A 144179-nucleotide genomic window follows, 5' to 3' on the forward strand; every position below is an offset into this window, starting at 1 on the left:
GACTGAATGAATAAATGAGGTAAGATTTTACCCCTTCCTTCACTCGGTTCCATCCAGGATTCAATCACCCTCACTGTCCAAAAATCCATTCATGGATTCTACAGATTATCCATTCACAGCAGACGTCACACCTCAACAACCCTTCAGAACCTAGGTGAAGCCATGGCCAGGATGCATGAGTGAGCAAATAAATGAACAGACAAAGCTGAACTCATTTCAGCACCCTGGGACCACGCAGGGGACAGGCATGGTCACCTCCCTCAGTGCCCAGTGTTCATAACAACGCTTGTTATCTGTTTCTTCTAAAACATGTTCTGAGAAAAGAGGAAATGACTAGCCAGCAAGACCCAAGCCATCAAACCCCGCCATGGACAGGAAACGGAGGTTCAGAAAATGTAAACTCAATTAAAGTCCAATGCTGTTGAAGAGGGGAGTGACATCATGTAAAACCTTCTGCAGGAAAGGTTACCTTTCATGGACCCTTGAGGCCAGAAGGGGACCATGATAGGTTATTCCATCCATTCCCCTGCCTTCAGGCATATATTAACTTGTGGCATTTAAGACCAAATAAGGGTCTTGGTCTCCTATTTGTTTTTACAGCTTTTGTTTTTGTTGTTAAATGAAGGTTCCGTAAACTCCCCTTGGTCACCTATTACGTTGTAAAAGATTCATTCCTACTGGTGCAGTGAAAGTATGTGTGTGTGGAGGTGGGGTGGGGAGGAGTAGGGGCGGAACCATAGAACTAAGCAGTCCTTGGCTTTCAGCTCAGGCTTTTAAACTCCTGGCCTAACCTCTTTTTCTTCCTGCTTTCAAATCTCCAAGTATGTTCTAGGATGCATAAAAGATTCCACCTTCTAAGTGCATTTTAAAACATTATTAGGTTCCCCCTTCCATCTCCCGCTCCCCCAAATTATTATTGCGTCGTCCTGGCTGCTAAAAGACTCCCGTCGGAGGCATGATACACCCTTGGACGCTTCTGGGAGCAGCGGGCTCTTTCACGAGGAGCCCTCGGCTGCTCTACAGCTATTCTCTCCCCCCCCCCATCCTCCCTTCCTTCACTTCTCCCACCCCTCCCTCCCCCTCAGCTCCTCCTCCTCTTCTCCTCACCCCCCCTCCCCTTTCAGGGAGCCAAGCTAGGGTGAGCTTGCAGGACTGGAGCTCCGGTTCGGGAGGGGGCGAGGGAAGGAGGGAGGAAGAGAGAAAGAGATTGGGGAGGAGAGATAGAGAGAGAGAGAGGCGGCGGCGGCAGAGAGAAGAGGGAGAGGAGGGCCCCAAAGTAAAGTGGTAGAGCACTTATTGGGAGGGCCTCTCCCTCTCTATACCGCCCACCGCTCCCCCCCTCCCGCGGCCGAGCCCAGAGGGGTGGGGGCAGGGGGGTTAGGGGGCGGGGAGAGCGGCCTCCTCCTCCTCCGCCCCCTCCCCTCCCCAAAGTTGCTGTTTGCCCCGGGGACCCAACAGTCTTATGATACATTGTATCCTCGGGAGAGGGTGAGGGCTCTGAGCTAGAAGAGCAGGGGGCCCAGCGGCAGCGGCGGCGGCGGCGCCGGAGAAGGAGGAGGAGGAGGAGGGGGTGGAGACCGGAGCGGCGGCGGCGGCAGTGGCAGCAGCGCCCCGGGCCCGCCGCCCCCTCCCTGGGGGGAAGCCGCTGCATGGGGCGGGGGTGTTCCCCCTGCTGTGCTGAGCCGAGGAGGCGGCGGCTGAGCCCCCAGGCGGGCTGGGGCTGAGCCGGGGGCCGGGGCGGGGGCTCCGGGGGGACCATGCCCGGAGGCCGGCCGGGCGCAGCATGGCTCACGGGCCCGGCGCGCTGATGCTGAAGTGCGTGGTGGTCGGCGACGGGGCGGTGGGCAAGACGTGCCTGCTCATGAGCTACGCCAACGACGCCTTCCCCGAGGAGTACGTCCCCACTGTCTTTGACCACTATGCAGGTGAGAGTCTGGTGGCCCGGTAGCCGGAACTGCTGACTAAGGGGCCGCCACCCCCAGCCCACTCTTTTGGGCAGTGACAACTTTGGCACAACTTTGGAAGCTCCCCTCCCAGGCTGGCCAGCCCCTCTCCATCTCCCCTTGCGTCCTGCACCCCCGCCCTACTCCCGCTTCCAACTCTTAACTCCTGTCTTGGCACCTGCGTCCTTTCCCCGGAGTCCTTCACGTCCTTAAGGTTCTTAGGCACCCCAGAAACCTTTCGTCTTAGCCCGAGCTCCTATCTTCTCCAAACTAGGGGTTGACATCCTCTCCCACTGCTCCCAAGTCTTTTCCCAACCAGTCCAACTAGCTTGACCTTCTGGTTGGTGCCAGGCACCCCCGTCCGACTCTGCCCCCAGTTCCCTTGGCCTCAGATGGAAGAGAAGGGGTCAAGGAAGTGGTACTTGTTGGGAGGGGGGAAAGGAACTGTCATTGCTGGGCAGTTGGGGACAGAGCAAGCCTTAATTTCCCCCTACTTTTCAGATGTTAGGGGTAGGGGATAGATAAGGTAATAGCTTTTAAGTAGCTCCCCTCCCTTTCCAACAAACCCCTTCAGGTTGAGAGAAGCCTTACTGGAAAAAGGAAAGTGATACGACTTGGGTCATTTTGTATTTCTTCCTCCCCTTCTTTTCCTCTTTCCCCCATTTCCCAACTCCCCCCCCCCCCATTTATCCCTTTGCAGTCAGCGTGACCGTGGGTGGCAAGCAGTATCTCTTGGGACTCTATGACACTGCTGGTCAGGTGAGTGGCCCTGAGGACCCATGAGCTCCAAGTGGGGGATGGTTTCCTTCCCCAGTGTTCACCTTCAGTCCTGGACCCCTTATGATGATCTTTTTACGCAATCTTTTAAAAATGGGAATGGGGTGGGGTAGTTGTCTCAAAGGGGAAAAGTGGGGGAGTGATTATCTCTGGTACAGTTTTTTTATTTTATTTTACTTTATTTTATCAAGTCAGCAAATGGCAAAAAAATTTTTTTTTAAAGGGAACAAAAATGGACTTCCTTTTCATATGTGAAAGTTTTTTGCCTGTGTACTGCTTTTACTTGTGTGCCTGTGGTGTGTATATGTGTCTGTCCCAACTCCTGTTGCAAAGTAGCCTGGGCCAATTGTGAGGCGGTCTTATTTTTAGTTCCAGATGACCAGGTCTGTCTCCCTTCCAGCGCCTTGTCCCTCATTGGTGAGTGGTCTCCCTGCCTGCAAGACCTGATTGGTGGGAAATGGCATCATCTAATATTATGGTTAGGCATTTGGTCCTGGTTGTTTATGACAACATCACAGCACACTGGGGCTCAAGTCCCCAAAATGCAATCTGCGATGTTGCAGAAAACCAATAAAACAGACAAGCAAAGGAGAAAAAACAAAAAAGCAAAATGGAAAGACTTAGGCATGAATCAGGAAGGAACGTATGTCAGGGAGCTGGGTAAGCAGGCCAGGAGACTTGGGCTGGATTCTTTTTTAAAAAGATTATTTCCTCAGAAAGAAACGGACAACTTCAGCAGCCTCTTCGAAGTGTTTGTAGACCCGGGAATCTGGGCTTTGGCATCCAGAAATGAGACAAAGACTTAGCCCCAGGTTTTCCCTGCCCTGCAACCCCCTTGGCTAAGAGAAGAGGATGATTTTGTTTGATGAAGTTTCGCAGAATCTGCTCCTGTGCTCAAATGAAGTTTGTTTGTCATTAGTTACTGAAAGGTCTGAGAAGTGATAAACAGAACCAAGTCTTGAAGGATGTGTGAATAACATAGGGAATTTGGAGCGGTATGTGGGTTAGGGAGAGTGGCTCACAGATTTACATCCAGAGCTGTGGGTCCTGGATAGGAACAGAACTAGTTTATTTTGGCCTCTGGTTGCTAAGTTGCTTGAGTTTTGCAGATATAGAAACTGCTAGAAAGGAGTGGTAATTTGAGACTTAACCACACCCCCAAAAACCAAACAACTTTGCCTTAACTTTCATTTATCAGTCAACTTATTTATTAGTCAGCTTTCATTTTGAAAGGCCTTTTCTGGTTTGCCTACCTTTGACCATTACTTATTTGTACTTTTGTCAGAGGCTGGTGTGAAGATGGTGGGGGCTCAGGAGATATGGAAGAGGAAGAAGTTGAGTGAAGCGTATTCTGATGGAAGAAAGCTTTAAGAGGAGATAATGTTGAAATGAGTGTTTAAATGACATTTGGTTTTTGTGTTTGGGACTTTGGGCCGGATGGCTTTGGATCTATAATTTTCTGGTGTAGGAAACTCCCTAGTGAGGACACTTTCTAGCAATCAAATCAACAGTTGCTTTGCAACTTTTTGTCTTAATCTTGCAGGACCCCAGGAAACTTTTAAAAATGACTTGCTCTGGGTCATACAGCCAGTAAGTATGTGGCAGAGACGGGACTTCATTCAGTTCAGGTCATTCTGACTCTGAGGCTGGCTTTCTGTTTTCCATCCATGCTGTCTCTCCAGGTTTATCATTTTTCCATCATCTGTAGATTTGACTTTTCTAAATTCTCCTTCTTTGCCATTGGCACAACCCTTTGGAATTTTTGAAACTGTATGTGATGGTATCGTAGGGATCAAAGGCAAACTGGTTATTGGAACTAATAAACTTCTTTTGGATTTATTCACAAAGATAGTTTCTAATTTCCTTTCTACCTCCAAATTTATGACATTCTGTGATTTATGTATGTAATCAATTTTTGATAATTCACTTGGAGATAATAGGGATTTTTAAAATGCCAGCCGGGTTTAGACATACCAATCTTTGTGGCTAGAAGGAAACGATAGTTATCAAACTAATCATTTAGAATTCTTTGTATACTCTTATAACTGAAATTTAATCATTTTGCTTTAAGTCAGAGGTTCTACCTTTGTTATCGAAGCGTTAGGTCTTCATTAAGCTAACAAATTATTCTTTTTTTTGTTTTGTTTTTTTTGCTAGACAGTGGGGTTAAGTGACTTGCCCAGGATCACACAGCTAGTAAGTGTCAAGTGTCTGAGGCCAGATTTGAACTTAAGTCCTCCTGACTCCAGGGCAGGTGTTCTATCCACTGCACCACCTAGCTGCCCCTAACAAATTCTTCTTGATGAGTGTCACTGGGCGCTGATTCACTGAAGTGTTCACTCTCCTATCTTGGCCCAGTCTGGAGTAGGAATATCAGCACATTTAGAGGATCCAGTTCTTTATCAGAGTGGCAGAATAAGGCAAAGGAAACTCTAAGGACAGTAGAGTTGATGGCAATCTGACGGCTTTGTCTAGAGAGGCATCGTCTTAAAAAAGGAAGCACCTCCAATGTAGAAATGAATCAGGTGGAAAACTCATTTTTAACAGTTCTGGTCCTGTACCCAAATATACCTTGACACCCCTGTTGTGTTTAGGTGTCAAAGAACTACTTTCTGGGTTGCCCCAGTGAGGTACTAGAGGCCTGGCTCCCCCTAGGATAGTTCCCTGGAAATAACATAGGGTGAGCCATGTCAGGTGGGGGGATGTGATGGTTTTTGTGGATAGAGTTTTGGATTTAGAGTCAGGAGCCCTGGGGCTCAGTCTGGCCTCAGACACATAATAACTGTCTCACCATGGACCAGTCACCTTCCTTCTCAGAAACTCAGTTTCCTGACACAGAAAACAAAGATAATAAAACTAGTAATCCTGATTAACAGGGCTGTTGGGAGGAACATGTATTGAAAACTTTTGGAGAGCCGTAGAAATATGAGCAGCTGTTAACTGTTTTGATGCCTTGAAGTGTTCAGGTTGGTTTTTGCTCCTTGGCCAGGGTTACAAACTCTGTGTTTGATTGTGGTTTCCTCTCTCTCTGTCTTTTGAGTGTCTGTCTTAATGAGTCAGTCACCTTCCCGTGATAACCCCACCCCTTTTAAAAAATATTCTATTCAGTTTAGTAACCATTTATTAAGCATCTCTATGTCAGATACTGTGCTAGGTGCTGGGGATTTAGAGGCAGAAAGAAAACCTCAAGGGGGTTATATTCTACGGGAAGACAATGACATGTACACAGATAAATGCAAAACAGAATTTTTTTTGGAAAGGAGGAGACGTCTACTAATAACTAGAATCAGGAAAGCCTGTTTTAGGAGGTGGTCCTTTAACTCAGTCTTGAGAGATTTCAAAGGGGTGGTTCTCAAGAAGGAAAGCATGCAGGGTGAACATGCAAAGGCACAGAGATAAGAAATGAATATTGGTATGTGGAGAAGAGCAAATAGAACTTCTGGTCTCCTGGCCTGCATCTATTGTCCTTTCATAACTACATCACAGTTTTGCCTCTTAGTAGCTTGTACTTTAATTTCTGTAGTAGGTTTGTCATGTGGCACTGTGTTGATCGGTCAATCGAATTGAAGGTCTGGAACCAGCTTTCAATGGCAAACATGGCTACTTAGAGCTGACACTCTGCACTGTTCTAGGTATTGAGGAAGGAAGCAGGAAGATATGTTTAAGAGCATAGAAATTAATAGCTTAAATAGTCACCATATTGATCAAGCTGTGGCCTTGGGCTGTTACAGGTTGATACTTAGGCTTAAATAATTTGAGTTATTAACAAATCATTCTTATTTAAATATTATCACCCCTTAATCTTGAGAGTTTACTTCATATTAGGATGGTATATTTCAGGAATGATTCAGGCAGTGGGAGGATTGGGTAGTTTGCAGTGGTCATGACAGAAATGAGATGAGTCAAGCTTGAGCATTTCTCAGACAGGAAGATCTGGTGTGTCACTTTCTGATTATTCCAGATTGTAATAAGTGTTATCGGACATAGTTATTGCTTCTCGCCAGCTGATAGGGCTTGCAGATCTGCTTCATAAAATGGTCTTATCCCAGGGGTAGGGAACCTGCCGCCTTAAAGCCACATGAAGCCTTCTTAATCCTTAAGTGCGGCCTTTTGGCTGAATCCAAATTTTACAGAACAAAAAATTTGTAAAATTTGGGTTCAGTCAAAAGGACACACTTAAGGATTTAGAGGGCCACATGTGGCCTTAAGGCCACAGGTTCCCCACCCTTGTCTTTTCTTTTGACCACTAGCATCTCTGGGAGTGGGAAGAAAATAGTTAAGGTGGTTATAGACTCAGGGGTGTGTGGACAGTCAGTCTGTTATACTTTACGGTTGTTAAGATATGATGTGAGGAAGCAGATGCTGTTATCGCTCATATATCAAGGATGTTCAACACACACATACATACATCAGTAACAACGACAGTAACAATAAGAGCTTCTTCCATTCAAGTCCCTCTCACATGTCTCATCATTGGGGCATGGAAGTGAACCTGAACTCTCAAAGGCTGTGCCAGAAGATCACAAGCTCAGGAAGGACCTTCCAAGCTGGAAAGACTCCACATATGAGCCCAGTTACTTGACTCTGTGTGTCCTCCCAGAACTAGTTTGGCCAAGTTCAAAGAAGCTCACCAGGTGATTTAAAAAAATTTTTTTTAAATTTTCTTGGTATAGCAATTCATGAAGACAACATACTTAGGTGGGGAGAGGCGATGGGTCTTCAAGTCAGTTCAGTGAGCATTTATTAAATGCCTACTCTGTACCAGTCACTGTGCTAAATCTGGGGATACAAAGAAAGACAAGAGACAGTGCCTGCCCTCAAGGATCTCACAGTCTAATGGGGGGAGGGGAAGAACAACATGTAAACAACTATGTACAACTAAGATATATAGAGGACAAATTGGAGGTAATGGACATGGGGAGGCACTAGAATTAAGAGAGATTGGAAGGGCTACTTAGCTCTTCTGAAATACTGGTGTAAATATACCTTAAAATTTTAAGGCATTTCCTTCTATTAATTGATTCTCACATAAGACATATATTATTATCTCATTTTACAAATTAGAAAACAAAGCTCAAAGCAATTCTGACTATCCAGAGTCATAGAGTGAGTTGATGGTACAGAGTCAGAGCTAAAACCCAAACCTCTTGATTTCCAACCGAAAGTAGTCTTCATTTTGACAACTGTGCCTCACTAGTGCAGAAAATGAAGAGTTGGCCCTAACCCATAGTAAACAATTATCTGGTTTTTGGGGTTTCTTTTTCAGTGCTTGTGGAGGGAACCCCTGCCCATGTTGATTAAGGTATAATGTAACTATCTATAAGGTATTATGATATAACTAGAAGTATTAATGTTGTGGTCTCGTGATAAGACAGAGAGGACTCTTCATTCCAGACTTTTGCTGAATGAACTGATGGTGTTGTCTAGACAAGACTGGATCACTTTGGAGAAGATACAAAGTTGCTCCACTTCCTCCCTGTGGCTGGACCTTTGCACTGCCAGGGGAGGCCTGGGAGGAGTGAAGTTGACCTTACCAACCTCCTTTCTGTGTGTCTGTTCAGTTCTGCCAGTTGATGAGCTGATCAGGAGCTAACAGGCTGCTCCATGGCCAAGACTCTATTCTAATCACTTAATCCTTGGAGTAGATGTGGAATCTGATATGCTCTTAAATGGAGAGAAGCTCAATTTATCCTTGGTCCAAGAATAAATACATGGAATCATGAGGATTAGTGTTGTAGAGTTGGGGATTGTGGGAGGTCCAAATCTTGTGTTTTCATTCTCCCAGTACATATATTGGAAAATATGCGTGTGAACCCATAAGTGCATGTCATATAGTATGTGTTGTTGTGTATGCCCCATATAGACAGTATTAAATCCACATCTGTCTCTCTGCACTCGTGTGTGTGCCCACACACTCACAATCTCTTATAGTTCTCAGATGTCATTGGAGGTTGTTTTTAAAATGACATTTGAGGTTTTAGCCATCAGAAAATAGCTCAGCAGCTGTGGGAGCTGGAAAAGACCTATGGATGGCCCAGGCCTTACCACTGAGGAAGCTACTTCCTCTAACCAAGGAGGAAACCTCAAGCGTGAGATAACCTTGGAATGTCCCTTCTGCATTTCAGTAAATAATCTAAAAGGTTTATTCCTATGGTTATAGAATCAGAGCTGGAAGGGACCTTAGAAGTCCCTTTATGTGGAGTGAGTGGGCTAATAGAATTCCCTCTCCTTGACATTTCTGAATTGGAGGGAGCCTAGGAAGCACATGTGAAGGATGATCCTCTTGGGATTAGACCTCTGCTCATCTAGTCCTTAGAATTGTTCCTGACATCATTAAAGGGGCATGTGGGGAGAGACCATGTCTGTTTCCCTGATAGCAACTTTTAAGAAGTTGACAACGTTCCCCTAAACTCTGGTTTTCCATTACTGAGCACCTGTGAATTTACCTAGACTATTTTTGGAGCTACTTATAATGGGATCATAAGATCCTAGAATTTATAGCTGGAAGGCACCACGGATCATGTAGTCTAACTCTGTCATTTATAGGTAAGGCAACAAAGACTCAGAGAGAGAAAGGTGATAGGTCAAACTTCGGGGAGGTAAGTGGCAGAGTTAGAATTTGGACCCAGGGGGATTTCTGTAGGTTTACTTGTGCACATCTGAATCTGACTTCTGATTTGTCCTCAAAACCTACCTCTGTCCAAACTTTAAGGAGTGAAGTCTTGTTTTAGTGTCTCTTGCTCTGATGAACAGTTCTGTATTTCCGGTATTGATGCTCTTCTTTATAGACTTCAGTCCTGCCCTTGATCAGACTATAAAGAGGGTAAACTTGGTTCCGTCTTCATGTAAGTCAGCCAGCCAGCATTTATTAAGCATCTGCTATGTGCTTGGCACTGTGTTAAGCCCTAGGGATACAAAGAAAGGAAAAGACAATCCCTGCCCTCAAGGAGCTCACAGTCCAAGGGGCAGACAACATGAAAACAGCTACGTACAAATAAGATGTAAACTGGAAATAGTCAACAGAGGGAAGACACTAGCATTAAGGGGGTTTGGGACAGGCTTATTGTAGAAGGTAGGATTTTAGCAGGGACTTGAAAGAATTGAGGGGACCTAGGAGATAGAGGAGAGGAGGGAGAGAAGTCCAGGCACATGGGGACAGCCAGTGAAAAGGGAAAGAGGACAGAAAGTGTCTTGTCCAAAGAACAGCATAAGACCCTTGTCACTGGATCGTGGAATATGTGGGAGTCAATAAGGTGGAACCAGACTGGAAGGGTAGGAAGTGGGCAGGTGATGAAGGGCTTTGAATACTTACTAAACAGGATTTTGTATCTAATTCTGGAGGTAATATGAGGTCACTGGCATTTATCAAAAGGGGTCAGGGTGAAATGATCAGATCAGTACTTTAGGAAGGTCAGTCTGGCACCTGAGTGGAGGATGGACTGGAGTGAGGAAAGGCTTGAGGCAGGGGGACCAACCAGCAGGCTATCACAATAGTCCAAGTAAAAGGTGATACAGGTTTGTGACAGGATAGTGGCAATGTCTGAGTAGAGAAGGGGGAGTATATGAGAAATGGCAAAGGTAAAATGAATGTACTTGGCAACAGATTGGATATGGGGAAAGAGAGCAAGTGAAGAGGTAATGATAGTGTGTGTAGGATACAAGTCTGAGTAGCTGAGAGGATAATAATAAAAGCACACACAGGCACTGTGCTAAGTGCTTGATAATTATTATCTCATTTGATTCTTTCAACAATCCTGGGGGGTAGGTGCTATTATTATCCCCATTTTACATATGGGGAAAATGAGGCAGAGTTCTAATGATATGCCCACGGTTACATAGCTAGTAAGTGTGTGAGGCTGGATTTGAACTCAGGTCATCCTGACTCCAGGACCAGTGGTGCCCTCAACAGTAAATAGGTAAATTAGGAAGAGGGAAGGGTTTTTAGGGAAAGATGATGAGTTCAGTTTGGGACATACTGGGTTTAAGGTGTCAGTGGGATAACTAATTTGAGATGTCTAGTAGGTAGTTGTAGATGAGAGTTTGGAGTACTGGGATGTCCAGTAGAGTGTTGTAGATGTGAGTCTGGAGTTTAAGAGAGAGACTGGGGCTGGATAAGTCGATCTGAGTATCGTCAGCCTACAGATCATCATTAATTCATGGGAGTTGATGAGATCACCAAATGAAGTAGGGTTGAGGAAGAAGGCGGCCCAGGATAAGCCTGGGGGAGACATCCACCATTAGTGGATGTGACCTGAATGAAGATCCCACAGAGGAGATTGAGAAAGAGCCATTTGACCTGGCAAGAAGAACCGGGAGAGAAGTAGCGTCATGAAAGCCTGGAGAGAAGAGGGTGATCCACCGTGTCAGAGGCTGTCAAGGTCAAGAAGGATGAAGATTGAGAAAAGACCATTACATCTGGTGATTAAAAGAGATCATTGATAATTTTGGAGAGAGCCATCCTTGTTGAATAATGAAGCCAGAAGCCAGAGAGTTAAGAAGAAAATGAGAGGAAAAGTTGAGGCACTGATGGTAGACCGTCTTCTCGAGGAATTTAGTGCCCAAAGGGAGGAAAGGTAGCTGGTGGGAATGGATGAATTGAGTGAGGATTTTGGGGGGGGACGTGGATGTGTTGGTAGGGAGTAGGGAAGTAGCCGGTCAGGAGGGAGAGTAGAGGATGGAGTGATAGAGAAGTTAGTCAGCTAGGGAGGATGGAATGGAATACAGTATGATGTAATGTGATATGATATCTAAGTGAGTGCTCCCCTTTGAACATTTCGACCCTTTCGGCTCGTCCCTGGCTTTCTTAAGGTTTGGTGACTTCTGGCATCCCGTCATGCTGTGTAGGCTATTCTGGGCTCTCAAAGGCCACTATATACTCTAGCAGATCCTACTTTGAAAGGTTTTGAGTAGGGCCAGGAGACAGGCTGCCTGACTGTCACTGAAGGGCAGCTTTAGTTTTAGTTTCAATACTTTTTCATCTGGATGTCATCAGCTTCCCTGGATTCAATTATCATCTCTATGGCGACTGTCAGATCTACTTATCTGGCCCTAATCTCTCTCTTCAACTTCAGACTCTCATCTACAGCTGCCTACTGGACATGTCAAACTGGATATCCCATAGACTGTTGGTATTAGGCAGTTTTTCTTTTCAGTTACAGCAGCTCATGAAGACCATCTACCAAGTGCTTCAGGGATCATGATCTACATAAGTGGAGGGGTTACCCGCACCAATGAAATCAGAAAGCTTTTGAAATATGGGTGACCAGAACCCTAGCAAATTCTTTAAGTCTCTTGTTTAGAGCAGGCTAGTAGGGGGAAGTAGGAAGGCTCAATGGATAAAGTGCTGGGCCTGGAGTAGGCAAGACCTAGGTTCAGATTTGGCCTCAGACACTTACTAGCTGTGTGACTCTGGGGAAGTCACTTAATCTCTGTTTGCCTTAATCTACTAGACAAGGAAATGGCAAACCACTCCAGTATTTTTTACCAAGAAGACCCCATGAATGGTATTGATGTGTTATGGTCCACAGGATCACGAGTTGAACACAATTGAACATCACTAAGAGGTTGATCACTGGGTGATTAATTGTTTATGGGGCAGCTAGGTGGCGAGGTAGATTAAGAGCAGGGCCTAGAGGAAGACTCATCTTATTGAGTCTAAATCCAGACTCGGACACTAGCTGTGTGACCCTGGGAAAGTCACTTAACCCTGTTTGCCTCAGTTTCCTTTTCTGTAAAGTGAACTGGAGAAGGAAATAGTAAACCACTCCAGTATCTTTGCCAAGAAAACCCCAAATGGGGTCACAAAGAGTCAGACATGATTGAAAAATGACTGAATAGCAACAACCATGTAGAGAATTAGATGTTGATGGGTTTGGGTTTGTGGAGGGTGGGGAGTAAGTTCTACCATTATTAAACACACACGCAACAAAAACCTCTCCTGCTTGTAAAACTTTCCCCGGTCCTTCCCTCAGCTTCCAACATTCTAATGAAGATGCATGCCTGGGCAGTTGGTGCTAATGACCGTAAGGTACTGCAGGGAGAGAAGAGGGAAAAAGAAGTTAATTGAAAATTAAATACATTCTGATTCTGGGCCTGCAGTTGAATTTTCTATCAGCTCCTGACCCCTGGTCTGGAGCTCATTTTATATCACTGTGCTGGCAAGTAGTGTTTTTTGCCCTCAGCATTTCATCATTCCTGTTTTAGGCTCTGCTTGGAACATGGAAGAGAGAGGAGAGCCATGGGGGGAGGGGAGGGGGAAAACAGCCCTGTCAGGGAGAGCTCCTTCAAGGAGACCACAGCCCCAGGTCAGCTAAATGTGCTAAGCAGTGGGGGCCTTTCACAGAATTGTGAAGAAACTTCTGTTAACTGTGTTCTTTTATCCTACTTCAGGTCCCAGGCCCTTGAGCATCTGCCTACCTACCCACCCTATACCTATGGACCTTTGCTCTCAGCTGCCTATCTGGGGAGCCCTGCTCAGCAGCTAACTGAGAGATAAGGGGTTGGTGGCTAACTAGGGGCAGCTAGGTGAATATAATGATGACCCTGAAGTCAGGATGACCTGATTTCAAATCTGGCCTCAGATGCTAGATGTGTGACCCTGGGCAAGTCACTTCACACTGTTTGCTTCAGTTTCCTCATCTGTAAAATGAGCTGGAGAAGGGAATGGCAAACCACTCCAGCATCTTTTCTAAGAAAACCCTGGATGGGGTCACGAAGAGTTGGACATGGCTAAATAACTCAACAACAAAAGACTAAAGAGGGTCTACGTTATGTCTCCCCAGAGGCGTTTGCGTCTTAATAAGGAAGAAAGACCAAAAAGTCTTGAAGAACCAAAAGAATAACCTGCAACAGAGCATGACGGGCATCTAGGGGAAAAGTTTTGGGGTACGGAACTTTGGCACCTCCTAAAAACACACCACATTGGCCACTGACTGCTGCAGAATCGCAGAGTGGGGAAGGATCTCAGAAGTTCTACTTGGACAGGAATCCTGTGTGCAGCATCCCCGACTCAACCTCTGTGTAGAGACTTCCGGCCATGGGGAACCCGCCTCCCCGCATGGCAGCCCCACTTCACTTTCAGCAATGTTCTGAGAGCATTTCTCCTGCTAATACGATTAAGTGTGTTTCTGTGGCTTGTATCCATAGCACTTATTTTTCAGTCAGAGTTGTTGTTCAGTCATTTATCCCTGACCCCATCTGGGGTATTCTTGGCCAAGATACTGGAGTAGTTTACCATTGCCTTCTCCAGCTCATTTACAGCTGAGAAAACTGAGGTGAAGAGAGTGAAGTGATTTGCCCAGGCTCAAAGCTATTAAGTGTGTGAGGCTGGATTTGAACTCAGGTCCTCCTGACTCCTGGGTCCGGCACTCTATCCACTGGGCAACCTTGCTGAGGAATGCTTGGGTTCTAATCTTGTGTACGACTTGTGTGACCCTGGGTAAGTCACAATGAATGAATGAATGAATAAAGCATTTATTAAGCACTTACTGTATGCAAAGCATTTTCCTAAATGCCGATGATACAAATAGAAAAGACAGTTCCTCTCCTCAAGGAGCAACCATATAATGCAGTTTCAACTGCAAGTCACACAGAAAAGTCGTATGGTTCTTAGGATACAGTGGCAAAGCAGATGTTGATACCTCCTCTTCAATATAAGTTGCACTGATAAAATCCTATCAGCTTCTCTTGTTGAACCGTTTGACACTGCTAAAAACTCAGTGACAAGAACTTTCCTTTCTGGGTCTTTAGTAGCTGTGACAGTAGCCCGTCGAGGAGCAGTGGCCAGGCTTTGGGTAATGTCTGTGGCCACGGGGCTGGAAGTACTGCTGTTTCCAAGGCTCTTGGGCTCTGGGTCCTGCGCTGTCTCCACCAGTGTCTGATGGGAGATGGCGGTCAGAGTAGTGATGGTAGTTGTTGGAGCTGTCTGGCACATGCTGCTTCTCATCTTTCCCTAGCCTCAGCTAGACTTGCTTGTATGACCTGTGAGTGTCTGTTGGCCGGCAGTTAGTGGGAATGGCTGGCCCTCTCTTCCCAGGAGTCGCTTCCTCCGACAATGGCCGTGAGGGCTGGGTTGGAAGCAGGACTAGTGGCCTAAGGGGTACTGCCTCTCCTAAGACTTTTGTGTTTACTTAATCTCCCAAGTCCTCAGTTTCCCTTATCTATAAAATGAAGGCGTTAAACTGTGTTCTCTGATGACCTTTGCATCTGTAAATCTGTGATTCCATGACCCAGAGTCTAATCCTCATTTCATAGAACTGGAGATACTTGAAAAGAATGATTGTGTTCCCATAACTTTTCTCTATGTTTTCTGCCTATGTCTAGAGCTCTGTGGTTATCAGCCGGGCAGCTATCTTTGGAGTCTGTGATTTGAGCCTGATATTCTCTGTCATTTTCAAAAAGCGTGTGTTCTTATCAGGTCTTCCCATCCAGAGTGTCATGCAGCACCATGCTCAATATGGGAAGGAAATTTTCTGCCTCATGATCCCCTTTGGCAATCTGGTGAAGCCTATAGACCCCTTCTCAGAATTATCTTTTTAATTGCGTAATATAAAATGCAAAGCATTACAAAGGAAAACAATTATATTGAAGTATAATTATATTGCAATATTAATATTTTTTAAAAAGTTTATTCACTGTGGGGCAGCTAGGTGGCACAGGGGGTTAGAGCATTGGCCCTGGAGTCAGGAGGACCTGAGTTCAAGCCCAGTTTCAGACACTTATGAGGTGTGTGACCCTGGGCAAGTCACTTACCCTGATTGCCTCCAAAAAAGAAAAGGAAAAAAAAAGTTTATTCATCCCAGCTTATGGCATGGCTTCTCTTCAGTTCACTCAGTGTCTGAACATCTTTTATGTGTCCTTGAACCTAGTTTGGAAACATAGGTCTCAAACACAGGAGAGAAGGGTTAGAAAAAGAAGTAAAGGCTGAAATACTTCAGGGGAGAAAAGGGACCTTGAATTTGGAGAAGGGTGAGGGAGGGCCATGAGAGTGGGAGACTTAGACCTGTCTTTATAGTCTCTAGATTCTTGACATCAGTGTTAACGTCTACAGAGTGTTGAAAACTAAAATTATAAAGATTATCACCTAGTAACTGATAACTTAGTAATGAGATGGTACAGTTGGTATGTGCTACTTCTGTGTGGTTTGCTATGTTTTAACTCTTTTTAAAGTATATTTTTAAAATGAGTTCTCCTTTTATCAAGCAAATGGTGGGAGCCCTGAATCTCAGGTCTGCCAACCCCCTAACATGTAAAGTAGGCTTGGTTGGGAATTTGAGGTTAGAACAAACATTGTGTTTGTTAGATTCAATTCTGGGTGATGATCAACCTGCCAGTGTTTAAATACAGGGGTCTCAGAATCGTGTATCTAATAATATGTGTTATTTTAAGATTTTATATATTCCTTATTTATATGTTACTTGCTTTTGAACAGGTCATGGATATACAGCCAAGGGACCATAGAGATGATGTAATCCAGTTCCCTCATTTTACAAATGAGGAAACTGAAACCCAGAGAAATCAAGTGATTTCCCAAGGTCTTACAGGTAGAAAGGAACAGAATTGGAAATAGAATTCCAGTATTCTGATTCCAAGCTAGTCCCACTCTTCATTACTTCAGCCCTCTTCCACAAGGAAAAAGTTATTGGAAATGTGTGTAGATGAAACCCTAAAAAATTGAATTATATTTTAAATGTATAAATTTGGGGAAGAAGTCTCCCTCCCTTCCTTCCTCCCTTCCTTCCTCCCTTCCTTCCTCCCTCCCTCCCTCCCTCCCTCCCTCCCTCCCTCCCTTCCTTCCTTCCTTCCTTCCTTCCTTCCTTCCTTCCTTCCTTCCTTCCTCCCTCCCTCCCTCCCTCCCTCCCTCCCTCCCTCCCTCCCTTCCTTCCTTCCTTCCTTCCTTCCTTCCTTCCTTCCTTCCTTCCTTTTTTTTGGAGGAAGTTGTGATTCAATGACTTGCCCAGGGTTACACAGCTGGTAAATGTCTGAAGCCAAATTTGAATTCAGGTCCTCTGGACTCCAGGGCCAGTGCTCTATCCACTGCACCACCTTGCTACCTTACAAGTCTTGTTTGTTAAAGGAATACTGAAGTAAGTCCCTTTGTAAAGTGACGAATCACCCCAGATGTGCTTTGTGTGTCTGTATTTCCATGTGTCCTGTTTGCTTAAAGCAGGATACATACTTGGGCTTGTGAGGACCCTAGCACGGATGATGGGCGTCAAGAGCTTGCGTTCTCTTTGTTTGAGGGTCTCCTTGCCCATACCTGCCCTCCCTTTGTCTACCAGTCATGTCTCACCATCAGCTTTGTGTTTTCAGAAATAAATGGGGTAGAGGTCTGGGGCAAGATGTGGGCTGGATTGGATAGTGACACCATTTTCCCTGTTGTGTGACGTGTGTCTCTCCTACCATGGGAATCCCAGAGCTACTCTCTCTTTCTCCTTTCAGGGTAAAGTTGAAAGTAACCTCAAGGAACCTATTAGGAGTATTACTTTCCCATCACAGTGTGTGATGTTCTTTGGGTAGGAAGTAGAATTACTTATAAATCAGGTCTCTCCTACCCTCCATACCATTTCATATTGTCTGTTCCTTTCAACTGGGCTGTGGAGGAGGAAGAATAATAATCTGACATGCTAATAAAAACCAGAGAGAATTGCTTGCTTCTGTGGCAGAACTAATTTTCCACGTGTACACTCTGATCTTATCCTGTATGAATCCTCACATTCATTAGCTTCACTTACTACAGCCTGTCATTAGCAAGGCTTCATACTATGCCCTACAGAGTAGAAATTCTTTTGGTGTTTCGTGATGACTGGTAACTGCAAATCTTTTTTTTTTTTTTGCCACATCATGCCTATTGTCTGAGCCTGAGGCCCATCATAGACTTCATCATGCACTGTAATAGCAAAACCTAGGCTTAGTACCATAGACAGAGTTAGGGACCCCTTCTTGTGATGCTGAATTGGCTTTGCCCAGAATTATTTCTGTAGCCAGAAGTTGGTGATAATGACTTATTAGGGGTTGGAACTTACCTAGCAGATCACAGACAGGCTTGCGAGAAAGGGACCTGTTAAAAAATCTAGCAGTTTTCCCAGTAATTGTTGAGGAACTCCTGGTAGATTAAATTGTTTTTTGTGTTAATTTCTCAACCCCCCTCCAACTTTTATTTTTTTTAAAATCAGATTATTCCCACGTAGAAAATCTTCCTCTGCGAGACAGCATAATGGTCTGTGATTACAAATAAGTTGTCTCAGAGCTCAGCTAAGAGCTATAACTTCAAATGAACATTTAATTCTGATTGTCCAGTTCAATTAAAATCCTATTTGCTGCAGTTTAATTTTCAAAGGCCTTTCCTCTACTCCACACGCAATGCTTGGCCTTGCTTAATTTCTTGTTCTTCCTCTGGTCCTGGGGAGGGAATGGGGGTAGTTCACTGTTGGGTTATGAAATCTTCGGTTACTTTTTTAAAAAATTATTTTTGGTTATTCTGACATTAACAAACACCAACAATCACGAACATTTCCAGGTAGAACAGGAAAGAAAGGATTACATATGAAGCCACGAATCTCAGTACGTACAGCTTGGTGTTTTAAAGACATGTACTTAGTTCAGCACATTCGTTCCAAAGGTATCCATTGGTCTTCATTGTCCCCTGGACTTCTTTCTGATCTGTGAATTTTCTTTAAATACTTCATAAAAGCTGTTTTCTTTCTTCCCTTTAGTTTTGCTATCTCTATTACTATTTCCCCTCGACTTGCCTCCACCCCCCAAAAAAACCCTTCCTTTGTAACAAGTTAGCATAGGCAGGGGTGGGGTTTGGAACCAGACTCATGATTTCATTGCTAAAGAGAATTCCCGGATGAGAAGTGCCAACCAGTGGAGGTCAGCACCTTCTCTTGCAACTTGTAGTCTCAGAGGTTAAGTGACTTGCCCAGGGTCACACAACTAAGTTGTGTCAGAGGTGACACCAGACGTGAACCTCAGGTCTTCCTGACTCCAAGAGGAGCAGTGTATCCCTTGTTCCGTGACACCTCTGTTAGCCCAGTCAAGCAAAACAAATCCACCTGTTGGCTGTCTCTGAAAACGTATGTCTCGCTTTGTACTTCCAGCCTTGTCTTTCTCTCAAAGCGGGGGGAAGCATGCTCCATCACTAGTCCTCTGGATTTGGTTGGTCATTACATTGAGTTCTGAAGTCTTTCGAAGCTGTTTTTCTTTACAGTATTGTAGTCATATAAATTGTTTTTCTGATTCTTCTCATCTGTCTTTGCATGAACTCATCTTCATAAGTTTTTTTCATTCCTTATGATGCAGTAATATTCCATTACAGTCATGAGCCACAATTTGTACAGCCATTTCCCAGCCTATTAGTTTCTAGTTCTTTGCTATAACAAAAAGGGCTGCTATGAATATTTTTGTACATACAGATCCTTTCTCTCTTTGATCTCTTTAGGAAAGGAGCACTTAGCCTTTTCTCTTTCATGGATCCCCTTACCCATTCTGGTAAAAGCCTATGGACTCCTCAGAATAATATTTTAAAATAATTGAAGGAAATGCTAAATTTCACTTAGAGGTTAGTGAAAATAAAGGAGTAATTTTTTTTACCATGCAAGTTTATGGACCTTTTGGACCATGGATCATGGTTAAGAACCCATGCTTTAGGGTTTTTGCCTAATGGATTATGGCCAGGTCAAGGGATATATTGTACACAGTTTAGTGACTTTTGGGGTACAGTTTCAAATAGTTCCTGCCAACAGTGAATTTTAATATACCTTGATCTTTTGCATTTGGGAATATCGTATACCAACATTTTTTCTAAGTTGTAGATGTCACTACCAATTGGTAACTTAATGATTGGATTCTTTCTTCTTGTCTGTTTGAAATATCTATCTATATGTATCTATATCCATATCTATATCTATCTATCTATCTATCTATATATACACACATATATTTTAAATTGCTCTGGAAACTCTGGATTTTGGTTATGATATTCCTAGAGAGTTTTCATTTTGAGATTTCTTTCAGGAGGTGACCAGTGGAGTTTTTTAGGGTTTTTTTTTCCATTTTGCTCTCTGTTTCTAATAAATCTCAGCAGTATTCTTTAATGATTTCTTGAAATATGGTATCCAAAGTTTTTTGGACCTGTTTTTTAGGGAGACCAGTAATTCTTAGATTATCTTTCCTTGACATATTTTCCAGGTGAGTTGTTTGTGATAGTAGAATGCCTTACATTTTCTTTTTATAATTTAAAATTTTTATTCTTCTGACTTGCTACTATTCTGCCTTCTCCATTCATCCCTACAGCCCTATTCTTCCACTGGTGAGCTCCTCTTAGAACTTCCATTTTGAGGAGGTTTCATCCATCCTTAATCCTCTGGACTTCACCACCATTCCCTTGAATGGATACCTTCTTTCCCTTTTGTGTGTTGTCTTCCTCAATGGAATATAAGATTCTCAAGGTCAAGAACTTTCTTTTTGCTTGTATTTTTATTCTCAGTACTTAGCACTATGCCTGGCCTATAGTAAGCATTTAATAAATGCTTGTTGACTTGTAATAGTCCTTGTTATTTCATAGAACTGTTGAGTTCTGCTTGGTTTATTCTGATATTAAGGGACTCTGTGTTGGGCAAGGTTTTCCATCTGTTGTTCTAAGCTTTTTTATGATTAAGTCATTTTTTTTTCTCTGAACCTTCCCTATTCAGAGTTGTGGAGTTACTCTCTTTTTCTGGCTTTATCTCTTGGACAACTCTTGACAACTCTGTATCTTTTCTTAGTGTTCTGTGTTGTCTTCTGCTTATTCTTATTTCCAGCCTCAGTTTCTGAATTGGGTTTTTGTGTCAGGCCCAGATCTGCCCCTTCTCAAACTCTTCCATGTGGTACCCAACCTTTGCTTCTGACCTCAATTTTCTGGGTTCCTAAGTCAGGGTCCCACCTTCCCTGATGAGTCTGCACTTGGAGTGTGGTCAGGCATCAGTGGCCTCAGTCAGAACTCTGTGGTCAGCTGTCTCCTGCTTGGATGCTGCTGCAAGCTTCTATTTCCTCTGATCCAGGTGCTACTGTGGGCTTCCAGTCGCTCTTCACCCGAGTTTGGTCTGCTTTCTTAGTTAAGCCCCAATTGGTGCCATTTGCAGATTCCCAAGGTGTAAATGTCACAGAAAATCGAACAGTTACCTCTCAGGAGCTGGTACAAATTGACTACAGCATACCCCTGAAGACCTATGCCTTGGCTTCTTTTGCATTTGGCAGTGTCAGACTCTTCAGGTCTGCTTTCAATCTAGAGAAAGCATGGCACCTTCACTCTCCTTAAATGCCAGTGCAGAGACTTTTTCATCTCTGATTCTCCCTTCCTTTTTTTCCTCCCCTTCTCTGAATCTCTCCATCTCTTGTCATCTGTATTTAACATTTGATTCCGTTATATTGCATTATTCTCTTAATTTTATCTTGTGAGAATTTTCTTCCTCCGCCTTGCCTGAAAGTTGGTGAAGGACAGGGACCCCAGCTTGGTTTGTCTGTCTCTCCAACAGTGACTGGATGCACAATGAGCTCTCTACTTAGAGAATGTCAGTAAGAAAGGTCCATAGAGGCAGATGGTGTGTTGTGACTTTGTACTTCTTTGTTGATCTTCTTTGCCATTTTTCTTTTAAAGGAGTTCTGATCTAGCTGTATAATATTGAAACTCTTTTAAAAAAATCCAGTTGTAGATAGTTATTTTAATACATTGCTCTCCTTGGTCTGCTTAAATTCCATGGAACTAATTTCTTAATTTAAGGAGCACATTAGCAGAAAGGTTGCTGGGTCTGAATGAATAAAGCATGGGCTCCAGGTATATAACCTAGTATTGAAACTCTTAAATGGCTAGAGTATTTCTTTGTGTTTCACATGACAGGCCCCAGCGCTTAGGCATTCTAGATGATCTCTGTACAGAAGGCAGGTGGATTTACACTCCGCTGATGAGGGGATGAGCCATTTACCCAAATCCAAACTATGAGGAATGGACACCGAAGATCTGAATCTTGTCTGAAGCTGTATATTAGCTAAGCCCTTCCCTCTCTGTGTGGTAGGTAGTAGAAACTAAAGAACATGTTGTTAAGCATTGTAGCAAGTGGTAGCTAGAATGCTCCATGAAGTATCATAGGGTGTGCACAGGAAGTAAGGTCCTACCTGGCATGTTTACTTAGTCCCTAGCACACGGGGGGCGGGGATTGTTGAGGGATGGGAAGAGGATAGCATCTTTATTTCATCCCCTGTTCTTTCTCTTCTGTTTGTGGTGTTCCTCCGTCCCCTAGAATGTCTACCCGCCCCTTCAGCGCATCCAAATCCTACCCACATTCAAATACCATCTCTTCTTATGGAAGCCTGACTATCCCATATAGAAGTGATCTGCCTTCTTTGGACTCCAATTGCACGTAGTGTCTGTGTCCCTTGTTTGGAATCGGTCTGTTGGTTTGGAAATAATTTGAGGTCAAAGTAGTTCAGTATTACAAGGACAGGTACCGACTGAACCTGTTGTGCCTAGGTGCATGAAGACTGTAATGGGTTTCATGACTACATGATCGGCTCAACACAGCAAAGACATAAGCTGTCTTAGCACTTTCTGCCATCATTTGGTACGTAGCATATAATGTTTGATGTGATTATCTTTTCCTAGCACTTAGGCGCTTGATTTGATTGACTGTGAGCTCCTCAAGGACAGGGATCAGGCATTATTATTATCATTGTCATTAGTATAGCAGGGAGATGGTGGGGTTGGTTGGCTGAGCTTGCACCCATCAGCAGTGCCCCCACGGTGAAAGCAGTCCATGACTTTCCTTAGGAGGGTGTCCTCCGCTCAACAGATCCTTAACTAGCGATATTGTTGTCTGGGCCAAAAATTGTTGAGCAAGAGGGCAGAGTGTTGTGACTTGCTAAGGTTACCCAAGCCAGGAAGTAGCAGAGGGATTTGAATCCAAGTTTTATGACTCTAAAACCAAAGTTGTTTTGTTTTGTTTTCTCCTATTTAAATTCAAGAGAATTTAAATAACTTGTTCAGGGTCACACAGCTGGTCAGGATGATAACTGTCCTCAAGTGAAGGACGATCACATGAAAGATCAGACTGAGTTGGCTTGACCCCAGAGGAAAAAACTAGGTAAAAGTTACATACGCTTGAGATAAGGAATCATTTTTTTAACAATTAGAGCTGTCCCAGAATGGACTTGGCCATCTGGGAATGTCTTGGAAGATTCCCCCTCTTGTTGGAAGTCTTCAGTAAAGTCTGGATGACCACTTATGTGATGTAGGAGTGGATTCTTATTCTGGGATGGGTTGGGCCTGTATGCATGGCTGCTGAAATCCATATAGATATCCCTGCTGTGGTAACTGGCATACCATGATGAAGCATCTCAGGAGGACATTAATGGAGAAACAGGATGGAAGCTTTTAAAAGGATATAAGAGAACTGAACCTAGCAGCAAAGGCAGGCTCGGAGGCAGAAGTGTTGGTAAGGGCAGTGACAGCAGGTGCAGCCAAGCCATGGATGTGGCCACTCTGGCAGAAGGGGCGATCTGTCTTCTCTGAGGAGGTTGGGGAATAGCCTAAGAATGGCAGTTACATGCATAGCAGCATGGGAGCTAACCACAGAGGATGGGAAGGTAGCAGTAATGATGATAATGATGAACAGCTAGCATTTCTATAGAAGAGACCTACTATGTGTCAGGTACTATGTTAAGTGCTTTATTACAACCCTGGGAGAGAAGTGCTTTTGTCATCCCCATTTTACAGATGAGAAGACTGAGGCAAGCAGTTAAGTGACTTGCCCCAGGGTCACTTAGCTAAGTGAGTGTCTGAGGGTACATTTGAACTCAGATCTTCCTGACTCCAGGCCCAGAGCTCTGTCCACTTAGAATGGTGGTTGCTGTTGGACACAGTGTTCACCTCAGGGAGTAATTGTGTCCCACTGCTTTAAATCCCTGGGGCAAAGCCCCACTAGTCCCGTGCTAGTTATGGCCCTGCCTGATAGCTGTATAAATGAAAACCTCTCCACAGCATCATTTACTGTACTCGTCTCATCTGTGGTTCCATATGAATCCCCTTTGGAAGATGGATTCAGTGCACTGAGGGAATCTGAAGAGTGCCAGGGTATCAGGAAGGTTTTCACTCATTGACCCATGAGTATCCTGCCTCATTTTCTGGCCATACATATACCTGGTGCTGTTTCTCCCTTTACTTCTGCCATGCAAGTTGTCATTGGTGGCGTTCAGCAGTTTGCTTACACCCCCAAGCATATGTCTCCACTGTCCTTTGGGTCATTTGTCATTTTAATTATGAAATGATTGTGTTCTGTAATTCAGTCATATTGGATGACCAAGTGAATGCTGGGATTAGAGAGAGGAGCCTTTGCAACAGCATATGTGGTTTGGGATCAATAGAGATAATAAAATTTGCCCTTACTCTGCCTTGAGGACTTGGGAGGATTTATTTAGGAGAATTTATATAGGATGCACTCGGCAAAAGATGGCCTTGTCAACGTAGTGCTTTTCTTCTGATAATTCTTTCCTCACTAGCTGCCAGGGATTCTGCTGTGTCACTTGAGTTTCTGTGTGATTTCGTTCCGGTGTGCATCAGATTTGGTTCAGCAAATGTCACATGTCTCCCTAGCCATACTTTATGGTGGAAAGTCTGGCCCAGAGACTAGCTGAGTCACCTTGGAACAAAGGATGATGATTTAAATGTGTGTCAAATTATACTTTACAGGAAAGCTACAGGCATGTACAAGATGCCTAGGAAATTGCTTGTGGCATCATTTGAAATGTCCAAGTCAGGCTTTCTTTTAGACTTTCCTTAGGCCTTTCCAATATTCTTTATGGCCGTAGCAAAGATGTGTATTTTCTGTTGGTGATTTACATTTCCCAGGTCCCATTAGCCCCTCTATAGAAAGTTCAGTGATACCCTTCATTTTCATAGTTTTATATTTTACAAAGTGGCTTTTAGACATCTTTTGGATATTTTTATTTCTTGGAACATCTGACCATACACACCTACTGAAATCAGAGTAAACCGTTTACCTGCATTTTTAGCTTAGATCTAGAACCTAGACCATCTTCACATATTTATTCTCCTTCCCCAAGACTGTTAATGAAAAGGACACCATCCTAAAAAGTCAGGGGACCCAGCTGATTTTTAGTCCCACACTGACCCTCGGATCACTAAGTGACCTCAGCTAAATCACTTAAACGCTAATTCTCTTTCTTCAATAGCAAAGTGATATCTGTCCTACCTGTCTCTCACACTTGGTGGGAGAATCACGTGAAATAAGTTCACAGAAAAAAGCCTTCCCAAAGCTGTAAGCTTTATACAAGTACAAGGTGGTCCAAATATCATCCTCTGGGCCATTCTCTAGAAATATACTTTATGTAGGTAACTCTTTTGTGGAATAGCTATGCTGGGAACCTTTGTAAGACAGGAGTCTGGGGCTGGAGGTGATAAGATGTTTGAAGGAAAGTAATGAAGAATGTTAACTTTAAGTAGACTGGAAAGGAGAGAAATAAAACATGCACAGCAGAGAGCAAAGAATCTGCCTAATGACGTGGAAGCCTCGATGTTGACTAATGCAGTTTGTGATGTGTTGAGATCCCGTGCTCTGGGGATTTCCTGTTGAGTTGGGTGCAGAGCTTCTGTAAATGTCAAAGAAATGATGTGTGTGTGTGTGTGTGTGTGTGTGTGTGTGTGTGTGTGTGTGTGTGTGTGTGTGTGTGTAGGGTCTATTCTGTGACTGTGGATAAGGTCTAGCATCACATGCCAATTGCTTCCCGTTACCTTTAGGATAAACTACAAGCTGCTTGGTCTGGCATTAATGGCTTTCTGCAATTTGACTCCAATTCACCTTTCCAGCCTTAGTTCCTATTACTCCCAGAATCTCAGATGTAAAGGGCCTGAGAGGGCATCTAGTTGAACCTATACCTGAAAAAAAAATCCACTGTATCATATGTGAGATAGCTTTAATTGCTAGAAAGTTTTTCTTTACTGTCAACCTAAATCTTCCCCTTTCTGACTTTCATCCATTGCTTCTAATTCTGCCCTGTGGGGCTGAGCAAATTAAGTCAGATCTTTCTTCCATGTACCAGTCTTTCAGGTACTAAAAGACAAATGTTATATTCTCCCTAAGTTTTCTCTTCTCCAGGCTAAACATTCCCTGTTCGTTCAACTAATCCTCATATGGCAAGCACTCTTGGCTCTCCTCTGGACACTCACCAGCTTAATGATATTCTTTTTCCCAACGAGGTGCCCCAGACTGAATACAGCACTCCAGATGGGGTCTGACCAGAGTGGTGTAAGGCAAGGCTGTCACCTCTCTAGGACTGGACAGTGTGCCTTTCTGACCTCTGAGCTGTTCTCCAATTTCTCCTTATCTCCTGCCTCCTTCCTCATCTGTAGCTGTCAGAATCCTTAGTTTTCTTCTTTCAAGGCTCAGTCCAGGTCTCACCTCTTCCAAGTCTTTCTTGGTCTCCCTTATCCTCTCCTCCATTAGTGTTCTCACTTTACTGAGTATGTTGCTTTATACGTGTCTGTGCCTCCACACTTCCTGAGGTTTCCATCTACCTCACCTCTGGCTAAACCTCATTCCTCCTTATTCCCTAACCCCTCCAGCAGAAACTAATTTGTTAGCAAGCCACTAGCTCCTTAAACTCTTGCATAGATTTTACCCAAATTCCCTTCCTCTAGAATCTGAGCATTTTAGAACTTGAGAAAGGTCTTAGACGTCTTAAGAAACAAGAGGCACAACAAAGTTTACTGACATCCCATGCTCTTTTCATTGTGCAATACTGCCTTCCTAGCAATAATAATTCAAATTTATATATCACTTTAAGGTTTACAGTGGACTTTTTGGCAGATAGCACAAGGTGTCAGAGCTCTATCCTAAAGTCTCTTGCAGCCATAAATTTCCAATCTTTCAGCAGGCGGGGATGGGAGGAAAGCCTCTTCCAGGCTTGAGCTATTGCTTATGTGAATTGCCAGTGGAAAGGAGAAGGCAAGGTGAGGCTGGACAATACTGAGTAAATGAAATTTGGCCAGAATTTAGAGGGAAGGAAAGGAAAAGACTGAGAAGAAAGGTCAGGCACTACTACATCAGGGAGGGCCGTTCTTAGGAATTTATATAATTTTTTTTTTCAGTAAGCAATGGCAAACCATTAAAGGTTTTTTGAGAATGGAAGTGGTGTGATCAAATCTGTATGTATCCTATTTAGATTGTCAGGGACTGAATATTGGCAACGATTTTTGAAAATCCAAATTGGTGAAAACCCCAAGGCTATATTCAGGTGGGAGAATCCCTTAATTTGGAAGATATTCAGAGCTGTAAATAAATTATAAAAATAGCACTTCGTAGTAGAGCTGCAGATAATAAATCTTAGTAGATACTCTTTATTTAAAAAAAAATTCAGTTTATTTAAATAATTAATACTTCTCAATCCTAATCTGCCTGGGATGGTGGACTCCCCTCTTTCCCCCCCCCACCAAAAAAAAAATCTGGCAGTGAATTAAACTTTCTTCGTTTGGTCAATCAGTTAACAAACATTTAGTTCCTATGGGCCAGAAACTAGATCCTGGGAATACACATACTAAAGTAAGATAGTTCTTGCCCTTATATGGTTTACATTTTACTAGGAGTAGTCAATTACAAAACAGAGTATGTTTACCACCAAGAACACAAAACGATCACAGAATTTAAAACAAGAAGAGAACTTAGTAGCCATCGATTTAGAGCTAGAAATAAACTTAGTGGCCATCCTGTCCGTTTTTCTTTTTGTACAGATGAGCGAAGAGGCCTGGGCAGGTTAAGTAACTTGTCCAAGGTCTAACAGGTGGTATGTGTTAGAATTGGGATTTAAACATAGGCCGTTGAGGCTTTCCACTGCACAAAAACGTGTCTTCCTTTTACAGAGGAGAAAACCGAAGCTCAGGGAGGTTTCCCCCAAATCCCAGAGTCCTCAGGCTCCAAATCAATGTTCTTTCAATTATAGCACACCATGATACTGGGCTATGTGTGCTTGTTGTCCTCAGACATAAGAGATTGACTCTCATAGAATCCCCAGCCTATCCCCTTTCAAAAAGAACAGTTGTTCTAGGGTATTTTTCTCCCAGAAAAGAAAACACTTAGTGGTCTGTTTTTTTTTAATTCCGCTGAGATAAATTTGAAATGAACGATGAAAGGAAAATACTGATGTAGTGAATAAAAATGGATAGACTATTATTAACCAAGTTTTGTGGAAATGGATACTTTAAACTAGTGACAAGAATGTTAATCTTTAGTCCATGTGTTAGTGTCCCTCCGTGGTGCCCTCTGTGCTTTGGTAATAACTACCCTTTCTGTAGCTTGGATGTCATTAAGGGCCTTCCCTGGGATCTATTTTTAGATTGTCACTACAAACAGATGCTTGGGATTGAGGGCCTTCTCATGATTACTGCTGTAAACCCTGAAAGAGACTGATAAATGTTCATTCATAAATCACAAATTAAGTTATTGAGCTTAAGCTTTCCTAAGTTTTGCCTGAATTCCTAAGTATTTAGTGCTTAATAAGTAAGGTCCTTCAGCCTATATTTCAAGAAAGGCTCAATCTGTGGACTCTACTTTTTTTTCTTTCTTCCTTCCTGGACCACTAGTCCAGCCACTAGTGAAAATTCAAATGCTTAAGTTTGTAACTAATTTGAGTTATTTGCTAGACTACAATGACATGTGGCCTATACATAAAAAGCACTGGATGAATAAAGATGTCGGGTGGGGAGGGGAAGTGCTCAGGGACCTCATAATTGAGAGGGGGAGAGGAGGATAAAACAATATATCCATAACTGTAACACATGTTACTTGCATCAATGTTATTATTTTTCAGTGAACATACACAGATCTCTTGTCTAGCATGTTAATTTGATGTAGTAAATATTCAATCTAGATCTCTCATACCCTAACTCAGCACCCCCCCCCCAATCTTCTTCACATTGATAACTTTATTTTCATTGTACTAGGGCAGGGTAGAGGGGACTTCTGCTGAGTACTATGCATGTGACCTTGGGCAAATTAAGTCATTTAAACCCATTTCTTCATCTGTGAAATGAGGATAACCTGGCACTTACCTACCTCACAAGGTGGTTGTGAAGATCAAAGGGTACTTTTGGGTGATTCAACATTGTCAACTATCATATGAAAGAGAGTGTACTTCCTAGGATATTCTAATTTGAATTTTTCTGTCAAGATGCTAATTTTTACTTTAAAAACTTTTCAAAGCTCATTATAATTTGAGTAGATAAGAACAGTAGACTGTTAAGGCTAGTGTTAAGCTTCTTGAGGGAAGGGGACTATCTTTTGCCTCTTTTTTGTATTTCCTCACTCAGCACCATGCCTGGTCCTTAACAGGTGCTTAATAAATGTTTATTGATGATTCATATGGTGTTCTTTGGAATCACATGGCTCGGATTCTAGTTCAGGCCAGTATTTCCTTTTCCATGAACTTGGGCTGTAGCCTCCTAATTAGTCTTCATGCTTATAAAATCTATTCCATCTCTCATCTGTCCTCCACACTTTAAAAAATATCCTAAAGTATAGAGATCATATCATGTCACTTCCTGACTTAAAAATCTCAAATGGCTTTCTATTTTTTGAAGGATGAAGTAGAAATTCCTCATCCTTGCAGTTAAAACGCTGTATGGTGTAGGTGCAAACTACCTTCCTGAACTTACTTTATATTACTCTCTTTCACATGGTCAGCATTCAAACCAAACTGGGCTCACCCAGCTCCATGCCTTTACATGGCCTGTAGCCTAGAATGCTCTATTTTTATGCTTCCATCAGTTAGAATTCTTATTTCCCTTAAAGTCACAACTCAAGTGTCTCTTCCTACTCAAAGCATTCCTGATCTCCTAAGCTTAGAGTTCTCTCTCCCTCCTCAAAGTTTTGCTTTTAATTTATCTGTACATGTTATATATAGAATGGTAGAATATAAGTCTTTTGAGGGAAGGATTGTTTTCATTTTAGCTTTGGATTCCCAGTAAATGTTGCCTTGTACCTAGTAGGGGCTTAGTAAATGTTTAATGGATTGAATTGACTAATTTTTAAATATTCTTTTGGGTAGGATTTCTATTCCACTCAAGTCAGAAGGACAAATAGCATACATAATAGGGTGTATTAGCAATATAGTTTTTTGCAGGATTCTTTTAAAAGAAAAATATCTGAAGCTATCAGATTGATTGAGATGAAAGCTAAGAGGGGAAGAAATCTAGGCAAAATTTGGAAAAAGGAGATACACACACACACACACACACATATAATTTTTTTTCCCCCTGAAAAAATTGAATGGTGGTGGAGATAAATTCTAACATAAAAGAAAAAATTTTTTTCCAGAACCTTTTTTTAGGCCTTTTCACCTCTTTCTAATGAAGGTTTAAAAATTAATGTTCTCACTAAAATTGGACTTTTTTGTCTTTTATGTAATATTTTTTCAAAACATAAGGGGGGAAAGCCCTTTTTAATGCTGTGAAGTTTGTAAAAGTTAGTATATTTTTAGTTTTTAAAAGACTTTATTAAATCACAGGCCTGGGAAAATTTCTCCAGTTCAGGTGAAAGGGAATTTCCTCTGAGATTTCTGATATTTTATGTGTAGGGTCCTTCACTCATCACCTAGGCTCCTGATTTTGTCTTACACAATACAAAGCCCATTTGAACTAGAACCAAGTAGATACACAAAAGTGACCAAAACATCTATACCAAGCAGATTTTTAGAGATTTTTGGTCATCCTTAAAGGGTATCAAAATTTTAAATGTTTAAGGTTCTGCCAAGTTTATATCTGATGTTTCAGTATTACATGTCCCCCCTCACCAGGAATGCTCTTTGTCCTCAGTAGCAGAAAATTGTAGCAGAATGATCCTTTCTGTGCCACGTAATAGTTGTGTGGCTGTTAGTAAATCATTCAGCTTCTCTGGCCTTAAGTTTGGTCATTTGCAAAATGAGAGGTTTGGACTAAATTGTCTCTTTCAAGTCTACAATTTTATGATTTCTATGAATCTCTAACTTGAAGCCGCTTTCCTTTAAGGACCAGCTCATCCCACTCCCTCCATAAAACTTTCTTTAATTACTTCTGCCCATAGTGATCTCTCCCTACTCTGAATTTGTATAGCAATTACTATATGTACCTCTTTTTTAGCTAACCAAAGTTGTATAGCTAGACTATATGTTCCCTAAAGGTACACATAACTTATTATATTCAACAGAATTTGTTGGTAGTTTGGTAGTTCCCTCTACCGGTTCAGGTTGTAACCCATCCATGCCTGCCCATTCTGTGTGACTGCTGTCCACATTCTCCCCCAAGGTTCATTATGGGGCTTCCCCCAATATTCTGAAGGTTTTCCTTGATTTTTCCTGTTAAGCACTGTGGCTGTTCATCTGACTTCCCTCCCTGCTGCCATGTGACCAGCTCATCTTTTTTTTTTTCCTGTCATATAGTTATTTGACGACATGTTTCACTCCTGTTCTTTGGAATTCCTTATTGGTTACATTTTGCAGCATGCTTACAACCACCATGTTCCTCTCCATTGTCCACTGTGTGATGCCCATTTTTAGTTTTTTGGAGGCAGTAGTATCCCATGTCTCATATATAGCAACACCTACAGAATTGAAAAGATGGACCTTTGCTTTTGTGGGAAGCTGGGTAGCAGTAGAAGAGCTTGGCAGATTCCTGAAAGCAGTTCATCTCACTCTCTTCCTCCTGCATTAATTCTTGAGTTCAACCCCTTGTTCATTTGTCTTTCCCGTGTGGATGGACAGGCCAAACTCCTTTGAGTGATTACAGATCTCTTTCAGGATGCTCTGCAGTGTCTTGGGGCTTGATGCAATCATGACAATGTGATCTGCAAACAGAATATCTAGAAGATCTCACCATTCGTAGGGGACCTTCTTGGACTCAAAACTGGCTCTCCTCCCCTACAGTGGTGATACCAAGCATAGAGCTCCCTCTTTTAGGCCTTACCTGATGTTTATGGTCTGCCTTTACTGAACAGGATGATTGTTCCATCTTTCAAAGAATCCTGAGTGATTTTGAGGCATGTATGGGAAAGAGCTTGTAAAAGAGTTCGCAGGGTGGCATTTTATTCTACCAAATGAAATGTTTTTTTCAATCAACAAAAAATAAGCACAATGGGATCTTAGTTTTTCTAAAACTTTGAGTTAATTGTGAAATGGTAAAGGTGTGCTCCATTGCTGATACATGGGTAACTTTAAAAGATTTTGTATAGATGGGGGAGTGGACATATAAGTTGGTCGTTATTGATGTGCTCTGTTCCTTTTTTCCCTTTTATCAGTAAGGTCTGAAATTTTATTTTTCCCATGCCTTTGATATCTTTTTTCACATATCTTGTATATCAGTCCCTCAGTGCTCTCACGATTGTATTGCCTCCTGCATGGATCTGCTCTATATACATTTGGTCCACTCTGGCTTTGTTCTTGTTTTCTGTTCATTTTAGTGGCATCTCTGTCTCCTCTAGAAACATGTACAGAACTGTGATGTTAGGGACCAAGTGTTAAGAAAGATTTCTTGAAATTATTTTTGCAAATCTTTTCCCTTTTTCTTCTCTTTATAGTCCTCCTTTCATTTTCATCCTTGCATGTCCTTGGAAGGAATAAATCTGTCTTCCAAACAACCGTTTAGCCACTTGGCGAATTTAGGGGACAAAGGACAGAGGAGGATGGCAATCCATGGGGTCAAGAAAAATAAAATATGGGCCTAAGTCTTATGTGGCCCTCCTGCTTCTGCAGAAACCATGGCAGAATGATTAGAAAGGGGGTAACAGGTGCTAAGAATCACAGAATTTTGAACCATCAAACTTTAATCTGATTGTTGATAGCCTACATGTGAGATCCTTGACCAGTGAATGGATATATTACTGGAAGAGATGAACCATCAGTCTTGACATTTGTGCTATACATGAAGAAGGAAGATGCAGATAACAGGAAGGATAACTCACAGGCGCTCCTTGGAGAGGAAGAGAAGGGTGTTGGTAGAGTGGATTTTATCATATACCCAGAGGCAACAAAAATATTCTTTTCTAGGATATTTGACAGTTGTATATTGCAGCATTAATAATAAACATTTGCAAAAAGACCACCATAAAAATAATTACAATTCATTTTTGTATCCCTGCAAAGCCTTGCACAATATAGCTACTCAGTAAATGTTGACTTTAATTTAATTGCTCTCAACTATGTGCCTGGTAAGTAACAAGCTCCTAGTAAATGGTTTGTGATTTCTAAGTAGCAGTTTATTGCAGAATAAACAGCAATTAAAGGACTGACAAAAACAAATCTGCTACAGCGTTTTCATTTAAAATGGGAAAGAAAAGCATACATAAATCAACATATACAATGTAAATGAATGTGCATACACTATTATTTCATTATAGTTAAGATGGCTACATTAATAATATAAACACACATGTAGCTTCCTCATTTTTCTCCTTAGAGAAAACCATCAATATTTTTCTCATGTCTTTTTACTTCTTATGGGTTCAGGCCATCAGCAAAAAACCCACCATTAAAGATTTATTAGGTGACTATTGTTTTTGTGTAAATGGACCATAAAGTCTTACTTGAATGCCTCGTCATGGCATAGAGGTGACTTTTGGAAGGCTATGCCAGCAAAATGCATATTTTGGTACATTCTCACTAGCTGGGTTTCCAGAACATGCCCAGTGATGTATATTTGTTGTCTTGAGAACTAGTCTAGTTAAACACAGAGTTTCATCACAAACTTGACTTTAGGGCGATGTATTTTTTTTTCAGCTTCCTCTACTAGGCATACAAGAGTTATGATTCTTTTTTTTTTTTTTGGTGAGGCAATCAGGGATTGGAGTTCAGTGACTTGCCCAGGGTCACGCAGCTAGTAAGTGTCAAGTGTCTGAGCTCGGATTTGAACTCAGGTCCTCCTGACTCCAAGGCTGGAGTTCTAGCCACTATGCCACCTAGCTACCCCAAGAGTCGTGATCTTTATGAATGAAGGGAACACCTACACTGATAGAATGACAGATCCTTGAAGTATGGAGGAGGGATTGAAGTCTGTCTCTGTGAAAGGTTTCATTCACCTTGATGAATCAAGAATCTTTTAAAGTATTTAAGTAGCATGAACAATGAATAGATTTTAAAGCCTAATAACTCAATAATGAGCTGTTTGGTTAATTCTTCCTAAGTTAGAGAGGATAAAATCTACATTTTTGGAGAGGAGTTCCCATACTGATGAAATAATGAACCTTTGAAAATATTTTAGTGTGTATAGATATGTTCCCTTATCTTAATTTGAAATGAAAGATCACTTATTAGAACAGATCCATCAGGCCTTTTAAATCCTATTTATTGTACCATAAGCTAGTACTTTAATCAACTAATATTGGGCAAGGTACATTGTGCACACGTGTGCGCACGCACGTGTGTGTGTGTGTATCCATATCCTTATATAATATATAATTATATAACATATTTAATACAAATACTCAAATATATGTGTATCCCTAAATATATACACATATATATCCTAACATCTATATATGTGTATGTAATATATATATATATATATCCCTTATGTCTATAATTAATGCTCAAATATATGTGTATCCCTAATTAAGAAATGACTAACCCTTGAGGGAGAAGCTAACCCTTATAATTGACACTTACATAATAATACTTTAAAGTTTGTAAAGCGCTTTGCACATATAATTTAAGACAGAGCCAGCAAGCACACAACTTGCCAGTTTTAGAGCCAAAATGTACAACATGGATTTAAGAAGTTAATAGGCACCCTGATGTTCGTCTGCTTGATCTAAAGAGGACAGAGTCTGTCATAGTTCACCTCTGTCCAGATTCTGATCGACGTGATCATCTAAAAGGTCAAAGCCAGAGGTGGTAGGTGAAAGTAAAGTTTTTGAAGAGTCAGGTTGGGGGTGGGAAGTGAGCAGAGTAACAGGATTTGTAATAACATTAGAGAGATGCTTCCGAGGATTCCATCAGTCCTTGGTTAAGGTCCATTACTGACTTGGGTGGTAAGCAGTAAACTCTCTTTTTAGGATTCTTGGTCTACTCATTAGGGTTTAGCTCGTCAGTAAGTGGCCAAAGAGTCTCTTTACCAATTTACAGTCTTATTGGCAGGACCCAGGCCTGAAGGACAGAGGCAGAAAAATAGGATAGTCATTTCTAAACATGCTTTGAAAACATATTGCATTAGAACATTTCAAATGGAATTTTTTTTTAAAGAACACCACTAGGAAAAGAAAAGCACTTTAATGTATTTCTGAAGAGAGGTGCTGTTTCTTTAGCCAGAAATGAAAGAAAGCAGAAATCCTCAGAACACAAGGCACACTCCTTCAGCCTGTAACTTCAAGTTAAAGAATTCTTTTATTTTGTAGCATTTTCAATGTCCAGCTTCTTCCTTGGGCTTCAGATAACATTCTAGTTGCCAGTTTCAAATGTATTAGTACCTAAAAATATATTCCAGCTTCCTCAATCAGAACTAAAAAGTTTAATTGATTTTTAAAAAATTAATAAGAGCATTCAGATTTGACTATGGGCAAACGAGGAAAAGCGACTTGGATAATTGACTATTCCCAAATTAAGGGCAGTGACCACAAATGCAAACTTCCTTTATGCTGACAAACTAAAAGTACACAGAGGATGAGGCAGATTGTGCTTACTCCTTACAAAATTTCTTCCTGAGTTCACTCAGGATGTTCAGAGTTCAAGCAATTTTATCTCAGAGAATTGCATGAACCATGGATAAAGGAGCAAAATGATGCAAACATACAATTAAAGGAAATTAATACTTTAGTTAATCAGGGTAATAAACTGATCCTTGTGGTAGCAAACACTGGATCTGAGGTTAGAGGCTTTAGTATTTCATTTTAGACACAGACACTGTTGATATGTTTTGGGTCAGAGCAATAGCATCTCTTTTTACTTCCTTTCCTTTTACTAAAATAGAATTTTTAAATCCCTAAAGATTATGTTAAATATTGTTAATGTTTTTTACTGGATTCAAATTCTGTGAAAATTGATGATCTGGATAGGTTAAATGGTCACTCTGGAACACACCATTCAGTGTCCACACTATATAAGTTGGAGTCAAGGGGGCATTGAAGAAAAAGGGTTAATTATTTTAACACTACAGATGCCATCCACACCCATTTCTCAAACCAAGTTACAGTAGGCCATCAGCTTGTTCTGTTGTTAAGGGTGCAGAAGAATAATGTTCCTGGGTTAAGTGGTTATGATAGAAATTAATCAGATGCTGTTCTTTGCTCTCTAGAAGAATAATTTACAATTTAAAAGGGACAGGAAAGGCCCAAGAAAATGAAACATTAACACAATTGTATTCCTTTCAGGAAAAGCAGAGTTTAAAACTATACAAGCCTCAGTTTCAGTCCATGATACTGCTGATAAATAGTCAACTTTTAGCTAGTACTTTTACACACAGGTAGTGTGGTATACTGGGCATTGGACTTGGAGTCAGGAAGACCGACCCGAGTTCAAAAGCCACGTTAGACATTAAACTGTTACAATCTTGAGCAAACCACTGCTTCAGTTCCCTCTCTGTAAATTGGGGGTAATAATAGCACCTACCTCCCAAGGAGGATCAAATGAGTTATTTGTAAAGGGCTCTGCAAACCTTAAAAATGCTAGTTATTGTTATTTTATCTGTTTTCATATTCATGACAGCATTTACTCTGTAAGGCTTTTTACAAGTTGTGGATTGTTTTGTAATTTGCCAAAATGGCAGTCAGGATGAACTCTGGTCCGTTTTTTTTCTGCCATAAATACATGTTTTATGTAACCTTTGCATTTAATACCTGTTCTGATTAAAGTTTTCTTCTTGGTCCTTCTCCAGCAACAGTGTATGACTTTGCTCAAAAGCAACAGATTTGACTACAGTCCACTCTATTTTTAAACTTGAGGATAAAAGAAAAGACAGAGGAATTTCTGTGTCTCTCCCCTCATCTACCAGGTGGCAAATGCCAGAACAATCCTTCTGATTACAGATGTGCCCTACAAAAGCAGCACAATGAAATAAGGATTCGCATTGGCATCTTATTCATCAGCATTTTTATTAAGACAGGATCCAACGATTATTTTATCAATAGGCATCTTAACTTTTTTTTTTAAATTGTATCCTAATTCAGTGAAAACTGGTAATCCGCATATGGACAGGTAATCAGAGTCTGTCATTCCATGAGCATGCCAGATAAGTTTGTTATCGTGAATGTGGAGTTGGAAAGCCAGTGTGGTATAGTGGAGAGTGCATTACATTTGGGATTTGAAGAGTGAGTTTGGCTTAACAACTACTTAATATTTTGATCTGACTTAGAAAAAGATATAGCCAGCATGTTTATCAAATTTGCAGATGGGTTAAAAGAAAAACAAATTCTTTAGTATGAGAGAGACATGGCTACACAGCAGTTGATCTGAAAAAGATCTGGGGGTTTTAGCACACTTTGGGCTCAGTGGTTAGTGTAAGCACCGAATCATAGAACTTTAGGGGTCATTTAGTTAAGAACCTTCTTTTACAGGTGAGGAAACAGGCACAAATTGAAGTGCCTTGGCCAAGGCCACGTAATAGCAACAACTGACAAAGCTGAGACCTGAACCCAGGTCTTCTGACTCCAAATTTCATTTTCTTGTATAGCACTGAAATAGCAATTGAGAAATGCACGGTGGATGTATAGTCTGAAACATAATACAGATCATGAATTATACACGAAAACTAGCATAAATTATAATATAAGAGATGTTTGATAAGAAAATGTGGTGGACCAGTCATGTAGTGAAAGCCTGTGAGATGCACTGGTATTCATGGAACATCAGAAGACCTAGAAGTTAGGTGGACCCCGAGGGATAATTTGTTGGAAGGATATAGGTAAGTCATATAAGATAACATATGGGTGGATTGTGATCTATACTAACTGAAAGACTGCCCACACTGTTGAGATCAGGGATCCATTAAAGTATGAAGTTTCAAATACACAAACTCAACATCTATTTATAGACAAGACCTCAGAAGGTGTGAACATGTGAATTCCTGCTTCCCAGATTTAGACCAGATTGGTTATAGCACAGCTGTAAGGAACCCTAGACAGAGATAACCCTTCTTCTCCATTGTATATGTTGAGTCAGGGATAGCCAAGTAATCCACACATAAAACCCTGAGAAACCAATTATTAGTTGAAATTTTGCCAAATCTATGAGACATCTTCATTGTGTTCACTATCAAGTTATAAGTGAAGATCACATTTTCTGTGATAGATTGAGTAATGCAGTATTAGAGATTATTACTGGCATATCACAGAAACAGATATTTTTTAATGTTTTACTGATGTTTTTGATTTTTTTAAACTCGTCACAATACAAATCCCCATCAAATCCTCTCTTATAAAGAAGTAAAAAACAAAGTTGCAACAAAACCAACCACTGTGACTGACAGTACGTGCACTAATTTACAGCTTTCGTAGGGACAACCTTCCTAACAGAGCTAATCATGGAAGGAAATAGGTTCCTCTTGCTAAAAGTCTTCAATTCAAGGTTGGATAGCCACTTGTTGGTATGTGGTAGAGGATTATTTTTTCAGGTATTGGTTAGAATAGATGATCATTAAGTCCCCTTTCTCTGCTCTGAGGTTCTAAGACATGTGTGAGCTTGCGGAAGACCCTTAACCTTTCTCAATGCCAATGTACTCATTTAGAGACAGCAAGGTAGTTCAGTGAATAGTGTTGGGCTCAGAGGCAGGAAGACCTGAATTCTAATTCTGTTTCATCATTTATTAGCTCTATGATCGTGGGAAACTCACTGAACCTTTCTCAGCTTCAGTTTCCTCATCTGTAAAATGGGATTAATAATAGCTCCTACTTCACAGGGTGGTTGTGAGGATCACGTGAGAAAATATAAGTGATTTGTGAATCTTAAGGTTCTATATAAATGCTAGTTATTATTATTATCATCTGTAAAATGAATATAATAATAGCTGTACCACTAAGAGTTGTTGTGGGGATCAAATTAGAGATATATGTAAAATACATTATAAACTATAAACTGCCATACAGGTTATTATCATTGCATGTCTTAAGTATAGTGGATTCAAGGTCATATGATCAAAAGCATAAAACCATACCTGAACTTACTGCTATATACTATACAATTTTTGAGGCAGCTTGGTGGCTCAGTGGATAGAGCACTAGGCCTAGAGTCAGGAAGACTTGAATTTAAATCTAGCCTCCAATGCTTACTAATTGTGACCCTAGGCAAGTCACTTAACTCTGTTTGCCTTCATCCACTGGAGAAAAAAATGGCAAAATGCTCCAGTATTTTTGCCAAGAAAATCCCATGAATGGTTGGACACGGCTGAACAACTGAACACATATCATTTTTAATACAGAACTACATAAAATTTTTTTTGAAGGTGACAGGAAAGATGAAATAACAAATAGGAATTATTTTATATTTTGGATTTATATCCCCAGTGCCCAGCACATAGTAGGTGCTTTTTTTAAAAAAAGGGCAATTTGGGGTTAAGTGACTTGCCCAGGGTCACACAGCTAGTAAGTGTCAAGTGTTTGGTCTGAGGGCAGATTCCTGACTTCAGGGCTGGTGCTCTATCCACTGCGCCACCTAGCTGCTCCAGTAGGTGCTTTTAAAAATGCTGTATTGATTGGCAGGTTCTGCTAAGCTGCAGAAAATTCATGCAGAGTCCTGGTGACCAACTGTCTTCATCTAAGACCTAGTCTAGCTAGCAGTGGAAAGCCTCATTCAGAAGGCTGGCCACTTTATGTTAACTTTTTTGGCTACAGCAACCTGTGAATCAGGTACCAATGCAAATAGGCTCTCAGTCCTGTACAGCCTCGTGGAAGGGTGGATGCTCAATGGAAAAGTGTACTCAAAAATACAGAGAAGAATCATGTAAGATGAGGGCACTGACAGAGATTCTCCTACAGCCTGTTACATTAATCTCAGATCTACCAAAGTACTATAAGTCGAATGGTAGTGGGATGGGGTATCAGGAGTGGCTAGAGGGCCAGCCTCTGGAATCAGCAAGGCCCCTGACACAGCCTGGCTGTGACCTTGGGCCCAGATTCTCCACTTCCCAGTGCCTCAGCCTGTTCTCAAAGACTATATAAGTTCCAAACAGTTTCTTGCCTGGGAGCTCCCTGCTCTGATGAAATCATAGGTCTGGGAAAATATAGTTTTAATGATTTTTTTTCTTAAAAAGATAATTCTGTCCACCTATTTTTTAAAAAAGGATTAGCCTGATCCATACAGTACACAATATGCTTAATATGTAAAGAGAATCTTGAGCTAGGAGATCCCAAGTTTTGAACTTAAGCATAAGCAATGACTTTCAGTAACCATTATTCTCAGGGTTGTTTGTTGTTAATGATATTATCATACTTTTCCTCTGCTCACACAGCCCCATCCCCCACCCAATAAAGTAAAAATATTGTAATCAAAGGGTAGCTAGGTGGCACAGTGGATATAGTGCTGGTCCTGCAGTCAAGAAGACCTGAGTTGAAATCCAGACTCAGACTAGCTGTGTGACCCTGGGCAAGTCACTTGACCTTATTTGCCTCACTTTCCTCATCTGTAAAATGAGCTAGAGAAGGAAATCGTAAACACTTTGACTGTATTTGCCAAGAAAACCCCAAGAGGGGTCACAAAGAGTCAGACAGACTGAAAACAACTAAATGTTTTTCATCAAACATGTGAAAAATGGAATTAAAGTATTTTGAGTAGCCATGTGTACACGTTCAATTTGTCTGCTGTTCCTGGATATTTTACTTTAAAAGCAACAGAGTTTTCTCCTTTTTCCCCAGGAAGACTATGATCGCCTGCGACCTTTATCTTATCCTATGACTGACGTCTTCCTTATATGTTTTTCTGTCGTAAACCCAGCCTCCTTTCAAAATGTGAAGGAGGAGTGGGTACCGGAATTAAAGGAATATGCACCGAACGTACCCTTCTTATTAATTGGAACTCAGGTATCTCTTCCCTTTCTGTTCTGTTCTTAGCTTTCCTTTTGCCTGAGTAACCATCTGACAGAGGTTTGATCATGTCGCTTGCTCAGAAACCAATGACACCTCACTGCCTCAGTTACAAAAAAATCTAGCCTCATCTCCTGCTGCCCAAAGCCAAACTAGATGAGTCAGGATCCTTGATACTCAACCTGCTGAATTCCTACCTGACTCAAAGCCTAGCCATTACCTTTGATTTCTCCACCAGAAACAAATTCCCTTTATACTCCTCCAGAACTTTGGGACCTTTCCTTTAGCATTTATTGCATTCTCTCCTTAAACATATTGCTATATGTATATATTATATATAGTCATATATAACTAAAAATAATTTTATATCCCCTACCAAATTGTGAGCTTAAGGACAAGAAAGGCATCTTGTTATCTTGTATCCCCTCAGTGCCTAATACATAAGAAAACATGTTTAAACTCAGTTTCTGTCCAAGAAAAAAGAGATTCCCCGTAGCTGCTGTAGTTGGTTGGGGAGATTGTCTGGGTCACTCAGATGGCTGCAAGGTTTTATCAAGTAATCCAGATTGTTTCACCTTTGGAGTAGGAATAAGTTCTATAGTCAGTTTGGAGAAAGTCATGCTGGAATGAGCAACTACAATAGTTTGGGGAAAAAAACCAACACACCCTTTTAATCTATTTTCTTTAGGAATGTGGGAAATAAGTAGGAATGAATTATTTAACCTTGAAAAGGCTTGTAATTTTGGTATGTTACCGATCTTTTTAGATTGATCTTCGAGATGACCCCAAGACTTTAGCAAGACTGAATGATATGAAAGAAAAACCTATATGTGTGGAACAAGGACAAAAACTAGCAAAAGAGGTAAATGGATCATTCTCTTGGCTATCTTTTTTCAGGTAAATCTATTATTAAGATGCATAAGGTAAAAATAATGTCAGAGATGAACCTATGAATACCAGCCTATACTTTCTTCTAAAAAGTAAACTTTTAACAACTCAGAAATATGGGCAGACAAGTCAGAGAAAATTAAAATGCTTAAAGAATTTTTTGGTCGCTAGTTAAGACAAATGACAAATAACCATTTAGAAGGTGAAAGAAACAGTACATTCATCTAATTAGTAGAGCAGCTGCAGAGTTTCAGTAACTTTTCAAACAAAATTATCAGTCTTGCAGCTTGGTTTAAAAGTAACTAATTCATGATCTTAACTTCTTGTAGAATTAATTACTCATTATGGCAATAGTGGCACATATAAGACCTTTCTATTAGAATTCTTAGTAGCCTCTAGATTAAACCTAAAAGAAAACTGAGTATTTTGGTTCTGCCTTTGTACTAATAGGAAATTTATACTGTTCCTTGTAATAGTCAAGTAGAAATTAATGGAAATAGGGTATCTTTCAAATATTAAAAAAATCTTTATCAGAAGAGAGGAATGAAATATTTTAGAGGGCATTTTTTTCAAGCAAAAAATCCATACTAATTTGCTTTGGAAAACTTAAAAATGCCTAATTATTGACCTTTTCCCCCCACAGATAGGAGCATGCTGCTATGTGGAGTGCTCAGCTTTAACACAGAAGGGCCTGAAGACGGTTTTTGATGAAGCTATCATAGCCATTTTAACTCCAAAGAAACACACAGTGAAAAAAAGAATAGGATCAAGATGCATAAACTGTTGTTTAATCACGTGAGACAGGTCTGCACTGGCCAGGAATACCATGTATTTCTCTCCCACTCTAGGAAACGGTACAGATAAACCTCTTGCAGGTAAAGTTTAGAAGTTGAGGTCAAGAAAGTAAACTGCCTTCAGAAATCTGCAAAGTTTATTAAGAATAAGGCCATCTACAGGCCAGGAAGCAGCCAACAGCATCTGAAGCCACAATCTATTACAAATACTTTATTTCAGCTAGAAGGTACAATCTCTCAGGGGTTTCATAGTTTAAAAAGCTACAACCACACCATGTTGCAACTGCATAAAAAATGCTGTAAATGGAATTGCTTGGCTCTGTAGTAATACTTCAGAAGGTTTGAATCTTCTGCTTTGACCACATAAATTTCTGCACAGTCTGTATGGAATATGCACAAAGAAACGCCTTCTCTTTTTGCTCCACTTATCTGCTCTTGTATGTGAGCTGTTTCCTGTTCCTGTAAATCCATACAGGGGAAATGAGAAGACCAGCCACGTACCCACAGGTGGCTCCCAGCGTACAGGAGATGGGCCAGACCTAAGGAGAGAGTGTGGGAGACAAGAGGGAAAATGTTTTATCTTGTACTTGAGCACAAGTTCTGTGTAATCTAAACATTTCTATTTTAAAGCTTAACATGCTTTCCTAATGAACGCCAAAACTGTAATAAGATTATACCTGCATTTATCACGAACACTAAGTTCTGTACAGTTTTTAGTTAATGTGCAATTAAGATGTATCTGGACTTCTGCCAACTGTAGATTTAGTTTGATGCTCCCAAAACTTGCATGAGAAACATGCTAAAACTTAAGTTTTGGGTCAGACTTATTAAATATCTTCCCACGTTGCTGTATATCTTGGGCTCAATTCAGATCTTCAAATCAGTTCATTTTTATAAAAAAAAAAATTCTTGCCCTGTTGCTATGGATGTGTACACTGGATGAATAAGAAGGAACATGTGATCACCAAACAGAAAAATCTTTAAACTATATAAAATAGGGGAAGAGACCCCAAAATCAAAACATGTTACATGAAATTTTATTACAGAACAGATGCTGTCAAAACAAGTCCTTTTGGGAACCCCTCCCTGCCAAAAGAGCTAAGATTGAATGTCCTATAAGTTTCATTTCAGAATTGGTAATAAGATGATAAATACACAGAGCTAAAATGGACTTAGTGATCATCTAGATCAGAGATTCTTCATCTCATTTGTTTCATGACCCCCTCTCAGAATGTTTTTATATGCATAAAACACAAAAGAATACAAAGGAAGCCAATTATTGAAATAGTTATCAAAATATTTTAAAAAACAAGTTCATGGTCACAAGGTTAAGAACCCCCAACAGATTCTAGACCAACCCCCTCCCTCATTTTAATGGCTGGGAACACTTGGGGTTCACAGAGATGAAAGGATTTGCCCAAGATTACAAAGGTGGTAAGTGGAAGAACCAGAATTTGAAACCAGATCTTGACCTCCAGCTCCTGTACTCTTAACACTAGTCTTTTAATCAGGTTCTTGAGCCTTACAATGACAGAAGTAAGGAATGTTGATTTTATTTGCCTATTGGTTCACAGAATTTCAGAGTTGGAAGGGACTTGAAGGCCACCAGTCCAAACCATATATGAAAAAGGATTCTCTCCACAATGATGCCCTATAAGTAGCCCTCTGGCTTTTGTTCAAAGAGCTCAAGTAAGAGGGGGAAATCACTTATGTTCCAAAATATCCCATTTCCCCCTTTTAGTTTCTCTTTACATTAAGCCTAAATTTTCTTCTCCTCAACTTCTACCTTAATTTGTAGCACCCAGAACTGAAGATTCTAGTTCACATATGGTTTAATTTGCTTTCAGACAAACTTCTGCCGTAACCACTTTCCCACTCTGGACTCATGAAAATGACTGGTTGAATCCAAATTAGTCTTTACATTTATTCTTACTAAATTTCATCCTTTTGGATTTGGCCTAATATTCTATACCATCAAGATCTTTAGAATCCTATCCTCCAGTGTATCAGCTGTCCCTCACAATTCTGAGTCATCTGCATATTTAAAGAGCACATCATCCGTGCCTCTATCCATGATAAAAACACCAAACAGCACAAGACCAAGCACAGATCCCCACAGCACTCCACTGGAGTCCTCCTAAGCTGATGCCAAACCATTAAAAATGACTCTCTGAACCCTCCCAATCATTCAGCTCATTCCAAATTCACCTAAACGTACTTACCAGCTAGCTCATGGTTTTTTTCCCCTCCATTTCCTCCCACAAGAATAGCATGAGATATCAAATACTTTAGTAGCAATCACATACAAAAATGAAATGTAGTAAAGTCTGACATGTCCTGTTCATGTGGATCTTTCATCACCATGCTTCTTTTTCTATAAGTTCACTACTTTCTGGGACTTTCCCAGGAACTGACATCTGCTCATAATTGGCAGAGACCATTTTCTTCACAACTTTAAAAAATGAAGACATAGGCCTTTCTCCAATCCTGTAGTAGCTCTCCTATTTTCTTGGTATAGGTTGCACAATCTTGAGGAAAAGGACCAGTTGGATTTTGTTTGTTTTATTTTAAATGTATTCATCTGTAAGTATGTATTTCAGTATACTGGAACTTCTAGTCCTTGAAGTGCATACCATGGTACTACTTTAAGGTAATACTGAAGTAGTCTTTATAGCACGGTCCTCTTGGTAAAGGAACCTCTTTGTTAGGGGTCCATGACAGACTGGCCTAATACTGAATAACAACACTCTTAGGTAATCATTCAAATAAGGCTCAATTATACAAAGGGTAGTCAGTAATTAAAGCAAATTTTCATTTTTATCAAGTATTTATTGAATATATACACCACTACATACCCTCATTACTTTGTCTAAATATACAGTATGTGCTCAAATCACCTTCTTGACTGCACTTCTTATATAAACATATAGTCAGGCAAATTTAACCTAAGACTACCCTACCACCATTTTTCCCCCCTTGACTGTAAAATGTTAACTATCCCTTTCTATATTTCAATGTCAGGATAACTCATCTGATTCAAGTAGCTAAGAGTATTGTAGAATATCTCCTAGTGTTTATAGCCCAAATCATGCTTTCTATTATATTCAGTTTGATTTCTATAAGATTCTAGGCATAAGCTGATTAGTTAACCACAAGACTGCATATTTCTGGGTAATGGAACACTAGATGTTCCCACTTGAAAAATGTTTCAGTACTTAAATGTGCTGTCATTAAATTAATAATATAATGGCTCACTGTATGTTAAGCCTATAGGAAATGTTCTTTTTTTAATACAAAGGCTTCTGCATAATAATAAATATTTACATCATGCTTCTCAGTTTATAAAGTGTTTTCCTTACAACAAGCCTGTGAAGCAAAGTGTATTATCCCCATTTTACAGATGAGGGAAACTGCTCAGATGGGTTAAGTGATTCCTAAAATAAGATCCTACCTCTCAACATTCACACAAGTAGGAAGTGTTAAGAGTTGGGACTTGAACCTAGCTGTTCCAAATCCAGTGATCTTTTCACTACACCACTTTACAGGATTATTTTGCCCAGTAAAAAAATTATTTTTGTATCATCTAAGTTGTTGGAGAAATGATGACTTTGGAGTCAGAAGGCCCAAGTCTGAATATTGGCTATTTCCCCATATTTTCCTGGGTGACCATGGGCAAATCCTTCAGCCTCTCTGGGCACTAATTTCCTCACCTGTAAAGTGAAGGAGATTGAAGAGATGATCTCTATGGTCTAGCTCTAAAGTCTTATGAACCTATCATCTAGAACAAGAACAGTGACCACTTACCATTTTCAGTTAGATTTGGCAGACTGTTGCTTTTAGATCATAACCATGGACAGATTTTTTTTTTATGGAGTAAATGGAATCTTCAGAAACCTAGCTGAGCTTATTTAGAATATCCAAGCTTATTAGATGATAAACTTCAAAGCTTAGAATTTCTATGAAGACAGGTCAGATTTAGAACAATGAATCCCTGAAGTACCTGCATTATTTGAATTTGCACTGCATAGTTCCATCGGGCTAAAATCAACTGCCATATTTTACATAACAGTGCAAATTCAAATACATGTAACCTCTCCTGGCTGAGGAGGCAGGAGACCCAAGTTCTTACTGCAGCTCTGCCATAACCTTATGCAGGTCACCTCACCTCTTTAGGGCTTATTTTCCTCACCTATAAAATGAGCTCCTTCCAACTCTAAAATTCTAAAGATTCTAATTGTACCTTGGTTGCTTCATAAACATTTTTAGACCATTAGGCTTTCATCTTCACATTCCAAAGACAAATGATTCATTCATTATTGGTCTTTAGAGCTTTAGCAAAGATGATAATGTCATCTGTGATTCTGAGGTGCCTTAGGTTGTATTCTTGAGCTTGATGAATTTGGGGTGATTTGTCCTCTATTCAAAGCTTTTAAAATAAGCATTTTCTTATGGAAAGTCCTAGTTATGCTACTTTAACTCAACCAAAGATTTTGGGGTTTTTTTTTGTTGTTGTCGTTAATATTAGGTCACTGGAAATGGCCTGAGTAAAACTCCAAGGCTTGAGGATTTTTTTTTTAAAGACAATGAAGGCAGTTCCTTGGAAATAAAATAAAACCATATTATAGTAATATGAGCTAACCTGGAAGACCACTCTGAAATTACATTTTCAAAGGAATTAAGTTTGATTATACAAATGCAGGAAGTAAATCCAAATAACTTAAATTGTTCTTTTATTGCTTAATATAAATCCTGTTTTAATGAATAATAAACTTATAATTAGTATTTTTTGCACAAAATGTGGTGAAGTCTTTAAAAATATTTTTTTCTCTCTGAAATTGTTTTATATTCTCTGCTTAGTGCATTATCTTTTACCTTTTACAGCAAAGTGAACCTCAGCCCAGAGTAGGTTAAGCTTTCAAAAATTCCAGGTTCAGGCACTAGCCTGAATGAAGCTTTATCATAGAGTATTTTAGTAACCTTTGTTTCAAAACAGTGCTTCTATGTGCAGTAACATTATTAAACTTAAATACAAAATAACAGTTCTGTTTTTCCTAAGTGAATATTTTTTTGGTCCCATATTAACTCCTCCTAGATGACAAATAAATGAATATGCAGAGTTTAGGATGTGTGCAAAGCATCAAACTTCTTATCCTGTATAGTAGTAGCCTGTATTTAAAACTAAATAACAAATTTTTTTCTATTAAGGAGAACTTGTATTAGTTTTCTTTCTTCCCTTTATTTTCACTTTTCCTTTTATCTACCTAATATGGTCAGAAAGTCCAAACCACTTGTAGTCAACAAGTTCAGACCACTTGTAGTCTATTAAAATACAAAAATATTTTCAAAGGCTTGGTAGATCTTCCTTTTAGCTGCCCAGTCAAATTCCAATTTGGGTAAATGAATCTACTCTTTGTAAATCCCTATCTAATTTCAGGCCTATGCTCCTCTGCTGACATTTGTCTAACATTCATTGTATTATCTATAAATAGCTGAAATTTTTTCAAACTTGTGGTCAAATAACCAAAAAACCCCAAAATTCTATTTTTAAATGACTTGTTTAGAATCATCACAATTATGATTCTGAAATACTGCTTTTCAAAATTATGTCATAGATTTAGCAAAATACTGTTGCCTTGCCACCAGCAATTAAAACTACTCCCTCCCTGATATGGAGGAAAGAAAACGCCTAGCTTCTGGGGCATGTCCTAAAGCCATCCCAGATCAGGCATACATTACGACTGCTTAGGCTTACTTTACCGTCCCAAGAGAGGCCATATTCCAACTTAACAGGTTATTTTTCTTTCTATTACATTATGATTTTATTAAATTAAATAGTGTTTGAAATAAATGGGCCAAGACTATGGTATGGGAATATGTTTGTTAAGCAAGACTTCATCTTACATCATTTTTATAGTAGTAGAATTTAACCTAAAACAAGAAACAGTAAAAGGCAGTTGATTTGTAGCAAAGGAGATCAATGGCAAATGGAACATTGCCATAAGCCCCAGACTTTGTGAAAGATTGCTATTAACTGGCCACTCCCACTCAAGATTTCTATTAATGCTCTCCATTAAAAACTAAGAAATGCCAATATGACAAATACCATCTTTTCTTCAAATGTTACTTCTACTTAATGTCTTATTTCCATGGTTTTGATAGCAATGACGATATTTTATACAAAGGGTACCTTCTGTTTTTCTGTCTTAAAGAGTCTTGATTTAACATGATAGACTCAACAAGCATTATTTGCCTATTATGTGCTAGGCACAGAAGATATAAACACAAAAGTGAAACTGCTGCCTTCAGTATACTTACATTTGATCAAAAGAAACATATACATAGAGACAGATATTTATACAAGCAAAATACAAAATAAACAGAGTAATGAGTGAGAGGAAGGTACTACAAAAAAAAGTTTATGTTTTTTTGCTCAAGAGGCATGATGGTATAATGCAAAGAGATGGATTTGGAGCCAGAAGACACAAGTTGTATGCCTTTGGGCAAATCACCTAACAGTAACACTGTACTGGCATCGTGGTTTAGTGGAAAAAGGATTTGAAGTCTGGACCGTGATTCAAATCCTAGCCCTGCTACTTCCTATCTGTATAGGCACTGTTTCTTCACCTGTGAAATAAAGTGGTTGGAATAGATGATTTCCAAGGACAGTTTTGCTCTCTTGCTATAACTGACCCCCAGGTGGGACAATCAATTAACAAGCATTTATTAAGAGACTACTACCTGTCAAGCACTGTGCTGGGTGCTAGGGATAATAACACAAATACAAAACAATCAAACGATCCTTACTTTCGAGGGATTCATGGTCTATCAGATACAACTCTACTGTCACAACCTGGGATGGCCAACTAGTCTTTTGTTCTCTAAAACAGAATAGAGGAATAAAGTCCTGCATAAAAGACATGTCCAAACTTTTGCTAAAACAATCTTAAAAAAAACCCCACCATTCTGTGTGTATTCATATAGATATGTACATATTTAAATATGTATTTATGTGTTCATAGTTTCTATGAGCCCTTCCCTTAGTTGTATGACTTGCCTTTCATATCATTTTCTTCCTGTTTCACTGTTGTATTTTTTCCTTTTTGATGTCTTTCGTCTCATAGAAAGACCTTATAGATGTATCACATTGCCCTTATTACATTACTAATAGAAATGCAAAGGGAATAAGTCCTTGTATGGCACCTACTACATGTCAGTCACTGTTCTAAACACCTCACAGGGGCAGCTAGGTGGCGCAGTGGAAAGAGCACCAGCCCTGAAGTCAGGAGGACCTGAGTTCAAATCTGGCCTCAGACCAAACACCTGACACTTGCTAGCTGTGTGACCCTGGGCAAGTCACTTAACCCCAATTGCCTAAAAGCAAAAAAATTAAAAATTAAAAAAAACACTTTACAAATATCTGATTTGATCCTCGCAACCCTTCAAGGTAGGTGTTGTATCTCTACTTTAAAGTTGAGGAAACTGAGGCAAACAGAGGTTATGTGAACTGCCCAGCATCACACAGGTAGGTCAGCATCTGAGGCTGGATTCAAGGTCAGGTCTTCCTGACTCCAGGCCCAACTGCTCCACCTTGCTGCTTTTAAACAACAGAGGAAATATGTTTCAGCAAATCCATACCTAGAGAGTAACTGATATCCTGGTTTAAAAGATCTTACTAGTTGCACCTAAAATATTCAAGTTTTATACAGGTGTTTAACAAATGCTGAATTGAACAGAATTCAATATTTAGCTTAGAATTTAATTCTGTTAGGTTAAATGAAGGGAGACACAATTTCATCCTTAAAAGATCAGACTAAATTTATCAGAATAACACAGCTAGGCATTAGTTTAGAATAACTAATTTGGATTTGGAGAAGGCATTTGGTCCAAGGAATTATTTTTTAAAATTACCAAATAAAAGGCACATCTCTTCAGACAAGTAGAAAACAAAATAATGCTACTGGCCAAGGTATTCTAATGAATTTTTGAAAGAAATGTCAAAATCCAGTATTGGATTTTAGTATAAAATCCAGCAAAAATTTATAAAATAAAATTTTAGTATGAAGCCCAGCAATTTTTAAAGCTGCTATTCAAAGAGAACAGTTAACTACACTAAATGAAATTTTTAAAAACTTTGTTTATTCTAGGAAGTAACCTTTTCCCCATATTTGCTATTTTAAAGATAAGTTGTGTATTATTTTTCATTAAAATCAAGTTACTTGTGTTTTCTTAAAACAATTCATCAAAACTCACAAGGAGATCATTTGGTTCTCAAAGTATCTAGTCTGTCAGCATGCAATACTGATTTTTTACTTATAAATAAAAGCATTTAAGAATTTAATCATAAGAGCAAAAGTAAAGGAGAAAAAACAGGTTTCAAAATCTTAATTACAGTAATCATAAAACATGTTCCATAATAAAAAACTTTGCAGGTATCTTTTTTAATATGAATCAAAATGATTGCCAAAAATCATTCTGAAAAATGTCAAAAAATCTCTTATGTATACATTCTAAAATCATACTAACTCTGTGATCTGACAGTTCTGAAGATTTCAGTTCTAAATCATTAAGAAAAAAGATTCCAAGTAAGCATTTAAGTAAGAATTAAAATAACATTTATGGGCACACAATTATCAGTTAAGAGTCCAGAAAATGGAATCATTTCCAGTATTTATAAAATAATGTTAACGTAACAAGGACTTAAGATTTTGTACAGTCTTTTTGCCTAATTTTACCAACACTTGATGTCTGAACTAAAACATATTTTGTGCTTTAAGATTTTAAAAATCAATTTAGGAATACAAATAATGTAGGTGACAGTTACTGGGTATTATTAGCTTTCTAATTCAGTTACCCATATTTTTGGATGAAAATTTTGCCATGTCCTCTAGGTCTCTTATTCATGCCTTATAGATTTTTAAAATTTGCAATTACCAATTTTAAAATGTCATCATTTGCTTTTTGCATATATTTCACCACATAGCTACATATGCCAGCTTATGAATAACCTCCGGGTGAGTTGGTCAGGGGAAAGACAGGTAAAATATAGATGGCTACTTGATACTCAAACTGTAAAAATATTCTTAAGTATGTCTGCAAATTTCTTATGTCTCACATTCTATTTTCTGTATTCTTTTAAAGACAAACGTATGTGGCATATTTGAATTTGAAATGAAAGAATTATACTTAAAGTGAAAATATGTTACAATCTCCAATCTACAAATATGTAAATGTTTAGATGTCTAACTCTATGATGACAGAGATCAAAATTAGAATAAAATGAATAGGCAGCTGCCAATGCAACATATTTTAAAATAATGTCATGCCCATGACCTAAAAAACACCAGAAGGGTTGTCCCTTTGCCCTATACATGCAACCACATTTAATAAATATTATTCTTCACATCATGTATCCTGGGAATAAAAACTAAAGAGAGTGAACTCTCAGGAGCTTAGGAAGGTTGCACTGAGAATCAGACAATTAGCCATTAACAGATATGTAGGCGAAGCCAGACTTCCAATGCCTTGCTCTTATTGTTTATTCCTATGTTATAAAAGTGACAGAAACACAAATACTCTTTTTGAAATCAGCAATTAATAGATGTGAGTTAGCTTCATTAAAGATGAAAACATACATATTATGCTAGTAATGGGGTTAAACTAAGTTTACTCTGTTTAATTTAAAAGCTTAAGTAAAATTAGAAGTTCTGACAATTAGTATATATTTTCCACACTCAAAAATAAGGAAAATTACTGATGTTGTTTCCAAGTTGCTCTCATTCATGTTATGTGTTATAGGGGGAAGTGGCATATAATATGTAAATGAAAGCACTGAGGACACTGAAAACTACTACCTTCAGATAAGATAGACCCAAAGTTGGAACTAGTCATCTACTTAATTTATCCATTGGGTCTTAGAACTATAGCTTATCAAAGGGAAATGCCTGAAGCTTTAAGGTCTCACAACGTACTTTTTTTTTTTTTTTTGGCTAGGCAATGGGGTTAAGTGACTTGCCCAGGGTCACACAGCTAGCAAGTGTCAAAAGAATCTGAGGTCAAATTTGAATTCAGGTCCTCCTGACTCCAGGGTTTTATCCACTGCCACTTAGCTGCCCCACACAATATACTTTCTAATGTGTTTCACTGTTTGTAGGGTAGATTGTGTCAGTTACAAATACAAGTAGCTTTGCATTTGCATTCCAAAGGGCCCTCTTTTAAATTCTGATGAAGTCTCTGCTGGTCATGAATGCTAATGTTCTTCCAGTATTCACTGAAATACCCCTTCAGTTGGCAGGTTTCTGAATATAGGAACGAAAAGATTAAAGTATAGATCAACCTTATCTTTTTCTGGTGGTACAGCTATATTCAATTTTACAAACATTTATAAGCTAATGTATCTCAGGCACTCCATTAGGCTCTGAAGACAATGATTTATGCATACACTCATGGACAAAGTTTCTCTAGTAACATTCAAACATTCAAGAACTTTATGTGTACATAGAATCATGTAACAAATGTGTAAAGAAAGGGTATAAATATGAGAGATGCTGATTAGGGGTAAGAAGTAAGAGTCAGTCCTTAGTCATGGGGAAGAAAGTAAAATTAAATAAATCTTACAGGGATGCAGCCCAAGACCTTGCCTTCCTTAACTAGGACTTTAATCAAATGGAGTAGTAATAAGCCAGACAATGCTAGTAGCCATGGTTACATCAAAATAAAATTGTTAGTGTATCAACATGATTGTTATTTAGTCACAGCCACCACTGAAGTCCACACACCATTTAATTTCCTAGTAAATATATCCAGTAAAAGGGGGAATTTATTTTAGTACAAGATATATTTAAACCAGAAAAACAGCTATGTTGCAGGGTGCTCCAGAAGTCTCAGTGTGTAAAAGAAAACATTTTACTTAAAACATATCAAACCAAGTCCATAAAACTGATGCTAATCCTTGAATACAGCCAATATAAATTTTTAATAATGTTATGTCATGACCCTGATTTTGATTTACATAAAAATATTTTGTACTATCTAGCACTTAAATTTTGCTCTTTGTCTAAGTTTTGGGGGAAAAAATCTATGCTTAACAAATATTAATTACTGTGTGAAGCTAGGCAAGGCACTTCTCTTGTATAGCCTCAGGCTATTGTCTAATTTGTAAGTTACAGAGTAAGGATTGATCTTCATTGGTAGTTGTTTCCTCACTGAGAGTTTACCAAACCAATGAAATCACAGGTCCTGTCCAGAAAAAAAAAATGTAATTTCTACAAATGAAAATGACTAAAAATAGGGACAATAGTATTTATTTTGCTGGCATTTATAAAGAGCTTTAAGGCTCAGAAAGCACCTTATATGTTATTTCATTTGAACCTCACCACAATACCCTCATTTTACATATGAAGAAATTGAGGCCCAGAAAGGTTAAGTAACTTGCTCAGGGTCGCCTGCTAATACTCGTCTGAGTACAGATCTGAACTCAAATCTTCCTGCTTGCCCCCTGGCTCTCTCAATTCAATAAAATGTTCAAATAAATAAGTTAAACTTTATTTATCCCATCTGGGGGGGAAAATGCTGTTTCACATGGGATTTTTCTTTTCCAAATAGTTGAAGGTTACTCCTTATTCCCCAAATGCTTTATTTTTTTAACAACTTTTGATAGATCTTTCTAAAATGCCCAAGATTTGGAGGTTTTTTCTGCAACAGTTCTATAAGCAAGTACAGTTTGGGCTCTTTAGCTACAAACTGTTCACTCTTTTCACTCGTGCCCGCCTCTTCGTGACCCCATTGATGTTTTCTTGGCAAAGACACTGAGGTGATTTGCCATTCCTTCTCCAGCTCACTTTACAAATGAGGAAACCGAGGCAGATAGGGTTAAGTGACTTGCTCAGGGTCACCCAGCTAGTATCAGGCTGGATTTGAATTCAGGTCTTCCTGACTCCAGGCCTAGCACTCTAATGACTGTACCACCTAGCTGCTGACTTAGCTACGTGTAGAAAGACAATTTTTTCCTAGTTAAATGACAGACACCTGTTTTTTAATTACTACAGAAATGTGATATAGAAGAGCACTACACATAAATTTTTTTTTTTTGCTTTTTAGGCAATTGGGGTTAAGTGACTTGCCCAGGGTCACACAGCTAGTAAGTGTCAAGTGTTTGGTCTGAGGCTGGATTTGAACTCAGGTCCTCCTGACTTCAGGGCCGGTGCTCTATCCACTGCGCCACCTAGCTGCCCCAAGCACTACACATAATTAATAGGATTTACATGACTTGTTTTACACCAAAAAATGTAATCATTAAATATGTCCCAAACGTCTTTAATTTTGTGAAGGTTCCAAGAACCTAGGGGTACAAATATTCATATCTTTTAACCTGTTGATCACTTTCATTCAACTAAAATGTCATTTCTTCCCTCTAGTTTCTATCATACATGATGCCCTGATCCATGTCTTGAAAGTTACCCAAAAAAAGCCTTGAATTTTAAAGATAAGTCTCACAAGATTCTGCAAAAAAAAAAAAGTAACAAATTTAAGAGGAAAAAAAGTTCTTTCATATTAAAGTTGGCACAATGCCATCCCCACAACACTTTTTTTTTGTTTCTTTTCTTTTAGGCAATTGGGGTTAAGTGACTTGCCCAGGGTCACACAGCTAGTAAGTGTCAAGTGTCTGGTCTGAGGCTGGATTTGAACTCAGGTCCTCCTAACTTCAGGGCCAGTGCTCCATCCACTGCACCACCTAGCTGCCCCCACAAAACTTTTTTAAAAATTAGATGCTATTGTGTGCTATTAAACGTTAAAAGTTATATATAAAATACAGGCCTAACATAATACCATACTTATAGTACATGCCCCAAGAAACATTTGATTTGTGCACCATTCTAATTGTAACAAAACAGTGTTTTCCAAATATTTAAATTGTCAAAAAATTACGCTTTACATTTTTACCAAGGAGAAGATGACATATAGCAAATTCAAAGAACTGGTGGCTGCACACTGAGTGGGAAGGGAACAAGTTATGAACAAGACAGGAAAGGCAGGTTAGAGACAGAATGCAGAGGGCTTTAAATGACAAACTAAGGAATTTGTATTTTATACTGGAAGAAATAGAGCCAAAAATTCTCTTTGATTAGGGGAATAACATGGCCTGATCTATACTTTGGAAAGATTATTTTGGCAGCTCTGTGGAGGAAGGACTGACTGGACAGTAGAGCCCAGAAGCAGGAAGACCAGTAAGGAGGCTATCTCAACAGCTGAGGTGAGAGGTGATAAAGTATCTTAATTAGGGTAGTGACCATGTAAATGGAGAAAAAGACCCAGATAAGAGGGATATTATGTAGGCAGAATTGAAAGGACTTGGGAACTGATTGGATATGGGGAGTAAGAGAGAAGAGTTTAGAGTGACTAAATTTACTAGCCTGGGTGACTGGGAGGACAGGATTAGCAAATTATTACAAGACTCCAGGGAGATGATTAGAAGACTAAACCAGGGTGGTAGCTATGTAAGTGAATAGACAGTGGAAGATATGAAAGATATAATGGAAGTAAAACTGACAAGACTTGACAATTGACTGGGGGCCATCTGAGGTTATCCATACGGTTGATCAGAAATGTGGTAAAGGGTATCCACTGCCTCCAAAGACAGCCCACTCAAGTTCACAATAGCTGTAATTGTCACAACACTTCTTACATCAAGCCAAGATCAGCCACTCTATAACTTCTACTCATGGTCTTGGCTTCTGGGTCTTAGCAGAATTAAGTCCCTCTTCCATGTCACAGCCCTTCAAATGAGAGAAGCTATAATATCATCTTCTCCCTCTCCTCTTCCATCCCCCAGCCCAAAGTCTTCTCTCCAGACTGAATATCTCCAGTCCCTCACGTCTTTTATGACATGGTCTGGTCTCCAGTCTCCTGACCATCCTAGATTTCCTCCCTCGGTATGTTCCAGATTGTCTGTGTCCTTTCTAAAATGTGTTACTCACAAGTGAACATAATATTTGAGATGGGGTCCGAGGAGGAGCAGCACAACAGGATGATTCCTCCTTGGTTCTGGACACAATGCAGTCTCCCACAGCATTAGCTATTGTAGCTGCCAGGTCATACTACTGATTCAGTTTTAGCTAATAATCCACTAAGAGCTCCAGATCATTTTCACACCTAAACTGTCGTTTAGCCATGCTTCATTTCTCCTATACATATGAAGCTAAGTGTTTTTTTAACCCAAGTGTATAACATCATAAATTATTGTTATAAAGACTAATCTTAGGGAGATGCTGTGATATGACATGGTAGACAGACACTAGTCTTCAAGACAAGAGATCCAGATTCAAGTCCTTCTTCTGACACAATGGTTATATGACCAAGGGCAAGTCAGGTAACATTCTAGGCTTCCAGCCAATTCTAAGACTGTAAATTGCTAATCTGCATCACTAAAGAGATTTCCACGTGGGGAATTCCCTAGTCTAACAATATCATAGATCCAGGCCACAGGAAAAAAGTCATCTTGTTAAATTCAACCCATTATCCAAGTCCAGGGGTGGGGAACCTGTGACTTTGAGGCCACATGTGGTCTTCTGAAAGAGTTCAAGTTTTACAAAACAAATTCTTTTATTAAGGGGATTTGTTTTGTGAAGTTTGGATTCAGTCAAAGGGCCACACTTGAGGACCTAGAGGGCCACAGGTTCCCCACCCCTGGTTCTAGTCTATCAAGATCCTTTTAGATCCTGTCCTATGTCCTATTACCCTTCCTAACTTCAAGTCATCTTAAAATTTGACAAGCACGTCATTTATGCCATCATACAAATCATAAAAATGCTAAATAACTCAGAACCAAGGATACATCACTGCAATACTTTATAATATTCACCAAATTCCAAAGTATTTTATTTTAGAATATATTCCTACGCCCCAAAGATGATTACAAATGATAATGGCAAAGATAGCTCTTTTCTAATGTCCCGTTCTAACTGCTGGGGAAAACTGGATAGCAGTTTGGCAAAAAAACCCAAAAAACAAACACACACACACACACACACACACACACACACACGCATGCATGCATGCAAACAGGCCAGAATTTTACACCATACTTATACTTCTGTACTTCAGTTAGTCTGTGATCTTAATGATCTGGGTACTTCCTCTTTTGATGCACATCATAACCTATCCACACTTCATCTTATATAATTCTTGCCCACATTGTCTCAAAGATCTTCCAAGGAAGATCCACCCAACATATTAAAAGGCTCCCCCTAGACTTCTGACATTTCACGGGCACCAGTGTAGCATTTGAACTGACCCATCTGTTAGCCTCTCACTCTTACTATATGACCAGTCCACTTCTTTTTCCAATCATAAATTTCCTATAACATAAATCAAAATAAATTCCAAGCAAATCAATGACCTAAATGTTTAAAATCACATTATTAAAAAAAATTTGAGGGGAATCAAGTTACCTTTTTCACAACCATAAATAGTGGAAAAATTCTTACCCAATCATTTGCTTGGAGCAAATATGGCATAAATAGACAAGTTTTATGTGCATACATACATACGTGTGTGTGTGTGTGTGTGTATATGTGTGTGTGTGTGTGTGTGTGAATATATATGTGTGTGTGTGTGTGTGTGTGTGTGTGTGTGTGTGAATATATATATATATATATATATATATATATATATGGCTTTCACACCACTGAAAATAATACATACTGAATAAAAATGACAGCTACACACTGGGAAATAATCTTCACATTCAACATTTCAGATAAAAGTCTGATACGGAGACTGTTTAGTATTGTATGAATGCATCAAATAACCCTAAAATCTGAGAGCTGGAGGGGACTCCAGATAAAGAGTTCTCACTGTTAAAACTTGACAAGTGGTGGCCCAGCCTGTGCCTCAGGACCTCCAAGGAGGGTTAGCCTGACGTCCCTCAGAGCAGCCCCTTCCACTTTGGGATGGCTCTAGTTGTTAGCAAGGTTTTCCTGATGTCAAGCCTGAATTTGCTTCTTTGCAACTTCCGTACACTGTTCCTGATTCTCTCTCCTCTGGAGCCAAACAGAACACATCTAATCACTCCTCCTTCACATGACAGCCCTTCTGATAGCTGATGATTTGCAATCTTGCACGGGTAGATGGAGAGCCAATCATTGTAAATACTGAAGTAACAATAATTCATTCACACACACACACACACACACACACATATTGCTTTGGTTATAAAGTGCTTTACATCATTTGACATTCACAATAACTCTAGAACATAGGTATTACAAACAAAATTACTGCCATTTTACAGATGAGGAAAATGAGGCTCAGGTCAATTTACCCAAGGTGACTGGTAAGGTGGTACAACTAAGTTTGAATCAGGCCTTCTACCCCAGTGTAATCTCCAAGCTCCATGTCAGTGCTTTCCCCCCCTCCTACTATAGTATGTTACGCCCCAGTACCACGTGGCACAGTTTACTAGTGAGTCAAACATAATACAGATGTATTACGGCTACCAGCGTTGCCTGTATGCAAATCTATGTATACAAGCATAAAGCCAAACTTAAGTTAAATAAAGTAACTATTCAAAGAATGGAATCTGACTTTTACTTAAAAAACAATTTCACTCATCAAATGATTTCTTTTTGTTTTCTTCTCAGACTGGAAGAGGATCCATCATAAGACCATGATGTCATTTTTACATAATGCTTTAAGGTCTGCAAAACGCTTTGTATATTTTGGTACTCATAACAACAGGGCCTGCTATGTCCATTTTACAGAGGAAACTGAGGTTCAGTGCTCCAGTTACTTTCCCACAAAGTTACGATGTAACCCCAATTTTCTGTTCTGTTTCATTTTTTCAAGAAAACCCTTCAAAATTCCTTATTAAATGAGATTAAACCTCCCGTAAAATTAATAGCATATCTAACTGTCTTTGCCCATGTCCTTCTTTTTGCATTCCTATGGGTCTTTTCTGCAGGGATGTATATTTTTGGTGATACATGCAGTTAATACTGACAGAAAAACCTCCAAAACATTAAAAAATAAAATTCTGGTTGCAGAATATTTTTTTTGGCTCTGTCACTAGGGTGAAAACATTAAAAAATTCAAATTCATCTCCTGAATCTAACTTCATTACAGCACTATAATATTAAAAATAATTAGGTTAAGAACTTAAGACACATTAAGAATCTGTCACTTATTGCTTGATCTTCTACTACTAAGGTACCTACCTAACTAGGGAGTATTTTAATCTGACATACAAATCAATATCACCAGGCACCAGTTTAGGACATATTGAGAAGACATTCAGAGAAAAATCATTTCACCAGTGAATAATAAAAACACAGTGTCCAATTATTACATTTTATTTATTAGACTCTTTCCTGGGGGGGGGGGCCTAGGCAATGGGGTTGAGTGACTTGCCCAGGGTCACACAGCTCGTAAGTGATATGTGTCTGAGGCTGGATTTGAACTCAGGTCCTCCTAAATCCAGGGCCGGTGCTCTATCCACTGCGCCACCTAGCTGCCCCTTTTATTAGACTCTTTTTATCCTTTTCTTAATGATAGCAAACAAAAAAAAGACACATTCATCTTCTGACATCACTTAGCAGGTATTCAGCAAAATATTTTGGCCAAATTTATACCACAAATTAACTATTATCAGAAAACTTTTCAAATGTAATGATGATACATTTTGACAAAGGAAATAAAGAGAAAATATCAGGAAAAAGCACTCTACCTTTCTTCTTCCAACACAAGAACAATCTTTCTAGCTATTCCTATATATCTGACACCTACATCATACTCTCCCCATCATTTATTTCTACTGTAAAAATAAAATAACTTTATCATATGCTTTTCTGAGCTTACAAGCTGATGGTCAATAATGCTGCAATGAAGCCAGGAAAATTTTGTTCTTAAGTTGGGTTTCACCAATGTTAGTCCTGGCTTTCTTCTATCTAGTACACAGATGATAAAACTTAAGCAGATGAAACAGCTGATTTATCCAGTTGCCACAATGGCAGCTAATATCAGAGGCAATGCTAGGCAATTCCTCTAATTTTCAAGATGGCTGCTACAGTCAATCATCTTCGAACCTTATCAGTTTCACCCAATATGTTTTGTTTGGGGAGTTTCTGTCAAGTCATGTTTCTGAACAGCCTGGGCACAGGGGTGAGAACACAGTGGAAGCCCAATCAAAACTAGGAAAGCCAAGAGAAGATGGAACAAACTAGTTTCTCACACTTCTTCACAGCTACCAAAGTGATTGGTATAGTTATGCCCAGAGGATAGTAATGTTATACCCAAGGTTCTGGCTGCAGTCCTGAATGTCCACTAACATTGGGGATAAGTACTGGGGAATCTCAGTTCAACTGGTCCCCTGAAATGGCAGTTGCAGTCAGAGGACCATGGAATTTACATAGGTTACAAAAGGCCTTTGAGATAATTTTAGTTCAATTCCTTATTTCACTGATGATGAACCTGAGGCAAAGACGTGAAAGTAGTCAGTACTTTCATGACTCTTCTAGAACAACTCAAAAAAGGAGCCCTGGCTCAAAGCTGCATACAAAATTTGAAGTACCTTAAATTATTTTGTGAACACAAATCATTTTATGAACTAAATGACAATACAGTAGTTTAGCTTAAATATACTAATTGCAAAGTATATTTACATAACCAAAAGACCCATCTACATAGTACAGGTTAAAAAATATTCTCAGATTATCCCACTAAACCAAGATACCTTATTATTTTATAAGCTTATAGATACTAACTATAGAAAAATATCTCTCACAAATAGTACCATAAAAACTAGGAGAAAAAAGAAAAAGAAATTACAACCCAGAAAAAACATTAGCTGAGATCTAAATTTGTAAGTAGTACTTTGCTTAATTAAATCTTATCTACATGCTCTATTGATTTTAGGTAAGGAAAACTGACCTGCCATGGCCGCTCCCAATCCAATGGAATAGGAAATGCTCCAAGCCATGCTCCTATCACACTGGACACCGTGGTGATCTGAAGACTATTATCCCAAATAGATGTGGCTCTGTAAAACACAAATATATTTAACATTTCAGGCAAATATGTAAGCTGCCAGAGAAACAAGTTAGCAAACAACAGGAACGAAAACTTATTTTTACTATTCCTTTAAAATAAGGGTCTCAAACTGCTTTACTATTGTTAAAAATCTATATAACCTTATTTATAAATTTAGAAAAGTTAGAGCAAAAGGTCCTCAAATGATATGTCCATAGCCACACAGAGAATTAGTGGACAAGATATGAAAGCAGAATGCTCACATCCTAATTAATGAATCCATATCTCACCATAAAGATCAGGGTCGTGGATCTCTGGTAGCCTGGTGAAGTCTATAGACCCCTTCTCAGAATAATATTTTTAAATAATTGAAGGAAATGCTAAATTTCAATTAGAGGTTAATGAAAAGATACAATTTTCCCCCTTATTCAACATCAAAAATTCCCTGAAATCTATTCATGGATTCTTTCCTATTTTATTTTCTTTAACTTTATTTTTCGTTTTCAACATTCACTTCCACAAGATTCTGAGTTCCAAATTTTATCCCCATCTCACCCCTCCCTCCACCCCAAGATGGCATGCATTCTGAATACCCCTTCCCCTAATCTGCTCTCCCTTCTATCTCTCCCTCCTTTCTCTTATCCCCTTCAATTTTCCTATAGGGCAGGATAAATTTCTATATCTCATTTCCTATATTTCTTATTTCCCAGTTGCATGTGAAAATAATTTTTTTAAACGTTTTTAAAACTTTGGATCCCAAATTTTCTCCCTTCCTCCCTCTCCACCCACCCTCACTGAGATGGCAAGCAACTTGACACAGGTTATACATGTGTAGCCATGCAAAATACTTCCATAGTAGTAATATTGTGAAAAACTAACTATATTTCCCTTCATCCTATCCCGCCCCCATTTATTCTATTCCCTCTTTTGACCCTGTCCCTCCTCAGAAGTGTTTGCTTCTGATTACCCCTTCCCCTAATCTGCCCTCTCCTATCATCTCCCGGCTCTCTTGTCCCCTTCCCCCTCTACTTTCCTGTACGGCAAGATAGGTTTCCATACCTAATTGAGTATGTATGTTATTCCCTCCTTAAGCCAAATCTGATGAGAATAAGATTCACTCATTCCCTCTCACCTTCCCCCATTTCCCCTCCACTGTAAAAGCCTTTTCTTGTCTGTTTTATGTGAGATAATTTACCCCATTCCACCTCTCCCTTTCTCCTTCTCCCAGTATAATCCTCTCTCACCCTTTAATTTTATTTTCCAGATATCTCCCCTTCATCTTCAACTCACCCTGTGCCCTCTATCTATCTATCTATCTATACATAAAATTTTTTCCCCTCCAACTACCCTAATACTGACAAAAGTCTCATGAGTTACAAATATCATCTTTCCATGTAGGAATGTAAACAGTTCAACCTTACTAAGTCTCTTATGATTTCTCTTTCCTGTTTACCCCTTCATGTTTCATTTGAGTCTTGTATTTGAAAGTTGAATTTTCTGTTCAGTTCTAGTCTTTTTCTCAAGAATGCTTGAAAGTCCTCTATTTCACTGAATATCCATTTTTCCCCCTAAAGGATTATACTCAGTTTTGCTGGGTAGGTGATTCTTGGTTGTAATCCTACCTCCTTTGCCCTCTGGAATACTATATTCCATGTTCTGCAGTCCCTTACTGTAGAAGCTGGTAAATCTTGTGCTATCCTGATTGTGTTTCCACAATACTTGAATTGTGTCTTTCTGGCTGCTTGCAATATTTTCTCCTTTATCTGGGAACTCTGGGATTTGGCTACAATATTCCTAGGAGTTTTCCTTTAGGGATCTCTTTCAGGAGGGGATCAGTGGATTCTTTCAATTTCTATTTTGCCCTCTGGTTCCAAAATATCAGGGCAGTTTCCCTTGATAATCTCTTGAAAGATGATGTCTAGGCTCTTTTTTTTGATCATGGCTTTTAGGTAGTCCAATAATTTTAAAATTATCTCTCCTGGATCTATTTTCCAGGTCAGTTGTTTTTCCAATGAGATATTTCACATTTTCTTCTAAGGTTTTGTTTTATTGCTTCTTGATTTCTCATAAAGTCATTAGCTTCCATTTGCTCCATTCCAATTTTTAAGGAATTATTTTCTTCAGTGAGCTTTCGGACCTCCTTTTCCATTTGGCCAGTTCTGCTTTTTAAGGCATTCTTCTCCTCACTGGTTTTTTGGACCTCTTTTGCCATTTGGTCTAGTGTGTTTTTTCAGGTGTTATTTTCTTCAGCATTTTTTGTGTCTCCTTCACCAAGCTGTTGACACTTTTTTCTCATGATTTTTTTGAGTTTTCTGACCCAGATGAGTAAATGCAGTGCTGTACACCAAATCTCTGACAGCTGCCCACTCCTTTTCTGCTCCACTGTTACCATCCATGTGTTGGCTCAACTCTCCCTCCAAGTTAGCGACAAACTGTTCCTCCTCAGAGAAGAGCTCTAATCTGTTGACATTAAGTCTTCTGGTAGTCACCTTACCTTGGGACTGCTGCTTTTGTTGAATGTGAATATTCAGCTTGGAGGAAATAAGTCTATGATCAGTCTAGCACTCTGTGCCACACATTGCCTTCATCACTCTCACATCCTGTCTCTTCTCTTTACAATGATAGTCAATGTTTGCTACAAAGATGCATCCGTGAAGTTTTACTGATTTTAGGTAAACAGAAGGCAGTGTTGGTGATGAGAAAGTCATGAGATGCACAAGTCTTTGGTAGAAGTGTCCACTGTTGTTGCTGTTTCCAACTCCATCCCTCTCCAAAGACTTCGTGCCACGTCTGGTGGTCTGAGCCTACTCTAGCATTAAAATCACCCAGAATCATAACCTATTCTCTTTTGGCACACTGACGATGAGGCTGTCCAGGTCTTCAGAAAATTTTTCTTTGACCTCATCAGGGTTCTTCATGGTGAGATTATATGCACTGATGATGGTGGCACAACACTTTCCTGCAAGTGGCAACTGCATTGTCATGAGCCTGTTCGTTCCTTTTGGTAGGCATACAAGCTCGCTGACTAGTTTTGATCACAAAACCTACACCAACTTCATTGTGCTCCCCTTTGCTGTAGGTACTCCAGAAAAATGTGTATCCTGCTCCAACTTTGGTAAGCTGGCCTTCACTTGCCAGCCTTGTTTCACTCAGGGCTGCTATTTGGATGCAACACCTGCTGAATTCTCTCACAACTAGAACTGGTCATCTTTCAGGTCTATTGGATTTCATGTTGTCCATACGTGTGTGCACATTCCAAGTACTGAGGGTGAGTGGAATCATCTTTGCAACAGTTTTTGTACTTTTTTTTTGCATTTGTGTTTTGACCGCAGGGTGGGTCCCCACGTGCCTTGGTAAACAGGCCAGGGTTGGGTAAAGCAGTCAACTTTTAGGGCAATTTTTCTATCCCTTTCCTCAAATCAGGAGGTGAGCAGTGTGTTCTTAAAAGACTGCTCAGACACCCAAGGTGCTGCCAAATCCCACTTACTGCTTCCAGTGAGATGATGACCCTATAGCATGGGCTGCCTGTGTGCAGGGTTGTGACTGCAGCTCCCAGTGTATCTGCATCTGCTGCTTCGTCACTTGTCTATTGCCACAGGACTTTGAGATAGATAAGAATGGTAAAATCCTATGGGTGACGTCTTTTGATTCATGCATAAATTGGATTTAAAAGAGGCAGGGTTGCATGAAGTCATCTGCCTCACTCGCTTCTAGAGTCATCACAGTCCAGTGGCAGGCCAGAGTCAAGACAACTGGTGATGGGTTGGGATGCAGTGGATGACTTTGGTGTCTTCAATGTCTAACCAAGCTCTAAGCGCCCTGAAACACCTGCTTCAGCCACCTTAATGGACATCTGAACAAACTGTTCTCATTCATACCCATTCCACCAGGCCATCTTTACATACTTAGGATAGACACCCTCCTAACTCACCTAAGGGTTTGAGACCCTGGGTTACCTTCAACCTGGTTTAGGCTTTCTGCTAAGATAGTTTTACCAGGGTGTGGCCACTGCACATGCTACAGCTTCTTGGAACCACAGGTGAGAATTGGTGGATCAGGTAGACATCAAAGATGGAAAATAGCCCTCAAACCAGAGATACTAGCCTCCCTAGCAGGAAGCAGTAGCACCTTCATATAGGAGGTGATACCTAAACACTGCAGGAAGTGTAGGATGCTAAGCGACAGAAGAGTACACTACAGAAGGAGGACATGCCATAGAAAATAAATGTTTGTTGAATCCATGAATGATGCCTCTATGAAGGCATACTGTGGAGAAAATGTTGAGTTGAAGGAACAACTAAAAGTTCAGTGTTTCTGGAATGTAGAATGTATACTTCTCTTAAGTGTGAAGGTGGGCAGTATGAAATAAGGTAAGAAAGACGGGATGGTGCCAGATCACGAAGAGTCTTAAACATCAGACTGAGTAGTCTGTATTCTATCCTATAGGCATCAGGAAGGATTTCTGACCAGAACAATGACAGAAACTGGGGCTTCAGAAAAGCTGCGTAGACCAACAGTGTCAAGCTGAAAAAAGAAACAGATCTCCAAGGACAGCATATTGACTTAGAAAACCACAAAATAGTATTATGTATGTTGTATTTTATTATTTACTTAGAAATTTCCCAATTATGTTTTAATCTGGCTTGGGCCTCACTAGGGAGTTTTGCAGGCTGGTTGCAGGTAACTTTGACACCTCTGTAGGCCAAGGGTTAGCCTGTTTTTGTACAGCTGAGGAGCTAAGAATGATTTTTACATTTTAAAATAAAGGTTTATTATATTTTAAAATAAAAAAAAATTCTTAGTTTGCAGGACTGTACAGAAACAGATGGAGAGACCAGTGGGTCTACTTTGCTGACCCCTGGTATAGATGGCAATTGAAAGGCAGAGAGATTAGATGCATGAAACCCAAGTATGAGGCTATTACAACAATCCACATGAGGTGATGAGGGCCTGAACAAGGGTAGTGGCTATATGAGTTAATGAATGAATGCAAACGCACTTATTAAGTGCCTATTATGTGCTAAGTGCTATACTAAGCACTGGAGATACAAACCAAAAAAACCTGAGACTGTCTTTGCTCTCAAGAAACTTACACTATAATTGAGAGAGAGAATATACACAAGAGGGTTCACCGACAAGACCAATGGGATGATCCCAAGGTCTTAATGGCACACGATGAGGAGCATGGCAAGATTCAGTGGTTCATAGGTTACATCAACAGATTGGATGGTAGTGCCAGGGGGTCTCAAGGGCATAGCAGCAGGTTGGATGGCAAACCCTGATGGTCCTTTATATCACTTATAAGAACTGTACTCCCAGCTCATTTAAGCTGTGTGCGCAACCATGTCACTCTTCCTACCAGGCCACCCCATGAAGTCTGGATGGAGGTCAGGTGTGAAGAGATGACAAGGGGATGGGGGACATTTTTGCTAGTAGTTCTTCCTTTACTCTAGATGGGTGGAGAGAAAAGGGTTAATGAGAGTGATAGTTCTGGCGATAGAATCAACAAGCCTCAGCTACTAATTGAATATGAGAGGTGTGAAAGACAGACACAAGAATCAAAGATAATTCCAGCATTACAAACCTAGGTGATCCTAAAGATGGTGGTGCCCTTAACAAAAATAATCAAGTTGAAAGGAATGGAAGGTTTACAGAGCCAAGACGATAAATTCCATTTCGGAAATGTTAAATTTGATGCACAAATGGAACATCCAAGTAGAGATATATAATAGGTGATTGGTGATTTAAGACTGTAGCTCTGTAAAGAAATTAGTGCTGAGAATTTAGATCAGCAGTTTGCTAAAGATATATAATAACTGAATCCATGGGGGTAAATGAGCTCAACAAGAAAGAGGGCACTGAGAGAGAAGAGGAATCAGCACAGAGGCTCAGGATATGGTTGCAATAAAAGGCCAGGAGATGGAAGCGCATTATCACAGGTCAAGGAAAACAGACTATCCAGAAAGACCACTATATATTCAGTAGTCAACAATGTTGAAAGATGTCAATTGGTTAATGCTTAAAAGGACTATGGAAAAGGCCTGAATGTAGCAGTTAAGAGATTACTAACAAGCTTGAAGAAAGAAATTTAAATAGAATCATATGGTCAGAAGCCAAATTAGAAGAGGCTGAAAAAATGGGCAGTAAGAAAGTGAGAGCAGTTGATACATAACTATGAGTTTGGCTGTAGAAAGTAGGAGATGTAACAGAGGATGGCAGGTTCACGTGAAGGCTTTTGAAAGGAAGTCCAATCCATGCAGTCTGTCGGCAGAATGGGAAGAGGTAGTTGTGAAACAGGGACGAAGAAATAGGTGAATCGAATGGCTTCAACTTTCTCAGTAAACTATGAGATAAAGAGAGAAAAAGTTTGGAACAGTGGCCACAGAAAGCGATTAAAAACGAAAACAAGAGATTACAACTCCAACCCTCTCTTTCATGGAGGTGGGAGGTTCACAAGTATTGCATAGTACATATGTTTTCAGACTTTTTCAATGCATTGATGGGTTGTACTGATTTTTTTCCTTTTCTTTTTACCTTTAAAAAAATACTGTTTCTGATATGGGATGGCTCTCTGGGAGGGGAAGAGAGAAAGATACTGGGGAAAACTACAATGATATAAAAAACAAAAGGCAGCAATAAAAACTTATTTTAAAAAGGAAAAGTAGGGCGGGGTAGAAATACTTGCAAAAAGGAAAAAGAACATGTTTAAGAAAAGTAAGGCAGAGGGAAGTATGAAAGGACAAGAAGTAATGACCAAAGAGAGGCATTTCAGAATTGAAGATCACGCCAATATCATTTATGGATGATGCTGAGATCTAATATACTGACTATTCCTATGGGTAGCTAAGGGAAAATAAAGAAATAGGTCACAAAGGTTGAAAAAGGTCATGAAATGAGAACCCATGGGGAAATTACCATTCTAGGATTAACATTCCTCAAAGGACTAAAAAATAAAAGTCACTGAAAAGACAACAGGGACCTATGGTGTGCATAGTCTATATCATATCACCAATAAATAAATACAAGTGACATAAAATATACTGAAGATCTATGTCTGAAATAGGATGTGAAACAGTCATGGACATTTCCATACACTGCCCTCGTACCCACATAATGTTAAAAGACTAGCACATAGGATTCAGCCCCTGTTGAAGATTTATTGAAGGACATAAACAAGATATAACCCACAGGATAAATAGGTGGGGTGTGCTCTGCCCTCATTTGAGAGTACACATGTATCAATTAGACATAGATTCACTGATTTATCTATAAATGAAGGTATTGGGCCAGATCACTGAAGTGCCTTTATAGCTCAAACTTCTCTATTAAAATTAAAGCATTCTAAAAAATAGGTATTCCCTAAAGTTTTGTCCTCATCATTCTTCTCTCTACAGTCTCCTTCATGGTAACCGTAACATCTCCTATGTGTTTGACTACCATTCTTATGCAACGTATCATTTAGATAGCTAGATACAGATATAGATATATAATATATAAAGATATCTAGATACAGATATGTGTACAATATCTGTATCTAGATAGGGATACATCTATCCAGATCCCAGTCCTTGTTGTGCCAGAGGCATCATCAAAACTCAATATGTCTAAAACTGAACTACTACTTTTCTCCCTAAATCCTCTCCTCTTGAGAACTTTCCTATTTCTGTCAAAGGCATTATCATCCAGAATTCCAGTCTTTCAGGTTCAGAACCTCGGTGTCATCCTCGACTCCTCACTCTCCCTCATCCCACATATTCAATCAGTTGCCAATTCTTGACCTTGCCACCTCTGCAACACTTCTCATAGCTGACCCCTTCTCCCTACTCACAGAGTTACCACCTTAGTTCAGTTACCTCCTAATCCCTAAGACAATTCTAACAACCTCCTAATTGGTGTCCCTGCCTCAAAGCCTCTCCCTACTTCAGTCCATTCAGGACATTGCTGCCAAAGTAATTTTCCTTAACAACTGATCTATGTCATTTCCCTACTCTAGCAACTCCTGTGGCTTCCTATTGCCTCTAGAATCAAATATAAACTCCTCTGTTTAGCTTTTAATACCCTTCACAACCTGGCCCCAAGCTATATTTCCACCTTCATTGGGATATTTTACCTATACTTTGTGCTTCAGCCAAATTGGCTTTTTTTCTCCACATGGTATCCTGTCTCTTATCTATACTTTTGCACTGGCTGTCCTCTCCATGCTCAGAAATAAGTCCCTCCTTAATGACATCTCTTAGAGTCCAAGACACAGTTCACGTATTATTTTCCACATGAAGCCTTTTCTGATGTTCCCAGCTATTAGTGCTTTCCTTCCCAAACTACTTTGGAGACATTTGTATTTATTCACTTTGTATCTGTGATATTTGTTTATTTTATGTACTTGTCTCCCTTATTAGAATGTAATCCTTGAAGGCAAGCGTTGTTTTATCCTTTGTGTTTGTATCTCCAGAACCTAACAGAGTGTTTGACACATAACAGGGAACTAAGAAATGCTTGCTGTTTGGTTGATCATACAAATGTTTAGTTAAATCAAGGAAAAATATTATTTAAATAAGTAACCAAAGTTCCAATGAAAATATTTGTGCCTAATAAAACCTCAGCATTTCAGAGCTGCACGGAACCTCAGTGGCTATCTAATCCAACCAATACCTACCTGAAAAAGAATTTCTACAAGAGGTCCTCTAGTCTTTTCTTTAAAAACTCCAATGAAGGAAAACTCAGAACTTCCAAAATCAGGAAATAAAATTGATTAAGCACTTACTGCATGCCAGGCACTCTAAGCACTCGGGGTACAAAGAAAGGCCCCAAACAGTCCCTGTTCTCACAGAGCCCACAGGCTAATAAGACAGACAATATGCAAACATCTATGTACAAACAAAATACGTACAAGGTAAACTGGAGATAATCAACATGGAAGGCACTACTATTAAAAGGAATCAGGAAAAGCTTGCAGAAAGTGGAACTTGAAGGAAATTGACAAGGAAGTCAGGGAAGACAGAAGATAGAGATGAGGAGGCATGGGAGACAGTCAATGACTGTCTTTACTCAAGTATTTACAATGACAGTATTTACTCAAGAGTTAAGAAATGGAGTGTCTTGTGCAAGGAATAGCAAGGAGGCTAATGTCATTAGATTACAGAGCATGTGGAGGGAGTAAAATATAGGAATACAAGAAAGGTAAGAAGGGGCCAGGTTATAAAGGGCTTTGAACACTAGAAGATTATATATTTGATCCTGGTGATAGTGAACCACTGTAGTTTACTGAGTAGAGGAGGGATGACATAGTCAGACCTGTAGCTTAAGAAGATCACTTTGACAGCTGAATAGAAGACAGACTGGGGTGGCAAAGAGTGTCAGAGGAGAGAAGGGGGCATATGCAAGAGATAGTATAAAGGCTTTAACAACAGACTGCATACAGGGGTTGAGTGAGAGGAGTTGAAGATACTATGGCTGCAAGCCTAGGTGACTGGGAGGATGGTGGCATTCTTGACAGTAATAGGCAATACAGTTTGGGAGAAAGACAACGAATTCACTTTTGGACGTGTTGCGTTTAAGATCCGTTCATAACTTGTCCGATTTGAGATATAAAAGAGGCAATTGGAGATGTGAGACTGGAGGTCAGCAGAAAGGTCAGGGCTAGATAAGCAAGTCTGAGAATCATCAACAGAGAGATGATAATTGAATTCATGGGAGGTAACAAGATTACCAATCCAAAGAGTCAAAAGGAAAAGAGAATACAGCCCAGGACAGAGTCCAAGACAAACCACTGCATTTTTAGCTAGCTCAAAGTCTTAGGAAGTTTCCCCATCCTACGAGACTAAATCTGCCTCCTTGCAACTTCCACTCACTGTTCCTAGTTCAGGCCTGTGGGGCCCAACAGCACAAGTCTCATCCCTCTTCCACACAATGGCTCTACAATATTTAAAGACAGCTATCACATCCCCCATGAATGACCTCTTTGCCAGACTCAACATCTCCAGTTTCTTCGTAACAAGTGGATGATGACTTCACTAACTTCTAAATAAAGTTTTTATTTCAGACAAAAACATTTTTTAAAACTAAGCAAATGTATTGTTGAAAGGAAAATTAATCACAATTACAGTTATCTCAAAATGGAATGGGTTGCCTCAGAATGCTGCAAGTTCCCTCTTACTATGAGTCTTTAAACAAAGGTTAAATGACAACCAATGCAAGATGGTGGAGAGGAGATTCTAATCCAAGTATTAGATGGATTCTGAAATTCCTTCAAACTCTGAGGTTCTATGATTTAATTTCCTTCTATTTTGCTAAACTAGTCTGCAAAAGTTAATTGTTACACTTAATATCTGCAATCTACCAAAAGAATAATCTTAACTACAGCAAATGGCAATATTTTCAAGAGAATTAGAAGCAATGGTATAGTCTCAGCATTTTTACGTCAAAATTTTGTTCCTTTGCAGTACAAGCATGACACTAGTTTTCAACTGTTGCATGATAATACACACACTAAAAATGAAATTACTACCTTTCAAATGAACTCAAAATAACTTACCTTTCTCGAACTGTTTGTAAGATTTTTACCACCAGACTTTCTGCTTCATGTTGACAGAGTTTTACTAATTTATTGTTTTACTTATTGTTTTACTAATCTTAAACTCATTTTAAGTTCCTTAAAATGGGATGCTTGATAACAGAAATAACAAGAGCCTTTAATCACAAGATCACAAATAATTTAATATGAAGTAACTGTCTATACATGAAACTCATTTGAGGTATTTAAGGCTACAAATATTTCACTACAAAAACTGACAAATTCTAGTTTTCTTTAGACAAAGGAATGGTAAATAAATGAAATCCTCAACAAAATTTGTCAGTTTTCAAGTACTTTCTGCTCCTTCTCACCTCTAACTGCTGTCACTGGAATAATGAATCAAAGAACTCTAGACCTACAAGGGACCTCAGACCTCCGACGCTGTCTTATTCAACTTTTTCCTCTCATAGGGAAGGAATCAAAGCCCAGAGAAGGTCACCCAGGTAATGAACAAGGGGCAGAATCAGGATTTGAACCCAAGTCCTCTGACTCTACATTTAGCACCTTCTCAACTGTACCAGTAGTTCAGCTTCTCTGCTTCAGCTGATTTCTCTCTGCCACTGCCTATGTTAATGCCATGTCCCAACATGATAACAAATCTATCCAAAGAGCAAGCTGCCTGTATAACTTAGGTGGCTTCCTTACACTGGCAGCCAATTTTTCACAACTATAGAAAATCAGCTGTATGTGCCAGGATTTGTAACACCATATTTTACTTCAGATCTGAAACTTCCAATAAACCATTATATGATGCCATAGAAAAAAAATAATCTGAGCCCGAATTCTAGTCCTAGCTCTTCCAGTAACTCATGGTGGGCCAGTCACAAGGTTTCTAAACTTCCATTTCCTCATCTATAAAATGAAGTAACAAGTCTAATTAGCTGGTCTCTGAGGGCTCTATCAGTTCTAAAATTCTACTGGAGTATGAAATTCAATGCACTGAAAGATCATATGATAAAAGTTCTTACTCCACCCTTACATTACATTGCAGAATTTCCACTTCAGGAGATTTACTGTTAGTATGAAATAATTCTAGCTATCATTTTTCCCAATTACAATTTCTTCCTATTTAAATAACAGAGCATACTGATAGATCATTAAGAAGATAGATTGTAAACTGAAATGGGCTTTCTGGATTACATATTTATTTTATGTCATTATGCTTTTAGATGGTGAAAAATTAAAATTAACCCATATAAAAATAATGGGTTTTGAGTATCATTAAAGATAAAAATAGTCTTAATCCCTCTCAGATTGACAGAAAAAAATAAAATATTGTTTAATAATGATTATCTTTTAAAGGCTGCAGAAAAAAGAGGGTGGTTAAAACATTAGCTTACTGAAATCACTAAAAGCTTTAATACTAGGTTGATTTTTTTTCTGTATTTTTTTTCTTTTTGGGGGGCTAGGCAATGGGGTTAAGTGACTTGCCCAGGGTCACCCAGCTAGTAAGTGTCACGTGTCTGAGGCCGGATTTGAACTCAGGTCCTCCTGAATCCAGAGCCGGTGGCCCCTCTTAATACTAAACTGAATAAAACTTTTCACTGACAATTCTGAAAACTTCTTTCATAAACTTTATAGCAAATTATACTACAGCAGTTATTTTACTGAAAGAATGTGGCCAGTTATTTAAGAACTGGCAAAAGAAAATCCTTTTTCAAAAATACTCTTATTTGTAAGACTAAGTTTTCAAATGGGGTTTTATGCTTATCAGCATCTAGTGAGTACCTACAAGCCACATACCACTGTTCAAGGTAAAAGATTTGGCAAAGAAAAAGTCTTTTTCTATTATAAAGTTTAGAAGATTAAATCATCATAATCATTTATTCTTTAAATCAATTCAATTGTGTTAACTCATTTGTGGTTCTATTATGAACTCTTAATGCTGGTTTAGTTTTCAAGGTTCTCAGAATGAAGACACACTTGTAAATCTTTGGCTTATTGCTTCATTGTCTTATATTTTTAGTACCCAACTGCATGGCAAGAGTCCTAACTAGTTATGTGGCTTTAGGCAAATCACTTAATGCCAAAGAACAAGTACTTCATTGTTTTAAAATATTTCATATTTTCCAATTACATGCAAAAATTTTAAACATTTGTTTTTAAAATTTTTGAGTTCCAAATTCTCTCTCCCTCCACCCCTCCTCTATCCCTTCATTAAGACGGCAAGCAGTTTGATATAGGTCAGAGCTTCTTAAACTTTTTCCACTGAAGACCCCTTTTCTCAGCTCAGCAGTGTTAGCATTACATGGCCTGAGGGCGTACATAGTGCAAAATGCCCATACCTTGTTTTCAGAACCAAGGTCGCAGTGAAGTTGAAAGATGCAACCTGAGCAAACATGGATTCATTGTGTGTTTGATTTTTAACTAATTTTTGGTTGTTGCACGCTCAGAAACCTTTTACTGTTGCCAAATATTTCACGACTCCATATGGTGTCGCAACCCACAGTTTAAGAAGTGCTGATTGTAGGTTATACATATGCAGTCATGTGAAATATATTTTCATATTGTTGTTCATCTTTCATTTTCAAAAAGGATCAATGACATCACAGGGCGATATCCTGACTTGTGCATGAACTGGATTTTTGGATTTAAGTGAGGCAGAGTTGTACACATGTTTCTCGAGTCCTGTATTCAAAAGTCAAATTTTTTATTCAGCTCAAGGAATGCTCAGAAGTTCTTTATTCCATTATATGTGCATTTTTCCCCCTAAGGGATTAAAATGGGTTTTGTTGGGTGATTTTTGGTTGTAATCCTAGCTCCTTTGCCCACGAGAATATCATATTCCAAGCCCTCTAATCCTTTAATGTAAAAACTGCTAAATTTTGTGTTATCCTGACTGTGGCTCCACAATATTTCAATTGTTTCTTTCTGGCTGCTTGCAATATTTTCTCCTTAACCTGGGAGCTCTGGAATTTGGCTATAATCTTCCTGGAAGTTTTCATTTTGGGATCTATATTTTAGGGAGTGATCAGTGGATTCTTTCCATTTCTATTTTACCTTCTGGTTCTAGTCAGTTTTGCTTGATAATTTCTTCAAATATGTGTTGGCTCTTTTTTGATCATGGCTTTCAGATAGTCCAAATAATTTTTATCTCTCCTAAATCTATTTTCCAGGTCAGCTGTTTTTCCCAATGAGATATTTCACATTTTCTTACATTTTTTCATTCGTTTAATTTTATTTGATTGTTTCTTGACTTCTCATGGCATTTACTAGCTTCTACTTACCCAATTCTAATTTTTAAGGAATTATTTTCTTCAGTGAACTTGTGTACCTCCTTTTCCATTTGACCAAATCTGCTTTTTGAGAATTTCTTTTCTTCCGTGAATTTTGCAATTCTTTTTCCATCTGGCCAATTTCTACGAGTTCTCTTCAGTGAATTTTTGTGCCTCTTTTATCATTTGGCCTACTCTGTTTAAGGTGATAGTTTCTTCATTACTTTTTTGTCCTCTTTTACCAAACCTTTTTTCATGATTTTCTTGTATCACTCTCATTTCTTTTTCTAATTTTTCTATTACTTCTCTTGATTTTTAAAATCCTTTTTGAGCTCTTCCAAGGCCAAGACCAATTGACATTCTTCCTTGAGGCTTTGGATATAGCTGTTTTGACATTGTTTTCTTCTGAGTTTGTGTTTTGATCTTCCCTGTCACTTTCTATGGTCAGGTTCTTTTGTCGTTTGTTCATTTTCCCAGCCCATTTCCTGACTTTTAATTTGATGTTAAAGTTGGGCTTGTTCCTGGGATGAAGGGGGCACTGTCCCAAGTTTCAGGTTTTTACTGATGCTGTTTTCAGAGCTAGTTCTGGAAGATCTCTAATTTTCCAATTCTTCCAAGGTGGCATGATCTAAGGAGAATTGTGGTCACTGCTTCTCTGATCTGTTAGTGACCACAAGTACTCTTTTCTGCCCTAGAATTGTGACCATTCCTCCTCAGCCTGGGACTGCAACCCAGAACTATGTATGAGCAATATGACAGCAAACTGCTCCCAGTGCCAACAAAGGGTCCCCCGTAATCCCCTTCTAACCAGCTGTCCAATCCCCTTGCCATCTGTGAGCTAAGAGCTCCAGAAGCTGCTGTTGCTGCCGATTCAGTGCCCCCCCTTCCCCATCAAGGCCTGCTGCTGGTTGCCTGGGGTGCTGGCTGCACTCCACTCTTACCCCAGTGAGATTGCATATTAACTGTATTAATTAACAAGCATTTATTATTAACATTTACTTTGTGTTGGGCACAAATACAAAGAATGAAAATCTCTACTCACAAGAAGTTTACTATCTAAATATAGTCTAACAACGCTAGAAAGAGCAATAGTCACACACTGAGGAGAAAATTTTTTTGAAAATATTCTGTACAGCACAAAGTCCTATCTAAAACTATCAATTAATAGAAAAGATTAACAGAATTGGAATTTTAGGTTTTTTAGGAAATGGTTAAGAATTTCAATCTTCATGTTTATAACATTTAGAAATTTAATTTCTACCCTAAACTCTTAGTTTGAGAAGATAAAAGATGATGTAGTTACAAGAATAGTTCAATTTGTTTAAATAAAAATTAAAAAAAATTAAGGGAGGGATATTAAATCAATCTAACAGGGCTACTTTTGCCTTAGCACATATTCAACTTACATATATTATAATTCTGTTGAGCTTTTTTTTTTTATTCAGACCCATGAATTCATCAGCATGGGGAATTATTAGGGTGAAACCTCCACCCACAGATGCAGATCTATAACTTGTAACTCAAAGCCTTGATTCAGTGTTTGAATCCTGGCCTTGCTGCTTACTAGCTGTGTGACCTTAAGCAAGTCACTAAATTCCTCTGTGCCTCAGTTTCCCCATCTGTAAAAATAAGGGGGCTAGATGACCTATCAGGTCCCTTCCAATTGTTTATTTTTAATCATATGAGCCTGTGACTTGCCTGTCTTCACACAGTATTCGTCAAAGAAAGGACTTCAAGGTCTGTCTCTAAGACCATTCTTGTCATATGATCTGACATATACACATATAAACATACACACACACACATACATATATATATATACAAATACACACACACACACATATATATTTCACACTTCAAATATCAACATTAAGACCCCCAAATTTTTAACTTCATTTTGGGGTACTCCAGTTTGTGCACTTTTCCACATAGCAAGTTTGCTTCCCAATGACTACAGCAAACTGCATGGATTATTTACTCTATTTTAGAAACACTACAATTGTTTTCAATATTCCAATAAAATAATATAAGCAAAGTGCTTTGCAAACCTTAAAACACTATATTAATAATAGTGATCAGCTACTGAAATACACAAGTTCTTTAATCTGTGGAACTAAAAGGATAAAAAGTGATAGCTACACTCTTCATCTTCAGAGTTCAAAATACAATGTATTGCATGTAATGGAAACAATTTCTTCTCCTTCCTCAATGGAAGTCTATGGCCTGCCTAACAAAACCAGGGATGAGCTGTAATCAGCCATGCAAGTATGAAATTTGGGGGAGTTCATTGAAACATGACATACTATGTAGTTTTGTATAATGCTATCTATACCTTTCATCATAATACTTCAGTGCCTAAAGTTTAGGTAAGGCCTTCTGACCATGTCCAAAAGTTCTACAGAACAAATCCTTTTATTAAGGGGATTTATTCTGTGAAGTTTGGATTCAGTCAAAGGGCCACACTTGAGGACCTAGAGGGCCACATGTGGCTTTGAGGACGCAGGTTCCCCACCCCTGGAAACTGCTAAATGGTTAAAAGTTAAGACATTTCTAGAAGACAAACTAACTTTTATATTTCTCTAGTGTAATTTTTAGTAAGTTAAAGCTCCCATGGCCTCAAAGAGTCAGAGTTTTTAAGTACAGTCCTATTTTTATACCTATCAAGAAGTAGTATACACTCTAGAAAATGGAGGCTTAATATTTTTACTTTTTATTTGTTTTATGAGGTATCATGGCTCCAAAAATGTTATCACCAACTGGCCAGTCTACCAGCGCTATGCCTTTTTATGATTAGCTAGGCTAGTCCTTGGAAAGCGGATTCCACTGGTACCTTCTTCCTCAAGGAGAGTCCCCCACATGCCGAATGCATTCATCCCACGCAGCAATCTTTTGGGAAAACATATCAATGCTGCCCTGGAAAAACAGGCATGGAGGGGCTGTGATCTGCATCAATGAAGGGAACTCACAAGTCAGTGAGATCACATATCTATGTGAATGCAGTTTTTAGACATATACTTGCATTATAATTCCTAAGAGTGAATAAATCTTGGCTGGTATGGAAAGAATGAACACAGATTTGTTCATCGAATATCAGCAGAAGTAGGAAGTTAACCTCTCAAGTTTAAAAGGAACATGAGCATTTCAAGATAATAATACAATAGGCAGTAAAACTTGTGTAATTTACTAACTCATTACTAGGTCTATAAATGATACAGGTTGAAAATAGTAAGGCTTTCAAAAAAGATTTGTACATATTCATGAATGGCAAGTTATTTTTAAAAGGTAGGATAGCTAGAACAGACTTTTGCAGTTAATATGGAAGGTAACCATATCATATGAAGAATACAAAGCTGGAGCTCTGATCCATTAATCAACCAATGCCATAATATTTCTTATGTTTAAGATGTTTAAAATTGTTGCAGACTTCTTTCAATCTAAAAACAAAAATCACTGATTGCAATATTATGTTAATAGTTAATGTGAAAAAGAAAATCTGAAATTTACTTTGATTTTACTAAAGAATTTATGAGAACTAGTAAAAAAGAATTCAAACAAGTTCAGCTGAATTCAACAAACATTTATTAAATAACTACTATATGAAGCTCACCAGGGGATATAAAAATAAATAAGACACAGTAGTTGCCCACAAGGTACTTTCAAACTAGTGATAAATTAAACAAAAAAGTTAATTTTATATGATGAATATATTAATTAAATTAACTTATCCAACATTTCCCACTACTCCCTATCATGAATGCTCCATGCTATGTGGGCTGGTCTCCTTACTGTCCCATTCCTATTAATGCGCCTTCAGTCTAATTATCCTTCCCTTTCCCCCTTTTTAAACCAAATACTGCCTCACTCTGGATCACAGACTGAGAGCTGGAATAGACCTCTAAAGGCTTCTAACACAATCCTCACCACAGAGGAGGAAACTAAGTAAGGCCGAGGAGACAAGTGACTTGCCCAAAGTTACAGAGTGTCAGGGGTACGATGTAACCCAGGTCCTCCGACTCCAGCCCAGTGCTCTTTCCATTGTACCACACTAAGGTCTAGCTCCAGGGCAACAGCCTTTCTCAAGTTTTCCATCATCTACTGTGATCTACTAATCATCTGAACTTATTCCAATTATAACTTGTACCACACAATTTAGCCTTTAATTAATCATGCAGGGCGTCCCAAAAGTTTTAGTGCAGTTTTAAGCAATTAAGCCTTTAAACTGAGTGACACTTTAATAGCTTAAAGTTTCGCGAGGACTCTTGGGGCTGTATTAGTATCTTTTCATGTATTATCTTCACTTTCCAAATGGATTCTAAGCCCCTGGTGGGTAAGGATGTTTAATTATTCCCTGCATCCCCTCAAGCTGAGCACATTGTAAGTGTTCAATAAGTTTGCTGACTGATATGAAACACCTGTAGACACAAAATAATCTTCATATCCTTTTTTCTGATGAGAATACTTCAACATCAGACCTCTTTTGAAGCTGAACAAAGCCAAACTGTTGTACAGTTGAGCCCAACCTCCCTAGAGGTTAAAGAACACATTTCCACATATGAAGTTGACAAATCTGACATTCTAGTCCCCTGTTGTGAAAGGCTGTGATTCAGAGTCAGAAAGAATCTTAGGGATACCCTGGTCTAACCTCCATATTTTAAAGACTGAGTGATCACAATTTTCCTAAGAGTGTCCCTCTATGTCATACGAGAAGTAAGCAATAGAGTCAGGATCTGAACCCAAATCCAGTGTTATTTTCTATATTTCACTAAACAAGAAGTTACATTACTTGACATAAAACATCTTATTTCACTCATTCTACTTTAAGATTATAAAATGTTGTGATAAAGGAACTATATCTAGTTGATACATATACCACAGCTTCAAATACAGTCAATCGGTGCTATTTGTATATAAATAAAAATTAATTAAAATAAATCAAATATAATTACAACTTACCCATTTTTAGTGAAAACTCGCAGCCACGCTTTAATATTTGGTCCTAATAAACACAGACAAGGTAACGTGGTAAAAGTTGATAAAATAACAGCAAATAAAAATGTTTCCAGCATCAACCTAGGGGAAAAAAAAAATCAAACAACCATCACAAATCATTTCCAGAAGTTTTAAGTCCTTTAGGTAAGAATAGTAGCAATTAAAATAGGCCACCTTTACAAAATCAAAAATTTTTTCAGCAATTGAAGAAACACCTCTGGCCCCTGGCTCTAGCCTTTCCAGTGAGCCCCACAGAACCCCAGATGCTGCCATACAAACTGAACCCTAAGCATAAAAAAAGTCAATGGCTTTGACATTCACATTGGCACTAAAACCTTGGAACTTAGGGACCTTTCTACCCTCTGACTGGACCTCCTACATGTGCTGTCTCCCCCATTTAGAGTATGAGCTTCTTGAGAATAGGAATTATTTTTTCTATTTGTACCCAGAGTGCTTAGTATATAGTGAGAACTTAACAAATGCTTTCCTTTTCATGCATTCATTCAACCTACCAAATACTGTCTAATGTATGTGTGTAGAAATGATGTACTACTCAAATCAGATTACCAGCAGGTTACAAAAGTATACTTTGGAGAGACACTCCTAAGAATAAAATTTTGTAGATATATGATCACCATAAAACAATCTTTGGCATGCTCTGGCCTCCATTTATAACAAAAGCATGATTATTAATCATTTCAATAACGAAGTAGATGATGACTGTGTGGGCTGAACTGGAGGCAGGACTGGTGGTCCAGGGAGCATTGCCACTCCCAGAGCTCCTGTTCCTATCTGCCTGTTGGTGGCAGTTGGTCAGCTAATGCTGCTGGAAGCAGGACTGATGATTTATGGGACACTGCTATTCCCAAGTCTCTTAGGCCCAAGGTCCTGTGCTGTCTCTGTCAGGGTTTGAGGGCAGGAGAGTAGTGGTGGTTTGTCTTGTCTGGCACACGCTGCCTCTTGTCTCAACCACCGGGTACCCTACTTCTTCAGCTAGGCCAGCCTGCCTGCCCCATGAGGGGCAGTTAGTTGGCAGTTGAGAATAGGGCCTGTCTTTCTTTTCTATTTATTCCCACAATGCTTAGCACACTGCTCTGCACACAGAAAATGTCTTAATAAATGCTTCATTCATTCATTTATTAAATAACCAAAGTATTATCTAAGTTTAGCATGTATTTAACCACAAAAATGACCAAAACTAAACTTTAGTAAACACAGAATACAAAACAACTAATTTATATCCTGCTAATTTAGAAATTGGAATTATTCTAAAAAGGGTTCATGACAATTACTTTCTTTTGCCAAGAAAAAAGGGTTCATTAAGCCAATAGAATATATGAATAAACTTATAAGTCTATTTAGCATGCTCAAAATAACAAATGGTTTATAGGTTCTTTAGGTACATTACTTAAATTCAATGTGCTAAGTATAAATCATTCTTTGGCATTTAACATTATTTTTATAGATTCTCTAAGTATCTCAAAAAGGCAAGGTTTTAAAAACTCTCACATGTAAATGAACTCAGAAGCAGCAAATGAATATAATAATCCTATTGCTTCTTTAAGGAAAAGTAAAAGGACAAAAGTGACTTCTGATTTATTAACAGAGACCACTATTAGGCTCCAAATGCCACATACCTCGTGTCCTTGTGGATCTTTTTTAGCCATAAGCATTCTCTAACATGCACTTCAGATTGTAAATGAATTACCAAAGAGTATTTACAAAAAAATTCTCGTGACATAAGAGGGCAAATTCAGACTTACTCTATTAGTGGTGCTCCATAGAGAACAATAATTGCATGATACAGTAGGCAAGATATAGAAAAGTAGACACAAGATTTCAGAACTCTGGATATCTAAAAAAAAAAATCCACAAAGAACTGATTACTTTGAAGGTGGCATTATTATTGCAAGGGTACAGAATTCATCATTTTACTTATACCTAGTATCCTTAACACTTCAAGCAGCTAGGTCTTGCAATAGATAGAGGGTTGGGCCTGGAATCAGGAAGACCTGAATTCCAGTTTGAGCTTCAGATGAGTAAGCTATGTGACCTTGGGCAAGTCACTTCACCTGCCTGCCTTAATTTTCTCAACTGTAAAATGGGGATGATAACACCACCAACCTCCCAGGGTTGCTGTGAGGATTAAAAAAAAAGAGACAACTGTAAAGCACTTATTAGTACAGTGGCTGGCACATAGTAAGTGCTATACAAATGTCAGCTATTACTATTGTCATGATGATCAAATGAGATATTTGTAAAGAGTTTAGCATAGTGCCTGGCATATTGTAGGTGCTTAATAAATGCTTATTTCTTCCCTTTACCTTAAAAATAAATACAGGGGAAAAAAGTTGTGAAATACCTTGACCTTCTGCAGATTATACTTAGGGTCAAATCATTGTTCCATACACAATAAAACATTACAGAAGTGTGTAACACAGGTGTCAATTCTGTTTCCTAGCCCTGAAGTCCTAGGTTTCTGGGTAAATATAATGCCAGAACACCGTTTATATGAATGCAGTATTAAAGGCCACAAGTTATTTTAATTAATAAATATGTAGTGAGTACTATACAGTTTATATTTAAATAGAAAAAGGAGATATAAGAATAATAACTGACATTTAAATTACGTTTAAAGCTTGCAAAGCACTTTACACATATTTCATTTGATCTACAAAACCCTGGGACATAAGTTTTACAGGACTACTCTTTTTGTGGACAGAAGAGGAACCAAGACTCAGAAAGGTTCAATAATTCGCCCATTGCCACACAGTTAATATATGTTGAGGCAAGTTTCAAAGCTTATGTTTGTAATTCCAAGTCTAGCACTCTATCCACCATGCCATACTGTCTCCCATTCTTGATGAGGAAGCAGCATGGTGTCATGGAAAGAGCATCAGTTATGGTGGAGTCAGAAGACCTACGTTCAAATCCTGCCTCAGCTACTTACTTATTCTGTGACTCCATGGGCAAGTCATTCCACCTCTCCAAGCCTTGATTTCCTCATCCGTAAAAGAAGGTGTTAGACTAAGTTATGTCTAAATCCCCTTCCACCTCCCAATCTAAGATGACAGATCATAGACCAGATTTCAGGTTTATGCATTAGAAGCTGGAAGAAACTTCAGATGAATTTATTGTAGACGACAAGAAAATTCTTTAATTTGTATCTCTATGATTTTGGAATTTGTGATCATTCTGAAAAGGGCTCCAAATACTTGTAACAGCTATTGAAATGGGTCTATTTAAAAAAAAGGAATTGTGAAAATGCTATTAGATTACTTCTAAGGCACCTTCCAATTCTAAACCTATGATCCTGTGATCTAGACCAAACCTTGTACTTTTTAATTAAAGAAATTGAGGCCCAAGATATTAAGTGACTTGCCCAAGGTACTATCAGTAAAAAATGAAAAAAAAAAAAAAAACAAAAGCCCCAAAAGCCGAAGATTCAACCAGTGACCTTTCACTTGCACCACACTGATCACCAGCTCTCCCTTCTAACAATTAGGGAACTACACAAATGTAACTATTTTTAAATTAGAAGAAAATAACAAAATACTTGAAGTAACTTGCACCTAACAGCAATTTGGTAAGTAAATAATTAACAGAACAACAGAATTTATCTTACATATGTTAAACTTCATATGCGAAAATTGGCCCACCTATATATTGCCCAACAACCTGGTAGATGAAACCTGTCCAAATAAAGCTTAAAATTTTTTAAAACACACTAGATTTTAAAATAAGGCAATTAAAAATGTCCTTTAAGCTGGCAAAGTACTAAAAATTGAATTTCAAGATACATCATTTTATTACAGCAATATTCAATTTCCTATATTATAGTAATTTAACCAGCGTTCCAGCAAGACATAGCTTATATCTGCAAACCAGCTACTTTTTAGTCATCTTCATTAGCAATTTTAAAAAAAGGTTATGCTTATGAATCTCATAATTCACATAGCATACCTTCCCACAAAATATAAAAAAGACAGTCCTCCAGTACATTAGGTAGCCATCTTTGAAAGATTTTTTTTAATCTGAGCCTGTGATTTCATCAGGGTATAGAAAACTCCCTTGTTATTAGTAACTCTATAATTTATAGTCTTAAAGTTGGCTAGAGCATGGACGAGTTAAGTGACTTGCCCACAGTGAGCCTTCCTCACTCCAATGGCAATCTTTTATGAAGTCAAAAATGAATAGTACACTGGAAGGAGCACCAGCCCTCATGAAGTACTAACCCCTTATACAACATTTGTGGTCTACTCTGGTAAGTCAAATTCCACTAAACTGAAAAATAAATTTGACTAAGAACAGCTGCTAATTCATTGTTGCCAGTATCTAAAGAGGTCTGTATTGATTCTGTATCTCAACAACTCCATTCTTTCCTCAGGAAACACTTCCCAAAATCAGTTATTGTAAAGTAAGTCTTACCTTGTGTGAAATTGAGCTTCTCTTAGAAGATGGATTTGGTTTTACTAGTAAATATAATGCTACATTGAGAATGGTTACACATATAGAACAGATGCACAACCATGTCAAGTGTGTTTCCAAGACTGAGAACTCCTCCAAGAATAAAGATGGAATGAAGGTAGTTAGAATAATGGAAAATACACAGAAAAGGTGAGCATAAAACAGTCTCTTGATATCAGTATCTTTCATGGTGCTTCCTGGAAGGTGTATCCACTGAAAAACAAATTGAATTTTATAAAAGACTAGCACGTATTGATATGCTATATTTGTCCTAAACATTTCAAACTCTAAAACAAGAAACTTGCACTTAAATTAACTCAACAGTAAACATGTTTTAGAACACAAATATAATCAGTAAATTTGATCATAGAGTCAAACCTGTTACCAACTCCAATATCTTCTGCCCACATCTATTCTTTTCACCCATCCTGCTCTTCCACCTCTACAGCCCAAACCACTTGCTATTTTTGATACCAGGGGTGTCAAACTCAAGAATGCTACCCAAATCAGATTAAAATATAGGGAAATGTTTAACAAAATAAAATACAATACCATATAAAAATGTGCATTTGTGGTTTTCTATGGCAGCCTGCAGGGATCCTTTTCCTTTCTGAATCTGATGCCACTTTTTGCCACTGCCTGCTGTTAGGCCTTTGCATTGGTTGTTCCCCCGTCTCTGGAATGCTCTCCCTTCAAGACTCGGGGCTACCTTCAGCTGAAAACCTTTTCCAGTCCCACTAGCTATTAGGGCTTTGGCCTCTAAGGTTACTTTGGAGCTGCTCTGTATGTATCTCATACATACCTCTTTTTATTTACAAGCTGTCTCCCTCATTAGAATGGAAGCTCCTTAAGAGCAGAGGCCGGTTTTGTTGTTGTTGTTTTTTAATTCTTAATTTTATGGACAGGGTCTCACACATAAGTGCTTAATAAATGCTCAACTGAGGGGCAAACTTATACTAAAAGTCTAGAACTGATAACTGTCTTGTGAAAAATCAAAAAGAGTCTTGTAGTTACTAGTCAACAAATATTTATTAAGTGCCAGTAGGCGCTATATGCCAAGGCACCGGGCACATCCATTTTCATTTTGGTCATATGCCACAGACAAGAGGTCCTCACTTGCAAAGGATTAAGAAATTTATCAGCCTGTGGCATTGGGCACTGCTAGAATCAAAGCTATGCACTGTGGAACCCCTTAAAAATACAATTTCTCCCAAAATGCTTTCCTGTTTCTTACCTTTGCTAACATTCCAATACTACAGTATCTTATTTATACCTCCTGTCAAATGCTAAGTGACACCATATGGACCTTCATAACAAAGCACTGGCCTGGTATCACCTAGAATGTTTAATCATACCATTCTGAACCAAGAAACACTAACTTCCCACAAATCAACAAGCATTAAGTACCTATATGCTAAGCACTTTGCTAAGCACCTGCCTTCAAAATCTCACAATCTAATAGGGGAGACAACGTACAAATAACTGCACAAAAAAATATCTATACAGGATAAACTGAAGATAATCTCAAAGGCAAGGCCGCAGTACTACGACAGAAAAGCAAAGACTGCTGGCAGAAGGTAGAATTTTAGCTGAGCATTAAAGGAAGCCAGAGAAGAGGGAGAGAATTCCAGATATAAGGGACGGTCCACGCACCCAGCTGGGAGACTGGGAGATGGTCCCTAGATACTAATCATACTTAGTTTAGACTAAGGAATCTCTATTATTAAAAAAATAATAATAGCTAGCATTTATTTATTTTGCAAAGCACTTTACAAATTTTACCTGATTTTATTCTTACAACAATACTGGGAGGTAAGTGCTGTTGTTATCTCCGCCTCAGAGATGAGAAAACAGGCATAGGTTTAGTGATGTGCCTAGGGTCACACAGCTAATAAATGTTGAGACCAAATTTGAATCTGGGTCTTTCAGACTCCAGGTCCAGCATTCTACACACTATGCCACCTAGCTGTCTCTCATCTATTAACTTTGCTACAGATAAGCCAAGCACCTGAAGAAACCTATGTCTGGGAAGGGATCAAAGTGGACAGAGCTAAGCGTGATAGAGACAGGATTGCATATAGGCAAAAGACTTTTCGACTCTCAGCTCTGACATTTATTTGATGCGTAACTCTTCATATCTTTGGTCCTCGGTTTCCTCATCTGCAAACCCCGAGGGGTTGGTCTAGGGATAATCTCTTACAATCCTGTCCGGGTCTAAAGCTATGATCCCACAAGCGCAAGGAGAAACTAGGGAAAGTTCCCCACAAATCTCATTCTACTTGGAACATTCATTCTCACGAAGATAATCTACCCACTTGGTGAGCAGTTAAGCGGACAAGTCACTTTACTAGTCCAGGTACCTCCGCTTCTCCTCTAATTAAAAACAGGGCTGGCCGGGTGAGCTCTCAGGTGAATTCTGGCTCTCCGGTCCAAGATCCGAAGATGTATTATTGCCCTGGCCCAGGGCACCTGTAACATCCTAGCAGAAATCATTAGAGAAAGGGGGTAGGAGTATATCGGAGCCAGTGAGGAGGTGAGGAGGGCCGCAAAGAGACTGCACACCGGAGCTGGGAAGGGCAGAAAGGACGAAGCGGGGGCCACTCTATCCCAGAAGCGGGGGCCACTCTATCCCAGACCCGGGGGGCTCCGAGGAGGAGCTCACCCTCCTCGCTGGAGCAGGAGCGTAGGGGGGCGAGGAAGCAGGGCTGGAGCACAGCACAAGCGAAGAGGGGCGTGGTGACCCTGGGTTCTCCCCTTCCGTCTTACCTGAGCCTCGGGCCCGAGGAGACGCAGGTTGGAGGTAAGGCAAAAGCCAGCACCTGAGCCCGAGCTCCCGCCCACTCGGCTCTCAGGTGCGACTGGTCGTCACGCATCACGCGCAGGAGCGCGTGCTCCTCCTCCGCAATGGATGGGAAGCTCCAGCAGCCAATCGGAGAGGGAGAGAGGCCGGAAAGAGGAGACAAGCCCCGCCCTCTTTTCACCACGCTTCTCCTGCGGCACTCCCAGGTGTGGGGTGAAATTAGGAAGGCGGAAGTAAATCCCTTATGACCCGGAAGGAGGTTCCCGGCGAAGGATTGTTTACATTTCGGGGAAACCTGTGCCTTAGTTAAACCGACTTGGTCACTCTGACAGGATGGTTTGCGAAAAATGTGAGTGAGGGGTATGGGGGTGGGGCAGAAGAGGAAGAGAGGACAAAGATGAAGCGCGACCCCTGCCCCATTTTAGGCCCAAACTCCTAAGTTTACCTGTGCTTCTCAGCCTCAAGTGATCTGGATGCTGGCCCTGAATGCCCCCACCCCTCTGCCATTTTTATACTGCCCTCCGTCTCCTTACCCCCCCCAGTCCTGTACCTCTCTTTTCCGATATCAACAAGGCCTGTGCTGTTACTTCTTGCTTCTCGCTGTCCCTCTTCATCCATTACCCTCCATTTCCGCCCTCTATTTCCCCGCTTGAGGCCAGAGCTTGATTTGATATGTCACATCTGAACGAGTCTCTACTTTGCTTTCTAAATCCACACTGCTGCTCTCTTATCTTTCGTCAGTCGCCAACTCGCAAGCCTTCTGTAGCTCCCCAGTGCTCACAGCAGTAGCATCATATTATATATGAATCATGTATATATATAATACACGTATATATGATATATATGTATATGATCACTAGGATCGTAGATTTACTCATATCCCCTAATTTTGCACGTGAGAAAACTGAGGCCCAGATAGTTAAAGTAATTGTCCAAGACCATAGAAGTAGTTAAGTGACAGAACAGGGATTTAAAGGGAGGTTTTCTGACTTGAAATCCATTGGGATATTTTTTCCTCCACCACTGCACCAGGTTGACTGGATCCTAATCCTCAATCTGCATTAGTCATGTTGGGAAAGAATCAGAACAAAAGGGAAAACCACACGAAAAAAACAAAAAAAGTGAAAATAGTACATGCTTCAATCTGCATTCAGAATCCATGGTTCTTTTTCTGAATGTGGATAGCATTTTCCATCATGAATCTTTTGAAATTTTCTTGGATCATTGTATTTCTGAGAAGAGCTAAGTCAGTCCTGATTGATCATTATACAGTGTTGCTTTCTGCTATACAATGTTGCTTTCTGCTCACTTCACTTAGCATCAATTCATGTAAGTTTTTCCACGTTTTTGTGAAACCTGCCTGCTCATTATTTCTTATAACACAGTAGTATTCCGTTATATTCATATGCCACAACTTGTTCAGCCATTCCCCAATTGATGGGCATTCCCTCAATGTCCAATTCTTTGCCACACGAAATGAGCTGCTGTAAGTATTTTTGTAAGTATAAGTCCTTTTGCCTTTTTTATGATGTCTTTGGGATACAGACCTAGTAGTGGTAGTTCCTGGATCAAAGGGTATCTACAGTTTTATAGCCCTTTGGGCATAGAGGAACTGTGATTTTAAGGTGTTTAAGACACCTTAAACAGTGTTTAAGACACTGTTTAAGACAGTGCCATGGTATATGTTGAAGTCCACTAGTATGAGGGAAAGAGTTGGGGAGGAGAGAAAGACTGTGATCCAGGTACTGAATTCATTGAGGAAAGAAGGGGAGTGTCCTGGATGCAGAAAGATAACAGCTACCAGAATTTTTATTGGGTAGTCGATAGGGATTGAGTGAACGTTGAAGGAAGAGAGGCTACTGACTAATGGTGGTAGAGGGAGAACCTGAAATTGGCAGTCTGGAGCAAAGAATATTCCAGTTTCGCCTTAATGTGGGGAAGAGGAAGGATGAGGGAGGAGATGGAGGAAATGGGTGAAAGTAGAAAGGGAGACCAGGGAGGCTATATCATCTGAGGGTGCCAGTTGTCAGTGAGAGCCAGAACATGGTAGAAGTGGGAAAGGCAAAGATTTGAGATGAAAGCAGGTTTGTTACCTATGGAGCAGGCATTCCAGAGAGCACAATGGGAGGTGTAGGTAGCTTTAGAGTGAGACACTGGGGGTTTTGTGTGGAGGAGAATAGGACTAATGTATCGGTACTAGATGCAGAATGGGGTTTGAATGATTACAATTGGGGGTTCAGAATTACTGGGTGTGGGGAGGGTATGACTAGTGGGAGTTTGCTAATTGAGGAATGAATTCAGGTGAGTTTTCCATAGTGGTTTGGCCTGGTGGTGAAAACCTGGGAGGATGGGTGCCTTAAGCAGTTAAGGTGAGGAGATAAGTGCTAGGAGCTGAAGAAGTGGTGTACTCCTCTTTGCCCCAAGACATAAGACCTGGCAGGAAGTAGGTTAGAATGGCATTTTCTTTCCTTTCTGCAAAAGCAGGAGAATGGTACATTATGGAATGGCCTTTCACTTCTTTCCAAAGAAGGCAGAAATGTTTGTTGATTAAATGTTATTATATTCTTGTTTCATCCCACTTAATGGATATGAGTATGTTTTTGTTTTCCACAGAAATAAGGTGCAGGGAAAGTGGGGTTAGGCTTGTCATAAACAAAATTGTGAGATAAATTAAGTTGTCTGTGACTTCAGTTCTATTTCTGTCTCCTTTCTTTCCCCCACCATGCTCCTTCCCTTTGAGGCATTTTAACTAAACATTTTTTCTCTTCCTCCATTCCTAGGATATATCACCCCCTTGTCTACCCACTTTCTCCCTTAAGCACTTTATTAAATTCCACAAGTATTTGTTGAATACCAGTATGTGCCTAATGCTGCACTAGCACATGCTGTTGTAAGCCCTGTGAAAGATGTGAAACAATTACAGATATGTCCCCTGCATTCGCTGTTGCAGAGATTGGTTCCTAGAATTCCTAGGTTATAGTCTAATCACCCTGTCTTACAGATGAATGTACTAACACTTAGAGAGTGAAGTGATTTGCCATAGATCATCCAATGCTTGGCAGAGAGCTGGGACTTCCAAGTTCAGATGCTAGTTCATTTGAAAAGAACAGAGAACAGTGTAAGGCCTATGTAATACAATTCTATAGCGAATATAACCATGTTCCAGTATGTATGGTCCAGAAGGTGCTAAAAATGGTAGCTGGGAGAAGAGATCATTGTTGGCTGGGTAAGTTATGATAGCAGTAACTTACTCCAGTAAACTAATCTGTGTTCTTCTATCCCCCAGGTATATTTAATATAAATAAAATTTTAACAGTGGCCTTCTGGAGAAAATGTTGCAACCTGTTTAACATTTTCAAAAGGCTTTAGAAAAAAATAGCTCCATTGGATGTCCTTACCACATACTCCAAAGTCAGCATGCTCAAGACTGAACTCATTTTCATCCCCTCAAAAAACCCACCTTCCACCTAACTTTTGTATTTCTGTTGATGGCACTACCATCTTCCTTGTTTTCTAAACTGGAAACTTCAGTATCATCTTTGATTCTTCCTTCTCCCTCACACCCACCATCTAATCAATGGATTTTTTTTTTAAATCAGAACCTGTTGATTTACCTTTATGTTCTCACCAGCATCCATTCTTTCCTTTCCACTCTTATTGCCGCCATCCCTGGCCAAGCCTTCATCTATTGGCTGGATAATTGTAATAGCTTTCTAAATGGTCTCTCACCAGTCCGTCTTTTACATTATTGCCTGAGTAACCTTTCTGATTCATTTTGTGCCAGGTCCTTCCTAACACTTTTCCTATTTCTCTTCTCTGCTCCCTCCAGGTAAAAGTAATCTTCTTTCATATTTTTCTTTGCACTTATTGCTTCTTATTTTAAATCATAGTTATTTGACTTATCTCCTGTACTAGATAATAAACTCCTTCAGTGCACTATCTTATTTCTTCTGTTTCCTCAGTGCCTACAACAACAGATTTGAAGCCCACCTACCCTTGTGCTCTAACTCTTAACTGTAAATTGTTATATGGTATACACTGTACACTGAAAGGAATGACAATAACTATAGGAATTTTAGTCTAGATAGGAGAAGGCACTAATGTGGAGATCAAGTTTGCTTCATTAAACGAACATGTGCCTAAATGGCACTTAAGTGCCTAGTCTGCTGAGTAGGAGTAGATTCAAAGATAAATAGGTCATGATTTCTACCTTCATAGAGTTTATAATATAGTAGGGGGGGTTGGGTAAGACATGTGCATAGATAAATTTATTAGCAGTATAAATTATAATGTAACAAATGCATGAGCACTGAGTTCAGGTGAAGTAAAGATCACCAAAAAATAGGGGAACAGAATAGAGGAGATTCCTGGAGTTCAATTTAACAAGATTTTATTAAGTACCTACACTTCTTAGGTCACTGGGAGATAATGATAAAATGAAAGTCAGGCTCTTCCCTCAATTGGCTGCCTTTCAGCTGGAGGCTACATGGAAATAAAGAATTGAGTAATGGCACCTATTACAATCTACTGTATGTAGTTGGGTTAACTACAATACTAGATTTACTAGATTTTAAATCTCTTGCTGGCCTCATTCATCTTTATGTATACATTGCTGCATCTAGTATAGCTTCTTGCATATGATAACATCTCTCCTTTGTACAGTGACTTGAAGGTACATTGCTCACAACAGCCCTGTAAAGTGGCTACTGCAGGTACTTTCCCATTTTATAAGTGAGGAAATTGAGGCTTAGAGAGGTTCTGACTTGCTCAAGGTCACACCACTAGACTTTGTTAAGCCAGGTCTTTTCAGGCAGTGTAGGGTAATGGAAAACCACTGGACTTCGAGTCAGCAGAAAATTGACCCATCTTCAATACTTCATAGCTCTTCGACCAGAGCTTTGTTTCTTTTGTGTAAAGGAGGAATAATAAAAGCTGTTGGACATAGTTCTCAAGGTTGAAACAACAGGGCTCAGATGAAATAATGTATATGACATACTTTATAATTCTTTAAGTTTTTTCTTTAAAAATTGTTACAAGAGAGAGAATGGGATGTATGTGGAAATTGTTGTTGTTTGTCCTTCACTCTCAAAGAAGACTAATGACATCAGGAAGGTGATGTCTTGACTTGGAAGTGAATTGGATTGAAGCGAGGCAGGGCTGTGCAGCGTCACCAGCCTCTATCTCTCCTCCAGGGTCATCTGAGTCCAGTGGCAAGATATAAGTCATGTTGACTGAAGATGGTCTAGGATGCAGTGGGAGCCCTGGGTCTTTCCCGGGTCTCAGTTTGTCTGAGTTCAGTCATTTCAGTTATTAAGGCTAGATAAGAAATGAGGCAAAAAATAGCCTCTTTTACCTAGGCAAAAAAACAACAAAAACAATGATTCTGGGAGGAGAAGACCCTCAGAGTTTCTGGCAAAAACAGAAACAATTGCTATTTTTAATCACTCTGAGCCAAACATGCTGCAAAATGATCTCGGGGGAAATTAGGTAACCACTCCACCCCACCCTTACCCTGGCTTATAAAGCATTGCATGTAAATTTGGGCTGCCATTGGTGTAGTTTGATTCTAGTCCCGTACTCTGAGTCATTAGATGTCTTTGCTCAAGAAGTGGATGATAAGTGAATGAATCAATGTATTTAGCTGTTGCCTTGAACATTTACCACCAATTTGGCTACAAGCAACTGTTTTTGACTGCTTTTTATTAGAGCCTAATGCTTTGGGAAATTTTTAACTTTTTTTTTTCTTTCACATTTCATTTTGGTAGGATCATATAGCCAAAAATTAGTTCTCTGTTTGCTACAAAGAATATATTTCTAAGACAAATTCAAGGGATTAAGAAAGAACTAACTTCAAATTAGACAAATGACAAAGTAAATGTATAAGATAGGCATTGAAGTCTTACATAAAATCTCTAGCACCTTATATATTATAACCAAAGAATAAGTGATTTTTTTAAAAAAAATATGATTGCTTTGGTTCTTAGTTTCACTTTTCAAAGTGTATTAATTTACTCAGTGTTTAACCTGTATTTTCATTTGGTTTGTCATCATTGCACGGTTTTGTCAGTTGATGGTGACAAAAAAGGCAAAATAGAAAACTATTTTTTGAAGTGTGTGAGATAGTTATGAAGTCTTAGACTATTATTTCTATCTATGAATTTGATTACAAAGAAATCATTTTACCTTTAATAGTTAAATCTCATTGTAACTGTGAGTGAGGTAGATTATCCCTCATTTCTAGGTAATAATTGAGTTAGGGAAATGAGGTGAATTTCCGGAATTACAGGGCTAAGTTAGACCTAGCTTCTACCCTAGCATTCTCCTACTTGCAAGCACACTAGCCACTTGGTACTAAATGAATCTTTTAATACTAGGAAGCATCAGCTGTGACAAATCTAATGCTCCCAACTTCGAGGTTTATGGCTTTTTATGGGGTTGTTAATAGGGCAGGATTCTAGACTATTCCCTTCTGATTAGTAATTGGAATTATTTTAATGCATTTTTGACTTTTTGCTATAAAAATTCTTATCTTCTAGAAGTTGTCTGACTAGTCTTCAGCTCAAATACCTCTAGAGGTAAGGGTAAGATCAGTCATATCCAGAGCTTTGAAGGATCACCAGGAAGAAAGTTATCATGACACATGCCTCTCTTTTTAGAGCTTGATTCTGGCTGCATAGAGTCTTTCCTGATCCCTCCAGCTGCTAGTGCCTGTCTTCCCAAACTACCTTGTGTTTAACTACTTTGTACTTATTTACCTTATATATATCTTTGTCTTCCCCAGTAGAATATAAGCTTCTTGAAAATAGGCATTGTTTCATTCTTTAGATCCTTATCTCCAACACTTAGCATAGTGCCTGAAAAAACCCTACAAACCCAGCCCATGGATATGGTATATATTGCACAGTGTTGCAGTAGAAGGAGCAATTAGAAGTTCGAATTTGAGGCCCATTTTTGATACTTCCTCATTGCATGACCCTTAGTAGGTGCCTTAAGGAATCTGTTCTTCAGTTTCTTATCTCTAAAACAGTGACAATAAAGCTTGTATTATCTACCTCACAGGGTGCTTGCAAGAAAAGCCCTTGGCAAACATTAAAGCACTGTTCCAATGGAATTGTTATTGTTATGCTATAATTATCAAAATTTACTTTTGGTTATAGGTGGGGATTGGTGCCCAGGGATTGTCACCCCAGTTTTGTAGACACAAAGACAGGTGAGGCTAAATGCTCAGGGTCACTCAGCTAGTCTTTGGCAGAGTCAAATAAACCTTTGTTGTCTATACTATTGGTTTTGACATTAAATTATGTAATAATTGAACTGTTTTTTTAAAAGCAGCCTTCTTCAGGACTTAATACCATGCTGATTTGTCTCTAGGCTACACCCTTAATAGGTGGCCCATTAAAAGACTTTCGGCCAGTAGTAGGGAGCCAGTGGGCCAGGCTCAGAATCACCGTAAGATCATTTCTTGGGTTGGCTGGGCTTGGTTCCAAAGCCTTTGAGAAATACAAGCACAAGTTAAAGCAGGGAGTGAGACCTTAGGATAGTAGTTCTTTATAAGGAACGGCTCTGAACTGCTGTGCCGAACTTGGTCCAGACTGTCCCTGATGCTTCCTCCTAATAATAGCCCTAAGAAAAGGGTCTACTCTTTCTTGCCGTTTTGGTTATTTTTAGTTCCATGTTTTCAGTAGTCAGGTGAAAGTGGGTGTGGAAATGTCTAAATGAATAGCTAACAACAAGCGCCATTTAAAGCCTCTTGAGCTATTTTTAGACTGAAACCTTTGATGAGTGGACATTTGTGTAGGAGATAGCTTGGGCCCATGACATACAGCCTTGGTGTTTTGTTTTTTCTTTAGTAAATAAGTTAGTCAGCAGTTTCATCTTTCAAGGGGGAGAGAGTAGCCTATACTTTCTGTCCTCTCACTCTCTTAACGCCTTACAATCTGGCTTCCAACTTTAACATTCCACAGAAATCACTCTCTCCAAAGTTACCAATGACCTCTCAGTTGCCATATTCAGTGGCCTTTTCTCATTCCTCATTCTCCTTGACCTTTCAGAAGCCCTTGGATACTCTCTCTCTCTCTCTCTCTCTCTCTCTCTCTCTTCTCTCTCTCTCTCTCTCTCTCTCTCTCTCTCTCTCTCTCCCTCTCCCTCCCTCTCCCTCTCCCCCTCCCCCTCCCCCTCTCTCCCTCTCTCTTTCCCTCTCTCCTCTTTGTTCTCTCCCTCCTGATTTTCCTCCTACCTGTCAGGCCACTCCTCAGTCTCCTTTGCTGGCTCCTCTTCCAGATTACGTCCTTTAACCATAGGTGTCCCTCAGGGTTCTGGCTTGTCTCCTCATCTCACTGTGTACTACTTCACTTGTGATCTCACCATCTCCTGTGGATTTAGTTACTATCTCTAGGCTGATGATTCTCAAATCTGTCATTCCTTCCCCAAACTCTCTGCTGTCCTCCAGCCTTACATCTGCAGCTCCCTTTCATACATCTCAAACTGGATGTCCATAAACATCTTAAACTAAGCATGTTCAAAACAGGACTCATCTTTTTTTTTTTAATTTTTATTTAATAAACGCAAGGCAATTGGGGATAAGTAACTTGCCAGATTCACACAGCTAGTAAGTGTTATGTGTCTGAGGCTAGATTTGAACTTGGGTCCTCCTGATTCCGGGGCCTGGTACTGTATCCACTGTGCCACCTAGCTGCCCCTAACTCATTACCTTTTCCTCTAAACCCTACCTCCCTCTCACCCTCCCTTTTACTATGCAGAGCAGCACTATTCATCCTAGTACCCCAGGCTCACAATCTTGGAGTCATCCTTTACTGTTCACTATTTCTCATCCCCCACATCAAATCTGTTGTCAAGGTTTGTCAATTTTACTTTTGCACCATTTTTCGAATACATCCCACCTCTCCTCTGACACTGCCACTATCCTGGTGTGGGCCCTCATCACTTTTATGCCTTTACTGTTGCAATATCCTGTTAGTGGTATCTGCCTGCCTCAAATCTCTTCCTATTCTAATCTGTTCTCCATTCAGCCACTAAAGTGATTTTTCTAAAGTGAAGGTCTGACCACGTCACCCCACACACATACTCCTCCTTGCCTCTCGGATAAAATACAAAACCTCTGGTGTTCAAAGCCTCAGCTAAAAGTCCATCTTCTACAGAAAGCCTTTCCTAACTACTCCAAATTCTAGTGCCATTTCTCTGTTAATTTTTCCTTTTTATCTCATGTATAGCTTATATATATTTGTTTTGTTTGTAATCTCCTTCATTAGGTTGTGAGCTCCTTGAGGGCAAAGACTGGCTTTTGTTTTGTATCCCCAAAACTTAGCACAGTGCCTAGTACGTAGTAGACGCTTAATAAACATTTATTGACTGGCTTAAGAAGGGAATTGCTCAAACCCGAGGTATATCATATATTTACTGACCCAAATACCAACTGGAACTCTCTGCTTTCCCAATATTACAGGCTTATGGAATCAGGGAAGATGGAAAAGATTATCTTGTAACAGTGAAGTCCCAACTTAGATTATATAATATGAAGGCATAATGGACCTAATTACCATGGTGGTGGAACGTCTTTTGGCAATTTAGGGATAGGATCAGAAAAGAAAAAATTTGAGGGGGAGGGAGGAAACAGTAGCCCCAGGATTGGGGAATGGCAGGTCATGAACAGCAGTAGGTAAGGGAGCAAAGAATTCTAGGACGAAGGGCAATATGTTATTGAAGTAGTTAATTATATATATATAATCAAGACTATAGAGGGAAGAATTAGTCCAAACTACCGTGGCAAGACCTTAGGCAAACAGGAAACTGAATCAGTTCTTTACGCCATAGTCTCCTCAGCCAACCAGGTCTTGGGGACAGCTTCATTGCTTTTAGGGAAAAACTAACTTAGCTTATATGGCAGAGATCCTAGTCCTGCCCAGTTTGGGGGAGGACAAAAAGACCAACTAGCACTGGAGAAGTCTATGTAGGGAGCAGAGTTTCCGTGAACACTAGAAGATGGATAGAGTATAAGAAGCAGTCTAGGATAGAGGAGAGTTTGTTAACACAGAGTGGGGGTTCTGGAGGGCACAATGGATGGGAAGGTGAATGAGGGTAGAACCTGAGAATCTCCTTGTTATATCCCTTGCTCTTCTAGAAATTATTATACCTAAAGTCAAACTCTATCCCTTACAAACTGTATGCCTCACAAGGTATATATATACACAGTAATCTCTTACTAAATTGTGGAAGACCTATATTTATACTACGTGTGTTAGTCTTGTCTCTCTCAACTGGTCTTACTGCCTTTTACTGTGGTATGCCCCTCTTTATTATTGTGAATCCTAGAACTGTGGTGTCAAACTTACATAAGAGGGGGGGCACTAGATCATACAGAAAGATCTCTGCAGGCCATGTATTGACTTTGTTTTAAATGTAATATTATCTTTTTTATTGTATTTTATTTATTTTGTTAAATATTTCCCAATTACATTCTAATCTCTTTCGGGTAGCACTCATGAGTGTTGTGGGCCTCACGAAACTGTGTTTGACACTTCCTTCCTAGACCCAAGAATATTGTTACTTCACCATATTCTCTTGAAAGTAGTAATTCGTGCTAGGTAATAGTCTCACACTTCCCCAATTTCCTTTGTTTTCATAATAGGTGAAAAGAAACTTGGTACTGTTATTACTCCAGATACTTGGAAGGATGGAGCAAGGAACACTACAGGTAATGCATCTTTGAGAAAATAACCTAAATGCTGATTCTGCTGACATAAATTCAACTATTTTCAATAATGTATTAATTTTACTTTTACAGTGTAGACATTATCTTGCAAAGTATTTAATATCTTTTTAAAAATTCATTGAATATTTGAATGTAGTTACCCTTGACAATTCCATGGTGTTTTTCATTCAGCCATCTCAATTAAAACATAGAATTCAATCTGACTATTAGGAGGTCAAATGGAATGTCTTGTATGTATTATCTCTATGTCTTTGAAATGCAGAGTATAAATGATTTGTGAAAAGTTAGAATAAGAAGCTATTAGGGAATTTTATTTCCTTCCTCTCAGGTTTTTGGCTTGGTTTCGCTTACTTAGAGGAGTGCATCCTCTGACAAGAGAGATAGGTCCTTATTTCATGGAAAGGATATTATGAGGAGCGGAATATGGCCTCCTGTAAGGCAGTGGGTACCATTGGAAAAAACTCAGTGAAATGACAGTCTCTCTGATACTTCATGGTTGTATGAATTTTTGCAGGGTACTTAAGCTCTAACTTTATGTTTCTTCATCTTTAAGTTGAGGAGTAATACTTTAGACTCGACTTTATAAGAGTGTAACAAAGAAAGGACTTTGTAAAACTTAAAGCACTATGGAATTTGGAGTTAGTCTTGGCTTCCTCATTTGTTTATTGTTTGAATGAAAAAGTAACCTCAATTAAAACATGAATTTTAATTTTAATGGGAAAAAACACTTGAAGTAGTTTATTGAATAAATGAAAAATTGTTTATTATGTTTATGGAGCATACAAGGTACCCAGCACCAAGCTAGTTGTCCTAATGCTCATAGAATTAATCTTTCCTATAGTACTCTCTAACATCCAGAAGGTACAATTGTCTCTTTTCCACAAATTTTTATTACTTCATAAATAAAATCATTCAAATGGACTCTTAAAATTTGACTTTTAAATCGGGTTTTTTGGGGTTTTCCACAAAGGTTATTTGATATATAGCAAGATGTCAAAGGATAAACTTTTTAACTAATTGTGTTTGATACTATATAATGAACTGAAATATTTCTGTTTTGTTTATATATAGAAAGTGGTGGAAGGAAACTAAATGAAAACAAGGCTTTGACTTCAAAGAAAGCAAGGTGAGCAGCTGAGTCTTTTTAGAGTTACAAGGGAAATTTTCATCACTCCTAATATTAAGCCATTGAGTGCAAATTTGATGAACTCATGTAACAAAGGTATTTCTAGCATATAAGTCCATAGTGGGAACCAGAAAATCCTGGTGCCACCTGAGGGTGAGCTATCATCACCTGCATGCTCTTCCTCCCTATATGTTATATTCCTGCTCAACTCGTGTATATGTGGGTTCTCTTTGGCCAAACGTGGAAAATTAATGCAGCACCCTTCTTGTAACTCTACTAGAAGACATGATCATTGAATTCCTTTTCTAGTTTAGCTTAGGATACGAACTACTAAGGTCCAAATGTAAACCAAAGTTTTCCTCAAAATCTTGTATAAAATCTACAAGGCCTAAAATTGGTGTGTGTGGTTTTTGTTTTTGCTTTTAGTGTTAACCAATGTATGTTTTCTTTCCTTTCAAATAGTTATCATTTTTGGGTTACCATATTTCAACCTGTGTTTCAACTTCATCTTAATATACAAAGTATATCACTTTTACATCACAGATATTGAACAAGGCCAGCTTGCAGTTGAGGCCTGAGTGCTGCCTGAACAAGATTAAAATGCAGTTGGGAAATGTTTAACAAAATAAATGAAAATACAGTACCATATAAGTACTGTTAATTTGTTATTTTCTGAGTCGGTATGCAGCACTTTGATTTTGACACTATTGGTCTACGTTATCTGTGTTGATTCTTTGCTTTCCTCTGTTACTCATATTATCATTGGCTCCCATGTTGTGCAGCTTTCTATATCTTTAATTCTTTGATATTCTGAAGGTAGAAAAATTATTTTGAGATCCCACTTTTTTAAAAATATAATTAAAGATGTGTTAAATGTACACAAAACATAGTATCTGTCTTAAGTTATATTCTAATTTCATTCATGCTTCCAAGTTTGTACCAAGGGAAATAAAGTAAGTCCTGAAAAAATTATCCTTAAAGTTGAATAAATCAAGCTTGTTGAAGGCAAAGATCACGTATGTTTCTTATATTTTATGTGTAGCTAAAGCCATCTGTTTTTGAAAAAACAAATTCACAAAACAAGACCTATAGTTTCATCACCAACCTAATATCTTCTTCTGCCTCTACTTAGAGAAGCTTATAAGTGACCTATATCATTTTAAAATTTGCAAAGCACTTACATTACCTTATTTGGGCCTTACAACAACCCTGTGAGGCATATACCACAGATAATTATCTACGTTTTATGGATGAGGAAATGGACTCAGAGATGTTAAGTGATTTGTCCATGGTTACACTATTACTAATAAGGGCCAAGGCAGAATTTGGTCCCAGGCCTTCTCTACCTAGTCTGCCAGTGCTGGTACTCAGTAATTATGGTTGATTCTCACTGTATATTTTTATAAGAAGTCTTAAATCAAGAACAAAGTATTATACAGGAAGTTTAGTATGAAGTTCTTCTGCATGTCAGTAGCTACATGTATCTTACTTTTCTTTTTTTTTCCTCTTTATCCAGATTTGACCCATATGGAAAGAATAAGTTCTCTACTTGCAGAATTTGTAAAAGTTCTGTGCATCAGCCAGGTTCTCATTACTGCCAAGGCTGTGCTTATAAAAAGGGTAAGTTTGTTTCATTCTTGTCTTGGATTTATAGAAAACTTTATGCTTACAATCAGGGCTGATTGGGAGAATATATAAAGGGACATGTCCATTAATAAACAATGATACCTCATTTTTTTTTTCATTCTAAAAGTCAAGAAAATCTAATTTAGAATTTGGCCAAAGCTAAAATTCGGTGTTTTCTTATTCTCTTTCTGATAAAGTAAAACTTCATAATCTTTAGAATTTCCCTAAAGAAACCAAGCAGCTGCTGTTATGACAGAGACTGATGACACGATGCTTGTTTTATTTTCTTTTATTTCAGGCATCTGCTCAATGTGTGGGAAAAAGGTTTTGGATACCAAGAACTACAAGCAAACATCTGTTTAGTTGCACTGATTGACTTTGTGGCTTCTACTTTTATATTTCTATATGATTTTTATTTTCTGCTATATGTTCTCCAAGGTATAATTGTACATACTGGTTTTAAAACAATATTTCAAGGCAAATGACTAATATTAGACCAATGTTCAGAGTTTTCCTCTTTTCTTTCAAGGAATTCTGAGTACTATAAAATATAATACTATCTATAGCTGATAACATTTTTACAAATATTTTACTAGGCTTAATTAATAGGGGAAGATTTAATAAAAATGTTTTTTTCCAATCCTTTCTGCACTTTGTGCTTACTATATTTAGTTAAATCATTTCCCCCTTTTTTTCTGTAGATATTTTTGCCAAAAGGATGGGAATATTAGAAGTTTGCTAATATTGCCCTGACAGCAGTGAATCTTGGTGACCAAGATCATTATTTGTCTCCCTAACAGGATTCATGGCTCTTAGCACCAACATCCTTTAGTTAAGCAGAATTTAAAAGGGCAGATAACCCTTGAAATTTTAATAGGACTTTGTCAGAAACTATGGTACTAAGGTGGCCGTTCTGCTTACCTACCTACTGATTAGACCATACTGAAGAGGGTTTGGAAGTTTTAATTTTAAGATTTTCATTCCTGAAGAAAAGGGAAAGAGTCCTTCTAGGAAGCAGCAAAAATAGAATTAATACTTCTCCTATACCTTTGCCTGAATTTTCCCTACCCCCCAGGCAGACAAACCCTAGGAATAGCTCAGAAGCAGCAGTATTTCTGTGAATTCAGCCAGTATTAGGAAAGGCAGGAGAGTGGCACCTGTCCATGTTGACCAGTGTGGGGAGACATCACTATTGTTTGTGAAAGCCCCAGAGGCAGAGATTAAATTCTTCTCTGTCTTCCCCCCCAAGATGGCAATAATATGTGTCCTGTAGAGGATATAAATAAACATTGCCAGAATTTTGTATGTAATGTCCCCTAAATCCAATATTAGATGTCAAGGAAGAATGTTCTTGCTGTACTTTGATAGGTTTGGGATCTCTGCTGTTGAAAGCAGGTGCTTATTAGGAGATAATTATGCAGCAAGGTAGAAATCTTTTTTCTTTTTGAAAGTTGGGGTGTATGTGAAGGATGTGAAACTGGAGTCCTAATAGGTAGCAGAATGTGGGGTATGAGTACTCTACATTTTTATTTAAGTTTTGAAAAGATTATGAAAAGTAATAAAGTATTTATCATTTAATTATTCTACAGTTTCTTTTGTGTAACTTTTTTTTTCATGATTTATATTTATAATACTTCCCAACCATGACTTTGTTGTGTGATAGGCAAGTCAGAAACACATTTCCCCCAGGTCATCACTGCAGGTTGGTTCTCAGATAACTAAAACCAATTTGAAAGTCAGGGTTACAACAAGTGATGACTTAGATTATTTCCAAGGAAAGGAAGAAAAATCTTTTTTAAAGTTTTGCAAACTTTAAAGTGCTATCATTACTATTATTATTATTATATTTAATATTACCTTTATATCACTTGACTTACTCAGTTTAACAAGCATTTTTAAAAATTGTGCCTTCTATGTGAAGATGCTATGTTAGGTGCTTGAGATACAAAAACAAAATGAAAAACACACCTGACCCTAAAGGACCTTATGTTCTCCTGGGATGCTATCACTATTTATACAAGGAGGTAAATTTAAAAAGAATACTAGCTAGCTTTTATATAGCATTTTAAGGTTTGCAAAACATTTTACATATGTTATCTCATTTGGTCTTTGTAACTTAACTCTGTAAGTTAAGTGCTATTATTATCCACATTTTACAGATAAGAAAACTGAGGTTAAATAACTTACCCAGGGTCACAAAGCCAGATAAGTTTTTGAGACAGGATTTAAACTTGGGTCTCCTGAATACAAGTCCTTTGCTTTATCTACTTCACCATCTATCTGCTTGTAAAAAAATAATAATAATTTGAGGAAAGAGAGAGCCCTAACAAATGAGAGGTTCAGGAAAGGCTTCCAGTAGGAGGTGGAAACAAAGGAATCTAAGAGATGAGGTAAAGAGGAAGAGCACTTCAGGCCTGGGGCCCATCTGCCCAAAGGCATGGGAGTGCATGTAATAAAATGCCAAATTTGGGAATGGCAAGGAGCTCAGTTTGAGTGGAACCCTAGAGTAGAGGAAGGGACTTGTGTGCGGATGATTTGGGAGAGCAGTGATACCATTAACTCTTGTTAGGTTTGGGGCATAGACCTAGGACTGGAAGGGCCCTCAGAAGCCATCCAGTCTAGCCCTCTCTTTTTACATGTGAGGAAACTGAGGCCTAGAAAGGCAAAGTGATTTATTCACAGTCACACAATTGGCAACTAGCAGGGGCTGAGATTCAAAGCCAGATCCTCTGCTGCCACATCCAGTACTCTTCGATCACCAGTCAAAAATTGTCAGTCTCTAGATACTCAGGCCTGGCACGCAGCACAGCCTTTCTCTGCCCTCCGAGACCAAGGCCTGGCCTGTCTTGCAGCATGCCAGTAGGGGGGTCAGAGACCATTCAGGTGTGAAGATGCAATGCCTGACACAGAGCAGGTACTTAATAAATGTTTCTTGATTGATCAAAGCATACTTTCCCTGAATACAACATTCCTGCTCACCAAAAAGATCTCAATAGACTATTGAAGAAGAAATTCATTAGGGCTGAATATGAATTCCTTTCACCTGCATTCAAAAATACCAACTTCACAAGTACAGGATAGAGGAGGCATTTTAGTTTGTTTGAAAAAAAGTTTTAATTAATTTCGAGCTCAATGAGTGCATAGCCAAAAAAAGCTAATGTGATTTTAGGCTGCATTAAAAGAAGCATTGCTTCCAGGAGTAAGGAGAGGACAGTTCCTTTGTACTCTGGGCCAGATCATACTCACAATATTGTGTTCGGTTTGGGGGCGCCACAGTTTCAGGACAATAAAGTGGAGGGTTCCACAGGAGGACAGCCAGGATGGCAAAGGACCTTGGGTCTGTATTGACTTAAATATAAGAGAAAAGGGATAAAGAGGAGGAGGGTGGAGAGACAGGATGGGCAAAGGCAGTAAGCCAGACATCAAGGAGTCTAGATCATTTTAAGTTGGGAAGGAAAGAGAGATGAGTCAGGTTATGTGTGGTTGAAGTATCCACTGACATCCCTCAGACACAGATGATAGACTAATTCTTTTCCTTAAATGGTATTGAAACCATCCTTGAAACTTAATTGACTCAAAGGACTAAAAACTTGGGCAGTTGACAAATTAGTTCCTGGTCACCTGAATTTTAAAAAAAAGGTCAAGAGATATGGACAGCACACAGCCAGGGAATCACGACTGTATACTATGTGGAGAACCTTTCCTCACTCTGAATGTCCTTCCCTTCCTGTGGCCAAGTAAGTCTCCTTTTGTTGATTATCAGTTCTGTTGCTGTCACATTTTGTTCCAAGTACCTGATGTACTTGGTCAGGCCTGCTGTATTAAACATGGAAGACGTTCAATGCCAGGTCAGAAGTTTAAACTCTTCAGTCAGGCAATGAGGAACCATTACAGTTTTTCTTTCTTTTTTTTTTTTGCTGAAGAATGACTTAATGAATTCAGAGTTTTAGGAGAATAGGCAGCACATACAGAATGGACTGAGCGGACAGAGAGGCAAGATAGAAACGTCTAAGGGCGTATGTATGAGATGATCGTTTGGCCTAGCATGAGGGGAGTGAGAGTGGAAAGGAAAGAACAATTACAAAGATTGTTGCAAAAGAAAAGGCTCTGGGACGTCTTGCCCCCAAGCAATTGTATAAGTTAAAAGTACATATAGGTTCAAGAACATAAAGTCATGAATGATAAATGCATGATGCATTATTAAAGGATGTTTGTGGCACAATCCTAATCTCTAGAGGCTGACATCAGAGAAATAACCATGAACCATCATTGGTACCACTATCCAGAAAGTGGATAGACAAGTACTCCAGAGGTTTTTGATTGTGTACCCCTATCAGTAAAAAAAAAATTTATTACAGACCCCTCCAACGTGCGTGTAATTATTTGTAAATTACATGCATGTGGTCCTATACTAATGATTACATACATTACAAAATTTACATGAAATAGAAATTAAAAAGGGATAAGATCAAGATAAAATAATATTTGGCCCTAGAGTCAATAAGGGGCCACTGGAGTTTACTGAGTGGGAGAGTAGTCAGACCTACACTTTAGGAAAATCCCAGGCAAATGTTGTGTGGAAAATGGATTGAAGAAGGGGAAGATGAAGCAGAGAAACCATTCAGGAGACTTTTGCAATAGTCTAGGCAAGAAGAGATTGGGGGGGACGGGGGGCAGCTAGGTGGTGCAGTGGATAGAGCACTGGCCCTGGATTCAGGAGGACCTGAGTTCAAATCCGGCCTCAGACACATAACACTTACTAGCTGTGTGACCCTGGGCAAGTCACTTAACCCCACTTGCCTTTAAAAAAAAAAAGAAGGGATGGGGGGCACACTAGGGTGGTAGAGAGCAGAGAAGGCAAAAGATATAATAGCGGTTGTAGGGGTAGGAATGGCAAGAATAGGCAACTGGTTGAATATGTAGGCTAAGGGAAAGTGAGTCAGAAGTGATACTGGGTAACTGGTAGGATTGTGGTGCCTTTGATAGTAATAGGGAAGTCTGGAAGAGGGATGGCTTTGGGGAAAAAGATAATTTAATGAAATCTTCAGGGATCTTTCTCATTGGTCATTGCCTCAGAGCACAGAATCTGCCTACCAAAGGCCGCCTGTCTCAGCCACAAGGTGATCTCAAGGTCATGGGGAGGGCATGCTGGGAGAAAGGGGTATTTTCCAAATGGCACTTATAGTTCAGTTATGAATCCCTAGGTAACAGGTTATAGTTGTCCTAAAGAGGCTGATGCCCAACTTGGAAGGGTAGAGGAAAGGGGTTGAGTGGGAAACTGTTGGAAGATAGGGGTAAATGGGGCTGGGATGTAAACAAATCCCTCAGTTGGCTGTTGAAGAAGTGGTGGAATGTGACCCCTTTTCCCACCCTGTGGTTAATCACATGCCCCTTGGCATCAAGGCAGTGGCCCCACTTTTGAGACCCCTGGGATAGACTGTGGTACTGATCTAGTGTAGCCATTTATGTGCGCATTTCTGCTTCAGCCTAGGCATTCTCCTCAAAGCCTTTGCTCAAGTAGAACTGCAGTTTCTGGTTCTTACATATGCCAGATTGATCATTCAGCTGCTATGGTTTCAGAGCACTTGGATATGCATGCAAGATGGTTTTATGTTTATAAAAGCAGGTCACCGCAAGCTGGGCAATGGATTACCAAGGCCTCATTATCTATTACAAATCCTTATGGAATTTGGAATGCTGAAAAGCTGGGTATTTAGAGTGTCCAAGGAGGCCTCTGGCCCTTTCTTTGATTTCGTATTATGGTGAAAATGAGAACAGGGGAGAGATGAAGAATCAGGAAAGAGTAATAATGAGCTCTTCCTCCTTGTGTTTAATATAGTCCCTCCAGAGCACTTGGGACATTCTCAGTCTGTTAATGGCTGCATATTACCTATTAATGTGCAACCCAGATTGCTATTTTCATTACAACTAAATTCTCTTATCACTGGATAGATGAAATAAAGGGCCCAGGAGTAATTCAGAGATAAAAGAGATGACCTTGCTGCCAGAAACAAAAACTGTCATAGTTCTTTAAGCATGGCCCAGAGTAAGAGATCTCAGCCTGGAGTCTGGTAAACTTTTTAATATTTTGATCAGTGTATTTCAACATAATTGTTTTCTTTTGTAATCCTATGTATTTTTATTTTGTGCATTTAAAAAATGTTATTCTGAGAAGAGGTCCATAAGCTTCACGGGACCTCTAGAGGGGTCCATAAGCTTCACGGGACCTCTAGAGGCTTCCACGATATTCCCAAAAGCTGAAGAATCCCTGGTGTAGTGTACGCCATGAATGGTCAGTTTGCAAATCAGTTGTCCTTATTTCATTCATTGTGTTTTTTCAGGGTTTTTATTCTTTGACTCGATTCACTCAATAAGGATAGTCTGTAGTCAACAGCCCCTTTTGCCAGCAATTCCCCCATATAAAGGTGACCCCCTTTAATCCCAAGAAGCACTGTGCAGTGGAAAGTTATATTATCTATAAAAGCTCTACTTTTTTGAAGCAACTAGTTGGCATGATAGCTAGAGTGCTACTCTTTTAAGAGATAGGAAGACCTGAGTTCAAATCCTCTCTCAGAATCTAGCTCAGTCTCACTTTCTCCATCTGGAATATGGGTATTATGATAATAGCATGTACCTCACAGGGTTTCTGTGAGCATCAAATGAAATAATATATGTGAAATTTTAAGTGTTATGTACATGTTATCTGTGTTTTGTTTTGTTTTTTTTACTTAGTACTCTGATATTACCTCTGGAGGGTTTTTGCCAAAAATCCATTGCCCTTTGCAATCCTAGATGTGACCTTACAGTCAGAGTTAAACAAGTCACTCTCCCTGGAATGTATGAGGGTGTATTTCTTGCGTTGTTGGGGTCTCCTTTAATATGTTCCTGGTTAAAATGGAATCCAGGAATGCAAAGAGAAACAGAGGCAAAGGAAGACCTTCCTGGTTAGTCATGGAGTCATTTAGTAATAAATATTTAAATGATAAATGATCTATGTTAATAAATCAGCCCTCCTAATTTACAGCAGTCACTAGCTACTGTAAATTCCAGGCTGGCTGTGGGGCTCAGCTCAGGGACCACCTGCCAGAGCGGATTGCCCTCCAACCACCCTATTATGAGTGGATATCTTATATTTTGTCTCCCAGGTGATGCTTATTTTTTTGTTCTAGTTTTTCTCAGGGCTCTGGTTTAGTGATATCCCAGATTACCACCTGAGCTCTTGTTTCCAACTGTCCTCTCACAGAATTCTTCTCACCCCAAGAGGTTTCAGAGAAGTGAGGAGGAAGCAGTGTAACAAAGCCTACCCAATTGTTGTGGGAGCTCTTTTTTCCTCTTTTCTAGGGTCCATGAACTTTTAAGATAATTTGATAACTGTATTTCAGTATAATTGGTTTCTTTTTATAATCTTGTATGTTTTGTTTTATCTTATGCATTTGCAAACATTAACCCAAGAAGAATATTGGCTTCACCATATATGGTGCTGCAAAGAGCTCCAGGTGTGGGATGCGAAGAAGAACGTGGCTAGGGCTGGAGAGACCACCACAGCTGCCATACCAGTCAAACGAGGTGCAGTTTAGAAGACAGCTGCCTGCCTTCTCACCCCACTCCTGACCCTAGCCAGGGCTGGGGAATCTGCAGCTTTGAGGCCACCTGTGGCCCTCTAGGTCCTCAACTGTGGCCCTTTGAGTCCAAGTTTTATTAAGGGGATTTGTTCTGTGAAGTTTGGATTCTGTCAAAGGGCTGCACTTGGACTTGGAGTCTACAAGACCTGGGTTCAAATCTTCCCTCCAGTGCTTGTCTGACCACAGGCATGTCAACCTCTCTGAACCTGTTTTCTCCTCTGTAAAATATGCCTCCCTGTTGTGCACAACTAGTTCACTCGGCTACAGAGCCTACCTAGGACCTAGGATTTCCCAATCACCTGAAGAATCAAGACCAGCTTGATCTTTTACTCCAAGCACGCATTGATGAGGTGGGAGAAAAGATGGCAGCAACTTACTTATATAGTAAAATAACAGGAACTCTGTCTCAAGTTACAGTGACGTATAACCCATGCTGCGCTCAAGGACAGTGCATGCACAGTCTGTGCACTTACCTACCACCAATCACAAATACACTGTTAATGACTAATGAGTAATTAGGGAAGTTAGAGATGCATAGAATGGAGCACCTGAGCCAAGCGGCCTTTGCTCATAGATCAATCACCCGAGAGGGGCCTCCGCCCATCAGTGAGACCTCATGAATAGCCTGTGGCCCTCTACATCCTTACAGATCCCCAACACCTTGCTCACAGGGTTCTGGCAAAGCTCAAATAAGATAATTTTTTTGTCAAGGGCTTTCCTTGATCTCCTCTGTTGTTAATGTCTTCTCCTTCCTCAAATTATCTTGTATTACCTTATCAATCAGCAAGTATCTATAAGCAGCTGCTATGTACCAGGTGCCGTGCTAGGCCCTAGAGCCACAGAGACGAAAGTGAAACATCCCCTGCCCTCAAAGAGCTTGTAGTCTATTGGGGGAGACAACATACATACATATGAGTTTATACAAAATAAGGTAATTTCAGGGAGGGGGAAGAGTACTGGCATCTAGGGGATGCAGAAAGGCATCATGTTAGAGCCAACTCTGAGCTGAGCCTTAAAGGATTTCTAGAAAATACAAGGGCAGAGAGTGTTTGTTTCTGGCACAGGAGACAGTCTGTGCCAAGGCTAGAAGAGAAGTGTTATGTGCAAGGAGCAGTGGGTAGAACACTGGGCCTGGAGGCGGGAAGACCTGAGTTCAAATTCAACTTCAGACACTTGTTATCTGTGTGACCCTGGGCAAGTCACTTAACCTCTGCCTCAGTTTCCTCAACTGTAAAATGGGTGTAATAGCACACACCCCCTCCTCCCCCCCCGAGGTTCAGATGAGATATTTGTAAGGCTCTTAGCATAGTGCCTGGCCTATGGTAGGTACTGTATAAATGCTTATTCCCTTCCCCATCCTTTCTCTTTTCTTGCCTCTTCACCCTGCAGTTTTGGCCAGACGTCAGGGAGAATGAAAGGAAGTAATGTATAGTAAAGCTGGAAAGATGAGTTGGAGCCAGGATGTTAAAGGCTTCAAATGCCAACAAATAAGAGTTTCTATTTGATCCTACAGGTGACTTGTATTATAGGTTCTATCTCTTTCTCCCCAATTTCCACCCCTATCTCCACCATGGAGTTAGAGATAGACAGGACCTTGAAGATCATCAAGTCCAGCTTTATAGAGAGGAAAGTTAGGCTGGGAGAGGTTAAGTGACTTACCTAGGATCACACTGCTAGTGAGTATCTGAGGTTTGAACCCAGGTCTTCCTAATCCAGAATCTAGCATTCTCCACTATACTCCTTGAAGGTAAAAACTCTTTTGTTTAGTTTTGCCTTTTCTATTTTTGTCCTACAGTCATGGAGGCCTGGGTTCAAGTCCCTAACCTATACTAGCTGTGTAATCATGGGAAGATACCTTAGGGTCTCAAGCAACTTTTTAAGACTATAAGTTACAGATTCGTATGAGAGGAGAGTTTCCACACCGGTGGAATCCCGGGTCCAGACAAAGAGTCCCCGCCATCTAGCAGACTGTTTTGTGCAGAGGAGGCACTGAACACATGCTTGTTGAACTGTTTAATTCAGGACCCTCTAGAAGGGTAGTACCAGAGTTGGAGACATTTACATTATTTTAAAAGACTGACCTTTTGCCCATTGCCTGATTTCTTTTGGGACTAGCCTCCCTTTAGACCAGGCCTGTGCAACCTGCACGCCCTTGAAAAATGCAAAGGGTGTAGAGGATTTCAGCCGCCTTCAAAAAATGCAGAGGGTGTACAAGTTACAGGTTGTGCAGGCCTGCTTTAGGCTCTGGATCTTGGGATCCCATGTAACTCATCATTGGTTTACTCTAAAGGAAGAGTATTTCTGAGAAAGGTAAAAGGTGCATTTAGTTGCCCTAAGTTTCCACCTACCAGACCCCTGTTATTAGAGTCTAACCATAAGATGGTAGGACTGTTGCCAAGGCTGTATCATGTTTGGCACCATAAAAGGAATAAAAAATGAACAGAAAAGTTTCCTAATGTAGCACCCTCTTCAGATCTGCTTCCTAGCTCTTACCTCTTTTGTCAGGCTAGGCCAACAAAGAATGGTTGACCACTTCTTCTCTCCTGGTGGTTACCATGAGGAGGTGGGGGCTTCCTAGGACTATGATTCACAAGCCCTTATGCCATATACACACCAACAAATACCAGCCATCCAGACTTAATGAACTTGTAGTTAGGAGTATTTGTAAGAATAGTTGGTTTAAAGCATCCCCAACACACACACACACACACACACACACACACACACACACACACACAGAGTCTGTATCTGAAGTGGGATTTGAACTTACAAATACATACCGAGTCAAAGGGAAAGTGGGCTCAAACTTAGAATATGTGGCAAAGTGGTAACTTACAGCACCTGGCTGGCTGGAAGTTCTTTTTTCGCTTTGTGGAATCTTGATGATGTTTCCCTGAGAGTTCTCTGCTCTGCCCTGAGGGTTGGGGTCCTCTAGCATCCTGAATCAACACTTCTCTCTGACCCAAAGAGATCATGTTACTTCCTCAGCGTATGTAATTCTCTCACATCTCTTTCTGGATATATTGTTTGTTATTGGTTCAGTCTACCCAATGAGATGGTCATTGGAGTAATGGGAGAATGTTATGCTCCCTTCCCTCAACCCTCACCTTTGCCCTTAGTTACAGGTACAAGGGTCTGGATCCTCAAAGCATACCTAAAATTTAACTATGAAAGTAGTTGCTGGAATGTTAACTGCTGGAATCTTTTCTGTATACATAGGTCCAGAGGTATGTCAAATTCTTTCAACCAATCTTTTAAAAAACTCAATGTAGCTAAAATTAGAAGTGAAAAAAAGCAGTTAATTCAGAGAAAAAGTCTTTGTAGCAAATATATTTGATGGAGGTGTTCTATCCATATATATAGGGAAGTAACATATATAAGACCATGACCCATTCCCCAATAAGTTAAGTGTTAAAAGGTTAAGAAAAGGTACTTTTCAAAAGAAGAAATTTAAGTTATCGACAACCATATGAAATACTCCAGATCATCAATAATAATAGAAATGCAAATTAATCCAATGCTTCAATTTTCACCTCATACCCATCAGATTGGCAAAGATAACAAAAGTTGAAAATGGTGAATGCTAGAGGCACCGTGAGAGTACAGGTATAGTAATGCATTGCTGGTTGAGCTATGAATTGGTCCAACCATTCTGGAAAACAAAAAAAGTCACTAAACTACCTACCCTTTGAAACAGTGATACCTCTCGCTACTAAGCACATTCCCCAAGGAAGTGAAAAACAGAGGGAACAGTCTCATATATGCAACAATATTTAAAGCAGCACTTTTTGTAGAAGCAAAGAACTGGAAACAAAAGAGAATGACCACTACGGGAATGACTGAACAAACTTTGGCATTCAAATGCAATGGAATTATAAATATGAAGAACTCAGAGAAGACTTGTATGAAGTAAAATGATCAGAATTAGGAGAACCCTTTACATCATGATCCCAATGATGTGGCAGAAAACAAAACTGAAAACCTATGATTTCATCCAATGACCTGAAGCACTCCACTCCTTCCTGATTTGATTCATTAGATTATTCTCATCTACTTTGTGCCTTTGATTGATGAGTTGATTCCATTGAGGTGTCTAGGAATTGTTCACACTTAACTGTTTCTGCCACTCAACCAAATTGGCATCCTCTCTTGGTGATGGCATCAGTTCATAAAGCATCTCGTCAGTTACACTAGTTGGGCTTGGGGGTGCACAAAACAGCCCTCTGACACAAACATTAAAGAACTCCGTGGAAACAACTTTTGTTCCTACAAATCTGTGGGCTCCAGCAGAGTTAATAGTTGCTAGAAACAGATCCCTTTCCATCTTTGTTTGCAAAGTCCTCACACCAGCTGAATAACAGCTTGCATTTCACTTTTTGTAACACTCTGCAACATCACAAAATATTTGCTGGAGTTTTGAAGGGTGGCTGCAAAATTAGTAAACTGGAAGGAGGCCCATCTGCACCCCTTCCCTGTCAGCACCTTCTGTTCTAACAGACAGGAAGGCAGCTCGCTAACTCTGATTGCTTCTCCAGGATATGACAATTCTTGGCAACACTGCTTGGGGCAAAAATTTCAGCAAAAGAAACGTGAGAGCTTTGCAGGTACCAATGCATGTAGTCTTGTCACCTGGGGAGATGAATTTTTTTAAATGCTCTTAATAAAAGTGAATCATTGTAGTAACTTTTCTCCTCAGCATCTCCTCCATAAACAGATAGATTTGTGGGCTTTGTGAGGACTGGTCATATAATATATAATCATTCTATTTGGCTAGGGATTGGAGGTGGAGGGCCAATAGGAACTATTTCAGTAATCTAAGTAGGAGTTATTGAGAGCCTTAACTAGGAAGTTGACAGAATGGAAAAGGATTAATTATGGAAGAAACATTTCAGAGGTACAACCAATAGAACTTAGTAACTGACTGTATGAAGGGAGAGGGAGGAATCTTAGAAGACCATGAGGTTTCCAGCCAGAGTGACAGAGAATAGGGATGCAATTAAATAAAACTGAAGCACAGATTGGGGGCTTTGGGGTATATGGTTTCAGATGTGTTGAGCTTGATATGACAGCAAAACATAAAACTCCCCATGTGTTGAGCCTCTGAAAATTGTAGTGGAGTCTGTAGGAAGACAGGCACACTAATGCACTGTTGGTGGAACTGTGAATTGGTCCATCTGCTTGAGACAGAAATTTGGAACTGTACTAAAAAAGTCACTAAATTGCTACCCAATGTCCCCACACCACCATCACTGGATTTATATCCTAGGAATTCAAAGACAAAGAAAAAGATCCATATATACAAAAATATGTATACTAGCACTTTTCATCCTAGCAAAAATTGGACGGGAAATGGATGCCCGTTAATCGGGGAATAGCTAAAAAAAATGGACATATAAATAAAATTGGATCATAAGTAACACTATAAAGAATGCAAAGACATCTGGGAATAACTTATTTTTAAATTTTATTTATTTATTTTCTTGCTTACATTTGAGTTCCAAGGTGTTTCCTTCTCCCTCACTCCCAACCCTGCACTACCCAATATTTGACACAGATATATACGTGAAACTATACAATACATACTTCCATATATCAATTCTTTCTCTGGAGGTGGATAGCTTCCTCCTTCATAGGTCCTTTGTAGTTGATTTGAATATTCATATAATTCAGAATAGCTTAGTTATTCCCATTTATTCTTCCAACAATATTGCTATTAGTATATAACAACATTTTCTTGGTTCTGCTTATTTCACTCTTCATTATTTCATGCAAGTCTTTCCATGTTTTCCTAAAATCAAACTGCTCATCATTTGTTATAGCACAGTAGTATTCTATCATGATCATATACCACAACTTATTTAGCCATTCCCCAATTGATGGGCATCCTCTCAGTTTCCAGTTATTTACTACTACAAAAAGAGCTACTATAAATATTTTAGAATATATAGGTTCTTTTCCTTTTTCCCTGATCACCTTGGGAAACAGACCTAATAGTGGTATTGCTGGGTCAAAGGATATGCAGTTTTATAACTCCTTGAGCATAATTCCAGATTGCTCCCCAAAATAGTTGGGTCAGTTCACAGTTCCACAAGCTGTATTAGTATCCCAATTTTTTCACATCCCCTCCAATATTTGTTATTTTCCCCTTCTATCATTTTTAGCCAGTCTAATAGGTGTGAGATGGTATCTCAAAGTTGTTTTAATTTTCATTTCTCTATTATCAATAATGATTTAGAGCATTTTTTTCATATGATTACATGTAGCTTTGATTAAATCATCAGAAAATTTCCTGTTCATAGCCTTTGACTATTGATTGGGGAATGACTCATATTCTTATAAATTTGGCAAGGTTCTCTATATATTTGAGATATGAGACCTTTATCTCAGAAACTATAAAAAATTTCCCCAATTTTCTGCTTTCCTTCTAATCTTGGCTACATTGGTTTTATTTGTACAAAACCTTTTAATTTAATGTAATTAAAATTATTCATTTTACATCTCACAATGTTCTCTGTCTCTTGTTTATTCATAAATTCTTCTATCCATAAATCTGATAGGTAATATGTTCCAAGTTCTTCTAATTTACTTATGATGTCTCCCTTTATGTCTAGGTCATGTATCCATTTTGACTTTATCCATTGTGACCTTATCTTGTTAAATGGTATCAGATATTGGTCTATACCTAGTTTCTGTCAGACTGTTTTCCAGTTTTACCAACAATTTTTACCAAACAGTGAATTCTTATCCTGAAAGCTTAAATCTTTACATTTATCAAACACAAGGTTATTATAATTGTTCACTATTGTGTGTTGTATATCTACTCTATTCCCCTGATCCACCATTCTATTTCTTAGTACCAGATAGTTTTGATAATTACCACCCTATAGTACAGTTTAAGATCTGGCAATGTTAGACCTCCTTCCTTTACATTTTTCTTCATTAATTCCTTTGATATTCTTGACCTTTTGTTCTTCCAAATGAATTTGAGAATTTATGACCTAATAGAGTGAAATAAACAGAACCAAGAGAAAAATTTATATAATCATCACAATAATGTCCAGGAAAGCAATACTGAAAGACATCCTCACTGATTAATACAATGACTAGTACTGACTACAGAGGATGCTAGTGAAACATACCTGCCTCCTTTGGGCAGAGAAGTGGTAGACTATAAGTGCATCACTATGCTCATGTTGTCATATATGGTTAATGATTGGTTTGCTTAACCGTATTTCCTTGAGGGAGGAGTAACAGAAGGAAGAGAGAAATTACTGTGATTTTTTTAAAAAAAGAAGAGTAGTGAGAGGCAGCATGATATAGTTGGACAAAGAGTTGCCTTTGAAGCAAGGAAGATCTGGGTTCTCATCCTGCCTCTGGATATGTGGTCATAGGCAGGCCACTTAACCTCTCATTACTCTAGCCTGTCTCTGAGACTCTAAATTACAGAGAAGGTGCTGGCCTGCATTAGTATAGAGAGTTTCTTTACTGAGTTTACTCTGCTAATGAAATCAGGGGTCTAATTCTTACCAATAAAGCAAGATTTTAAAAGTTTACTGGATTTGGCCACATTATATGAATGAGAGATAAAACTACAACTAAACAGATCATGTACTGTTTTTAGAGTTTGAGACATTAAAACTGACAAAGTGCTAAATCAAATAGTTGTGTGGAGGTTATGGGAAGATTAAATAGGGACTGTTCATTTAATAAAAAACACAAAGACAGACTTCATGAATTTTACCTCATAAGGCAAAAATGAGTCAATTATCAATAGGGGGCTTTGACCGGAGACACTAAAAGTGGTAGAAAATGTAGTTGTGAAGCAACTAAAACAAGAAACCATCTGAAAAGTCAGATCACTGGAAGTATATCACTGCAGTCCTGAAAGCCTGCTGATTAGCTGGAAGCCCTCTGGAAGAACTCTACTGCAGTTCTGAGTGTTGCTGTACCATTAACAATGTGAGAGAAATGAAACCTCTCAGAGGTACCTAGCTGCTAACTACAGCCTTCTTTGATTTAAGAAGAAGAAAACAAGGAGAAAAGATGTGTTCTGCAACTGCTTTGCTGTTAAGAACAGACATGGGTCTAATTGGACAACACAGAATCTTGTTGAGTGAAGAGCTGGCTTTGCTTGTCTGAGTTGTCCAGGGAACAAACCTAAGGAATTTTGCTATGAGCTATGCTTTGCTCTTTAAAAATTGCTGGAAGACGATTGCACAAAACAGTCCTGTTGAGTGAAGTGCTGACTGTGCTTGCCTGTACTGCTTGGAGAGCCAAACTGAGGGTGCTTTGCAATTCTATGACTTAAGGGAAATACATATTACTACAATAATATAATACTTCTCCAAGCTCTCTTAAGGTTGATTGTGAGTTAATCTATACGTCACAACTTCATTAGTTCAAGAGCAGAAGTTGAGAGGTTTTTTCCAGCAGGAGAACAGTGAAGACCAGAAGAGGAATAGCTAGCAAAGAAGTGGCCTCATGTGTTGCCGATTATTCCTGAAGGGACCAAGGACATCAATGACTGAAGTTCATAATTTTGAGTTGGTTTGAGCACGTTGGTTTCCTTACTCATATCGCTTTCTGGTAAGTTTCTATAACTGTGTACCTACTCTCTGCTATGGACTCTCAAACACTACATGCATTTAGACAGTGTGACCCAGGTTTATCAGAGGACTGTGATGTTCTGATTATTTCTGCATTTGTCTTATATTGAATAAGTGTAACATTTTGATTGTTCTTGCTTTTACCTAATCATTAGGTAAGTATTTTATGTTCAAGAGCTAAAGATTTGACAGTGACTGACTGTAAAAATGGAAAATGTGTTACTAGGGGCTCAGTAACTACAAGGATGAATAGTGGGAATGTATCTCCTCAAATCTCCCATAACAGGTCTACTGGTAGGACCCCACAAGAGTTTGAATCATAGTCACGGGAAGGTGGCCCTTCTCTGGGAACTCCAGACTTCCCAGTGCAGGGGCAAGTTGAGTAAATGATCCATCCTGGAGATCAAGAGTGGAAGTCCCCAACATACCTTGATGCTTTACTAATACGTGCTGTCTTTCATAAAAGACGAGAATAGGAACTGTTTCAAGACTTTTGTCTACATATACCCAATGCCTAACACAGGGCCTTGCACAAAGTGAGTGCTTAATAAATGCTTGTTGATAGACTGGTTAATTATTCAGTCTGTGCTCCAAATCTATCATGTTGACCTGCTTTACTTTCCAATTTTTTTTTTCAGCTGAATTATTTACTCAGTCTTTCTAGTATGGCATAAGCTGCCAGAGCTTACACTCCACCGACACAGCTTTTAAGAACTCAGGGTCACCTTCAAGGCTTTATGATATGAATATATGAGATAATATACACAAACTTTATGGAGTATAATTTAATCTTTCCATAATAATTCAGCAGGAACTCAGACATGGTTGGACCTCAGCTCGGGATTTTTTTTTATGCTTTAAGGTTTGCAAATAATTTTATATCAAATTGGTCAGGGAGCTCCTATGGTCAACACCCCTCTCTATATATATTATTTTCTATATTTTCACCAATGAGGGAACTAATACTCAGAAAATTTGAGTGACTACCTCATGATCACACAGTGAATAAGAGGAAGAATTAGGATTTGAATACAGGTTTCTTGACTCTGAAGTTTGGTCCTATTCAATATGGTAAATAAAAGACTTGTCTGAAATCAGTGGTAGGGGCCTAGCAGACATGAGGCCTGAGTGAAGACTACTCTTTCTTCTCCTTTCCAGTATCCTTTAGTTCAGGTTTTATTGTGTTTTGTTTAAAGAAATTCATGCTTGGGAGAAAATATTTCCCACAGAACCACTTCTTTCCAAAGTAATGTTGGGATCCATGAATTTGGACATAGGTTCAAATACCAGCTCTTTGCTTGACAAAAATTAATGTAGTTAGAAGTAAAAGAAAAGCAGTTAATTTTTAAAAGACCTTGCAGCAAACATCTCTGATAAAGATATGATATCCAAGATATGTATACATAAGGAATTAATACAAATACATAAGAACAAAACCCATTGTATCTCCAGTTCAGGAAATCCTGGTTGTGTGTGTGTGTGTGTGTGTGTGTGTGTGTGTGTGTGTGTGTGTGTGTGTGTGTGTGTATACACACACATGTATATACATACACACATATATACATACACACAGAGCATTAGCGCCATCTAGTGTCATCCTGTTGTCCAAGCAGCCTTTGACAATTAAAAACAAAAACCCTGCCTTTTCCCTCTCTCCCTGCTACTGCCAATGAAAGCTTCCTCTTGTAGCATCACTCCACGGGGATTACCCCCTGCAAAGACTGGCAACAAAACCAGTCTTCATACCTTCCTGCCACTGAAGGGGAGTCTCAAAGCTTCCTTTACAAATTCTGGCTGCTTCTCTGTCATCTACCCAGAACCTGATAGGGCTTTCAGCTAAACTCAAGACCTCACCCTTCCTGCACCACACCAACCAAGTGCCCACCTACATTAGACACCATGGAAGAATACAAAAGAAGTAGAAGGAAGGCTTTCTGTTTTCAAAAAGCACGTTGTCTAGCTTGGGACGCTTAGGAGTGAATGAAGGAACTACGGTAATAGAATCAGTGGTGGAGAGCTCGCCATAGGTGTTAACTACTCTAATTTACTCTTTTTATATAAAAGAAGAAACCGAGGCCCTGAGAGATTTATATCCAAAGTCATATAGCTATTAAGCAATGGAATCAGGATTCAAACTTAGGTCCAATGACTCCAAATATAGCTCTCTTCATCCGTTTCCATCCTGTCTGCCTTCCTTTGGATTTTCTTTGGCTTATCAATGTCCTTCCTAAAATATAGCACAGAGAATTGAATATATTACACCAGATGTGGACCAACCAAGGCAGAGTATAGTGGGAATATCACCAACTTATTCCCAAGAGCTATAATCTCTTAGTGAGCCCAAGATCTCATTGTCTTTTTTGGCCACCATATCATACTACTTGAACTTCCTATCCACTAAAAGCCCCCAATCTTTTTAGACAAACAGCTGTCCAGTACATGCTTCCTCCATCTTGCATTTGTGAAACTGATTATTAGACTATTGAATGCTTCCCCATCTTGTAAAAATGATGATTGAATTGATGTATGAGACTTTATATTTCTCCCAACAGAATTTCACCTTACTAGAATCAGCAGAAAGCTCTGGCCTGTCAAGCAAGATCTCTTTGGATTCTGTCATCTGGAATGTTAGTTATTCCTCCCACTTTTTTGTCAGTTGGAAATTTGATGAACACTGCAACCTATGCTTCTTTCTGTCCAAGTGTAAGTCAATTATAAAAATGTAAAACGGTTCCAGGCAAAGTAATGCTCCCGGGGGTACTCAATTAATCAATTAACAATCATTTATTAAGCATCTACTAACTGCCAGGCATTGTGCTGGGATTGAGCTAGGGATAAAATATAAAGAATGAAAATAATCCATACTCTTAAGGACCTTACATTCTAACGAGGAGACAATAAGTACATGTGTGAATATATACAGAATAAGTATAAAGAGAATAAATACAAATGAATGAAAGACAAATTAAATACAAGTTAATTAGGAAGGGAGGGCACTAGCATTTCGGGGGATCAGGGAAGGCTTTATGAAAAAGGCAGTGCTTGAGCTGGATCTTGAAGAAAGAGAGGGATTCTATGAGGAGGAAGTGAACATGAAGTACATTCCAGACATGATGGATGGCCAGTGCAAAGCCGTGGAGATGAGAGATGAATGCCCTTCAAGAGGAACAGAGAGTCTGGCCATACCAGATCTCAAACTGTATTATAAAGTGGTAATTATCAAAACAATCTGGTACTGGCTAAGAAATAGAGTGATGGATTAGTGGAATAGATTAGGTACAAATTATATTATAGTAAATGACCATAATAATTTAGTATGTGATAAACCCAAAGATCCAAGCTTTTGGAACAAAAATTCATTATTTGACAAAAACTGCTGGAAAAACTGGAAAACAGTATAACAGAAACTAGGTACAGACCAACATCTTACATCATATATCAAGATATGGTCAAAATGGGTACATGATTTAGACATAAAGGGTGACACCATAAGCAAATCAGGAGAACATGTAATAGTTTATCTGTCAGGTCTATGGATAAAGGAAGAGTTTAGGATCAAAGAAAATACAGAGAGCATTATAAAATGTAAAATAGATGATTTTGATTATATAAAATTAAAAAGTTTTTTGCACAAACAAAACCAATGCAACCAGAAATTGTAAGGAAAGCAGAAAATGGGGAAACATTTTTTCAACAAGTATTTCTGATAAAGGCATCATTTCTGAATTATATAGAGAACTGAGTCAAATTTATAAAAATACAAGTCATTCCACAGTTGATAAATGGTCAAAGGGTATGAACAGGCAATTTTAAGACAAAGAAATCAAAGCTATCTATAGTCACATGAAAAAATGCTCTAAATCACTATTGATTAGAGAAATATAAATTAAAACAACTCTGAAGTACCATCTAACACCTATCATATCGGCTAATATGACAAAAAAAAAAGAAAGAAAATGATGGATGTTGGAAGGGATGTGGGAAAACTGGTACTGTAAGTGAGTTGTGAACTGATCCAACCATTCTAGAGGGCAGTTTGGAACTATGCCCAAAGGGCTATAAAATTGTGCATACCCTTTGATCCAGCAACACCACTGCTAGGTCTATATCCCAAAGACATCAGAAAAAGAGGAAAGGACCTATCTTACAAAAACATTTATAGCAAGAAAAAGCTTTTGACAAAATACAGCACCCATTCCTATTAAAAACACTACAGAACATAGGAATAAAGGGAGCATTTCTTAAAATGATAAGCAGTATGTATCTAAAACCAACAGCAAGCATTATCTGTAATGGGGTTAAGCTAAAAGCCTTCCCAGTGACATCGGGGGTGAAGCAAGGATGCCCATTATCACCACTATTATTCAGTATAGTACTAGAAATGTAGCAATAAGAGAAGAAAAAGAAATCAAAGGAATTAGAATAGTCAATGAAGAAACAAAATTGTCACTCTATGCAGATGATATATGGTATACTTGGAAAATCCTAGAGAATCAACTAAAAAACTACTTGAAATAATTAACAACTTTAGCAAAGTTGCAGGATATAAGATAAAACCACATAAATCATACAAAGCCCATGAAAAAGAGATAGAAAGAGAAATTCCACTTAAAATAATTGTAAACAATATAAAATGTTTGGGAGTCTACCTGCCCAGGCAAACCCAGGAACTATATGAACGCAATTACAAAACACTTTTCATACAAATAAAGTCAGATTTAAAGAATTGGGAAAATATCAGTTGCTCATGGGTAGGCCATATAATAAAAATTACAATTCTACCTAAGTTAATTGACTTGTTCAGTGCCATATTAATCAAACTACCAAAAATTATTTTATAGAGTTAGAAAAAATAACAACAAAATTCATCTGGCGGAACAGAATTTCAAGAATATCAAGGGAATTAATGGGAAAAAATACGAAGGAATACCAGATTTCAAACTATGTCATAAAGCAGTAATCATCAAAACTATCAGGTACTAGCTAAGAAATAGAGTGATAGATCAGTGGAATTGATTAGGTACACAAGACACAGTAATAAACCCCAAAATCCCAGCCTTTGGGATAAGAAATCACTATCTGATAAAAAAAAAAACACAACTGGGAAAACTGGAAAACAATAAGGCACAAACTAGGTATCCAACATCTCACATCATATACCAAGATAAGGTCAAAATGGATACATGATTTAGACATAAAGGGTGACACCATAAGCAAATCAGAAGAACAAGGAACAGTCTACCTGTCAGTTCTATGGAGAAGGGAAGAATTCATGACCAAAGAAGAGATAGAGAATATTACCAAATATAAAATAAATAATTTTGATTATATGAAATTAAAAAGCTTTTGCACAAACAAAACCAAATGCAACCAAAATTATAAGGAAAGCACAAAGCTATGAAACAATCTTTATAGCAAGTATCTCTGATAAAGACTTCATTCCTCAAATATGTAGAGAACTGAATGAAATTTATAAGAATACAGACCATTTCCCAAATGATAAATGGTCAAAGGATATGAATAGGTAATTTTCAGATGAAGAAATCAAAGCTATCGATAAGCATATGAAGAAGCACTCTAAATCACTTTTGATAGAGAAATGCAAGTTAAAACAGCTCTGAGGTACGACCTCATACTTATCAGATTGGCTAATATGACAAAAAAGGAAAATGATAAATGTTGGAAAAGATGTGGGAAAAATGGGACACTAATGCACTGTTGGTGGAGTTGTGAACTGATCCAGCCATTCTGGAGAGCAATTTGGAACTAGGCCCAAAGGTCAACCGAACTGGGCATACTCTTTGATCCAGCAATACCACTATTAGGTCTGTATCCCAAAAAGATCATAAGAAAAGGGAAAGGACCTACATGTGCAAAAATATTGAATCAACCCTTTCTGTGGTGGCAAAAAATTGGAAACTGAGGGGATGCCCATCAATTGGGGAATGGCTGAAGAAGCTGTGGTATATGAATGTAATGGAATATTATTGTGCAATAAGACATGAAGAACAGGCAGATTTCATAAAAACCAGGAAGTACTTGTACAAACTGAAGCAAAGTGAAATAAGCAGAACCAGGAAAACACTGAACACAGTATCAGCGACATAGTGTGATGATCAACTATGAATGACTCAGCTCTTCTCAGCAACACAGTAATCCAAGACAAGTACAAAGGACTCGTGAAGGAAAAATGCAATCCACATGCAGATAAAGAACGGATGGACTCTGAATACAGATTGAAGCATTCTTTTTTCACTTACTTTATTTTTCATGTTTTTTTTCCTTTTGATTTATTTCTTCTTTCACAACTGTGACTAATGTGGAAATATGTTTTACATGATGGCACATGAATAACCTATACCAAATTGCCAACTATTTTAGGACGAGAGGAGGAGAGGGAGGGATAAAAATTTGGAACTCAAAATCTTGTAAAAATCAATGCTAAAAAATTGTCTTGACATATAATTGAGAAAAAATAAAATACTATTAAAAATTTATAACAGCTCTTTTTGTGATGGTTAAGAATTGGAAATAAAAGGGGTGTCTATCAATTGGGGAATGGCTAAAAAGCTGTGATATATAATTATTATGAAATATCACTGTGCTATAGGAAATGACAAGCAGAATGATTTCAGAAAAACCTGGAAAGACTTCCATGAACTGATGTAAAGTGAAGTGAACACAACTAGGAAAACATTGTACACAGTAATAGCAATATTGTTTGTTGAAGACCTGTGAATGACTTAGCTGTTCTCAGCAATATGATGATCCAAGACAATCCCAAAGGACTAATCATGAAGCATACTATCTATCTCCAGAGAAAGAACTGATATTGTTTGAATATTGTTTGAAGCATGCTATTTTTCACTTCTTTCATTCTTTTTCTTTTGAGTCTTCTTGTACAAAATGACTACTATGGAAATATTTTACATGGTTACACATGTATAAGCAATATCTGATTGCTTATTGTCTCAGAGAGGGTGGTGGAAGGGAGGGATAGAATTTGGAACTCAAAATTTTAAAAAATCTTAAAAATTGTTTTAACATGTAATTGGGGGGGATTATATACGAATATAAAAAGAGGAACAGAGAGAAGGGCAGTTAGTTTAGATCACAGAATGGAGGAAGAGGGGAGGGAAGAGAAAAGCAATATATAATAAAAATGGAAAGATAGGTTGGGTTTGGGTTGTAAAATTCTTTAAAACCTAAGACAGAAGCATTTATATTTTATTCTAGAGTTGATAGGGGGCCACTAGGGTTGTTGAGTTGATAGTTACATAGTCAGATCTGGGCTGTGTGGTGAATAGATTGGAGAGGTAAGAGACTTAAGAAAGGGAGATTAATTAGAAGGCTGTTGCAATGAGAGATGATGAGGATTTGAACTAAGATGGTAGCCATGTGAACAGAAAAAAATGGGGTCAGATGTGAGAGTTGTAGAGGTAGAAATGGCAAGATTAGGGAGGGAGGGAGAGAGAGAAAGAGAAGGAGGAGGAGAGCATAGAGAGAGAAAAAGTAAAGGAAGTCTAGGACAGAGCGTTAGGCAGCATACACAGATAGGGGTCATAAAATCAATGATGAATCAGTAAAGGAAACTGAGAAAGAATAGTTAGGCAGGTAGGAAAACCAGGAGGGAGTAGTGTCATTGGATCCCAGAGAGGAAAGAATATCCAGGAGAGGATGGTCAACAGTGTCAAATACAGCAGAGAAGTTAAGAAGGATAAGGACTGGAAATAATAATTTTTTAAACTAATATTAAGCAATTAAGACATCATTATTTAATGTGTGGCTGGCCAATAAGCTCATTCCTTAGGAGCCTGAATAGAGTACTAGTGGGCTTTGGAGCAGGCCCAGACATTCTCTAACTAGCTCTGGTCTGCTAACCATTAGTGAAAAGGAGCCTCCTTGATTGCTACAGCTATGGAGACAGAACTGGGCTGCATTCAAAAGTCACTAGTCAACCAGAATCAGTTCCTCATGTTTTCTGACTTCTTCCTTGTGAGAGAAGAGAGTGAATGTAGCAGCTAGGTGGCACAGTGGATGGCATGCTGGGCCTGCAGTCAGGTCTGCTTAAGGGTTTTTGGTTATTGTTATTGTTGTTTTCCTTTTTGTGGATGAGGAAGACAGGCATATCTGAAAGCAGTAAGAAACCAGCAGATAAATAAAGGTTGAGGATGAGAGAAAGAGACAGAAACAGAGAGACACATAGAAAGAAACAGAGAGAGACAGTGAGAGAGAGAGAAAGACAAAGAGAGAGAGAGAGAGAGAGAGAGAGAGAGAGAGAGAGAGAGAGAGAGAAATGAATGAAGAAGCAATCTGCAGGAGAAGACAGGAGGGGATAGAAGCAAGGAGGCTTCCAAACTTGGAATAATAGCCAGCTTGAACCAGCTCTTGAAAGCCAATTGTTAAATTTTCAGTGCAAGCTTTTACACCTCAGAAATTGTCTGGACTTGAGAAAGTGTGTTGTATTATAGTTTGTTTTTTTTTTCCAGAGGGCAGGTTGTTAAACATGTACCACCACACTCTGAGATGTTTAAGGGAAGAGATCAGGATGTTCTATAGCTAACCATATCTGTTCATGAAAAAAGAAACTCTCAAGGTGGATTAGGTGGAGGTGACTGTGTTTCAGTTATGATACTAGATTGACCTGGTCTTGGTTCATCAAATATCCACACCTTTAATCTGAGAAGAAAACATATTTCTAGGGTACCTTTAATTCTCCTTGGTTTCCATGATGTCATTAACTCTTATTGAAGCAGCTGGTGGAGGAGTGGATTGAGTTCTGGGCCTGGAATCCTGAAGACCTCAGTTCAAATTCAGCCTCAGAAACTTTGTTGTGTGACCCTGGGCAAGCCACTCAACCTCAGTTTCCATAACTGTAAAATTAGGTTTATAATAATAGCATCCACCTCCCAGGGTTGTTGTGAGGATCAAATGGGATCCTATTTGTAAACACTTAATACAGTGCCTGGCATACAGTAGGTACTATATAAATGCTTCTTCTCCTTCTTGTTCTTATCTGTCTTGGAGGCCTATTTTTATATCTCCATTGCTTACTGCTGTTATTCCCTTCTGGTCCCATAAAAGCTAATGTCCTTCAAGGATCTGTACCTGGACCTCTTGTCTTCTTTTTACAACCACTCCTTCTATGATACTGTCTACTCCATTGATTTCAATTATTATCCCCTCTATGCAGAAACTACCAAATTTCTCCAAGAGTCCCTCTTTTCCTCTCCCCCATAATACCAATCCCTACTTCCACCTGTCTGCTGGATATTTCCATGATTTCTCAAATTCAACTACCTAAAATAAAAATATTTATCCTTTTCATCCCAAATTTGCCCCTCCCCTTAATTTACCTATGTCTGTTGATGTCGCCATCTTCTTAGTCACCCAGGTCTTTAACCTTATGAAGCTCATATCATAAAGGATCAATCAAAAAAAAAAAATAAGGGATGTTTAACCTGGAAAGGATGCTGGTCTAATCCCATTTCCCACCCAAATAGCTAACCAGTTTCCACAGAAGATTTTGGTGAGTAATGAATTCCCTTCACAACAATTTCTGCCATTGTCTATATTGAACATTATATTGCTATATGCAACTAGTTGTAAATCTTTTTTTATCTAATCAGTTCCACTACTTTGCTTTTCAATTTTTTATCCAATTTCATATACCCTTAATTGTGTTGATATTAGTTTTAATATTCACATGTTTTATAATATAATTTGAGATCTGACAGTAACATTTGCTCTTCCTTTCAATTTTTCCATTATTTCTCTTGATATTCTTGACCTTTTGTTCTTCAATATTAATCAATCAATATTTATTAAGTACCTACTAAGTACCAGGCACTGTCTAAGCACCTTTTTTTTGAAACAAATATTAGCTCATTTAAACCATATGAAATTTATTATTTTATCTGATTATATAAAGCATTAGGATTTTATTAATGTAGTGCTAAATTCAGTGTTACAAGTTTGCTATAATAGTATAAACTAACCATAAACATTGTCTAACTAATTATCTAATTCTTACTGTGCTTCCATAAAAAATAAATCTATGGTCATATTTAGATATCTTATTGCCTTGGTAGGTTAATTCCTAGATATTTAATACTTTTTTGTTTTTGTTCTAGATCGGAGGTTCTTAACCTTTTTGTGTTGCTTGGGTCTTTTTGGCAGTCTGGTAAAGACTATAGACTTCTCAGAAAAAATGTTTTTGAATGACTAAAATAAAATATGAAGCATTATATAGGAAAGTAAAGGTTATTGAAAATAAAGATATTTCCCCCCATTCAAGTTCATGGACCTCTTGAAATCTATCCACACCAGATTAAGAACCCCTGTTCTAGATGGCATTTCATGTGCTAATCATTTTTACCAGTTTTTTGGGGGAGGCGGGGGAGGGTTTGGAGGAAGAGTGAGTTGTATTTACTGACAAGGAAATGTTGGCAATTTTTTGTGAGCTTATTTGGTATCTCACTACTTTATTGAATTTATACATAATTTTATGAACTTTTTGTTGATTCTCTTGGTTTTCTTAGGCAAACCATTATATTATCCTCAGTCAGAGATATGTTATCCTCCACTTTGTTAATGCTAGCATTTCTAGAATCATATAAAATAATAGCAAGAGTGGGAATCCTTATTTCATTCCTTTCTTTGGTAGAGCAACTTTTGTTTCTCCCCCTGCAAATAACAATAGGTCTTGGTTTCAGATAAATGTTTTATTCTATTTTAAGGAAAAACCCTTACATTCCTGTACTTTTTGATGTTTTTAAACTTAAATGAGTGTTTTATTGAAGGTTTTTCTTCATCTGTTGATATAATCTTAAGAATTTTTTTGTTTTGCTATTAATATGATTTGTGATATCATAATAATTTTTTCTGATTTTTAATTAATATCTTTCATCAATGACAACTCATAATATTGGTCTTTAGTTCTCATTCTCTGCCTTATCTTCTCCTGGTTTGGCTATCAGAGACATATGTGTCTCATAGAAAGAGTTGGATAGAATACCATATGTCTCCATTTTTGAAAACAGTTTATAGACCATGGAAAATTTTTGTTCTTTAAATGTTTGGTTTAATTCACTTGTGAATCAATTTGATCCTGGTATTATTTGCTATGGCTGGTCATGTACCATCTGTTCGATTTGCTTTTTGAAATTGGGTTGCTTGGCAAGAAAGAAATAGTTGATGATTGGATAGGGCAGTTTCAGTTGAATGATGTGAACCAGATTTCATAGGATTTAGAAGCAAATAAGAAGAGAAGAATTGGAGGCACTGAGCGTAGATGGCTTTTTTAAGGAGTTAAATTGAGAAGGGGAAGAGAGATACAGAATGATAGCTAAGAAAGATGATAGGCTATAGTGAGGGTTTTATTCAGGATGGGGGAGGCTTCAGTGTGTTTGGAGTAAGGGAACCAGTGCGAAGAGAGAACTGAAGATTGAAGAAAGAAAGGGGATGATAAGTGGGGGCAATTGTTAGAGAGGAAAGGAGGGAATGGATCCAGTGCTCCATTCTGCTTTCTAAGGCTTTTCAGGACTGTGTTCTGTTCCGGCTTCTATATAATAGGTCTTCAGACACTTGAGGATAGCTGTCATGTTTCTCCTAAGTCCTCTTTTCTCAGACTAAATAACAGTAGCAGCGACAACAACAACAGTAACTGACACTGATAAAGAGCTTTAGGATTTATAAAGCTCTGTCATGTAGCCTCACCAAACACCAGAGGGCGCACAGAGATTGACCTCATCAACAATTAAAAATAAATAAATGAATGAATAACTCCCTGTTACTTACCAAATAAAACATAAACAGCTTGTGCTATCATTCAAGGTTCTCCACAATCTCTTTGTAATAGAGTCACATGTAATAGGTGTGGGGGAGTTCATGTAATGAATAAAGGGCAGGATTCAGCAACATCACCCAAAGTGAAGCTGCTAGGTTGACTTAGAATGTTCTTCCTCATGAGTTTTATCCTGCCTAGCACCTCATTTGTCTCAAAGCCTTATCTATGTTAGGTGAAGGGTTATATTAAATGGTATCTATTTAAGTGTTCACCAGTTGATGGGAAACTGTTTCCTAGAGAATACAATCTCTTTAGATTGTATTCAGGATACAATACAGTACATCTCTCTTGCTTTTGGGAAACCCAAATGGCAAATGTATCCATCTCTCCCCCCTGAGCCTCAGCTCACTGTGAGAGAGGAACAGTGTCTCCTGTCTCTTTAAAGGTGTTGAAATCTCTCCCATAAATCTCTATCTTTGGGGACATTAATCACATAAAGATATAAACCTCTACCAGGGTTTTTGTTTGTGATCAGGTCCTATGTAACAGTTCAAGTACACTTGAATAGGAGGTAAACAATGCAGGTCAACACTGACCACTTTGAGCAAGTAGCTAGGAATGCCATTCCTCTTTCTTTCCTTCTGTCTCTTCCTTCTTGGCCACAGAGGAGCAGAATAGAGCTGGAATCAAGCATCTCACCATTCCGAGTGCCGTGGGCTTAGAGCTTCAGCCCACCAGAGCTCCAGAGAAGCATTGACTAGGCAGGAGCTATCATCCAGACGGTCTAGGAGTAAGTGAGTAGGATGTACCCATTCAAACCTACACATCTCTCTCCCTCCTAGCTGGCACCCAAGATGGCACCTCTTTGGAATCTCTTTCACACAAGTCTCCAAGAGAAGTTCAAAAAGTTCACCAAACTGGTGAAGTCTGCAACAAAGTCTATTTAGCCATTTCCAGAGTCTGGTACCTCTATGGCAATACTCTTTTTGCAACAGTCCAGGAACTAAAGAGTTAATTCCTCCAAGCTACCTTTCCAGCTGTATCTCATCCTTCTCCCTTTTTGCAGATTTAAAACTACAGCCAAATTGGACTGTGCAGCATCTTTCATTCTCATCCTGCCCTCTCCCATCTCCATCTCTGGCCTTTATCCCTCATGCCAAAAAATAAACTTCATCTCCCTTACTTGATTTCTACCTTTGGAATTCCTCCCTTTGTTCAGGTGTCACCTATTCCCCATACCTTCCTCAACTGTGGCCATAACAGTATATAAAATGCCAGACCTGGGGCCAGAAAAAACGTAGCTTTAAATCCCCACTTTGACACAGGCTCTCTAAGCCTCAATTTTCAATTTCTTCATGTGTAAAATAGGGATGCTAGAGATCTCATATAATTGTCATAAAGCTTAAAAGAGCTTATGGGTGGAAGTGCTTTACAAAGGTCATTTTATATGAGGGGCAGTGTGGTGTAGCAGACAAAGAGATGTCAGCAAGATGAGTTTCAAGTTCAACCCTCAATGTGTACTGAGTTTTGAGACTCTGGACAAGTTATTTAATCTTTCAGTGCCCGGGGCAATTCTCTAAGACTCCAGGTTGAAGAGCAGGTGCTGATCTTCACTGGAAAAAGGCATTTCTTTGCTGAGAAGCTCCTCATGCTAATGAAATAAATAACAGGCCTGGCTAGTCTAAAATATAAAGGTCAGTTTTTATTACCTGCCCAGCTGAACACGATCTCTCCCTCTTCATATTTCCTCACAGTGCTTTGTCTAGACCAGAGGTATTTAATCTCTTTCTGTCCTGGACTCCTTTGGAAATCTGATGAAATTTATTGACCCCCCGCCCTCATCTCAAAATAATATTTTTAAATGCATAAGATATCCAGGATTACAAAGGAAATCAATTATATTGAAATAGTCACTAAAATCTATTTCAAAAAGTTTGAGGATTTCCAAGCTTAGAAACTTGGTCTAGATCTTTGCATTTGTATTAGAGTTATTTGGGTAGTTATTACAGTCCTCTAGAGAAGGTTCTGTCTTTCATCTTATAATTCCTAGCACCTAGAAGATGCCTCATACATAGTAGGTGCATAATAAATATTAATTGGACTGAGTTGTTGAGGAGTCTGCAAATGTTCCTGGAATATTTCATTTTTTTTTACTGAGGTACACCACTAATTTTGTGATCTTGGGTAAATCATCTCTCTCTGATCCTAATTCTCTCACCTATAAAAAGAGGAAGTTGACTGAGATGATATTAAAAATCGCTGCTTAATGAGGCTAATAACTGCCAACTTTATGAACTGATACTTCCTTAGTTACAGTCTGTTGTCACTGTCAGCAACCTAGTCCAGGCCCTCATTACCTCACACTTAGGTGACGGAAAGATTCTCTTAACAGGCCTCCTGGTCTCCATTTCTTACCTCTTAATTGCTACTAGATTAATCTTCCCCAAATATCTCACATCATTCTGCTGCTCGAGAATCTAAAATGTTCTCTAGTTCCTACTACATCATATTCAGTCTTCCCCTTAGACCCAAAGCCCTACAGTAACTATTTCTCCACCTGTGTTTCCGTCCTTCTCTCTCATTTCTCTCCTATTGGCATTTAAAGCTCTTGCAGCTTGGCCTCTTCCCACTTTTCCAATCTTCTCACATTCTACTCCTTCATACCCACTTCTTCTATCTCGCACTCCTGGCCTACGTGATGCTCCACCTACTATCTCTGCACCTGACTATTCCCCACTCCTAGAATGTTTCTAGTATCCTTGAAACTCAGTTTCAATGCCCATCTCCTTCAGGAGCCCTTTCCCTGTTCCCCTAGCTGTTAGTACCAGCCCCTCTAAGGTTACTTGCCATCTACTCTGGATTTATCTCATATATTCTGATTTCTGTCTTGTCTCCTCCATCAGAATGTGAGCTCTTTGAGGGCAGAGATTTTCAAGATTTTTCTTTGGGCCCCCAGAATTTAGTACAGTTATTGACACATAGTAAGCACTTGATAAGTATTTGATGATTGATTGATCTTAGCCCATTCTCTCAATCCAATTAAATACATATTCATTAAGCTTCTACTATGTGCAAGGTACCACAAAACACTGGGATCCTCTTGTCCACCATGCGTTCTTTCTGTCCAATTAGTTATGTCTGCACAAAAGAGTTCAGTGGTTAGAGCACAGTGGATTTGATCACTCTGTGAGTCACTTAACTCTGCCAGAGATCTATAATGTCAATAGCTAAGTGATGCATGGATACCTTAGTCTTGAAAGTGCCCATGCCTAGCACAATAACCCAGGCTGAAAACAGGGAAAGTGTTTTCCTGTGGTTCTAATAGTTGCTTTGAAAGACTTCCCAGGGGCAAAGAGCCATTATAACAATATTTAACTATTCTTTACTAAGCAGTTGACATTATAGGCCTTGGGCAGACCCAAGTTTGGGGAGTTGGGTGGCAGCAGAGATAGTCGGCTTCAGGCATATGCAGAGATGGGGCACATTGGAGATAGCCACCTCGCCACCAAGAAAGCTCCTTTGAGCACGCTTTATGCTACAGAGGAGCAATAGAGATAGTGGACAGAGTGCTGGACTTGGACCTGTGAAGAAGACCTGAGTTCACATCCAGTTCCAGACTCCTACCCGCTATGTGACCTTTTGCAAAAAACCTCTCTGAACCCCAGTTTCAAGATCTAGAAAATTGGGATAAGAATAGCACTTACCAGGGCAGCTAGGTGGCAAAGTAGACAGAGCACCGGCCCATTCAGGAGGACCTGAGTTCAAATCCAGCCTCAGACACATAACCCTTACTAGCTGTGTGACCCTGGGCAAGTCGCTTAACCCCATTGCCTAGCCAAAACACCAAAACAAACAAACAAACAAAAAGAATAGCACTTACCTCATAGGATTGCTTTTAGGATCTCAAGGACATCTCTGTATTTTAAAGATTTTTTCAAACTTTTAAGTTCTATCTAAATGTGAGTGTAGGTGAATGATGGATCAGGGGACCTTGATCAAGCCGAGTCCCTCAAATAATCAACAAAGGGACGTGTTAAGATTTTGTCTCTTTCAGAACTGAGTGGTTACTTTCACAGTTAATAAAGAATGCAAAACTGGGAGTGTCCCATTAGAAGTTTGTAAAGAAAGTCTAAAGAAGTGTTTATACTTCTATTCTCCTTTAGGGGTTATGAATAAATTCCTCAATTAAACTTGTGGAATTGTAGGACTTGCTACTGGCTAGCTGAAAGATCCACCATGTCTCTAGTGGCTTTTAAATAGAAAGATAGCTATCTAAAAGTGATCAGAGAGACAGTTAAGTCAAGGAGCTTTGTCACTGGAAAGGAGAATTCATCCTCGATGGTTGAGAAGACAGTCAGGTATGGAGAACAAACCCAGATCTTAAGAGGGAATCACTCTTTGCTTTTTCCCTTGCACATCTAAAAATCCAGGAGAGAAGAAAGGGATTTCCTTCTCCTTCCCAATTCCCCTTGCCCCCTGCCACCAATGGTAGTGATGTTGTTCACCCTTCATTTTTGAAGAGGACCAATGACATCACGGGGTGATGTCTTCACTTGCACATGAATTGGATCTAAGCGAGGCAGAGTTGCACAAAGTCAATATTTTGCTATGGAATAACTCATACAGTAGGAGACATCTGTGCCCAACAGAGAGCTGAGGGTCTCAAGGAGCCAGCTAAGCAACTGGCCCAGGAGTGATGCTGTTTCTGGGAGGAGCATAAGGACTCTACAGAAGAGAAAGGACATCTTAGCCTTGCAGTGCTTGAGGTGTGAGTCGGCTTGGCTACATGCGTTCCTTATGTATGTACTTTTCTACTAGTGTACTCAGTGCCTGTCCGTGCTTTTCCTACTGACACTGTATAATTGTGAGAGAATGCTCCCCAGGTTTATGGGGAGAATGTTTTCTTACTACTGTTCATACTATGCCACTTTGGTAAATACCTTTGCTTCGAGTGAATTGTATCAATTAGTTGCTGTGGAAAATAACATCAGTGGAAACTATTGCGGTGAGGTAGAGAATAAAGCACTTATTAAGTGCCTACTATGTACAAAGCATTGAGCTAAGCATTTACAATTGTTATCTCATCTGAGGCTCAGAACAACCCTATGAGGTAGGTTCTATTACTATCCCCATTTTACAGTTGAGGAAACTGAGGATGGGAGCATTTATTTAAATTACTTACTCAGGGTCACACGGCTAGTAAGTATCTGAAGCAGTATTTAAATCCAGGTCTTCCTGACTCCAGGCCCAGTGGTCTCTCCACTATGCCACCTAGCTACCTCTGAATTTTAGGAATATAGAACCAGAGAACCATCTTGTGCTTTTGGTAGTTGTCCCCCAAGGGACCTGACCATCGTGAATTCTAGAAGATGGTACTATATGAACGAGTCATCACTTTGATAAGATCCTTCCCTTTTCCTCCCCATTTAATCCCTGGCTGTCAACCTCACCTTGGATGGAATCTCCTAACTGTTTAGTCATATATATATACCTTGTGGGGAAGAGAAAGAGGCCTGTCTAGCAAAGCTGGTCCAGACAAGAAACAATGGCTGAGGTAAGTAAAATGTGAATAAACACAAATGAAATCACAAAGAGCATAAAGCTGCTGAAATCTGCACAGCGTTCAATAAATACTTGAATAGATGAATGAATTTTTCCGAAAGAACAAGTCATGAGAATGGACACAAATCTAGGGATCACTTTGTTCAACCCCTTCCCTCTACTTAAAACTCCTGTTCAGGAATGGTGACTTCTCTAAGACTGAAGTTCTTCAGTAATGAAGATTCCAAATTCTAAGGTTGGGGGAGATAAGATAGCATGGTCTAGTAGAAAGAACACCAGAATGGGAGTCAGGGGACCTGGGTTCAACTCTGCCGTTACATGATCCTGGACAAGTCATTATATTTTTCAGTGTCCTGAACTATTATAATCTACGGTGTTGGATGAGAGGATAACCATGACCCCTTCTAACTCTGAAATTTTATGAGTCTATGCCTTCTTTTATTGTAACCTGTCCCCAGAGTTCAACTGCCATGACTCTCAAGGCAACTAGTTTTTGTGTGAGTCTAGCCCAAATCTTTCTTGGATCTAAAATCTAACACAACAACAAGTTTAAATGGTCATATAGTCAAACCAGCCAGCAGTAAGAATTCCTGTTTCTTGGCTGTCATGAGACGGTTTTACAACTGTGACAAGTAGAGTTTGTTGTTGGAGTGATGACTGGTTATTCTAATGGAGCCCTCCGAGTCCCTCCTACCTCCAGCCATGACATTGGTGCTGCTAGAGTCAATGGTTAGTTCTCATGGACCACTTTATTCTCCTCTAAGGTTGGTTCCCCAACTACCAAATTAATTCAAAATAAGTGGTAGAGTTGCTTCTAGAGCCAAGTGCTGAAATGTGCTCCATTATAGCTTAGCCTGATTCAGCCAGCACCAACATGTAGAAGGAAGATTTGGAAGAGAAGGTGGCATGTGCTCACTTCACTCAGTCCTCAGAATGATTGTTCCCCATAATAATCACCCCAAGGCATGAGAATAAACTACTTTTGAAGACAACCTGTCACAGACAGGTCAGGTTAGAAAAAGCACTCAGCCCAACGCAATGAGATCACAAAACGAGTTAGGGCAGGCAGATTTAAAGCTCCCTCTGATTTTAAGAAGGGGAAATGAAAAAATTTAATGGTTTTGCTAGATTAAGATTTAGTGGATTATTGTGCTATTAATAGACCTCTGCATCGGGGTAATCAATACTTATGGAGCAAAATGGATGACAGCTTTCCTATCCAGGAAAGACAAAGCCCTGGTTAATTCTTTGCTTTCAGGTAAGCTTTAGTTTAACTGCCTGACCTGCCCTAATGGCTGACACATGGATAGGGCTATTGGAAGCAAATTTTATGACGGTAGGTAAGCTTTCTTTTGTCTTCCCTAGCATTTCCCAATTAATCAATTCCATTCAGTTCAATTTATTGAGAGGGTTTGAACTAGGAAAACATCTATGTGAGTGAAGGGGACAAATGTGAATGAGGCCATGGAGTTAAAATCCACAAGACTTGACAATTGGTTGTATATAAGGGAGAAAGTAAAGTCAAGGATGACTCCAAAGTCATCAATCTGGATGACTGGAAAAATGGTGGTACTCCCAACAGAAGTAGGGAATTTGGGAAGAGAGCTGGGTGTTAAAAGAAATAAAATGAATGCCATTTTGTACATGTTGAATTTGAGGTGCCAATGGGAAGTCCAGATAATTGGTCATATGAGACTGAAGTTCAGGAGAGAAAAAAAAAGTATAAATAGATTTGGGAGTTATTTGTATAGAGGTGCCAATTGAACTCATGGAAGCTAAGGAAAGAATATGTAGAGAGAAGGGACACGGACCAAGGATAGTATCTTGGATGATATCCAGGCTAGGTAGGAAGGAGAATGATGGTCTAGCAAACGAAAATGAGTAGTCAGAAAGTAGAAGAAGAACCAAAAAAGTCATGGAAGAAGAGCAGAGTCATGGAAGCCAAGTCAAGGAAAGACAGTGTACAGGAGGAGAAGATAACTAACAGAGACAAAAGCTGTAGAGAAATGAAGTAGAATCTGGACTGAGAAAAGGCCATTGGATTAAGCAGTTAAGAGATAATTGGTATTTTAGACAGAGCAGTTTCAACTGAGTGAAGACTTTACAAACTAGATTTCAAGGACTGGAAAGGTGAATGGGAGATCAGAAATGGGAGGCAAAGAGTATAGACAACTCAGAGTTGCAAGGGATCCCAGCCACATCTTGTCTAACTCACACCTGAAAAAAAAAAAAAAGAATCCCCACTATAATACTCCACAATGGGTATCCAGTCTTTGCTTGAATATCTCAGAGTAACCTGGAGTTTATCAAATAGGCAGTTGTCCAGATAATTGACAATTCTCTGCCAAGATTAGAAAAGACCTGATAAACAAATTTCCACTAATAAACTATAAGGGCTTAAGGTATTAAACTATTCATCAGTAACTGCGTTTTAATAAGATACTACTGTAGGTAGGTAGCTGGGAATAGATAGGGTACCTTTTGGGATAGAACTTCCTAACTATACCATTTGGTGACCACCTAATCTACCTGCAATGGTAGGATTTGCTCAGCAAAAAACCCCACACAATTGACTAATTCTCATGTATGGAAACAAGAGTCTTATTTGTTCGATATGATGAATCAAACTAGAGATCACAAAAGACTAAACCCTTCCCTCTATAGGGTAGGGCTTAACTGCCTTCCCTATTTTCTTTGGGGGAAGGCTTTGTAAAAATGCTGCTGCCTCCTCCTAAAAGTGTGTTATATGACACAATTTAATTGAAGTAAATAGTTTAGTTTTGATGTTTTTTAGAAATAATTGAAGTTCCTCCATTCCTAGGGTACTTTGAAACTGTGATTTGAAGTCACTATTCAGAATACTTACTGGAGGCAAGCCCAGCTGGAGGCAACATTTTGGTGGAATACTTTTCACTCTTCTTTTCTGTATCTCCTCTAGAGGAATGGAGAGGGGAAGGTTATCACTGACTGGGGTGATCAGGTAAGCTTCATGGAGGAGGCAGGGGTTTAGCAGAATCTCAAAAAATTATAAGATTTGGACAGATGGAATGAAGAGGCCTAGGATTTTACTGTGTGGTCTACTGGATAGAGTGTTCCATGTTAAATCAGGAGAGCTGGGCTTGACTCCTCCCTCCAGTATAATTATAGTCAGGTCATTTAAACTTTCAGGGCCTCAGTTTCCTCATCTCTAAAATTCACAGACTGCATCACAGGGAATTATAAAGAAAGGATTTTGAAAACTGTTAAGTGCTACATAAATGTCATCATTATCCTATTGTTATTATAATTGTATTTACTTATAATGTTTTTGATTATAAATAATAATAATACTACAAGGGTCTTCTATGCCTCTGATCCCCCTCACTGTCTCAGGTTCATTGTAGGGGTGTTTGAGGTATTGATCAAATATAGCTCAAAACCCTCTCCTCCCCATTCAATGTGTTCTCTGTCAGCAGACCAGGAGCCATCAATCCAACAGCAAACCTTTGTAGTGGAATCGAATGGCAAAAGAAATAGCTAGAGAAAGGTCCCCCTGGTCCCACAAATTCCTACACTGCCAGTGGGGGAAGAGAACCCTAACTCCTAGGATAACTTGTGTATCCCAGTGATCTCCATATTAGCCACAGGGTTTTCCTTTAAACACACCAAATAAAAAGGACAATTGCTTTTAGCTTTGAGGAGTTTGCCTGATTCTTCTGCAAAGCACCTTTTATTCCCAGCAAGGGACCTTGGGGGATAAAATAAGTATTTAGTACACCAACAGCTGGCTCATTACCACTGAAACCCTAGGGGATCGGTTTGTCCACTGGGAGTTCTAAAACTGAACTCAGTAGGATCTTCAGTAAGAGAATGGATGTAAAGCACTTTACAAACCTTAAGGTGCTATATAAATGCCAGTTATCATCATCATTATTATTATTATCATTATCATTAGCCTACAGTCACCAGGCATTCAGTCTGGTGATACCATCATTTCCTGAGCCTTTTCCTTCACTCCTGCTGAGCTCAAGCAATGTTGGTAGAGCCATACAGGGGTATGTTGATAAATATGTTGGTAAATGTTTAACAAGGTGCGGGGGCGGGTGGGGGGGAGGATATCTGCACTCACACTGTTAAGTTTAATCTGTATTATTAAAACTTTCTTAAGTCCAGACAATCAACAAAATAATAAATCAAGTCCCAGTTTGTAGCCTGCTGATTTCTGAAGGGTAAATGCCCACACTGAAAATTTAACAGTTGGCTCTGGCCAGTCTGAGTTGGTTCCAGGACAAACTCTTGTCTTTAGAGGAGGCCTAGATCTAGGTCTGATATGTGCAACTGAGATAGGACATAGACAACTTAAGAAGGAAGTAGAAGAGTCTTCAATATAAATAGAGAAGAGCAAAAGAAAACCTATTTGTGGGGAGCCCTTTGGGCTACTTAGAGCTGCTCATCTACAAGGGGGAAAATACCGTTCGAGAAGCATGTGAGTAAAAAGTAATTCAGTTTAGCATTTGGAGTATTTCTAGAGAAATATAGTGTTACAAAAGTCTTAGTGCAGTTTTAAGCCTTTAGCAACAAAAAACTGCATTAAGCATTATGTATACACCTAGCATATGGCACAACCTCTTCATCCGTTTTTAAAAATTAAGAACAAGAAATGGAATTATTCAATGAATACAACACATAAATATATGTATGTGTGTGTGTATATATAATACATATGTATATATATTTTTCAGTTCTCTACAATGCCATAACTAGTGCAAGAAATTTACAGGATGCAGAAATTTAACACGAACTCCAGTAGAGTAGAAGGAGATATAAGAAGAGAAAATTCAGGTCATAGCCAAGTAGGGGAGAAGAGGCAACACGTAGAGATAGCAGACTGAAGCCTATTCCCTACTTTCCTCTCTCCCTACTCCCATAAAGAAATCCCCCACCAAACCCACCCCATTTCTTCTCCAGGTCTTCCCCTTCTCTTCCTTCTTTCCAGGCAGCCTAGCCTCTCTTCTACCTTCCCTCTAAAAGCAGAGATACTTCACCCCCACTCCAACCCCCAAGGGAGGGTGAGTAATGAATAGTCTTAATGTTGCCTTCCCTCCCACATGCTTGTCAAGGCGTATTTCATGAAGGAAACAGAGCACAGGACCAACCCCACCCCCCCCAAGTCCCATGGATTGGGCTAGATGACGTCCAAGATCTCTTCCAACTCTGAGATTTTATCTAAGACAGTATAGTAACTAATCCTCCTTTCCCACTCAACTGAAGTCGCCCTAATGTATTTTTGTGGGAGTCATGAGTCACCAGAGATCAGATCAAAATTTCTCAGTGTCTACTTGCACCCTTGGGATGTGAGGCTGTGACTGATGAGATGGCTTTCTACCAGCCCTATGGGAAAGAGAACTGAAAATTTGAAAGACCTTGTGTTCCAGCTGCCTCTTTCATCAGAGTCCTGGCGTCCTGGGACCTTCTGCGGTTCACCCCTCGGGGTCTTCTTGCACACAGATCTCTCATGAGATTTCACTGCTCCCCTCTTCCCTAGGGCTAAGAGAGGGCCATCTCATTGGTCGCAGTCTCAAAGTCTCCAGGTACCCAGGAATTCTGTTTGGTAACTAGTCTCCAATCATCTGTTACACTCATAACTTTAGTATTATTTTCACAACATGAACGACAAAGTTGATTTGAGGGCACTTTTCATGCTGCTTGTCCCAGGTGATAAAATCACTAATTAAGGCTCTGGTTTAGAATTACAACCAGCCAATGAGAGAGAAAGAATGAAATGAAAGGCAGGGGAGAAAAAGAGAGAGATAGATGAGTAGAGACTGATAAACAGAGAGTGACTGACACAGAGAAAAGAAAAGAGAAAAACTAAAAAGGGACAGACTGGGAGGGAGAGGCTGAAAAGCCAAGTGAGAAAGAATCTGTCAGAACCCCACTGAAATGGAATATGAGGGGTCACTGACCAGTAGTCTTGATGCCAAGACCTAAGGCTAGGAGGAATTCTTTGCAAGAAATAAGTGCTAGCCAAAAAGAGACTTTACTGAGAGGTCAAGGGAATAGGAGAGGGACCTAAAAAGCCACGGGAACAGAGAAAAGGAGAAAACAAGCATGAGACCAGCTGCAGTGGGGCATTGAGGAGAAAACACCAAATGGCATACAAAGTATGAACAGACAGGGTCAGACCTGAAAGAGTGGGGTAAGGGGTATCTTCTTAAATTAGAATATCATCATGTGCCATATGAAATAGAGTAGAGATTTTGTCTCTTGGGCTAGAGGTTTCCCACCCCATTCTTGTAAGACAAAGGCTTTTAACCTAGGTTCTGCCCACGGACTCCCAAGGACCCATGGATAGATTTTAGGGGGTCCATGAACTTGAATGAGAAAACATTTCATCTTTATTTTCATTGACTTCTAACCAAAAGTTAGCATTTTCTTCAATTATGAATTAAAAAAATATATATTAGAAGGGGTCCATCTGCAGATTTCACCAGACTGCCAAAAAAAAAGAGGCCATGGCACAAAAAAAGGTTAAGAATACCTGAAAGGACTGGAGCTTTCTATCCTAGACAAAAGAAATCTAGAAAAGATTTAATTATAGGTTATGTCTTTGCTGACAAAGCTCAACTGATTAGGGCACAGTCCTAATGATGTTATCCCCCAAACAAGCCAGTCAGATTCAAGTAGCTAATATGGTATAGCAGCCAGTAGGGCAACATAGTAGTTAGAGTGCTGGACTTGGAATCAGAAAGACCCCAGTTCAAATTCCACCTTAGCCAGTTACTAGCTGTGTGTACCTGGGTAAGTCACTTACTCTCTAATATTCAATTTGTTCATCTATAAAATGAGAAGTTGGACTTGAAGACATCTAAGGGATTTTCCAGCTCTAAATCTAAGGGGCTACAGCAAGTCAGTTTGATAGTTAAAGAATATACTGGACCTATGATTTCATTAGAGTGCTCCCAATGACAAACTCCCTCTAGAAAGGCACCACTCGGCCACTTATAATCAGTCGACAGAGGTCCCTGGAGCATTGAGAAGTTAAATGAATTGCCCAGGGTCACACAGCCAGAACATGTCAGATGTCAATTTGAACCCAGGACTTCTTGACTCTAAGGTCAGTTCTCTGTGCCACTCTGACTCATAGTAATAGTAATAACGATGATGGTAAGGATGATTGCCTCCAGAGCATAAGCTTACAACCTAATATTTTTATTCAACTACAAAAAAACAGTTATTTTGTCATCTGTGCAGGAGTCCATAGGACACTGAATATAAAGGAATCACAGCAGCAGAGTGACTCGCCCCAGGACTGTTTCTATCTCAACTCAACAAAAAAAAGAGAAGCAACAGATAACCACAAATAATAACAATACAACCAACTTTTATGTCTATAGCATGTTAAGGTTTGCCAAGTACTTTCCACATTGTAGTACCCACCTAAGAGGTCATTACTGCCGATTTTCTTTAGGTAAAAATACAGGTTGTCCCAAAAGTCTTAGGAGAGTAAAGCTTCAAGGTGCACTAAGACTTTTGGGACATCCTGTATTTGACAAACACTTTCAACCTAGGTATTTGACTAGTGGATTCCATTTTTGGCTCAGTGAAAAAGGGTGGGGGATGCCATGCAGAGGCATAAAAAAGGGAAAGGAATGGAAATTCATCAACTACATTTTCTCTGTGCGTTTGGTGGGAGGAAAAGAGATGGTTTGAACAAAGAGAGATTTTTTAAAATGGAGCCTTCCATTGTAGCTACTGTATTTCTCCACCAAGCCCATGTGAATTAATAAGATTTAGGCTGGGTTTTTAAAAAATTTTGTTTTGTTTTGTTTTGTTTATCCTGAGCCAGAAAGTCATAGGTAGCAGATGCCAAAGGTTAGGGGGAAAATTCCCTCTCCAGCTTGGAGGTAGTGGCTGAGAGCAGCTGTCCTTCCTTCTCTTTCAGTTCCCTTTGCCTATTAAATCTGTGCTGCCGGGCAGATCAGGCTGCCAGCTAGCCAATCAGCTAGCAGCCTTCACTGCAGGAGAGCCAGGATGGAAAACTGCTTCTGTTATGACTTGAGTTTGTGACCTTGGCTGTGGCAAGGAGTAAATCTTCCCATCTTACCTCCAGTTAATTGGGCATGAGGGAGAAGAGACAAGAATTTATTGTTCAATTCGTGGCCTCCCTGCTAGCCAACCAATACATCCATTTCTAATTTTAGGGACAGGCAGTCTGGGCTAGGAAGATCAGAAATGATGGTGGATTTAGAGATCATCCCTCCTCATTTTGCAGGTGAGGAATCTGAAGCCTCTAAAAATAATGATAATAGCTAGCATTTATATTACACCTTCAGGTTTGCAAAACACTTCACAGATATTTTTGTTTTCATTTGATCCTTACACAACCCTGGAAGGGAAGTGCTGTTTATTATCCCCGTTTTAAAGATGAGGAAATGAGGCTGACAGAGATAAAGTGACTTGCCTAGGGTCACACAGCTAATAAGTGTCTGAGGCTGGATTTGAATTCAGGACTTTCTGACTCAAGGTCCAGCCCTCTATCTACCCTGCCACCAAAGTGACTTTCTGAAGGTAAATAGCAAGGCTGTGATTTAAGCCCAAGTTTTTGGATTACAATTCCAAGCTCACAGAATCACAAATCACAGAACTGGGCCGGGGGAGAGGGGGTAATCTTCAGTAACCATCTAATTCAAAGTTTCCCTAAAAAGGAATCCTTACTACAACAAGCCTGTTAAGTGGTCATATAGCCTATGCTTGAAGATCTCCAAGGAGGAAGGACCCAGGAACACTCCAGGCAACCTGTGCCATTTCTGCATAACTCTAATTATTAATAAGCTTTTCCTTCTGCCAAGCCTGACTTTGAAGCTTTCAGTCGCTGTTCTTAATTCTTCCTTCTGGGATCAAACAGAACAAATCTAATCTGTCTTTCACAGAGAGCCCTTTGGGTACTTGAAAGCAAATAGAATCAGTTGAGTACCTACTCTGTGCCAGCACTGTCCTAGGCTCTAAGGAGGAAGGAGGAAGGAAGGAAATCCCTACTCTCAAGGATCTGTCTTTTCAACTATGCTGTTGTTCACTTGCTTTTTCAGCTGTCTCCAATTCCTCATGACCCCATTTGGGGTTTTCTTGGCAAAGACACTGGAGTGGTTTGCCATTTCCTTCTCCAGCTCATTTTATGGGTGAGTAAACTAAGGCAGAGTTAAATGACTTGCCCAGGGTCACACAGCTAGAAAGTGTCTGAGGCCAGATTTAAACTCAAGTCTTCTTGACTCCAGGCCTGGCACTGTATCTGCTGTGCTACCTAGCTATCCAACAATAAACGGTTATAATAAGGTGAAATGGATAGAGCATTGGACCTGGAGTTAGGAAGACCTGAGTTCTAATCTAGCCTAGGACATTTACAATCTGTGTTGCCCTGGTTAAATCACTTAACCACTGTCTGTCTCAGTTTACTCCTCTGTAAAATGGGTAACAATAATAGAATCTACCTCCCAGGTTGTTATGAGATAAAATGAGATAATGTTTGTAAAGTATTTTGCAAACCTTAAAGCATTATATAAATGCTAGCTATTATTACCATCATCATTATTATTATTATTATTTTTATATATGCTTCGTGGTTTACAAAGTACTTTACATATATGTCCCCCACTGAGTCTCTTA

At 39.2% G+C, this 144179-nt stretch overlaps 3 protein-coding genes across 4 annotated transcripts; 2 read left to right on the forward strand and 1 right to left on the reverse strand.

Annotated features, from left to right (window-relative positions):
• Positions 1 to 1146: 1146 nt before the first annotated feature.
• Positions 1147 to 47213, forward strand: RHOQ (ras homolog family member Q). Its single transcript, XM_021001281.2, has 5 exons — positions 1147 to 1925; positions 2644 to 2702; positions 40568 to 40732; positions 41502 to 41597; positions 42267 to 47213. Exons 1-5 carry the CDS (start codon positions 1784 to 1786, stop codon positions 42420 to 42422), a joined length of 618 nt encoding a protein of 205 aa, XP_020856940.1. The 5' UTR covers positions 1147 to 1783; the 3' UTR covers positions 42423 to 47213.
• Positions 42614 to 87645, reverse strand: PIGF (phosphatidylinositol glycan anchor biosynthesis class F). 2 transcript variants are annotated; one of them, XM_021001279.2, is made up of 6 exons: positions 87445 to 87597; positions 84640 to 84891; positions 81975 to 82066; positions 80176 to 80292; positions 61339 to 61447; positions 42614 to 42956 (listed from the first exon to the last, which is right to left on the reverse strand). In XM_021001279.2, the coding sequence occupies exons 2-6, from the start codon at positions 84865 to 84867 to the stop codon at positions 42843 to 42845; spliced, it is 660 nt and encodes a 219-aa protein (XP_020856938.1). In that variant the 5' UTR covers positions 84868 to 84891; positions 87445 to 87597; the 3' UTR covers positions 42614 to 42842. The 2 variants fall into 2 exon arrangements, with proteins under 2 accessions (XP_020856938.1, XP_020856939.1); XM_021001280.2 differs by lacking the exons at positions 42614 to 42956; positions 61339 to 61447 and adding an exon at positions 77910 to 78135 and having other exon boundaries at positions 87445 to 87645.
• A 76-nt stretch (positions 87646 to 87721) lies between these two features.
• CRIPT (CXXC repeat containing interactor of PDZ3 domain) lies at positions 87722 to 102542 on the forward strand. The gene is made up of 5 exons (XM_021001282.2): positions 87722 to 87827; positions 98124 to 98189; positions 99279 to 99333; positions 100850 to 100953; positions 101258 to 102542. The coding sequence occupies exons 1-5, from the start codon at positions 87812 to 87814 to the stop codon at positions 101320 to 101322; spliced, it is 306 nt and encodes a 101-aa protein (XP_020856941.1). The 5' UTR covers positions 87722 to 87811; the 3' UTR covers positions 101323 to 102542.
• Positions 102543 to 144179: the final 41637 nt, after the last annotated feature.

This window comes from Phascolarctos cinereus, unplaced genomic scaffold (genome assembly GCF_003287225.1).
Source record: "Phascolarctos cinereus isolate Bilbo 61053 unplaced genomic scaffold, phaCin_HiC Scaffold_2;HRSCAF=192, whole genome shotgun sequence".
Classification (NCBI taxonomy): domain Eukaryota; kingdom Metazoa; phylum Chordata; class Mammalia; order Diprotodontia; family Phascolarctidae; genus Phascolarctos; species Phascolarctos cinereus.

What these genes read in the sequence shown, in the direction of transcription:
- RHOQ (XM_021001281.2), top strand. Translation starts at nt 1,784, where the DNA reads ATGGCTCACGGGCCCGGCGCGCTGATGCTGAAGTGCGTGGTGGTCGGC. An exon ending in TCTTATTAATTGGAACTCAG is followed by an intron (nt 40,733 to 41,501) that starts GTATCTCTTCCC and finishes CGATCTTTTTAG; the next exon opens with ATTGATCTTCGAGATGACCC. An exon ending in GACAAAAACTAGCAAAAGAG is followed by an intron (nt 41,598 to 42,266) that starts GTAAATGGATCA and finishes TTCCCCCCACAG; the next exon opens with ATAGGAGCATGCTGCTATGT.
- PIGF (XM_021001279.2), bottom strand. Translation starts at nt 84,867, where the DNA reads ATGAAAGATACTGATATCAAGAGACTGTTTTATGCTCACCTTTTCTGT. An exon ending in GAAGCTCAATTTCACACAAG is followed by an intron (nt 82,067 to 84,639) that starts GTAAGACTTACT and finishes TTTTTTTTTTAG; the next exon opens with ATATCCAGAGTTCTGAAATC. An exon ending in CGAGTTTTCACTAAAAATGG is followed by an intron (nt 61,448 to 80,175) that starts GTAAGTTGTAAT and finishes TGTGTTTTACAG; the next exon opens with AGCCACATCTATTTGGGATA.
- CRIPT (XM_021001282.2), top strand. An exon ending in TGGAGCAAGGAACACTACAG is followed by an intron (nt 98,190 to 99,278) that starts GTAATGCATCTT and finishes GTTTATATATAG; the next exon opens with AAAGTGGTGGAAGGAAACTA. An exon ending in TTGACTTCAAAGAAAGCAAG is followed by an intron (nt 99,334 to 100,849) that starts GTGAGCAGCTGA and finishes CTCTTTATCCAG; the next exon opens with ATTTGACCCATATGGAAAGA.